Source organism: Taudactylus pleione, unplaced genomic scaffold, assembly GCF_031769625.1.
Source record: "Taudactylus pleione unplaced genomic scaffold, aTauple2 ptg001021l, whole genome shotgun sequence".
Lineage (NCBI taxonomy): Eukaryota > Metazoa > Chordata > Amphibia > Anura > Myobatrachidae > Taudactylus > Taudactylus pleione.
This window is the reverse complement of record NW_028285422.1, coordinates 622,365-766,543: the sequence shown is the minus strand read 5'-3', so window position 1 is coordinate 766,543 and position 144,179 is coordinate 622,365. Positions and strand designations below refer to the sequence as shown.

General features: G+C 46.0%; 2 protein-coding genes and 1 pseudogene across 3 annotated transcripts in view; 1 reads left to right on the top strand and 2 right to left on the bottom strand.

Moving 5' to 3' along the window:
• TAF11 (TATA-box binding protein associated factor 11) overlaps positions 1–6,990 on the top strand; it is an 18,233-nt gene extending 11,243 nt beyond the window's left edge. The window contains exons 3-5 of the mRNA XM_088461155.1: positions 4,422–4,509; positions 5,357–5,453; positions 6,349–6,990. Coding sequence (XP_088317281.1) covers positions 4,422–4,509; positions 5,357–5,453; positions 6,349–6,479 — 316 coding nt within the window. The 3' untranslated portion in view covers positions 6,480–6,990. The remainder of the gene's footprint in view (positions 1–4,421; positions 4,510–5,356; positions 5,454–6,348) is intronic.
• Positions 6,991–24,749: 17,759 nt separating this feature from the next.
• BLTP3A (bridge-like lipid transfer protein family member 3A) lies at positions 24,750–133,269 on the bottom strand. Of its 2 annotated transcripts, XM_088461164.1 has the most exons (22): positions 132,919–133,269; positions 118,067–118,126; positions 85,332–85,494; positions 66,665–66,703; positions 66,480–66,571; positions 66,169–66,358; positions 65,935–66,072; positions 64,693–64,857; positions 64,439–64,607; positions 62,015–62,083; positions 59,161–59,307; positions 58,893–58,969; positions 58,685–58,811; positions 58,370–58,560; positions 57,141–58,165; positions 48,362–48,501; positions 43,597–43,676; positions 43,350–43,467; positions 38,942–39,189; positions 36,897–37,005; positions 31,588–31,643; positions 24,750–25,495 (listed from the first exon to the last, which is right to left on the bottom strand). In XM_088461164.1, exons 1-22 carry the CDS (start codon positions 132,960–132,962, stop codon positions 25,385–25,387), a joined length of 3,558 nt encoding a protein of 1,185 aa, XP_088317290.1. In that variant the 5' UTR covers positions 132,963–133,269; the 3' UTR covers positions 24,750–25,384. The 2 variants fall into 2 exon arrangements, with proteins under 2 accessions (XP_088317290.1, XP_088317291.1); XM_088461165.1 differs by lacking the exon at positions 118,067–118,126.
• On the bottom strand, positions 92,050–94,025 carry LOC148454236 (uncharacterized; annotated as a pseudogene).
• Positions 133,270–144,179: the final 10,910 nt, after the last annotated feature.

The window sequence follows — 144,179 nt, the reverse complement described above, 5'->3', positions numbered from 1 at the left end:
TAAAGTGAGGAGCTCTGCCTTTCGGTCCTTTCGGGTTCAGGGTAAGGCCAAGGGCCAGTCCTTCCCGAGACATTCGGCGACCAAGGCCGCACCCAAGCCCAAGAAGCAAGCATGGAGTGCTCGGCGCCCTTCTTCCAAGCAGGAAGATAAGCCTGCTGCCTGATGGGACGGGCCTCTCTCTGGGGGACCCCAGAGTGGGAGGCCGACTTCTCCAATTCGCCCAGTGTTGGCACAATACCACCACGGATGCCTGGGTTCGAGAAGTAGTCTCTCAGGGGTACGCCCTGTCTTTTCGGTTCAGGCCGCCCCACCAGTTTTTCTGTACGAGTCCTTCTCTGGACAAGACCAAAGCTGGTCAGATTCAGGTAGCTACAAGCAGGGGTCATTGTTCCCGTTCCGCAGTCTCAGCGCGGGACGGGGTACTATTCTACTCTGTTTCTGGTACAGAAACCCAATGGTTCTCATCGCCCTATCCTGAATTTGAAGTCTCTGAACAGATACCTCAGAGTTCCCAGGTTCAGGATGGAAACGTTGCGTTCCATCATTCTGGCAATGGAACCCGGGGATTATATGGTCTCCCTCGATATCCAGGACGCCTATCTCCATGTGCCCATAGCACCGGCACATCAGCCGTATCTGAGGTTTGCTATCCTGAACCATCACTACCAATTTCGGGCGTTGCCTTTCGGCCTTTCCACGGCTCCGAGGGTGTTCACCAAGGTGATGGCAGTTATGGCTGCCCACCTTCGGGGTCGGGGTCTACGTCTGTTGCCGTACCTGGACGATCTTCTGCTGCTGGCGAGCTCCCCGGAGGTGCTTCTTTGACATCTCCACCTGACCATTGCTTGTCTTCAAGCACACGGGTGGTTGATAAATTGGAAGAAGTCCTCCCTGATTCCATCACAGCGGATGGTTCATTTGGGAGCCCAGCTGGATTCTCGTCAGCAACGGATTTTCCTGACTTCGGAGAAGGTCTCCTCCCTGCATCTGCGGATACACAGTTGCCTCAGCAGTTGCCGCCTGTCGGTCCATTCAGCTATGAGAGTTCTGGGGTCCATGGTGTCGACATTCGACATGGTGGAATTTGCTCAGTTCCATTCCCAGCCCCTGCAGGGGCTGATTCTATCGGAATGGAACGGGTTACCTCACCGGATCCACTCGCAGATGCTGGTGTTGTCCCCGGAGGTTCGGCAGTCTTTGGCTTGGTGGCTTCAGACAGTGCATTTGGTCGAGGGGTGCCCCTTTTGGATCCCGGACTGGGTCCTGCTCACGACGGATGCCAGTCTCCGGGGTTGGGGGGCAGTGACCGGCTCATTATCGCTTCAGGGTCGTTGGTCCGCGGAAGAAGCACTTCTCCCCATCAACATCCTGGAACTGCGGGCTGTGTACAGGGCCCTGCAGTCGTCCGGTCCCGCTCTTCACGGAAGGGCGGTTCAGGTGCAGTCCGACAATGCCACCACGGTGGCGTACATCAACCACCAATGGGGAACTCGCAGTCGGGTAGCCATGTCGGAGGTGTCTCGCATTCTTGCTGGGCGGAGTGTCACGATCCAGCGATCTCGGCAGTCTTCATTCCCGGAGTCCTCAATTGGGAGGCGGACTTCCTCAGCCGTCACGACGTGCATCCCGGGGAATGGTCGCTTCACCAAGAGGTGTTTCAGCTACTCGTGGACAGGTGGGGGCTGCCGGAGCTGGACTTGATGGCCTCCCGTCACAATCACAAGTTGCCCGTTTACGGGTCAAGGACAAGAGACGCAGGCGCCTGTCTGGTAGATGCTCTGTCGGTGAAATGGACGTTTCACCTGGCGTATCTGTTTCCTCCGATATCTCTGCTTCCTCGGGTTCTGCGGAAATTCAAGCAGGACGGCGGCACGCTCGACCTGGTGGCTCCGGCGTGGCCCAGACATCCTTGGTACTCCGATCTGAGGTGCGGCTCCATCGACGCTCCGTACCTTCTGCCCTTGTTGTCTCAAGGGCCCTGCCTTTACCCGGATCTGGGTCGGCTGTCTTTGACGGCGTGGCTCTTGAGACAGCCGTCTTGAGGTCTAGGGGTTTCTCCAGTTCGGTCATTGGTACCATGCTTAGGGCAATCAAGCCTGCTTCCGCGCGGATTTACCACAGGGTGTGGCGCACTTATTTTCAGTGGTGTGAATCCAGAAACTATGACCCGCAGGTGTTCCGGGTTTCCAGAATCTTGGAGTTTCTTCAATCGGGTTTGGACCTCGGCTTACGCCTGGCCTCTCTGAAGGTTCATGTGTCTGGTTTGTCCGTGTGGTTTCAGCGACGGATTGCTACACTGCCAGATGTTCACACCTTTTTCCAAGGTGTTCTCAGGATCCAGCCTCCCTTCGTGCCTCCGGTGGCTCCGTGGGACTTGGCGGTGGTACTGAGGGTCTTGCAGGGTCCTCCTTTTGAGCCGCTTCAGTCGGTGGAGCTCAAGTGGCTGACGTTTAAGACCATTTTTCTCCTGGCAATTGCTTCTGCCAGGAGGGTTTCAGAATTGGGGGCGCTTTCCTGTCGCCCTCCTTTTCTGATTTTTCACCAGGACAGGGCAGTGCTCCACACGCGTCCTGAGTTTTTTGCCCAAAGTGGTTTCAAAGTTCCACATTAATCAGGAACTTGTTGTGCCAGCTTTTCAGTCACCTGATCTTTCTGCTGGTGAGGCTTCCTTGGATGTGGTCCGGGCACTTAGAATCTATGTGGACCGGACTGCTTCGGTTAGGAATTCGGATTCTTTGTTTGTCTCCTCTTCGGTTTTCACAAGAGGGGTTGGCCTGCCAACAAGCAAACGTTAGCCCGTTGGCTTCGTTCAGTTATTTGTGAGGCTTATGCACAGGAGGGTTTACCTGTGCCAGCCTCTGTTAAGGCTCATTCCACTCGTTCTGTGGGTCCCTCTTGGGCTGCTAGACGTGGCACCTCCGCTGTTCAGCTGTGTAAGGCGGCTACTTGGTCTTCAATTCAGACGTTTTTGAGGTTTTATGCGTTTGACACCTTCGCCTCTCAGGATGCATCCTTTGGGCGCCGGGTACTCCTTTCAGCACAGGAGCGTCCCCGCCCTTAGTTGAACTGCTTTGGGACATCCCCAAGGTCAACCCTGTGGACCCCCTATGGACCCTGAAGTAGAAAACAAGAGATATGGTAAGAACTTACCTTTGTTATCTCTGTTTCTACGAAGTCCATAGGGTCCACAGGGCGCCCGCCCTGACTCACCTGGCTTCAAATGGGCTGTGTGGCTGGTCAACGGTTTTCCGTCTCCCATTTCTGTGAGTATGGTTTCTTGTGTGTTCCAGTCTTCCTTCTCTCTGTTTAGTCTCCTCCTCCGACCTTGGCTGCTTACCAACTGAGGTGCCTGTGGTCGGGTGCGGGGTATAGAGGAGGACGGACCCAAGTGCATCCTGGGAGCAGCAAAGCTTTAACTGCGTGGTGCCCGTGGATCCAGATCCAGCTATACCCCAAGGTCAACCCTGTGGACCCTATGGACTTCGTAGAAACAGAGATAACAAAGGTAAGTTCTTACCATATCTCTTGTTATTTAGGCTATGCCTAGAAAAGTGGTTAGGGAAACCTGTCCTAATGTTTGTTTAACTTCATTGTTTTTGCTACGGCCATCATTTATAAAAAATTCATGGCAGGAGAAAATCTTTCATAGAATTCTCAGTGTAAAGGGAATAGTCGGCGACTTCCTTACTAGGTGCCCAGGCTGTACTTTATTGCTTTACCATTTCTAGTGAATTTTGCATCTGGATTCAGGGTTATTCACAGAGGTGCCTTATGTTTTAGAATGTTTTGTAGTATATACAGTATGGTATTTTCACATTATTGGTCACCTCTTTGCTTTCACTTAGGGGCATATGTATCAAAGCTTGATGTGAGATAAAATTGTGAAATTATATATCACCAACCAATCCGCTCCTAACTATCATTTCTTAAACACAGCCTGCAAAATGTAAGTTAGAAGCTGATTGGTCGGTGATATAATTTTACACTTTTATCTCACATCAAGCTTTGATACATATGCCCCTTAGACAGCTGAACTCGCTGAATTCCCTCCTTAGTGTATTTAAGTAGCTATATTTTAAATGTTTTGCATTATCTGAAATTGTATTACTGTATCTCAATGTATTTCTTAGTTGGGGTTTTGTTTTATTTGTATTTTATAATTGATCACATTTTTTTTATTAAATTACTTTTGATTTGAGATAAAAACTGGGTAAGGTATGGGAATTAAGGTGTTGATGTATAGCAACCAGTCAGGTGGTACTTATTTTATAGAATGTACTTGATAAATGCTACCTGAAAGCTGACTGGTTGCTGTGGGCAACTTCACCACTGGTCCACTTCTCCACTCTGCCCTGCTTGACACGTTAACCTCTTAGGCTTTCACAGTGATTCTTGTATTGATGGCCTTTTCCCTTCTTTAGAATTTTGGTGTCCTCCTTCTCAGAAGAACAGCTGAATCGCTATGAGATGTACCGACGCTCTGCATTCCCTAAAGCTGCCATCAAACGGGTATTGAATCATTATAGACCTGCTAAAATCCTTTCTCTTCTCTCCTACTTAATTCCCTACCATCTATGATCTTTTGCTCTCCATTCATTCGATTTTAAACGTGCTCACCCCAACGGGAAAAAAATTCTTACTGTTGAATGCCGCCTTACCAATGAAACGTATGTGTTTACCAGTGCAGGCAACATAATAAAATACAACCTAACAGATGGGCAGCACTGATGAACTCTGTGTTACCAAAGGTTTCTGGATTGTATTGGCATTGTAAGAGTTCAGTTCTGCTCCCAATCTTCCAGATGTTAGGATCTCTCACTGGCTGAGCTATTGCATTGCTATTAGAAGCAACAAAGTGCAGGGGGTCTTCCCTCTATTGTAGTAGCTTTTTGTTTGTTTTATTTCTTAGTCAGACACAATTTTGATAGGAATTTTTTAAGGGCACCTATAACGCGAATGCATACATCTTGGAAGATACATCCATGCATTAGATAAGTGTGCTTTTTTATTAAGAAGTTTGTACTATGCCTTTTGTGCTATCCAAGTAGATTCTGCATTAATGTCTCTCCTGACCTAGATTGCCAACCACTTCGATACATGTTGCTGAAGCTAGCAGATCCACCTGCACTAGAGTGCACGTTGTTCTGATTGAAAACCTCAGTTGTCCTTTGCCCTATACTGCCTACATGCTAGTTTTTTCTCTTTTTTTTTTTTTTTTTTTTTTTTCTTCTTTCAACTTTAGTGTATTCGTTCCAAGAAGTAATAACATGATCTATCCAGAGTGTTAAGCCTTTTAGTGTTTCTAATGGTATATATATCTATTGCTTTATATTGTCATTTGTTCTCTTCCTTCCAGCTGATTCAGTCCATAACAGGCTGCTCCGTGTCCCAGAATGTTGTCATCGCCATGTCCGGTATTGCCAAGGTGTTTGTAGGAGAGGTTGTAGAGGAAGGTAATTGGATGGTCCATTTGTGGCTGGTTTGTTACTGGTCTTTTCAGTAGAAAAGATGAAATGTAAAGAAAAATGTAACTTTCTGTTGATCTGCTTGCCAGTGTCATGTCTGTGAGATGTGTAATTATCCTTTATAGGGGGGGTACATTTTATATTTTAATGTATTCTACCAAATTGTATTCCCTGGTGACCATAAGGCTCTCTTCTTGTACAATTTGAAAACCTTTAATTTCCTATTTAACTCCATGGCAACCATCCACCTTGGTCAGCTGAATAGAGACAGGAAAAATAAACACCCTGGAAGGTATATTCATGTTAAGGGGCATTCCTGTTCCCAGCAAGTCTGGCATCCTCCAGGTGTACAAGCAGTGACATTGGGTCTCCCTGGGACACTACTTCTAAGTTAAATGCAGCCTTTCTTTTCTCTCTGAGTGTGGCACAAGGTAACCAGAGCCTATATCACCTCCCTTCTGGATCACGTCTCTGTGCTGAGTGCCGGGAAGGTATGCGCATGCTGAAACTTTGCTTTAGTGGAATTTCAGCACCATGGAGCCTGAGCCCCCCCCCCCCCCCCCCCCAAAAGGCCACGGGAATAGTACTCCTAACACATCTGCTATGTGAATTCTTTAATTCTCTGAAGCAAGGTTGTGAGCTGACTCATCACTTGCTGCACTAATAATCATATGCCGTCTCTGACTTAATATGCCCCCATGATTTATTGTCTGACAGTTATTAGGGAGTACTGTTTGCCGATAGACTGACCTGTAAGCGAGGGAGAAATGGGAGTGCAATATGTAAATGACCATGCCCTTTGTATTGTTTGTATATACATTTTGTACAACTGTCTGTTGTAGTTTTATGCTTTTGTTTTTTTTTTTTTATATACATTACCTAGCTCTGGACGTTTGTGAAAAGTGGGGGGAAAACCCTCCGCTGCAGCCTCGGCACATGAGGGAAGCGCTCAGGAGATTAAAATCCAGGGGACAGATTCCAAACTCCAAACATAAGAAGATTGTGTTCAGCTGATGTGATGGAACATATAAAGCGAGCCTTTGCAGTGCCATGGTGAGGAAAGGCTGCTGGAGTCTGTAGTGCAAATGGTATCTAGGGTATTATAGAATATACTACTGGTAATCCTATGTTGCTACAGAATTCGCTTCATGTCACTTTCATAGAAAGTATGGGAATATAAATCTACCTGGTTCCACTTCGAACAGGTTGCCATATAATTTTATTTTGTTCTAGTGAGTAACTAATTGTAATAACTGTTATATGATCAGATATTTCTCTGCAAAGCAGTAACACATTGGTAGTAACCCTATAAGTGTAGGGACAGGCAGCCTGTTTCTGAATTACATCATAATGCATAGCCAGCCATTATGACTGTTGAGAATTTGTAGACACATTACTTAATAATTATTGTGCCTATGGAATCAGCAGTGTGAAATGTGTATACTGGTATTTGTTTTTGTAGCCTGGAATTGTTGCAATGTTTTTTTTATTTATATAGATTTAAATAAATCCTGTTTTATGACCATTTTTTTTTTTTCTTCTTTTCTTCATGAATACACAATTGTGCCTGTAATTTTCCTGTTCTCTTTTCATTCATTGATTATTTTCCAACACAATGAGTGTTGGTGAATAAAATTAAATGAGTAAAACTGGACCATAGATAACTATATTATAAGTAAATTAAACTATATGGGAGATATAAAAAAATAAGACCTACACTTGTTATATAGGTATTTGTGTATTAAATGAGAGACTCCAGTTTATTAATTTATTATTTATAAGCTACATACATATTTTACACATTTAAGTGTACAGCGATAGTTGAATCCTGCGGCTTTCTTCCATGTTTAATTACTGGTAGATGCCGGGGAGCACAAGGGGAAAAAATGTTAGTCTTATACAGGCGCCATTTTCAAACCATGAGCAAAAATGTGAATTTGAGATGGTACAGCTATGGAAGAATAGAGGTGTGCGTTGCTCCCACAATTGTATACAAGCAGGGACTATCTGACTGCACACTCCATTCCAAAATTATTACAAAGTCTCAAGCATTACTACATTTACTGGACTGATAGATATACACAAATGATAAAATCACAATTCAAGAAGCATATTAAAACATATGACTGATTTGATAAATATTAATTCTTGTATGGTCATTTGCCAAAACCATTAGATTATAACAGGTTATGATGTATTGGTGCTTATTTTGAATAATTGATTTCTCCCCTTATACAATAGAGGACGTGCCGTAGATAGATTCACTGTAGAGCGAGGCAATATTGTAGCCCACCTGCTGAATAGTCCATTGTTAGCCTGTTGAAGCTTTTCAGTTACTGGCAAATAACCATACAAGAAGTAATATTCTCAAATCAGTCATATGTTTTAGTATGCTTATTGAATTGTGATTTTATCATATGTGTATATCTAGTAATCCAATACATTTCATATTGCTTGAGCCTTTGTAGTATATTTGAATTTAGTGTAGTCAGTCCATGGAAGAGAGCACAGGTGGGCATCATTGATCCATTTATTAAAAAATGCGGCCATAGAAATGTGATGGACATGAAGACTGAAATAAAAGGAAAGGTGTGTGTGTGTGTGTTTGTCCATTTGTATAAGCTGCACATTTTCTCATAGAGAAGTTACCACGCTAGAGATCTGTATAGCTACTAGAAATAGCAGAAACTACTGTATGCTTTGTGTACTGGACCTTACAGTTAAGTGTCAGCTTTTCTACTTTGAATTCACTGTAGTAGTCATATTGAGCATACCTTCCTTGTTAGTCTGCCTGCACATCGAGCAGCAATGAGGAGGCACAAATCTCTGTACCAACTCCTGCTGACAACTGACATTGTGACTTGTCTGTAGCTACAGACCGCACACAGAAGAAGTGGCAATCAAGCTAGTGGCATCATACAGCAGGAGGAGCAGTTACACCAGGTACACAATAGATGATGTCTTCCAATCCGGATTGGACCACATATATTGGGCACATCGTCTAGTGTGTACCTGTTATGTTGCTGACTATGCGCGCTCCCGCGCATAGTCAGCAACATAGTGGGTATGACAGTCTAGTGTTTAGCCTCCAGAGCTAGGGCCTAGAAACCTGCAGGAGTCCCTTGTTAGCTACAGAGTCTAGCCTGGTTAGCATGGCACCAAATTTTTGGTGGGTTTCAGTATCTTGACTGAAACCTGCCACAGCAGTTGGGAACTACTCTGACAACTAACTGTCACATACCTGTACGTCTGTGGTTTTAGCTATTTGGCAGAATCAGCCTGGGATGATACCTGGCTCAATTATTGTTGAGCCACTGCAGCTTTCTGCATATTCAGAGGTTGTAAGAGAAGGACATTATTTCTCTACTTCATTTGCTGTGTCTGCTAGGAGGAAAACCAGATGACTGAGTGCTCAGCCAGTGATTATCAGCTCCCTAGATGGTGCCACCTAGTGTCTTGCCACAGACACTAAGTATAACTCGTTCAGAACTGGTCTCAATAACGTAAAAATTCTGCATTGGTCCCGTCTTGGTGAAGGTTTGTCCCTGAAGTCAAATGGAGCGCTGATGTATAATTTTTCTACTTCAGGGTCCATTGGGTATCCACAGGTACCTTGGGGTATAGGCGATGGTGGCAGACTTCGGGCACCTCAGAGTTAAATTTTTCAGCCTCCCGGGATGCACTGGGGTCCCTCTCCTATACCCCGAGCCAAGGCAAATCAGTTTCGTAGGTGCCCGGCTTGGAGTCAGATCACCATATTCAGAGGGGAGCTGTTACAGCCCCTGAAGTTTATTTTCAAGCAGCTTTGCTGCACAAGATGAGCTGTACAGCATAGACAGTCATCCAGATGTCTATGCTGTCGCTCCTTCACCCCGCAGGACCAGAACGCCGGTACTGATCCAGGGATGCTGGTGGGTAGCTAGCGATGACCCCAGAATATCCCTGACTGTGACCGGATTCAAGTGGGTCAGGTAAGCGGCGGGTCCCCGCCGATTCAGTCATTTGGCCCTCAGGCAGGAGGGTCCCTGGGGACAAGCTGCACGTGGAGCCAGGTCCTGATCCTGCGCTTTCCACTAGACCACCAGGGACAGCGGGCTGCAGCAGTGTGGATATGCTCCAGCGTCCCAGGGGTTAATAGCATGCCAGGGCAGCGCGCCTTCCCTGTCTCACAGCCGGCGGCTCCCCCGCTGCACAGTGACTTTCCACAGCGGTCTGGTGAGCTGTGTCAGCGCTCCTCCCCCAGGCCCGCCTCCTCTCAGCTCCTCGACGGCCATTTTCTAGAAAGTGCAACCGCTGTTGGAGTTTGATACAGGTGGCATCGCGGTCTGGGTCCCCCCGCATACCTCTCCTCTGATAAGGTCAGTGTATGCTACCAGGCTCTGGTCTGTGTAGTTGATCACAGTGCTTGTAGTGCAGGTTATTTAATTATTTCTGCATTGTATGTGACTATATGCTAGCACTGTCTGACTGTACATTCACTTCTGACTGTCAGCCATTTTACTATCCCTGTTCTTCCTCTGCTAAAGCTCTTGCGGTGCGGTGTTGCAGGGTGTTCATTGCCTCACAGTAAACAAAGTGTTTTTCTGTGTGGGGAGTCACATACGCTCCATTTACACTCATGTCTGGGAGTGAACGTGAATATCCTCTTCAGCTAAAATGTACCAAATGTAATGTACTGTTAGCGGAGGGAGATGTGAACGCTGAAGGTTTATGCAGGGCATGTTATCTTATATCACGCCCGATTTCTGTTACTGCGCCTGTACAGGAACCACCCTGGGCTTGTTTTGCTAAGGCACTTACAACCCTTGTGGCCCAGTTGGCGACGTTCCCCTGCGTTTCCCCAGATGGGATTATCGCAGCAGACGGTAGTCTTATCACCCATACAGGGGTTCCCCAGGCAGTTGATACCTCAGGGTCTCCCGGTTTCGCCCCCCAGGTCTCGCAGGAGCCTGTGTGGGTAAATTCATTGTCCACTATGGTGCAGCACCTGACAGACGTTTTATAGGGGGGGGGTCACCATTGCGGCCTTTATTGTCTCAGTATGATGATGACATGACGTCTGATGACTGTGAAATTATTGACTTTTCAGACCAAGTGCCCCTTTGTGCAAAGAAGGCGGAGCCTAAATCTAAAGTCTATATACCTGGCCTTATACGGGCAGTCTGTGTAGCCTTGGTTATTGAGGATGAGGATCCCCCCGTGGCCAAATCTAAATACGCCGCCTTTAAGGATGTTAGAGGAAATACAGTTGCATCTCCCTTATCTGGTCAGTTAGTGGATCATTTAGAGGAAGCGTGGAAAAATCCGGGTAAGCAGTTCCAGCCTTAAAAACGCTTGGCCTTTGCATACACATTTGCGGATAATTATTTTTCCAAATGGGAAATACCTCCACAAGTGGATTCTCATGTCACACGCCTAGTGAGGAGCGCTACATTGCCTGTGTCCTCCTTAAAGGATGTGGAAATATGCCTAAGATCAATTTATTCCCTTGCTGGAGGGGCTTCCAGACCGGCTATGGCCGTGTGCTTGGTGGCCAGAGCCATGGAGCGCTGGGTAGATAACTTGGAGGCGCCTCTGGACACTGACTCTTCCCCTGAACAGGTGGAGTTAGTGGGCAATCTCAGAGACTCAGCCACGTACATCAATGAGGCAGCCTTAGATATAGGTCTCCTCACTTCCAGAATCTCCTCGGCAGCAGTAGAGGCTCGCCGCTCCCTGTGGTTGAGCTCTTGGAAAGTGGATGCAGATGCCAAGAAGTGTTTGGAATGTTTGTCCTTTAATGGACAGGTCCTGATCTGGACAAAATTGTAGCCACGCTGACAGCAGCTAAATCTGCGTGTTTGCCATCGGCTACAGTCCCATCAGGGTCTGGTACTTCGTCCTTTCGGCCTTATAAGGCCCAGGATAAGTCCAAGATACAGTCCTTTCCCAGACAATAGGGTAAAAGGAAATTTGCCAAGCCAAAGAAGCAGGCTTGGAGTACAAGACATCCTACTCCCAAGTCGGACGATAAGCCTTCAGCCTGACTGGACGAGCCTCCCCTTGGGGAACCCCAGAGTGGGAGGCCGCCTGCTTCAGTTCGCCCAGTGCTGGTACCTGACTGCCAGGGACACTTGGGTACAAGTGGTGGTCTCAGGGGTATGCCCTCCTTCCGGCGAAGGCCTCCCAGATGGTTTTTCACCGTATGGCCTTCCGTCAGATCAGGACAAGACCCTGGAACTCCAGAAAGTGTTGCACTCTATGCTCCAGGCTGGAGTTATAGTGCCTGTTCCGTTACCCCAGAGGGGCATCGGTTTCTATTCCAATCTCTCTTTCTGGTGTAGAAACCCAATGGGTCTTACCGGCCCATCCTCAACCCCTAATCCCTCAACAAGTCCTCGAGGGTCCCTCGGTTCAGGATGGAGACCCTGCGTTCCATTATTCTCGCAATGGAGCCTGGGGATTTCATGGGGTCATTGGACATTCAGGACACCTACCTGCATGTCCCTATTATCTTAGCACACCAGCAATTCCTCAGGTTTGCAGTGCTTGACCAACATTTCTAGTTCCAGGCACTTCCCTTTGGTCTGGCCACAGCGCTTCGAGTGTTTACCAAAGTCATGGCAGCCCACCTGCGGATGCAGGGGGTCCGCTTGTTGCCTTATCTGGACGACCTTCTGTTAGCAGGGTTTCCAGAGATCCTCCAGCGCCATCTGCAACTGACTATATCTGTGTTGCAGAATGACGGCTGGTTGATAAACTGGAAGAAATCCACCCTGGTTCCCTCGCAGAGGATGTGCCGTCTCAGGGCACTGTTGGACTCTCAACAACAGATGATCTTTGTGATGGAGGAAAATACCTCTGCATTACATGCAAAGGTACGCAGTTGCCTTCAGATGAGGTTACTGGGCTCCATGGTGTCAATGTTCAACATGGTGGAATATGCCCAGTTTCACTCCAGACCTCTGCAGAAATTGATCCTCTCTAGATGGAATGGATAAAGACACAGACCATGGTACTTTCTCCAGAGGTACGTCTGTCTCTGGCCTGGTGGCTGCAGCCGACTCACTTGAACAGGGGACACCCCTATTGGGTGACTAACTAACTGGGTCCTTCTGACAACGGACGCCAGTCTCTGAGGCTGGGTAGCAGTGACTGGTCCACACTTGTTCCAGGGCAGGTGGACACCAGCAGAATCTGCGCTTCCAATAAACATCTTGGAATTTCAGGCGGTATTCAAAGCTCTCCAGCAAGCAAAACATGTTCTCCACGGAAAACCCGTGCAGGTACAATCGGACAACGCTACCACAGTGGCTTACATAAACCACCAAGGAGGAAGCTGAAGTCAGACTGCACTGACAGAGGTGTCCCGCATTCTGACTTGGGCGGAGGGTAATCTCCCTGCCATCTCGGCGGTGTTCATACCGGGAGTTCTCAACTGGGAAGCAGACTTTCTCAGCCGTCAAGAAGTGCATCCAGGAGAATGGTCTCTTCAGCAGGAGGTGTTTCAACTCCTGGTGGACAAGTGGGCCTTCCAGAGATATAGACCTCATGGCCTCCCGACACAACAAGCTGCCTGGTAGACGCTCTGTCATGGTGGAGGGAAAAGGTACGCAAACTGGAAGGTCCACCGGTCCAGTAGACCTTCTAGTTTGCGTACCTCTTCCCTCCGTTTCCTCGAGTGGTTCGAAAATTCAAGCAAGAAGGCGGCACGCTCCTGTTATTAGCTCCAGCATGGCCCAGGCGTCACTGGTACTCAGATCTTCGGAGTCTCTCCATAGGCACTCCGATGCTGTTGCCTCAACGTCCGGACCTGTTGTCTCAAGGTCTTTGCCATTACCCGGACCTGAGTCATCTGTCTTTGACGGCGTGGCTGTTGAGAAAGCCCTCTTAAGGTCCAGGGTATTTTCCAGCTCTGTAGTTAACACCATGCTTGGAGCTCGCAAGCCTGCGTCTGCAAGAATTTACCACCGAGTGTGGCATACTTTCTTTGAATTGTGTCGCCCTAGAGGCTATGATCCTCAGGTGTTCAGGATATCCAGGGTTTTGGCTTTCCTACAGACGGGCTTAGATCACGGTCTTTGCCTTGCTTCGCTGAAGGTGCAAGTTTCTGCCCCATTAGTGTGGTGTCAGCTAACGGGGCATCTTCCTGATGTCCGCACCTTTCTGCAAGGTGTATTTCGTATTCAGCCTCCCTTTGTTCCACCAGTGGCTCCTTGGGATTTGGCTGTGGTCCTGAGGGCTCTCCAGGGACCACCATTTGAACATGGCTTACAGCTAAGATTGTGTTTTTCTGGCCATTGCTTCGACCAGAATGGTCTCAGAATTGGGGGCTCTCAGGTCGACCTCCCTTTCTAATTTTTCATAGGGACAGGGCGGTGCTTTGCACTCACCCTGGTTTCCTACCTAAGGTGGTATCTAGTTTCCACATTAACGAGGAAATTATTGTGCCTGCCTTTAATTCTACAGACCTCTTGGCTGGTGAGGCCTCCTTGGTACGTGCTCTAAGGATTTATGTTGACCGTACCAATTCATTTAGGAAGTCTGACTCCTTGTTTGTCCTCTATGGCTTTCGTAAGAAGGGTTGGCCTGCCAGTAAGCAAACTTTGGCAGGATGGATTCGCATGGCAATTTCTGAGGCTTACATTCATGAAGGCCTTCCTGTTCCATCCTCTGTTAAAGCTCTTTCTACTAGGTCTGTGGGTCCTTTGTGGGCAGCTCGCCGTGGTGCCTCTGCTGTTCAGCTTTGCAAGGCAGCCATATGGTCCTCTGTCCATACCTTTGTTGAGGTATTATGCATTTGACACCTTTGCCTCTCAGGGTGCTTTCTTCGGGCGGCGGATTCTCCTTTCGGCACAGGAGTGTCCCCACCCTTAAAGGATACTGCTTTGGGACATCCCCAAGGTATCCTGTGGATACCCTATGGACCCTGAAGTAGAAAATATGAGACATGGTAAGAACATGCCCTTGTTATCTCTATTTCTACGAAGTCCATAGGGTTCCACAGGAATGTCGCACCTGTACTGCAGATGGCCTTTGCTCTGGTCGCCGGTTTTTCCATCTCCTTCTGGTGAGAATGTGATTCTTGTGTTCCAGAACTTTCTTCTCTCTTTCTTCATCACCGCCGGCGTATGGCTTGTTACGTAACTGATTTGCCTGTGCATCCTGGGAGGCTGAAAACTTTAATTCTGAGGTGCCCGATGTCTGCGACCATCGCCTATACCCACAAGGTATCCTGTGGATCCCTATAGAAATAGAGATAACAAGGGTAAGTTCTTACCATATCTCATATTATCACAACATAGTGCGCATATGTCAGGAAAGGGTGCAATGTGTATAGACTAAAGTCCAATGAATTGCAAATAAGCACCTCATGTTCCAATATTAGTATTGAGTTGGTGTAAAAAGTTCCTTAATTAGACAGCCAACTGCAATGGACAGAATCTGGTTTAGTTAATTGTAATGACTGTTTAAGAATAAAAACAGTAGCTGAATATAATAAGTCAACCACAGATGATAAAGTTGTGTATGTGTTTAACTTCAGTGCTAGTGGTAAGTATAAATAAATGCAGTGCATATGGGCAATGTATCCTCTCACAACAAAGCGTTTAGTTCAGATTCTTTCAACGGGAAGGAATCCAGCTGATATGAGAATGTGACCCGTCTGTGTATAACAACATCCGTTGTGTCCACTGCTAGACATAGTGGACGCTCTGAAGTGGAAACTCACTTTCTACTGCAGGATCCATAGGGCTCCAGAGGAGACCTTGTGCTCCCAGGATACACCAGGTCCCTCTCCTATACCCCGCCCCCATGCCAAGGCACCTCAGTTTCATAGGTGCTCGGCCCAGAGTCGAGTCACTTCAAGGGGAGCTGCGTGGACAGCCTCTGATAATAGTTTTTTTTTTCAAGAGCGGTCAGCATGGGCTGGCTGGAGGACGCCCAAGCTGCCACGCCGATGCCGAGACGCTGGCACGGCGCCAGGGATCGCGGCAGGTGTCTGGGGGTTTTGGCTAGCAAAAGCCCCCAGACGCCCAGAACTGTGGTCGGACTGCACGGGGGACGTTCAGGTAAGCAACGGGCGTCCGCTGATACACAATTCCAATTTAGTTCCCAGAGTGGGGGTCCCTGGGTTGGGCTGCGCGTGTCAACAGGCACGGCGCCTGCTTTGACACTAGACCACCTGGGAAAGGGGGCCACAGCTTGCGGACGCTGTGGCATCCCTGGGGTTAACGGCAAGCCAGGGAAACGGGACTTCCCTGTAAGGCACAGCCGGCCCCTCCCTCGCTGCTCTGCGCGCCTTTCCACTGCGGTCTGGCGGTTGCAGACAGCTCTCCCTCAGGCACGCCCCCTGTGAATCCTCCGGCGGTCATTTTATGTGCTATAAACGCTGGTCTCACCGGGAGCTGCGGAGCCTGGGTCCCCCTGCATACCTCTCCTACACGTAGGTCAGTGTATATAGCACTATTCCTACTAGACACAAGGTCTAGTTAGTTGATGATAGTGCAGTATGGTGTCGCCCCAGAGGTTATAATCCTCAGACATTTGGATTATACAGGATTTTAGCATTTCTACAGGCGGGCTTAGATCACGGTTTTCGCCTTGCTTCTCTGAAGGTGCAGGTTTCTGCCCTGTCAGTACTGTTTCACCGTAGGATTGCTATCCTTCCGGATGTACACACCTTTATGCAAGGGGTGCTTCGCATCCAACCTCCTTTTATCCCACCGGTGGCTCCGTGGGATTTGACTGTGGTCCTTAGGGCTCTACAAGGACCGCCATTTGAACCACTGGGCTCTGTGCATTTAAAATGGCTTACTAAAACTGTTTTTCTTCTGGCCATTGCTTCAGCCAGAAGGGTTTCAGATTTGGGGACTCTTTCATGTCGTCCTCCTTTCTGATTTTTCATAGGGACAGGGCGGCTCTTCGTACTCACCCTGGTTTCCTGCCTAAGGTTGTATCCAGCTTTCAATTTAATGAGGAAATTGTAGTGCCAGCCTGTAACTCCCCAGACCTCTCAGCTGGTGAGGCCTCCTTGGATGTGGTACGGGCCCTAAAGACCTATGTGGACCGTACCAACTAATTTCGGAAGTTGGACTCATTGTTTGTCCTTTTTGGTTTCCGAAAGAAAGGATGGCCTGCCACTAAGCAGATGTTGGCAGGCTGGATTCGCCTGGCAATATCAGAGGCTTACATTCATGAGGGCCTTTCTGTTCCGTCCTCTGTCAAAGCTCACTCTAGTCAGTCTGTGGGCAGCTCGTCGTGGCGCCTCAGCTGTGTAAGGCAGCCACTTGGTCTACTGTCCATACATTCCTAAGGTATTATGCATTCGATACCTTTGCCTCTCAGGATGCCTCCTTTGGGCGGCGGATTCTCCTCTGCACAGGAGCGTCCCCACCCTTAAGGAGACTTTGGGACATCCCCAAGGTCTCCTGTGGAGCCCTATGGACCCTGCAGAAGAAAATAAGAGATATGGTAAGACCTTACCTTTGTTATCTCTATTTCTACGAAGTCCATAGGGATCCGCAGGACTCCCACCCTGTCGCACCTGTGCTGCAGATGGGCTATATTCTGGTCACCGGTTTTCCGTCTCCTTCTGTTTGTGAGAATGTGATACTTCTGTGTTCCAGAAGTTCGTTCTTCTCCTCCTCCGGCCAGTGGCTTGTTACAAAACTAAGGTGCCTTGGCATGGGGGCGGGATATAGGAGATTGACCTGGTGCATCCTGGGAGCACAATTTTAACTATTGAGGTGCTCGACGACTGACATCATCAGCCTATACCCCCCCAAGATCTCCTGTGGATCCCCATGGACTTTGTAGAAATAGAGATAACAAAGGTAAGGTCTTACCATATCTCTTATTATTCACCTAATTCATTGTACTTTAGTTTTCCTTTTTGTGTATACACATTGCACTGTGTGCACTTTTCTGAGATGGGCATACTCTATGTACATTCTGCAGGCAGTTTAATTTGCTTCAATGTTATTGTATTAAGTAATTATTGGAATGTATACTTGTATTACTATTTGGTGATGAAGCATATAAATATTTCCATACATCAGCGCTCCATTTGTTTTTTAGTGTTTCTGGGATTAGCACCCAGCTTTATGTGAGCCGCAGGTGTATATAACTGACTATAATATTGTATGTACATCAGTGCCTGGTTTATTCTCTTCTGTTTTGATTCTAAAGTCCCACAGCACTCTCGGTGAGGTAGTGGAGGAATCTGTTATTGGGATTCCTCATGTGGGAGTCAGTGGAGTGACAATACATGCTTTCTGATGGGAAAAATTTTGCATTTTCTTTTCTGGAAAGACTGGGGTAATGAATGAGAGATGGCAATTTTAACAATTCACTTGGCTCAAGTTTTTTGCTGTTCTATTTGAATTTACTATATTATGTTAGGCACCTATTTATTTTTTTTAAAGAAGATTGTACTAAGCAATTATGTATATATGATCACTTTTGTTACACAAGCTCACTGCCTAGGTATTATTCTGAACTGTCCTTTGTTCCCCACATACAATCGGTCTCCAAATCCTGTTACATACATCTAAAAAACATACCAGAATACGACCATATCTTACATAAGACACTGCAAAAACTCTATTCCATGCTCTCATGATCTTCCTCATTGATTAATGCAATAATCTACTTACTGGTCTTCCCCAAAACACACTCTTCCCACTACATCCTTGTGTATCAATGCCTATTTTCCTATAGATTGTAAGCTTGCCAGCAGGGCCCTCTTACCTCCTGTCTGTTATCTAGTCTTGTTTTATTACTGTTTGTTCATAATTGTAAAGTGCAATGGAATATGCTGCACTATATGTGATAAATTAATAATTATTAACAGTTAGGGTAAATAACAGCGCTACCTTTGTAGAAAATATAGTTGAATATTCAAAAACAGGATTTTGGTAGTTACCGATACATCCCTTTCTCTGATTCCATAGGTGACACTGGAAGCTAAAGACAGTGGTGTATAGACAGTGCTAAGTGGAAGCTGGCACTTTAAATTTTAAGAAGTGTGACTAGCTCCTCCCCCTCTATACCCCCCTACAAGCCCCAGTCTTAGAAAACTGTGCCGAGGGGAGCTGACAAATAACAAACAGAAGAGGAGGCGGCGAAGCAAGTACACAGAACATATTTCAACCTTTCATAACAGTAATACAACCAGAGACAGAGACATCAAACAGTTCTCTAACAGTCATAACATAAAATTACCCCAACCCTGGCAGGTAGGAACAGCGCAGGGTAGGCGTCCAGTGTCCCCTATGGAATCTGAGAAAGGGATTTATCGGTAAGTAAAATATTCCTGTTTTCTCCTTCATCTACTAGGGTACACTGGAGGACGTCCCAGAGCTCCCATTACAAGCGGGAAAGCTCTGAGAACCCTGCCAAACAGGCCACACTGCGCTGCAGAGGCTGCAATCGTCAAATTTAGAAAACTAATAAAGATACGCCGGCCAGACCAATTCGCCGGTCCGCAAAAACGCCATGGAAACCCTGTGAGCAGCCGACTGAGCGAGAGGAATGCTCTGTAATAAAAAGGCGGAGACTCCCTAGATGATGCCATATCCGCCTGTCTGAAGGTCAGACAACTCCAGCAGGCCAGCAACTGTTTGGAGGCTGGCTAGCCAGGACAAACAGCATCATACAAAACAGAGTGTCCCTTTACTTATGACTGCAGTCCTCTTCACAGAAATACGAAGAGCCCTAACAACATCTAAGTATCTAGAACGAAGTTGAATCTTGTGGAAGAACCGATACCACAATCGGTTGTTGATGTGGAAAGCCAAAACCACCTTTGGAAGAAAGACCATTGTTGTACGGAGTTCCGCTCTATCCTCGTGAAATACCAAGTCGGGAGGACTACTGGATAGAGCTCCTAGTTCCGACACCCTCCTGGCTGAGGCCAGTGCAAGAAAAAGGGTTACCTTTCATGGAAGGTATTTTAACTCCACTGACTTCAGAGATAGAACAGAGGAGACTGTAAGGAGGAAAGTACGAGATCCAAATCCCATGGAGCCGTAGGAGGAACAAAGGGTGGTTGAAACCGAATCACACCTTGTAGAAAAGTCTGTCCCTTTGGTATCAAGGCCAGCTTCTGGAAGAAAACCATCAGAGCTGAAATCTGAACATTCAGAGAACCCAATCTCAGACTGACTGAGAAACTTGCTTGCATAAAAAGCAGAAATCTGGCTAGTTTGAATTCTGTAGGAGGAGCCCCTCTACGCTCACACCATGAAACATAAATCTTCCAAAAACGGTAATAATGTTTAGAAGTAACTTTCTTCCAAGCTCTAAGCATAGTAGGGATCACCCAGGATGGGATCCCATTTTGTCTTAAGATGGCCCTTTCAACAGCCACGCCATCACACGTAGCTTCTTTAAGTCTGGATAGACTAATGGACCCTGTAGTGAGAGATCTTCTCTCAGCGGCAGTGACCACGGATAGTTGATCAGCAGAAGTTGAAAACTCCGTGAGGCCAATCCGGAGCTACCAATAGAACCTTGGCCGTCTCCCTTTTGACGCGTAGAATCCGAGGGAGAAGAGGAAACTGAGGGATCAGGTAGACAAAATTGGAACTGTCACGGCGTTGACAGTGCGTACACTGCCACAGCCTCCCGATCTCTCGCCCGAGAACAGTAGAGAGGCAGTTGATGATTTTGTCTTGATGCCATAAGGTTGACCTGTGGAAGACCCCACCGTTAGACCAGCTGTTGAAAAACCTGCGGATGTAGTGCCTATTCCCCTGGCTGCATCCTGCCTGTTGAGGTAGTCTGCCTACCAATTTTCTACTCCTGGAATGAAGATTGCTGAGATTGCCATTGCGAACTTTTCCGCCCAGGTTAGAAACCGGCTTACTTCTTTCATAGCCGCTCGACTTCTGGTGCCACCATGTCTGTTCATGTGCACTATTGTCGTGGCAATGTCCGACTGGACCCTGACTGCTCGGCCCCGCAACAGGTGATCTGCTGTCTGAATAGCATAGAACGCTGCCCGCAATTCCAATATGTTTATTGGCAGACTTGCTTCCTGTGATGTCCAGCGGCTTTGGAAGTGATCCTTAATTACAGCCCCCCCATCCTCTCAGACTCACGTCTGTGGTGAGAAGAGTCCAATCCCATACTCCGAATCTCTTCCCTCCAGTAGGTGTACAGAGTTCAACCACCAGAGAAGAGATATCCGAACTCTGGAACTTAACGTTACCCATTGGTGAAGAAAAAGATGTGATTCTGTCCACAGAGAGGAGGTGAATGCAAACATGCACCGATACCAGACTACGTCGAAAAACCGTCCTCACCATCTCCTGAATGGAAGTTGCTTTTTCCTGAGGGAGGAACACTCGCTAACATAAGGTGTCCCTGATCATACCCAGAAATTGTAGCTTCTGCATCAGTTGCAGATGAGACTTGGGGAAAATTTAGAATCTGACGTCAACCTGACGAATGAGACGGCTGTGAGATACTCTGCAGTAATTGGTCCCTGGAATGGGTCTTCAGCAGGAGATAGTCCAGGTAAAGGATAATAGTGATCATTTCCGAAGGATGCTCCATATCACAGCCATGACCTTTATGAATACCCTGGGGACTGATAAGCCGAAGGGTAAGGCCTGAAACTGGAAATGTGAGCCCGTCACATGCACTGAGCTTGGCAGTGGACATAACCTCATGTTGAGTAGATGTCGTTGCGGCTCTGTCCCGACCTCTGGAACCACGGGAAGTTGATGAGCCTCCTCTGAAAAGACTACGTGAACTACCCAGAGTATGAAAAGACTGAAACGAAGGTCCCGAGTAAGATCTTCTAGGGGGAGGAGCCACAGATGGAAGATAAGAGGATTTACCCCCAGTAGCTTGAGAAATTCTAGATCCACTGTTTAATATACTTAACGCGAATAGAAGTGCCTTCACAGCATTCTTCGATTCTGCATCCGCTTTCAGCAGATTACAATCACAAGGAGCAGTATCACATTTGAATCTTTATAAATGGACTTGAGAGTATTGTTCAATCTCTTTCCAAGACGTGACTCCAGGAACCGGTACCGTCGACCTCTTCGACAGCCGTGAACTGATGGATCTACTGTAGTGGGAGTTCTTACAAGATTTTCTGCTATTTGCAGGAAAAGGAGAAAAAGATAATGACCATCGGGACATCTGAAATTTTTTTATTCGGATGTTCCCAAGCTGACATCAGAAAATAATCCAGCTCTACTGAACTGGAAATGCAATAGCTTGTCTTTGTTTCTTTTGAAAGAGAGACTGTGGAGCAGGACTAGTGTCCTCCTCCTGTATCTGCAATATCTGGCGGATTGCAGAAATAAAAGCCTGTATCCCATCTGACACTGCTTAGTGGTACGGGAAAGAGCCCAGGATTTGAGATCCCATGGATTTAGCTAAGGACCTCTTTGCTTAAGCCACAGCGCTCTACGTGCCGAAATTACCTCCTGGAGGCGATATAGCAAAGGTCATTGGACGCTTCTCCAAGATAAGACGCAGCTTTATCTATATGCTCTGCTAACGGAAAATCTCTCAATGGCAGCTTATATCTTATCCAGTCAGCCAATAGTCTTGCCCAAAGCACATTTATTAGTGTTAACCTGCGCCGTCCAAGATGGTGGATCTGACATCCCTGAGGATTATTGTATTGCAATTTTTTTTTTACAGGGAGAACACAAACTCCACTCAGCCAGGGTTGCAGCAGGAACTGAACCCATGACCCCAGTGCTGCGACGATCTGCTCGGTCCTCCGGGGCGGAAAGTGGCGGGTGTTTAACGCCACCCACCACACCATATGTGTTACACAATAGGGAGTTAGATGACTGCAGCTGTGTAAACCAATCTGCACACTTGTTTACAGGTAAATAACCGAAGAGACACCGTAGAGCCTCCTGATACATGCAGACCCAACACAAACAACAGTAAAGTGTAGTGAAAAAGGTCAAAAGAAGAAACTGGGATACAGAGAGGCAGGAGAGAGCCACATTTTTTTTTTTGTTCAAATAGTGCTCCTAGCAGTGCCAGAAAACGGTAGGCATAAAAGTAATCAGATACTTAAATGTTCTCCGGACCAGCCTAAACCCCACTGTGTACTTACAGATCCAGGTTAGGCTACCAGTTTCATGCAGCAGCGGTTTTCTCCTACAGCAGACAGTGTCCCTCTGTGTAATGGTCGCCAGCACACTTCCAGAGATGCGCTGGGAGGAGGGAGCAGGACTCTGGAGCCAAGCTCCGCCCCCCTGCTATGGCGCTCTATCTTAACTATAAGAGCGCTAATTACATATAGTGCTGTGTACTCTCTGTCTGGGTCCATCTCCCTAGTAAAGTTATTCACCGATGAGCACCACCATGCTGGTTTGTGGCATTATTGTTAAGACTAAATTTACATAGTAACTGAATGTTGGGGAAATGTTTGTCGTGCATTAATACAAAAGAAAATTTCTACTGCTAAAAAACAAAACAAAAATCAGTCATGACCTACGACTTTTATCTTCCCAAGATTCATAAATGTCTAATCAATCCCAAATGAACCCCAATATAATTTTTTCTTTCTAGTATACTTTTTATGAAAAAAATAAAAGGGTACCTTCATACTAAAGCAATATGACCCACAGATTAAAAATTCTTCAGGAAATACGACATTATGAGGATTTAGATTTTACCTAAATATAATATATCCTAAAACCATAGAAACTTCATATTATAAGCACTCTTTTTATACAAAAAAAATAAATAAAATGATAAAACCATTGTTGTAGTGCCCTATGAGCCAAGCTGCTGACGTACCAATCACTTGGCAATGTCCTAAGATTTCGTAAGATAAATATATGTGGGGTACATACTTTAATGGCAAATCGTTAGATCGGCCGACCAAGCTAACGCCTTGGCATGGTTATGGCTATGATATCATTATTGCTGGTTCCTGTGACCAGCAGATGGCTCGATCCTATATACACACCACTAGATGTTAAAGATATAGCTTTCAGATTTTTTGCATCTGCTGTGCAGTATGGACAATGCAATACATCTTTCACAGCTATATTATGTGTACAGACTGCCAGATGGACTAAAGGATATGTAATTCGTCTGCTGTGCAAAATATATATCACCTAGTGTGCACCCAACATTAGGGGCAGTGCATTTTTTTTTTCTTCAAAAACTGATAGATTGTGGCTTCAAAACATGGGTTCACCAGCATCATGGAAGGCCTGCAACCATATGTTATGCTGACCATAGATTGAGATAAAATTCATCATCAGATAGACCAGTGGTTCTCAAACTCTGTCCTCAGGACCCCACACAGGTCATATTTTCCTGGTCACCCAGCAGGTGCACAGGTGTATTCATTACTCACTGACACGTTGTAAAAGATCCAAAGGTGGAGCCAATTATTTCACTTGCAATTCTGTGAGGAGACCTGGATAACATGGACTGTATGGGGTCCTGAGGACCGAGTTTGAGAACCTGTGAGAAAGACCACAGGTTCTCAAACTCAGGACCCCAAATAGTGCATGTTTTCCAGGTCTCCTCACAGAATCACAAGTGAAATAATTAGCTCCACCTGTGGGTCTTTTAAAATGAGTCAGTGAGTAATGGATACACCTGTGCACCTGCTGGGTGACCAGGAAAATATGACCTGTGTCCAATTACTTTTGTCTACATAATGGTTCACTAGGGCAAAAATGGTCAGATGCAATTCAGTATTCAGAAAGGTAGAATCATGAATAAGGTGTGGAACAACAGCAACTATATAACTGGACAGGAGCAATAATCTAGCAATGTTAAAGTTAAGGGCCTAGTTTATATAACATGGGGTTGTAGCTAGAACATGAAAGATTGTATGAGTAGCAGACTGAGCTGGGCACAAGGCAATGAGCTGTCCAACAGCTAGAAAATCCAGGGGACTATAATTAAAGAAAAAGTAACAGTCTGGTTGAGGCTAGGCACATTAAAATGTGTTGAAGATTCCTAACCAACAGCGGGCTAACATGGAAGAGTCCAGCATGTGGAAGAACATAGCACTTTGCATATGTACTACCCTTTAGAGCATGCTCTACATTAAGTCTATCCTGAGTGTATTGTCTGTAACCATAAGAGATACAATTAACCGAACAGTAGCGCTAGCTCTCTGCCACGTTCTACTATAGTAAATATGCAAGGGAGGTAGATATAAGAGATCACATATCTTTTCAAACTGAATTGGTAAAAATTGCAATCTCTAAGTCCCAAGTGGACAGGACATAAGCAAATAGGCAACAGAAAAGTTATCAAAAGTAAATTGATTCAAGTCTTAAAACTGCATATGAAGCTAAAAGAACACCTTTTTCCCCTTTTAAATTACATAAAACTGTCAGACTAAATACTAAAAGACGTTAGTATGCCATTTAGTATATGTACCATTACCTTTAATAACCCTACAACTTTACATACAGCTACACATGAACCTTTACTGCAAGTCTAAAATGTTTGTACTGTATAAATAATATACACATTTCTGTCTGTGTACTGTTCTGTAAACATGCATTTGTACAATAGACTGCTACAAGAATAGTGGTTCATTTCAAACTCAATAAATTATTTAACTTAAACTTCATTAATTTTGAAGTAATATTTTTGCTATTCACAGAAACAAGGCTGCTTAGAAGGTGTACAAACACAAGCTGGTGATGTTTTATAGTGGGAGCACAAAGCTGGCATCAAGTCCGGAATTAAAGGTGCTAAGAGATCATCAGAATTACTACTGTTCCGACATGTAATATATTACAGTTATTATTTATATTAAGTGGTGTTTAATCCATCGCTAAACAAGTTCCGGTCATTCTTGAAAGAAATAACTGTGTTGGTACACAAAGGTTCCAGTAGAGGCTGCACAGTACTTGGAACAGGACAAACTTTTTGAGAATGTTCAGGACCCTGGTGTAACTGGGGCAATCCAGCAATCAGAGACGGAATTGGGGGTTATGTTTCCAAATTTCTTGTAAGAGCAGCTGCTCCCGTTTTCTCTGTTGCTCTAATTTTGCATGAGCAGCTAATAATTCTCTCTGAAGCTCCTGTACATATAAAATAAGAAAACACAAGCAACCTGTTAGCTATGTTTGGACTGTGTATAAAGGTGACAGATATTAAGGTTTGTGTTTCCTTCCATGTATAAACTAGGAATATACAAAAAAATGGTTTGCAGATTAAGAAGATTTCCTGCAGAATGTGTTTTCTCATTTAAAAACACTACATGGCCAAATAAATGTGGGCACCCCCTTCTAATGAGTGTGTTTATGCATAAATTATCTTCATAGTCAAACTTTAGCAGTAGGAAATTACCAAAGGTAAGAAATTAGGCGCACGTAAGGGCTGTTTTCCTAAAGCTGCTGCTGCTAACAAAGGAGTAGTCAACTCTAATAGAACTATAATCACAATACCAATAAATAGCAGCGCTAGATAGAATGCATATTATTCATAATGACGATTATGAATATAGAATTGATACAAAATATTGAATCAATATAGATAAAAAGCTGTACACATGTAAATACAATTCATAAAATACTATCTAAAAAACAATTAATCACATAGAATGCATATTACAAGGATCATTTTATCCAATAGGTATAATGCACAGACCACTAGGTGCGTTATTGCCTGTTCTTATTCAAATGACTTAACTGGAGACGGCTTAAAAAATCAATAGTTAAAACCTCCTTTTAGTAAGAGGGCTTAGTCCACAGAATTTGGTAATTACCATGTAGGTCACCGCTGGAGGAAAAGTCCCATATTGATTGGTATTTGGAAAAGGGGGTAAGTCCTCACCAAGTACAAGGTGTCTGTAGTGAAGCCACAACAAATGGGAGTAAATCACGCCACAGGGGAGTTGATTGGAGGGCTCTTTGGTCACATATACAGTGCCTTGCAAAAGTACTCACCCCCCTTGGCTTTTTACCTTTTTTGTTACATTACAACCTGTAATTAATTTATTTTTTTAATCTGAATTTTATGTGATGATCTGCACAAAATAGTCTAATTTGGTGAAGTGAAATGAGAAAAATATATACATATAGCTATATATGTGTGTTTCTATATATTGGTTGTGTGCTCTCCTTGGAATGTATAGCTATTATGATTATATTGTATTAGCTAGTGCTCCTTGCGCGAGTAGATAGAAATTATTCTGTGCTCGGTCGGTTTTCTGTGAGTTCTGACATTGTGTACAGTCTATTATGAAAAAATATGAAATGATATGATATGATATGAAAAAAAGCGGTCTCAAATTATGTCTGTGTTGTACATGCAAGGAAATACGGGGGTAGTTCAATAAATAAGGGTCCCCATACTTGTCTAAGCATTTGTTCCAACACCAAGGCATCTATACCGGCATAGAAGAAATCAGTCTCTAACACCTGAAGCCAGGACATAACAGCTTGCTGAACTTCACCATTGGTTGCGAATCGCCTTCTATCCAGGTGATTCTTCAATGGTTCAAAGAGATGGTAATCATTTGGTGTCAGGTCAGGGCTGTAGGCAGGATGGTCCAGTACCAACCGAATGGTAGCACTGTAACAACTCACGCGTGCAGTTGGCTGAGAGTGGCCTGGCGTTATCATACAGCAATAAAACGCCTGTTCGCAGCAACCCAGGTCATTTCTGACTAATTGCCCTCCGTAACCGGTTCAATGCGTCACACTAGAGGACAACATTCACAGTGAGGAAATCAAGAAGCATGCCCTTGTGGTCCCAAAGCACGGTCGCCATGACCTTCTTTGCCGATGGAGTGGGGTCGATGCGTGTTTCCAGGTCATGGATGCTTGCTTAGTCTCTGGTGTCACATGATGAACCCACGTTTCATCACCCGTAACAATGCGCTACAGGAACTGCACACCCTCCTCATGGGTAATGCCTCACCGTGGCATCTTCCGGTACGGCCTGATCTTTCTCTGGGGCCTTTCTGGAAACCTTACAGCGTCTGGCTTAACTGAGTGTCTCTTGAAGGGAACCATCAGTAGGTTAAAAGGTTTCCCAGACAGTGGTCCAGACAATAATGAAAACTGGAAAATCTGTTTTCCAGCAAAAAATATCAGTCGATATAGCAGACCTATATGGTCCTAGTGTGAACGGAAGAACTTTCCTACACCAACTTAGAAGAGTGCTAGGTTTGTCCTTTTTCCTGTGGAAAGGAAGGGTTAATGGCTTCCAGCTGGGATCCTTAAATGTCCAGGTGTTTCTGCACTGTCGTCATTGTTCTTCTGGCGAATCCTGCTGGTCCTGCAAATGTAGATGTTCTTGCATGTGGTACACTAGGTGCAGCTCCTCTTTGTCCCTCTGGATATCTCCTTGATCCTTATTCTGGTTATTCAATCCTTGGAGTTTGTCCCATTTGGACTCAGATGCAGTACATCGAAAGTATTGGACGCTGTAGTCTATCTTCCCCTGGTTATACTTTTTGCTAATAGGGTTTTCAGAACTTGGAGTTATGTCCTTATGTTCTTTATTTTTCTGGGTATTGGGAGGATAGAGTGGCCCTAAATATGAAGCCATGTTTCCTACCATTTGTGATTCGAAGCATCGCAGCTTAGGCCAGACTTGTTTCTTAGTTGTAGAGCCCTCTCTTTATTCCTGGACATGATACATGTGATTAGGATTTAGGTCCATTGTACACTGGAATTAAATTGAATAAGTGATCTTTATGTCTTGTATGACTCGCCTAAGTGGGAATGACCAGCTTCTCAACGGGACATTTTCTTAGCTATCACTCTATATTGGAGCAGATGAGCCCATTCCAAGCTGGAGGACTGCTTATTATGGTCTGTCTGTGGAGTCTTCCTGGACTTTGCGTCATGCTGCCTTCATAGGCCAGCTGTGCAGAACGGTCACCTGGTCATTTTCTGCACAACTTTAGAAAGATTTAAAAAAAGTTTTGCATCCAAGGATCTAAGGTTTAGGCATATGGTGCCGCGCACTGCCATAGAGTGCACCCTCCCTAGAGAAGAGCTTTGGGACATCCCCAGTGTTCCCCATTGGATGAAGGAAAAGGTGGGATTATTTTATTTACCCTAAAATCCTCCATAGGGGACAATGGACGCTCTTCCCAGCGCTCTTTATGTTTTCCGTCATGTTCTTGTTTGGACAATGTTGTTTTCTCTCTACTTTCCTGTTCTGAGTCTCTGTCTTTTGGAATTTGGGGTATATGTATCAAACCTTGGAGAGAGATAGTCGAGAGATATAAAGTACCAACCAATCAGCTTTTAAATGTCATGTTATAGGCTGTGTTTGAAAAATGACAGAAGCTGATTGGTTGGTACTTTATCACTCTACTTTATCTCTCTCCAATGTTTAACACATCTTCCCCCTTTGCTAGAAAATAACTGAAGCTTCCAGGCAGCTGGGGTATACAGGAGAAGGAGCCAACCTGAAAGAGTTTCAGTTTTAAAGTGCCAGAGGCCGCCCACCACTTGCTCTACCTCCAGTGTTCCAGTGACCGCATGGAATCAAGGAAAATAATTTTTACGATAATTACGAAAATCCTACAATCTTAAATTTTTGTTTTTTTCATTAATTTGGAGAACCATGTGTAAAATATTTCTTTGAATATACTGCTCCTGGTATTCCTCACAGCAGTAAATATATTCCTTACACTAAAAAGGCACCCATGGTTGTTATTATATGTCTGTATGTAACGTTATACAGTCATGAGGTTGACTATCACTATGTGTACAGTGCTTCTTACAGAGTTTATACTTGTGTGGATGTTACAACTTTAAACATGCTGCTTACCGGCATATTTACAGCTATAACACCCACACAGGTAAAATGCCTTAAACCTGTATCTGGATCTCAGCACCAGCATTGTGCGGTCGACCTCTCATATCCAATCTGTATGTGATATCACTGAATAGTAAGCAATTATTAACATTTCTTTTCTAGTTTTAGCAACTTTCAGAATAACAGATTTACATTTAATAGCTCTTATGCTTTTATTTAATAGGTTAAAAAGCACTACAGCCTTGCAGCTGTGGCTTTAGTCTAGCGCTCAGTCCACAGCTGCAAGGCTGTAGTGCTATTTAATTTAACATTCATTACTGAGCTGCTGCATACAAATTTCAAGCGCGGCTCGCTATCTATATTTTTGCCATTTATTTAATATCACACTAGTAGAACATCTGTTTCATTTGTAATGTACAACAGCAGGCTCAGGAAGTGAGAAATGTAAAGCTAAATTATACTCATTGTACAACAAAATGTATCATACTATGTGGGTGATTTAGTTACAGTGTGCCATGTAAGTAATGATAACCTGATAAAATAAATGTAATTCACTTGTTTGCACCTCAGATAAAAAAATTGCTATTTGAATATTACCATAGTTTGTGCAGAAACATGAAGTGCACGGTTACTACAGAACATCACAGCTAATTGAATCAAAACTTGCTCTGTTGCATTCACAATGTGCTTAAAAATATACTGGTCTTATTCAAACCACTACCACTGTCTCTCCTGCCATCTTCATTTTGGCAAGGATTCTAGTGTGTATTATGCAGATGGTAACTAGGCACAGAGAGGCTAAGGTGGTCAACCTTTGTGTGGCTTCCATCCCTCAGTGATAGGCTCTGAGAAGAGGTGCCAACCAATTCAGTTTCTCCTCCGTAGTGAGGCTTTCCAATTAGGCAGCGTCAGAACAGACATTGCAGCCATCTTTTCTGGAAACATATAGCAGTTCATCCTCCTCCATTGCCCTCTCCACAGAAGGGATGGAGTGGTACGGTTTACGGGTTTTTTTTTTTTTTTAAACTTCACTTACTCCTCCTGGGATATGCAGCTGAAGCTGTCCTTTCCTTTTCTACCCTCAATCTCATTTCTCGGGAGGGGAGTATGTCCAGGGCCAAATCTGGAGGGGGGACAATGGGAAAAAGCTCTGCCCCCTTCAAATGTCTCTCCAAACTGTCCTGGGCGCGGCATGAGAGATGGAGGACTCACTGATAAGGCGGGGCAACAGAAGTCTTGGCACGCTGTGTCCTATCATATCGTCCTTAGGGGCGTTTGCAGAATCCAAGACTCTGGAAAGTCCTGTTTAGTCCCAAACTGGGTAACAATATTTTCCAATCAATGGTGTGAGCAGAAAGTATTGGTGGTAACTGGTGCAATAACAAACTTCCTTTCAACGCATTCTGAACCTGGAGAGTATGGAGTCTTTGAAGTCAGTCATCAACAGCAAAAAAGAAAACAGGTTGATTTTGCCCATGAACATCAAGGAGCCAGACTTTCACGCTGCTTCCAAAAGGTGCATCTATTACTCCACTGGCAGTTGCAAGGCTACAAACGCCGCAGCAGACACCTGTTCACCTTCTGGGACTAGACTATGGTGATAACAGATGTCAGCCTCAAGGCTGGGAGCAGTTATGCTTCAGTCTGGTCTGGGAGAGTCAAAGCTCCTGCTAACTGTTCTGGAATTCAGAGCTGTTTTTAACAATCTAGACAGAGGCTTACTAAAATTATCACTGGGGAACCAAGGTACCAGGGAATGATACCTTCATCCAGAATTCTTCCAGCAGATTGTGGACATTTGATGGCAATCAGAGGTCGACATGATGGTACTTTGGAACCTTCATCTGATCTACCTTGGGTACTCAAAAAAGTAGAATAAAAAAAAAGACTGGGAGCACCACATTGGTCCAGAAGGTCTTGACATTTAATTCACAGCAGAAGACCACTGATCATGGCACCTCCCACAGCCCCCTACAGGCTTTCCCAGCTGCAGAATGGCGATCCAGAAATTAAAGAAAAAAGTGAAAATGGCTGTCAAAGGCCCTGCTCTGGTGGGAACTTAAAGTCTGAACTGAGGAGAAGCTGGAGCTTTCGGAGGAAAACCTAAATTTTCAAATCCCCACTCTCTATACCCAGAGTGCCCCATAGTCTGAACACGGATAAATGCTATTTACTAGTAATACCCACAAAATAAAGAGGGGAGTGTAGAGGGAGGTCATGGTCTACAAAAGGTTTTGACAGTAGGCCTGTAAGCAGAGTGTGAATGTGCATTCAATTTCCCTACAAACAATCCAATCAATAATAAAAATTAATAAGATTGCAAATAATAGACAAGATAAATTAATAAACTGAGTTAAATGTTTCTTTGTAGGTAATGTTACACTCATGTCACCTCTTTCCTGTCAGGTAGTTCATCTGATGTGTTATCTAGAAAAGCAGGACCATCCCCTGTAAAGTAAAATAAAGAAAGACATTTTAAAATAAATAAAATAACAGATCTAACTTTATAGTCAAAATGTTGTTTGTTTCTCAACCACTATGTACTAGGAATGTAGAAGAACTTTTATCCTAAAATAAATAAGCAGTTTCTGATACAGTCACTTATCTATGTCTTCTCAGAAACCACTGCATTTTCACAGGAGGTTGATAGGAGCCTTGATAAAATGGAACTGGGCATTCAAAAAACAGCTTCTGATTCTACCAATTTGCCCAGAAACAGTTTCATTCGCTTTGCCACAACAAATCCTAAAAACAAGTTGCTCAATCTGAGCAGTCTAATCTAATTAGTTGGGGATCGTTTGGGCTGACATGGAAACCAGGTGACATCTCAGACCTTCCTCCTTCAGGGGCTTGTCTTGTTAGGGCAGGAGACACTGCCACTCAAGTAGATATGATAATATGTAAATATGAATGCCTCCGACACTCATCCAGCTCACAACTTAGCCACACAGCGCTACAATGTTATGCACCTGGACTGTGTTACTGTAAATCTATAAAAAGAGGGTTCCATCCCCCTCATTCTTGTCAGGTAACCCCTAAGCCCTGTCTCTCTATGATTAAAGCATATACATTTAGTATTGCTGTACTCAACAATCCAAGGACATAGCTTTTTTTTTGGTATATACAGAAAAACTTAGTCCCCGATTATAAACAACCATATTACAATATTAAAAACTAAATATACTGCACTTTTCTCCTAAGAAATTAACTGATCATATTACCACGCTTTCAGCACAAATGTTTTGGAGAATTGTACAAATACCTTCAACCGGATTAATTACAATTAAAAACACTCTGCTGCTCCCCTTAATCATGAATGGCTTTAATATTAAATATTCTGTTTACTTCTATGCATTTATATTTACCATTTCAATCACTACTTTTACTAAAATATATTACAGTATTTCAATACATTATTATTAAATGTATTACACAATTATTGTCTTTTATATCTCTCCTTTGTTGAAACACATTAAAATGTTAAATATTTGAAACCAAGTTTGATTCTTACTTATGGGAAATATTTATCAATTATCGGGTTTTAAATCCGATAATTTGTTATTGCTGCTATAAGAAATTACAATTAAGTTTCGTCCAAATGCAACAAAACCAGATGCAGGGACATTGATGTGTTGTAGTGAAGTGATTGCTAAGGCGAGCGGCCATTGCCAGGGAGAGATCCTGCAGATCCCTCTCCTGGTAAATGTTGCAGAGTGTAGCCTATAGGCTACAATATCTATCACCATCTGAAGATGGTGTTAGCTAGTGGGGCCAAGCTCCGGAATGCTTTGCATCCCATAGCTTAGTATTCAGCTTTGAAGCAGCCCCTTTAGAAACGTATGAAGGCTGCATTTGAGATCGAAAATGGAGAATCGCAGCAGATATCTGCTGCAGTCCCCTATACATACATCCAGGGGATCCTTAATAGTTTCTTAATATAATATGTAATATATACTTTGTTAAATAGGCCCCCTTGGTGTCACAAAAAAAAAAACAGAAGAAAAAGTCCTCCAATAGTGATGTCATGATGAGGCTTGTCACAGACTTTTATATTGTGCATTCTTCTTATATTATTTTATATTGTGCATTAACAGCAGAATTACAGCAGAGGATTCATTACTATAGTCCATCTGGGGGACACTGCCAACAATGGGATGCAGAAGGCTCTGTTAGGGGCTGGCACATCAAGCTAAACTGGTTTGTTGCTATGCCCTCTTCTCTACACCCCATCGGCCCCTACGGAGCTTCAGTTTAAACTTCATGAAGACCACAGGAGAGCCTAAAAAAACCTCTCAAACCAGAACCACACTCAAACCTGAGAGGGAACAAACACTGTATTACAACAAAACAGTGAAATGTATTTAACGGTGAGCTCCAAAAATTCTCTTTAGTCTGTCATCCAATCTGAGAGACACTGTCAACCACAGCGACGTTCCAAAACTGCCCCACATTCAAAGCTTTGCACAAAATGTTTTGCTCAAAGGTAGTGTCTCTAGTTGAACACATTGTACATTTAAAATTTGGTAAAAGTATGAACGGAGGACCAGGTGATCGCCCTGCACAACTGCTCCACTGATGACCTGTCGCACTGCATCAACAACCGATCTGGGATGTAGATATAATCCAGACAGCGGAATCCCGGCAAGGGATTTTACATAGGCATCCAAAAATACAGACACCTATGTTAATCCTGACGCCGGAATTCCAGAAGCGGCCAGCGCAACGAAAGTCCGGGGCGCCCTTAGCGTTAGCCGCGGGGGTGGGGGAAAGGGGGAGGGTTTGGATTAGGGTGACAAGGGGGTACTTACCTGCCCCAGTTGGGATCTTCATCCATCAGGCATCCGCTGTCAGGATTTGAACCGGCGGTATTTCAATCCCTTTCCACTGATCTGTCAAAATTATTTTGGAAACCCTTCAAAGATGTCCACAAGAGGAATAGGAGCCGTGATCCATTTGGCCATTGATTGTTTTGTTGCTGGCCAACCACTTGTGAGTATCATACAAGATGCAAAGACTGTCAGTCTTCCTCAACAAAGCTGTTCTATACACATAGATTGTGAAGGCACAAACCACATCAAGTAGTGATAAGTCATCTTCACTACCCAAGCCTGAATCTTGGCGCAATGCCAAGACTATAATGTCCTGAATTAAATAAAAATTTGTACTGAGAAGTGTGTGGTCCTAGAACTGTTAAAGATTATTATTTCTACCACCTTATGAAGATACCAGAAAGTATAGAAACGGACGTGCTGCTCCAAGAAGCCTAACAAATACGTACAGGATGTGGTTAAAATATTGACGAAGGGGATTCCGGTGGTTAGAATGGCGGCGCCGGAATCCCGACACCTGTCAGAATCCTGCCGCTGGCATCCCAAAGGTGAGTAGCAGGGTTAGGGGGGACGGTTATCGTTAGGATTAGGCACTAAGGGGAGGTTAGGTTTAGGCACTATGGGGTGAGGTTAGGGTTAGGAATCGGGGAGGGTTAGGATACTGACCGACAAAGTGTTGGTATTCTAACCCTGTCGGGATCCCAAACACACACAGATGTGATAAGTGCTTCTAAATCAGGGCACAAAAGACATCACAGCATATTACAAGGTCTATGCAATTGTTCTGACCGACAGTACACTTATAAAGGACAAATATAGAGAAGAATGGACAAAGTCCTAGAGGACTTCTGCATTATGTATGCCACGGACTTGATCCACAAGGGGTCTGCCTTGAAGGAAAGGCTGAGCTTCGAGCAGAGGGCCTGATTCAGACCTGTTTGTCTGTTGACTGCCGCATGCGAAAGCAGCCTAGCAAAGTATGCAATTCCCGCGATCGCTAGCAAGACATTAGCACGCCCACTATGTTTTGTCGTGCGATCCCGGTATGTTTTTAGACGCCCACCAGTCTTGGTAACATACGTCATCTCCAGGAAGTGTCTTAAACAATCGGTAACATCGGACCCATACGCAGCACGTGGCTGACCATACCCTACCGCAAGCACTGCGAGTGCTGCTGTGTGTAAATCAGCCACGTGACGTGTACGCTGATGATGCGTCTTAATTATGCATGCCCCTGAAACGGCATTCAGACGCACACACACGCCTGTGTTCGCACCACCACACCCCTGTTACCATCGACCACTCCCTGTCACCACCAACAAACGGCACGACCTGTCACTCATACTTGCGGAATGTCTGTGTACAGGGTGCGAACGCGTTTCGATCGCATGGACTAGTTCACGCACGCGCACTGCGTCTTGTACGCAAGCGCAGAATGCAAACATCGGCAGGCTACATGCGAACGCAGCCTAGCGAACGGGTCTGAACCAGGCCCAGAGTCCATAGCTCCATGCTTAGCTCAAGGACTTTGACTGCAGTGACTTTGGTCCCAGAACAAACACCCAACACCACTCCCAAACCCTAGAAACTGGTGACTTATCTGTTGTTGCAATGGTTCAGGTCCCCACAGACAGGATACAGTTCTGGCTGAGGTGACCATAGAAGAGAACAACAGGTCACCTCAGACAGTAGGAAGATCTGATTTACTAGGCGAGGATCCACATGCAATCAGGGTTAGCGAATGGAAGAATGCAAATGGAACTGACTTGAAGCAAGATACCATCCTCCCTGGCAACTGCAGGTACTGGAGAACGGAGACTTGAATGCAAGCCAAGAGCTATGACACCTGTTGCAGGATGGCCAAAATCCTGTCCTCTGCCAAGAAAACCCAGAAAAGTCTGATGTTAAAAAGAGGAGACCTAGAAAATTGAGACACTGAGAAGCAAGTCAAATTATTCCTCAGCTATTGGCTTCCAATGTTTCTATTGTCAATTGAAGATGGGACTGGTGAGGTGCAATGGACCTTGCTTTTATCAGCAGGTCATCAAGTTACAGGAAGACCGTATATGCACCTGCATCACTGCCATAACCGTTGTGAAGATCTATGGAGCCATCACCAGACTGGATGGAAAAACACTGCTGAACACAATCAAGACAATGAGAGTTAAGCAGCAGGCTGATGGGATGTAGAGGGGGGCTTAGTTACAAACAAATTTAGCTTTATGTGCCAGCTCCTCATAATGCCCTCTAGGGTTACAATCAATAGATCTACAATAAAAAGGTTGACAGTGTCTAGGTAGACAGGCATTAGGTCAACATTTGTCAATGTTGATCTTTTTGTGTGTCGACATTTTGTAAAAGATCAACATTGGAATAGTTGACACAAAAATTATCGACATTATTTGTGGAGTAGGCACTTAATGGAGGGATAGGCTGTAGAAGTAACGGTTAGGGTTAGGCACTAGGAGGGAGGGTTAGAGTTAAGATTAGGGCTAGAAAAAAAAAACCCATAAACACGTGTCAATCATTCCAATGTCGACCTTTTGTACCTTTCGACCTATTGCCTGCCTACAAGTTAGTGTCGATCTTTTACCTGTCTAATTACTGTAAATCTTTTAATCCACACCCTGCCCTCTACACCCTATGGTTCACAGTGTCCATAGATAGGATGACAGAGAAATGTCTTTCATTTCTGCAACAAGAAAAGCAACTACCATCAAGCCTAAAATCTGTAGCGTATGAATGAAAAACGATCCCCCCCAAAAAAGTCATAGAACAAGACTTTGGTTTCCGATTTTCCACTTACTACTTAGCATTTGCTAGAAAGTGTCTACTTATGGCCTGAAAGTCAAGGTGTTTAGCAGAATGATACCTGTGAGGCAGAAAACGCCATTCTCTTTACGTTGCACTTTAAGGTTCTTCAGTGTGAAAGCAATTGGCTCAGGAAGAACTGGAGAGGGATAAACACGTGGCCCATTATCCTGTTAAACATAATTAAGTCAACTTTGAAGTCATATCATGCAAAAAGGTTACAATTCAAAGAATAACAAAAAATTACATTTAGGGGACATTTAAGTGAAATTGTAAGCGCTTAAAAAAGAAAATCTCACTTAATAATGCTGCCCCCAATTACCTGACCCCTGTAACAGCACGGACAGGGGATCACGTCTCCTTCTATGGTCTGATGTTTTTTAAAAAAAATCCTTATAATGTCCACATAAGCTTTTTATTCATCCACTGAAGAATTTTGAAAAAAAATCCAGACAGGAAAGAGGATGACTTGTTCCATGATGTATTTACCTGCTATGCTTCGTTTGGCTGATTTGTCTTGCTACAACAGTCCAAAGCCTCACTTCACTTTCCTAAATGGAATAATTCTGGCGGAGAAGTATCGGGAAATGGACAATGCTCCCCAGCAGACTACCATAACACAACCTTTCATGTCTTTATGTCGCTGATGTGCAACACCACCACCTGCCCAAGGTGGTGAGTGAAGTGAAAGGCAACATGGCAGCCTTGCCAACCTTGGGCTGCATATCAAATAAAGACTTGGACCAAATGTAATAGCCTGAGAGTTGCAGCATTTCGGAGATGAAACTGCAAGCTTTATTATAATCATCATCATCGTTTATATGGAGCCACAAGTGCTTTACAAAGTACATAAACAAATAGGCTGGCCAGTGACTTACAGTACAATACCGGACGATGGGTTGGTTATAAAATGCATACGTCCGGGAAGCCATCTGACTAAATCCCGACACCGCAAGCCCAACTGGGGCTGGTAAGTTCCCTAACCTTCCATTAGTGGCGCTTAACACTAGCACTCCCACCCTAATCTCCCCCGGTGATGCCCAACCCTAACCTCCCCTCCCCGCACCCTAAATCTAACCCTCCCGGGGTGGTCCCTAACCTCCCCCCAGGGGTGCCTAAACTTAACCCCCCTCACCGCACCCTAAACCTACCCCTCCTAGGGTGGTCCCTAACCCTAAGTCCACGCCGGGGGTACCTAAACCCCCGCGCGCATCTAAGCGCTAAGACTGCCCGGCTTACCTTCGTTCGGGAAGCCGGCTGTCTAGATTCCGGCGTCGGGATTTCAGCACCTGTCTTTAGTCCCGCGTCGGTATTTAGACGCCGGGATTTAGTCAGACTGCTTCCCGGTCGTCGGCATTTATGACTGTATCCCCAGGACGAGAACAAGGATAATATACATTGCTACATTAGCAACAGAGCATAAGCAAACAAGTGTTAGGTGCCCTAGTGGGGAGTAAGAAGTAGATGAAAGTAAAGTAAGGAGAAGCACAAGAGGGTAGAGGGCATTCTAAAGGGGAGGGGCAGACAAACAGGTGTGACACAGATGGGGTAGACAGGGAGGAAGGAGTATGTAGCAACAAGTTAAAATGAGAGCTGGAAGGCTTTGATGAAGTAGTGGATCTTGAGAGCCCATTTGAAGGATTGTAGAGAGTCTGATGGGAAGAGGGAGAGAAGTATCTCTTATTTTAAAGGCAGAACCAGGTTCAATTAAATATTTAAATGTCACGGCTAAAGCAACAAAATTTCACAGCATTACATTTGGTGTTTTCTTTCAAAACTCAACAGCCTACTGAGAAATTGACACTGGAAAACTGATTTTGGACTTCTCCTATGTATAGATATTTGTGAAGCTAAATATGCTACTTATAGAACCTCTTTCTGACCAAAAAAGGACAGCATAGAAAATTGTATCCAGTAAAAGCAAATAGAAATGTAGGTAGGCTCAAAGAAGTTTGCTTGTGTCCACCACAATCAAAGGTTTATTATTTGTTATACCAATTGGCATTGAAAAGAATGAGGTATTCCCAGCTCAGAGTATACACAACCAAGCGTATGCATACCTCTAGCTTTGGTACTGATGTGATGCTGTATAGTGTGCATACTCACTCTGAGTATAATCTTGCTGTTGCTGACTTGAATCATCATTGGCAATATTTCAGGAATCTGCTCATCCTCTAGGAATGGTCCTATATGAGTTAGAGCAGAAATCGGGATCTCCGAGATAAAGTCTTGAATCCACAATTTTAAAAAGCCATTACGTACAGCAAGTGGGGAGAGGTAGGCTGCAGACGGACCAAGGTCAAAATGCAGGATAATACGTGGAGAAGGAGAACCAGGCGTACTTGCTGAAGGACCTATTTGACATAAAAAGGAACAGATAAGATTTTTGAAGATGATAATTTAACATATACTATAATATAGGTCTGCATCTGGACAAAATCTAAACCCAAATCATCATCCCCTAAATATTTTTCTTTTAGAGATTAAATGTTCAAAAATAGACACCAAGGCTCGAAATCTTGGGCAAGTGCTCCTGCATTGGAATATGTGTATTTGCCCTTCTGTAGAGTTGTGCGCATCTTGCACTGTGCCCACTGTGTGTGCTCATCAGTGCACACTAGCACCAGTCCTATACATACTTGGTACCAAAGAAAAAGGTGTATTTACTCTTCCATCCAACTCTGCATAGTCCGCAGTTGTGTCACCACTGCCTCACTGAACGTTGCCTACATGAGAATTCCTTGTTATAGCCCAATTTACCTAGTCTGTCGTAAATGAAGATGCAATTTAAATGAGTACAACTCTGCTTCCTTGGTATTTGCGTATAATCTGATTCAAGCTAAGACAAGAGGATATTTGGGTCCTTACCGTTGAATCCTTTTCTCTGAATCATGCTGGGGGACACTTGACCATGGGATTGTAGCTGGGACTGCAAGGAGCTAGCACTCTAACTCTAAGCTCCTCCCTTCTGCAACCCCATGACTTCAGTACAACTTCAAAAGTGCCTGATAAGGAGAAGCAGTAACCCAGTGAAACGGTTATAGTCAAAAATAAAAACAGAACCGCAGGGACCAACCGGTCAAAAAAACGCGAACGCAACATGACTGAGCATAAGGGAGGCAAAGCAGTGTCCCCCAGCATGATTCAGAGAAAAGGATTCAATGGAAAGTAATGAGGTCTGAATCCTCCCCCCGCAGGGAGAACCTCCTCTTCTTGTAGTTCACCCTCCTCCTCCTCGGACTCCGAAGCATCTAACGGCCCCCTGGAAGGAGTAGGGTGCTTATGCGTCTCGCGCAGCTTAGTATTCTCAAAAAAACGTTCCATATAAGAGGAAACTTTCTCGTCGCAGTGACTCCATTGTATGAAGTTAGGTCAGGCCCTGGATGTGGTACCGCACCGGCTGCTGCCAGTGACGCAACATGTATGGCAGAAACAGACGCAGCAAGTTCACGTGACACTGGGCACATGTAAAAAAAAAAACACCATAGTAGCATTGTTTGCCCTGATGCCGTCACTGCCTCCAGATTCCGCTGAATTTCAGTGGACGCAGGCAGATAACACAGATAAACAGGTCACTGCACTGCACTCCAAAACTCAGGCAAAAAGAAAAAAAAAAAAATATAACAGCCTTCCTGGAGGGGTCAGGAGTCGCAGAGGGGAGGAGCAGAGGCCAAAGACCCACCGATGAAGGCTGTCTAACCCTTTTGTTTCAGAGGCAAAAACTCCGGCTGTGCCTCCCTTACAAGCTGTACGATGCCTGTCTCACCGTCCTAGGCAGCAAATTAGGCAGGGCTCAACTATCAGAATGTGATGTTGGGGTGGGAATCAGCGCTGGCAGTCTCCGCCCTCCCGTTCAGCTCGCCCACTCTTTTGTTCCGAAGTGTTACTCGCCCCAGCAATGGGGAAAACACTTGGTATGCCCCTGTATAGGCTGCCTGTGTGAGGGCGCGACTCGCAAAGGGGCTGCCTCTCTTCAGCTCGGCAAGATGGTGTCCATCATCCGGGACAGGGCAGCCGCCGGCACCCTCTAAAGAGGTGAAGGCTTGCTCTGTCCCTGGACCCAGATGGTCTCCGATGGAGACCGGAGTGCAGGGGGAGGGTAGGGCGACCTTCCTCCGCCGTGGCTGTGAGCAGCAAGCCGCGCTCCCGCCAGCCGCTGCACTCAGCACCTCACTAGAAATAATTTTTTTTTAAAAACTTACAAAGAAAACATAAAAGTTAGTCACTACAAGGGGCTGCAGAGGAGCCCTCCCAAATCGTGCCTCTCTCCTAAGGCACTTAAACTACACTGAAGTCATGGGGTTGCAGAGGGGAGAAGCCTACAGTTAAAGTTACAGAGTTAATTAAGTGCCAGCTCCTTGCAGTCCCAGCTACAACCCCATGGTCCAGTGTCCACCAGCATTGATGAAAGAGAATTATAAGATACGCTCCACCAGCAGCTGAACATTCAAATAACCATTAGCCCCTAAGAGTTTAGATTAAAAATACTACTACTATCCCATTTAACAATTTGATATATACATTCTTTAATCATATTACATTTTATTGTTTTATCAATCCATGCAGTTTATGGTTTTGATATTTGAGCCTATTATCCCTTCACCACAGGTAATAGGATGCTCCTGAAAATGTGAAATAAAATTACATATTTAAAGTTATTTGTTGACTTTTCCCAGTTCCTCTCTATTTTTCAGCACTGGTATTATCTTGTTATGTATTGACTACTCGGGAGAAATAGGAGAACTCCCCTGTACCAGGCAGCTTCTACTCTATTTCACCTCTTCTACTGCCCCCTTCTCACCCTCCAATGCAAAACCGCAAAAGACGGAGCACAACTTCAATTATACTCTATACATTCTTGTAGGATAGGGATTCACAACCACGGTCCTCAAGGCACACTAACAGTCCAGGTTTTAAGGATAGCCATACTTTAGCACAAGTGTGTTAATTAGTACCTTAGTTATTTTGATTTAACCATCTGTGCTCAAGATTGGATATCGCTAAAACCTGGACTGTTAGTGTGGCTTGAGGACCGAGGTTGGGAAACCCTGTTGTAGGATGAGGCCAACACTCCTGCCATCTTCAGTGGGCCGGCCTTACATATTTATCTGCGTTCCACATCTGACTTGGATTGCAGAAATCACAAGGATTTCAGGCCCGATTTAGTAGCGGATGCAATGCAGATATTTACGCAGGTCAAGCGATTTGCCATTGGGCATGTATGTATGCGTAGCGATTGCGTACTCACAGAGGATGCATTCGCAAAGCAAGTGTCATGTTGTCAGCGGGGAGGTAACGGGGGGCAGTTAGGTAAACGCAGGACTGTCTGACCGTTTAAACGCTATTAAATAGGTGTGCATAAATTAGCTATTATGATTGCATACGCAGCATGAGAGCTCTCTGCATGCGAGGAAAGCTGCAGTGTTTGTGGCTGGTCAGACCTGCAGTACATGCTACGTGACTGCTTGATGTGCGTCAATGGTGCCGATGTTTACGCAGGAGTGCCACATTGCACGGATATGAGAAGGCAGTAGTGGGCATCCTTATGCTGGCTGTGCTTTGGCAGGCATTAGCATATTTTTGCAGTGCGTTCTGTGCAAAATCGCATCTCCAATCACATTAGCGTCCACTGCTGATTAAGGCCCTTAATACTTGCCCGATTAGTCATTCCACTGCTATTACAGGGAACAAACAAACACTATATTACAGGGATTTGTAAGATGTGATACAAAATGTTGACATTGTGAATGCTGGCAGTCAGCATGTCGCCATGGCAAGGTGAGTGTCCCTAACCTCAGCCTAGCAGCAGGGCCGGCTCTAAGGGTGTTCGGCCAGTGCGGTCGCACAGGGGCGCCACCCGTAAAGGGCGGCACCCCTCTCCAGCATCCCGATTTCAGAGGGACAGTACTGTCCCGCTGTTCCACCCGCGGGCCGAAGTGGCCAGCGGGTGGTCAAATCGAGAGGCTGGGGACCTCCACCGCCGCAGCTGTGCGGTGGTGCCGGACCCCCAAAGAGTGAATGGATGCCGCGCGCAAACCATTGACTGACGGGAGAGGGCTGGGGGAAGCCCAGCCAGTGAAGGAGTGCTAGGCTTTACCCCCAGCCTGACGTTATTTGGAGGCGTGCCATGCGTCACACCGGTGGCGTGGCCTATGATAATTAGGCCACGCCCCCAAATTTGGTCACGCTCTCTCAAGAGCCGGCACAGGGTGCTCAGAACCCTGGAGCCGGCCCTGCCTATCAGCCTAACACTAACATCGTGCAAAAATCGTCTGTCCACTGTCTATTGTCCACATACACTATATCGACATTATGTCATGGCGACATTCTGGAAAAATACCAGATTTGTATATAAAATTGTTTTAATTTGGACATCCTATGTAAAATTTTATAGCTAAATTGTGAAAAATGTCTTAAATGTATTGTGCAATATCCACAATAATTCTTGCTTGTAAAAAACAGTGCCACCTCATTACCAGTGCTAATACATGTACCACTCCATTTTCACTCTTACCATTCACATCTTGGGATTTCTGGGCACAGCTGATGTCCGTGGCTTGGAGAGTCAGTGACACATCATCGCCGCAGGTACGCAACACCGAGGAGACATTGTGAAGAGCCAGTGTGAGAATCTAGAGTACAGAACTAGGATGAAGAGCGGATCTACTTTATTCAACCAAGCTCTCAGTATAAATACATCTGCATTGTGCCACACAATCTTTGTGCATTTTATCATATGCAGCATTTTATTTCCAACTAACTTGCTGTGGCTCTGGACCCTCTGTACTCTGTGATGTGTCATCTTGATCTGTTAATACGGTTTCTTCATTCATGGCCATATCTAACACGTACAGATCAAAAAACAAAGGAGAGCAAATGAGATCATAGAAGGGTTTGAAACCGAATCATATTTACAATGTAAATAAAAAGGAACAATTAATAGACAGATAAAGTTCTAATTCTGTCATTTTACAAACAGGTTTTTAACACTTGTAAACTGTAATCTTAATTTCAGGGGTAATGACTTTACACTTCCGCATCCAAAGATGTAGGACACAAGCAATTGAAAAGTTCAAGCATTTACCACATAATGGGCTCTATTTATTAACATTATTTTTACTAAAATAAAGTGAAAAAGGGTGTTTTCACACCCTTTTCACATTATTTTAGTATCACCTGTAGTTATTACAGGGCAATTGGAGTAGAATTAGTAAAATTCTACTCCAACCCCCAGTATCACTTATTTTTAGTAAAGCAGATCACATTTCCCATAATTGTAATGGGAAATGTGATCTGTGTGCAAGTTACTAAAAATAAATTGTAAAAAAATACCGGGGGAAGCCCTGTGATAATAACGCCACCTGGGAGGTGGCGTTATCCAGGGTCTCCCCCGGTTACCGGGCTACCACTCTGCTCTAACGGAGAGAGCAGAGGCGGGAGCCGGTACCAGTAATCAGCTGTGTGGTCTAAGTAGACCGCAAGCTGATTGCTGTAAAAAAAAGAAAAAAAAATGTAAAATTCTTTTTTTCCTTACCTGAATCCAGGGACCGGTGATCGGGCCTCCGGTGATGGCTCCTCTCCGGTCAGCTGGTCTCCCACAGTGCACTGGGGCCCGGTCATCAGGTGATCGGGCCCCAGTGCAGTATGGGAGATCACCTGATCGGGAAGCCCGGAGAAGATCACCGGAGGCCAGGAGGATGCAGGTAAGTGTAATGAAGGGAGGGGGGGGTCGCGGGGGTCCGCGATCGCGGGGGGCGGGGCTTAGCGCCGGGGGCGGGGCTTAGCGTCGGTGGGGGGTAGTAGCGGTGGTCGGTCGGTATTTTTCCGAAAATACCGCGACTAGAGTGCGGATGGGATCCGCAGGGACAGAGCTTTATCGCAAGCTCTGTCCCTGCAAGGGATTTATAGTAAATCCCTGTGATATTGCCTGAATTCGCAATGCGAATTCACTCGGTAATATCACACTACAATCTGCATTCAATATGCGGATTGTAGTAAATAGAGCCCTATGTCTTGCTTCTTATATCGAATACGCTCTTCTCTACAGGTTAGCAAAAAAATGCCATTTTATTGGTGCATACACACAAGACGTCTGCCTCCAAAGCCTGAAGCAGGGGAGTATGGCCCAATCCACCGCAAATGGGGACAAATGTGCCGATCGTGGGTCAGTCACCTCAAATTAGAACTGTCCCTCTGAAAATCGTTATGTAAATGCTACTGCCGTAACAATAGCCAAATGCGAGAGCTTTAGCACCTTAAAAGATTGCAGATATTTTATGCATAGATGGTTATTGTTATTTTAACGGTTACTTTTCATTTATAATAATTAAAGTAATACAAGCGTAAGGGTAAAAATAACCAACGATACCAGAGAGAAGACATGGTATAGAGCAGGGGTGGGGAGCCTTTTTTCTGCCGAGGGCATTTTGATATATATATATATATAACATTATTTGCGGGCCGGCGCAGGTCAGGCCTCCTCCGCGTGACGTTATGGGTGGGCACAATCGCCGGTGATTAAAGCAATGCCCGGAGCAACCTTACGGATGCTCCGGGGAGTTGTAAGGGCAGCAGTGTGACCATCTAAAGCAGGGATGGAGCACCTCAGGCCCGGGCCCCGGAATAATTTTGCTGGTCGTTGGAGTTTTTTTCCTGCTAGCCTCATCTGGCTAGCAGGGTGCCTTTGGATGCTTCAGACTGTCACACCGCTGCCCTTACAGCTTTGTAATCACCGGCAATTATGGCCTCCACCCCGGTGTGACATCACACGGAGGGGGCGTGGCCTGCACCAGGCCCGCAAATAATATTATATATATCAAAATGGCCCTCGGCAGAAAAAAGGTTCCCCACCCCTGATCTAAAGCGTCCTAAGGATGCTCTAGGCGGCACTGTTGCATATATTCTGGCTGCAGGGTGCCATTATAAAAACAGTGTATGGGGGTATCCAAATAGCGGCGAACAGTGAAAAGCGGGTATCCAATTAGCGGCGAACGGCTAAAGACAGGGATTTTTTGCAGATTATCCCCATTTTTCACCAATGTTTTTTTTCTCTCTATCTTATTATGTAGTCCGAAATAATAGGATATTTCGGGTGAAAACACATAGGTCCATGAACATATTACGGATTCTATGTTTTTTCGCCTTTGCGGCGGCAAAAAAAACTGCACTTTTCTTAGATTTTTTTTTCGGGACACATCAGGTCTCAAAAAATAAACACAATAAGTACTGGCTTCAGCCGGCACTTCGGGGCTAATTGGCTAGCCCCGCGGGATCCATTAGCGCCCAAACAATGTTCGAGGCTAATTGGATACCTTGTGTATAAGTCAAATATGAAGGAAGGGGAGTGGATCTCCAGCGTGCCAGAATAAGCACCTTAGCAGCATTATTCAGATGTTTTAAGATATACTTTTTATACTGTCAACAGGTTTGCATGAGGAAAGGAGCCAAAAACCTGTGAGGACCACCACACGCCTGGTATCCCCTTCAGAGAGAGCCAGAACATTTTGCTAGAATGAAGCTAGTGAAAGCCATTCCTACCAGATGTGCATTGCTGCATCTCCAACAGGAATCAGAAATATTATAAGGGCTTGTTGAGGACACTGGAGTTCTATACCAACAATAATTTAAACTATGTCTCTACCACAGAGGAGCAAGCATGAGTGACTTGAACAATTTTATCCCATTCTTTATCCCTTAGAGAGGGATAGTTAGATATTTTCAAGCCTCCACAAAACGAGGTGTGAAACCAAATGAATAATTTAAGAGTAATTTATATAGAATGGAAATAACTTGTGTAGGGGCTGAGATTCAAAGGGTGTAAAGTCTGGGCTACAGTGTGGCAAATTACCCAAACTGATCAAAGTCGCAAAAAGGTCGAAAAGTCTTGCGGGGAGGGGGTAGCTGACCACCAGCTGATGCACCCAGGTAATGCCATTTTCACTATTTAACAATGCATGCTCTTACCTAGATATAGCCTCCGCTAATATATGCTTTTACTTTATATCCCTACTTCCACAAAATCAGCTGGTTGCTCTAGTTATACAGCAGTATTTAGAACCAAGCTATTCTATCTTCATTTTACATACATGCTTGGTCTATAATATGAAACAAGATCTTGTGCCTTCTCATTTAGATTGTACGTGATACCATGCTTACACCTCTCACCTTCCTTTTCATCACTGAATGGTTTGTGCATGTGCAATGGCATCCGGGGTGTGCGCCCCAGCAGCTCCAGGACAGACCCAATGCCAGAGGAGGACCTGACATGCTGCCGTGATGGGGGTGGGATGGAACAGAAAGAGGGGACGGGCCTGAGCAGTGGGGGGGCAGACTGAGGTGACCAAACATGTGCCCTTTACTAGTAATAATAATATAATTAGATAGGTATTGTACATATCAGCTAATATAGAGAAGCCATTATGAGTAATGTGCGCATTTCTGAAATTGTACTTATTTATATTAAAGGTTTACGTATATATATTGTTATAGCTGTGTGCACCTAGGCATTTTTCATGTGCTTTACCGAAATAAAAACATACATAAAGATAGAGTAAAATGAAATATGTTTTACATACATCTTTAAAACACATTACAGAGGTGTCCTTGTTTATCTTTGTTGCAGGTCCCGTGGGACTCTGCTAGCGCTGGGAGTCTTTATTGCTGACAATGCTTCTAAGAAGACTGTGCTCATTAATATGATATGCGACGCGTGTATAACTGTTTGACCGAGTCTCTGAATCTGTATACGAAGTGCTACAATGTAGCGGTCGCAGCTTTTTTCATTCCAAGTTTCGCTGGTGCGTCCCTACTTGCTTCGCATTGCAAATTAGATGCATGTTCAGCAAAAAAATAAGACGTACACAAGGCAAGCCGCGCTGCGTGGCGTATTAAGGCTAGATGAGGACAACTCTGTATTTAATGCTTTCTAAGGTTTTCAGCTTTTTCATCCTGCGTTATTCTGTATTCAGTATGTTTTACTGCCATTGACAAACTGTTTAACGAATGGTAAAAACTGCAGCTTAAATCATTTGTAAAGTAAACATCAAGAAGACAGGAAAAACAACGGACAAAAAACATTACCTTAGATTTCATTACATAATCTAAGAGCAACAGAACAAATGGTCTATTATTTGTACTTTATCTTTAGATTAAAAAGCCACAAAAAGTCACATGTACAGGCTTGCAGTTTGGCCATTACATTCTATCTTCTTATATGAATCATGTCAGCAACATGGCGACCCGGCAGCGCACGACGTTGTGCAGAGACCTCCGGCACCAGGAAGTGCAGCCCTGCCAGGAGTGTCCGGAGGACACTGAGAGCTGCTGCACAGACTGCAGGGTGTCTGCCTGTAAAGTCCAAAAGATGCTCCAGCAATACTGGCTGCAGGGTGCCGTTGGCTGGGGGGCAGCGACGGTGCTGTCCACAAAGCCCTGCACTCTGTGTGATGACACTAGTCGTACACCCCTAGTTACGGCCCTGAATCATGTAGCCTACTGGAGAGAAGTAATCAAGGGCTGTCAACTAACCTGCATCCAATTTGAGTATGAAATTCTCTGTAGTTTCACTATCAAGAGACAACAAATCCAGACCATCTACTGAGACAGTATCAAGAGACTGTGCGCGAGAGAGGGGTGAACTCGTTCGACTGTGTGAAACATCAATGTCTCTGAAATAAAACACATGCACAAACATTTTCACACATTGTAAAAAGAAGGTAAAAGGTTATAGACAGAATTAAGACAGAAAAGAAAGTGTGAATAGCAGAACAAAGAAAAATGTCTGGAAGATGAGACTAGGGGGTAAATTTACTAAGATTCGAGTTTGGTCGAGATTGCAATCTCGGGTGAGTTTTTTTCATCTCGCAAATTTACTAAAGGCAAACTCTGGAGAGTTTGGGAGAGAGTTCTCTCTTCTCACTCGTAAAACTCGGGTGAGATCGCAAACTCGAATCAACTCACCATCGGGCAAACTCGGAAGTACTTTTCATGAAAAAATAAGAGTTATGGTATAACATATCTTTGTTAACTTTTTCTTCGAGGTCCATGGGGTCCACAGCCATTACGTTGGGGTATGAATCCCGGTCACCAAACAGTTAACACAAGCAAGCTCTCTGCTCCCAGGATGCACCGGGCTTCCTCCTCATATACCCCACCCCCTGCCTCAGGTAGCCAGTTGGTTACCAAGCTCAAGCAAGCAGAGACAAACAAAGGGTAAGAAAGAAAAGACCCATACTTACGAGTCCAGACTCTCAAGAGAAGAACTACGGAAAAACCTCCCCCAGAACTACAGGTGCGTCTGGGTGGGTGTCCTGTGGACCCCATGGACCTCGAAGAAAAAGAGTTAACAAAAGGTATGTTATACCATAACTCTTATTTTCTTCTTCGGGGTCCATGGGGTCCACAGCCATTACGTTGGGGATATCCCAAAGCACTAACCCTACGGGCGGGGACGCTCCTGACTCTCGGAAGAGAGGAGAATCTTACGCCCGAAGGAGGCATCCTGAGAGGCAAAATTGTCAAAGGCATAAAATTTGACAAAGGTATGGATGGAAGACCATGTGGCTGCTTTACATAACTGCTCAGCAGAAGCACCCCGGCGGGCCGCCCATGATGGACCTACTGCCCTAGTAGAATGTGCCGTCACTGAATCCGGCACACGCATACCAGCCTGTGTATAAGCCAATGAAATTGCCATGCGAATCCACCTGGCCAATGTCTGTTTATTGGCTGGCCAGCCACGCTTATGACAACCATAAAGCACAAAAAGTGAATCGGACTTCCTCCATTTGCTCGTGCGTTTAACATAAATTCTCAACTCACGGACCACATCCAGGGAAGCCTCACCTTGTGAGAGGCTTGTGCCCTGAAATGCTGGAACTACTATTTCTTCATTAATATGAAATTTAGACACCACTTTCGGAAGGTAACCCTCCCTAGTACGTAGTACTGCTCTATCTTGATGAAATATCAAGAACGGCTCCCGGAAGGAAAGCGCAGCCAAATCCGACACTCTACGTTCAGGTGCCATAGCAAGGAGGAATACCGTCTTTGCTGTTAGCCACTTGATGTCTATTGAATTTAAAGGCTCGAACGGCGGAGCCTGTAAAACCTTCAGAACTAGAGTCAGGTCCCACGGAACAACAGGGGAAACGAAGGGAGGTTGAATCCTCAACACCCCCTGAAAAAAGGTCTTTATATCCTGTCTCAGAGCAATTTTATGTTGGAACCAGACTGAAAGAGGCCAGGCGGAGCCCTTTTTCCAGACCGCTTTGAAGAAAATCAAGCACTCTGGAAATCAGGAATTTATGTGGATCATACCCTTTCAGTTCACACCACTGAAAGAAAGTATGCCAAACCCTATAATATATAAGGGCTGAGGATGGTTTCCGTGCCTTCAGCATCGTCGGTATAACAGACTCGAAAAACCCCTTTTTTCTCAAGACGGAGGCCTCAAGAGCCATGCCGTCAAAGATAGCCGATGGAGATCCGGGTACCAGCAGGGACCCTGTAGCAACAGATCCGGTCTCAATGGGAGAGGCCATGTAGTGTCTATGGAGAGAGACCATGGATCTGTGAACCAGTGCCGTCTCGGCCATGCCGGAGCTATTAATATGACGGTACTGCCCTCTTGTTTGATCTTTCTGACAACTCTGGGCAGAAGAGCAAACGGGGGAAACAGATATACCAGCTTGTAACGCCACTTTACTGTCAGTGCGTCTACAAACTCGGCTCTCGGATCTCTTGTCCAGGATCCGTACCTGGGAACCTTGTTGTTCCTTCTTGATGCCATCAGATATATTTCTGGTAGACCCCACCTGTCCACAAGGTTCCGAAAAACCTGTGGATGTAGGGCCCATTCCCCTGCATTTATCTCTTGCCGACTGAGAAAATCGGCTTCCCAATTCAGGATTCCTGGAATGAACACGGCAGATATCGTGGGCAGATGAGTCTCTGCCCATACCAGGATTCTTGATACCTCTGCCAAGGCGGCCGGACTCCTCGTGCCCCCTTGATGATTTAAGTAGGTGACCGAGGTGCGATTGTCCGACTGTATCTGTACCGACCTGCCCTTTAAGATTTCCTGAGTCTGCACTAAAGCTTTGAATATAGCTCTTAATTCCAGGATGTTTATTGGTAGCCGGCTTTCCGTCACTGACAACTTTCCTTGGAAAGTGTGTGACCCCGTCATCGCCCCCCAACATTGAAGACTGGCGTCGGTTTTGACCAATGTCCAATCCGACACCCAATAAGGACGACCCTGCCTGAGATGCTTTCTCTGCAACCACCAGGTCAGGGACAACCGTACCTCTGGAGAGAGATGCAGCAGCTGAAACCTGATCGTGCGGTGATCCTTGTGAGACAGAACGAATTGCTGCAGTGGTCTGGAGTGGAATTGAGCGTATTCCACCATCCTGAAGGTGGCCACCATCGACCCCAGGACCTGCATGGCCACTAGAACGGATATCTGCCTGTTGCGAAGCAACCTGCGTATTCGTGATTGTAAGGCAAGGATCTTCTCCTCCGGCAGATATATTTTCTGCACCACGGAGTCCAATCTCGCTCCCAAATGGCACATCTGTTGTACCGGACAGGGTGACGACTTTTGCCAGTTTATGATCCAGCCGTGACTGTACAGACATGATACTGTCAGCCTCAAATAATCCTGTAACTGCTGTGGGGAGGACTGCCCCAGCAACAGGAGGTCGTCCAAGTAAGGCAAAATCCTGACGCCTTGGCGTCTGAGGCATGCCATCATCACTGCCATCACCTTGGTGAATACCCGAGGGGCTGTGGACAGGCCAAACGGCAGGGCCTGGAACTGAAACTGTTCCTCCCCTACCGCAAAACGAAGAATTTTTGATGAGCCTGTGTGATTGGGATGTGAAGGTAGGCATCCTGTATATCTAAGGACACCATATAGTCCCCCTGCTCCATTGCCAACACAATCGATCGCAATGTTTCCATCCTGAACCCGGGGGGCTCGAACAAATTTGTTGAGCTCTCTCAGATTCAGAATAGGCCGGTATGACCCATTCGGTTTCTGAACCAAGAACAGATTGGAGTAAAACCCCTCTCGGAACTGGTTCTCTGGCACCGGAATCACTACTTCTGATGCTAGTAAGGCAAGAATAGCCTTCTGAAGGGCCAAAGCTCTTTCTGAACCCACCCGTGGGTTTACACAAAAGAACCTTTGAGGAGGAGTCCTCCAAAACGTCAGGGCATACCCTTGGGAAACAACTCCCCAAACCCAGGCATCCTCCGTCGTGAGGTGCCAGGGCTCTGAGAACCGAATCAGTCGGCCCCCCACCCTGGGATCCCTGAGGGGGAGGCCCGTCCCATCAGGCCACTGGTTTATCCTGGACCCTAGTTCCTGGACGTTTGTTCTGCCAGGGTTTCCTGGGTCCTGCCTTTCTTGGTGGAAATCTCGCTGAGGGCTGACCTTTTGCCTTGCCCTGCGGCCGAAACCCCTGAAAGGACACCCTCCTCAATTTAGACGAGGTTGCTGATGGCAAACCTGCCGTATTTGAGGCTGCCATGGAGGATACAATTTTGTCCAGTTCTGGACCAAAGAGCACACCTCCTGTGAATGGAAGGAATTCTAGGGCCTTTTTGGACCCGGCATCTGCCCTCCAATCCAGAGGATCCTACGTGCCACCACGGACTCAGCTGAAACTTTAGAGGAAAGGATCCCTGCATCCAAGGCGGCATCACCCAAATAAGAGGCCCCTTCTCTAATAAAGGAGATCATATCCAGTTGCTCCTTAGAGGCATCTGGTAAAGACTCCGTTAGAGTTTTGGCCCACTCCTCAATAGCTCTTGCTACCCAGGCAGTGGCCATAGCTGGGCGGGTGGCCGTTCCTGCCAGCGAAAAAATAGATTTGAGACAAGTCGCCAGTCTCCTATCCGTGGTTTCCTTCAGCGAAACTGCTGGGATTAGCAAAGTGGTACGTTTAATCAGCTGTGCCACATGTGCATCAACTGATGGTGGATTCTCCCACTTGGCACAGTCCTCTGCTGGAAAAGGATATAGAAGCGACATTCTTTTAGACGAATGGCTTATCTTATCCGGACGGACCCAGGCTTCCTCCATAAGTTCTGATAAATGTTCAGACTTTGGGAATTCTGCCTTAACCACTTTCTGGCGCTTGAACAGGGGGGCTTTCCTAAGCGGAAGATCCCCTGCCTCGATATTTAACACCGATTTTACAGCCCTTATCAGAAAAGGGACATCGGCTACTGGGAAATTATCATCACCCCCCTCGGAGCTAGACTCCTGCGAAGAGTCCTGTGCTTGTTCCTTCTCGGAAGAGGCACTAGAGTACTCACCCATGTAAGGCGGTACATGGCACTTAGATTTAGGCTGCTTTGGCTTGACAGCCTGAGGCTGAAAACCCCCCGAGGATGATGTCATAACCTTACCAGCACCAGGGTCCATCCAGGGCGGCCACATCATGGGCATAGGATGCATCGGTGGTACCGGGGCAGCCAGCCATTCCGCCACCTGAGCCATAACCTGAGAAAATGATGCCCAAGGAGGCTCAGGGCCTGAAACAGGCAAACTTAATCGGTGTGGTGGCTGACTGAAACAGTTCCCACAAAGCCCATTTTGTAGAAAGTCCTGTGGGGACAAACCTGCCTTGCAGGCTACACAGGATATCAGCAACGGGGCTCTCACCACCTGACCCTCAGACTCCTTAGACATATCAATTATGTGCTGCTTTCTACTCTCAACCCACACACCCATAGCAAGGGAAGGGGAGAGACAGTGACAGTATACAGGAATTACAGTTCTTTTACAGAAGAAACAGTATCCATAAACAACAATCACATGTCATGCATAGATACTCTGCGAGCCATATGCATATAAGCTCTCACTACCACAATCAGCCCAAGCTTAGGTAGGATAGAGCCCTGTAAAAACCTAGACCAGCAGTAGGCAAGGTATACAGGGAGACTGCCCAGCGTCCCTCTTGTAGGAGCAGCGTTCAGAGAGCAACTGACATACACTCTGGCTGCCCTATATGGAGGCTGGGAGGAGCAATCCACAATCAACTGTGCCAGAGGACTGAACTAGCGTGTGGATTGGGGGAGAGGCCGCCGGGGAAGCGTACCTCCCCTATGCTGCTTGGACCTGCCCGGTAAACTGACTTGGCCGCCGCCACAAGCCCCGGCTGGTCAGGAAAATTATATCCCGGCGGTCTAGGCTAGGAGAACAAGCCGTATGCCTCCTGACTGCCACACGCCTCAAGCCAGTCTCACCGCCGGAGGCCGGACCGCCACGTGGTCCCGGCGTCAGCGGCCGCTGCAACGACCTACTTACCTTCCATCCCCTTGATCCGGTTGCGATCCAGGGCATGAGAGCCCCTGCCGAATCCACAGCCATGGACCTGCCAAGGCTAGCGGTGCGGTGCCGGAGATAGTTGCAGCGCGTGGCCGGTGCGCCTCCAATGAGGCGCGAGGCTGCTTCCAGGACAGCTCAGACCACCCGCTGAGATGGAAAGTAAAACTCTTTTTTTTTTTTTTGTTACTCGTCTGCAGGACTGCTCCTGCAGTCCCACTGTCTATGTGGTGACACACCAAACAGGAAGAACTGGCTACCTGAGGCAGGGGGTGGAGTATATGAGGAGGAAACCCGGTGCATCCTGGGAGCAGAGAGCTAGTTTGTTTTAACTGTTTGGTGACCAGGATTCATACCCCAACGTAATGGCTGTGGACCCCATGGACCCGGAAGAAGAAAGATGCAATTTGCAAATTTACTAAAATTCGAGATTACAATCTCGGGGGAGATTAGAGCAAACTCGCAGAGAAATTGAAGTTGCAGACACTCAACCTCCTGAGCTGCGAGTTTGCCAGAAACATACACAGATGAGTGTGATTTGTGTATGTTTCTGCATGTGTATTTGATGTAAAGTGTTTATATATATATATATATAAAAAAAAAAAAATTACGTAGGGTCCCCACCCCAAACCGCCCAAAAGACATAACCAGCCCCGTACTGGTCAGCCAGTCCTGGTTCCAAAAATAGATAATTTATTAGTACTTTCAACGTTGATAGAACACGTATGCATTAATTAACTGATATCCTTTCTAATAATTTAAATCCAAATGACCATATAGTAAACATGCATGTACATACATTTATCACAAAATAAATCTTGATAATGTTTAAAACCAATACATTCGATATATATCGTCGGCTTCCTCAGTCCTCGTTCTGAGGAAGCCGCCGACTAGGAGGCGGGGAAACGAGTTACGAATAGGACAGAGTGCTGAGACCACACACAGCTAGCCTGCAATCCACGCTGCGGAGGAGTGAGAGGTCTGCGACCACAAAAGTGGAGACCATACATAGCCAGCCTGCGATCCACGCTGAGAAGGAGCGAGAGATCTGCCCCCAAAAGGTGGAGATTATTCCACTAGATTGTGCAGTGGAAACAATACAAACAGGCTATTGTAGTCATTTTTGCGGGCTACAGAGCAAAGTGAGAGAATACTCTCTAAAGGAGGTGTGGACTATTTAAAAATCATTCCTCTCTCCAGACTGCACTGTGGAGACTCTGGCAGCAGATTGAGAGGAGGCTGAATAAATAAATATTGGCTGGATATACTTTATAAAACTGGACAGTGAACAACAGTATCACTTGGATTACTAAGGAAGATCACAGAAATAACGTGGGATAAGCCATATGTGGTAACTATTAAAAATGACAAGTAATAAGCATGCTTAGTTACTAACATTGGATCCTACTAACCATATTGGATGTGACTGAGACTACTAATTACTACTAATTGGAGTGGCCATTATTGGCAACAAAGGATTGTGAGCAATTATTAATTGAGAGGCGTACTATATGATACACTGTTTTTAGGGATATTGATTACAGGAGGTTGTGATCAATTAAAAATTGAGTGGCCATTATATATTGTATTTTAATTATTAATACCAAGGGATTGTGGTTAATGTGGCTAGGCGGTATATATCGAATGTATTGGTTTTAAACATTATCAAGATTTATTTTGTGATAAATGTATGTACATGCATGTTTACTATATGGTCATTTGGATTTAAATTATTAGAAAGGATATCAGTTAATTAATACATACGTGTTCTATCAACGTTGAAAGTACTAATAAATTATCTATATTTATATTTGAGCAGCACCTCTTATTGTTATTGCTTTTGTATGGTTTTCTCTTTATTTCGATGTAATATTAGCAAACATCCATCAATAGAGGCAGCAGCTTAAATATTGTTGACTCTTTTAGGTGGACTTGGCGCCAAGTAAAATATTACTGGTTCCAAAAATGACAGGGAACAAAATGAGTAGGGTTCCCCCATAGTTTAGGAACCAGTGCTGGTTTTAAATATAGGGGGGGATTGCATAGGGTTCCCCCTATATTATATTTAAAACCAGCACCGGACCCAAACCGACTGGGGTGGAATACCACAGCCAGGAGACCCTATTACTGGGTCTCCATGGCCAAAGCTTTCACACCCCAAGCAGGTCAGGCCAAGCCGGGAATCTTGGGGGAGATAGGGACCCCCACAAGAAGGGGTTCCTCCCTCTCCCAAAAACCCCAGGCTTGGTCTGAAGCCCGCACCCCTAGGCTGTGGGTACGGGTATAATAATGTGTAAAATAGTATTAAACTAATGTGTTTACAGTGGACCTACAGGTCTCCTGGCTGTGGCATTACACCCCAGTCGGTTTGGGTGTGGTGCTGGTTTTAAATATAAGACGACCCCTACGCAATTTTTTCCCCCCTATATTTAAAACCAGCACTGGCCCTTCAGCCAGGTGCTGGTTGGTAAATTACGGGGGAACCCTACTCGTTTTGTTCCCCGTAATTTTTGGAACCAGGACTGACTGAGCAGTCCGGGGCTGGTTTTGCTTAAGGAAGGGGGAGACCTACGTCAATTTTTTAAAGATTTAACCCTTGTTTAACAGGTAGACCACACAAGCAGCATTCACATATCTCAATGATATGTGCAGGCTGCTTGCACGGGAGTTTTGCAGAGAGAAAACACTGCAATCTTGGGTGAGTAATCACATGTAAACGGTACTCGGGGGAGATATCTCGATGTGCTTCACCATCGTAAAACTCACTTTCAGCTAAACTCACTTCTTAGTAAATTTGCGAGTTTAAAAAATTAGAAAATCACCCGAGTTTCGGCAGTGCAAAACGAGATTAAAAAAAACACAAACTCGATCAAACTCGAATCTTAGTAAATTTACCGCTAGAGGTAGGAGACAAAAAACAAATTGTATAAATAGTGAAAACAGTTTAGGTAAAGTATCACGCACTTATGTTTTGTATCACTCAGGAAGCGTTGCATTCTTTCCTTCCCAAGGCTAAAAGTCTCACGTGTCAGACCCAGTGTGCTAAGCAAAGTGTCACGTGCAAACTCCTTCCCCAATAAAAGGTCTACAGAAATGTCCTTTGCCTGCACAGCATCATGAGCCACCACCTTCTTATGCAGACTGCATTGTTCTTCTATTTGTTCTGTATTGTTCGGGTGACACAGCTGGGATGGTTTTCCTGACTGCACAGCACTTTCTTCTGCAGTCTCTTGTTCTGGCTCTGGCCCAAGAAATGTTTCAGAAATCTCATTTTTCTTACTTGAATTTGACTTACTTCTCCTGTCACCACCCATGTCTCCTTGTGCCAGCTCAGATTCAATAAGACTGCTTCTGTCAGAGTCCTCTTCTGGCAGCATGGGGGAGTTTGGGAAGGTGGAAGCAGGGAGTAGAAGAGAAATAGTAAGAACTGGCATTAACAGACCAACACAGAATGAAGTCGGGCAGGGGGGTGATATTTTTATGGAGAAGTCCAACAGAGAATCATCCACTTTTTGCAACCCTTCAAACAGAGCCTGCAGCTGTTCCTGGGAACGCAGTAAGGTGAGGTAATGGTAGTGGTTCAGTTGAAACTGTACCATATCTTCAACATTGACCATTACCTGTAGCTTTCGTTCAGGGAGTAAAAGACAAGCCCATGCAGTAAACGGCATAGGGTGTAGTAGTATCTGATGTTTAGGAACCCCTCCCTCAAAATGGAATGTCAAGCCAGGACTGTGTAAACTCCATAAGGATGTTGATGGTGGATCAGAGGAAGGATATACATGGGAAAGAAACACTGGATGTAGAGGCCCTGGAGGGCAATGAAAATCTGCATGTGCAGCAAAAGACCGAAATGTGTTTTGGAGAAGGTCAAGGGTTGAGCCTGGAGCTTGGCGTGTGTTAGTGAGGGTGACTGAAGAAACATGGCCACATATGGAAGAGGGACGTTCTGGCGGGCTATAGGAAGGAGGCGGCACAGGGTATGTGATCTGTAAGGGAGAGAAAAAACATAAGATAAATGTGAGATGCAAAACAGATTAAAAATGTGAAAGCAATAGGATAGACGCAGAGACAGGAGAATACATGCCAGGAGGTCAGACACTGGGAAGAGGCAAGGCAATTTCCTACAGGCTTGGAGAGATAATGATCAAGCAACGACATATGGAGAGACTTCATTAAACAAGACGACAAACCTTAAGGTTGAATCCATCTAAGCGCACATCACTATTCTCTCTTGCTCCTTCTTTCACTGTGGTATTTACAGCTGCAAACTGCTGTAGGTGGTGAGATAGATCTAGCATAAAGAATTTCAGCCACAAAATGGACTGGGCAGCGAAATATAGCAGCAAACTATGGAGTTGTATATATAGAGCGGGAGGCGGCACTGCAGACAAAAATAGAGACTTAATGATGACGTGTGAAAACCAATCACAGAAGAGAGGGAGCTGTAGAAACTAAACAGACAACACTAAAAGATGGTGGCATTAGTTACAGAATAATTATGTTACCTGATAGACTGTCTCCTGGAAGACGGTAATATTCTATGTATTGTATGTGGACAGTAGAGCATGCACTAGGAACACGATGACATGAAAGAATAGGGGGTCTCTGGGGGGCCTGTCCAGATGAGGAGACCTGTAAAGGGTGACGAGGGGAGGTATATAAGCCAGTATATAGTAAAACACCAGCCATTGAGTTTGTCTTCTCTCATCTTACCTGATGAATGTCCATGTCATCTACTCTAATTAGCACAGAGCGTAAGTAGGGTGAAGAGGAAGATGGTTTTGCACTGTCTGAAGACAAAATTGTATAAATTATTCATAGTGCAGAACAGGACAGGGAAACATGAACAGGAGAAGGATGAGTGGAATGAGAACAGTAAGTTATACAGTACCACAGTGACAAGTTGTAGTAGGAATAGTTAGTAATTAGTGACAGGTAATAAACATTTATGCTGTTACTTATGAAAGAGGATGTTGCTTACTCTGCTCATATTTTGCTGAAGACATTTTCCCCAACATGCTGTTATCCAAGTCCTCCTTTGCCTGCCTTTCTTCTGCAAGTTCCTGTAGCCAGTGCTCGCATGTGCCCATTGCAGAGGAATACCGATTCCAATGTGTGCAGCTCTGCCCTAGAGAAAGTAGCTCAATTACTATATTTCACCAAGAATAGCAACCAGAATACTTACAGGTTTTGTCAAGCAGCATCACAGACACATCATTAAAGGATAAACACCCAATATCTCTTATACCCCTTTCAGGCATACAGAGAATCCCGGGAATTTGTCCTGCCTCAGCCAAATTCCCGGGTTGCCGCGTATGTCTGAAAGGTACACGTTCCCGGGTAGCCGACCCTTCAATCGACCAAAATAAACAAAGCTGCTATTGGCAAAACGCGCGTCGGCATACCACGCTGCCGCCGGTTATAGCACTATCATATGCTATAACGTTAGCAAAACCAGGAATACACATATATGTGATACCGGGCTTATGGGGTGTGTTTGCAGTGGGAAAAGTGTATGACGCCGTTCTGTGACTAACAGACGGGCCAAATATTGTTATAAGAAATTCATATACATATGAGCATTGAATGGGATTCGGGACATGAGTCCGTGCACGATAGCACAGACCAGACTAGCCTCATGAAAACTTCACAGCATTACAAATAAGGAGCCAAATCTTATCATATGAAGGCTCCGTGTGCTTGAGACTAAAAGCTGCACATATGTATTGCGAGGGAGTTCAGGATTGAAGTATATCTACTATTGTATCTTTACTCTAATGTGTTGTGATTTGTTGCAAGTAGAAAGGCAACAAATACTAACAGCCTATGAATATTGACAGTGAAGATAAGATACAATATATATTCAGTAATAATTACTGCTACCCTCAAGTAACATAAGATTAGGAGTACTTCCTAATACTTATAAAACACCGCATGAGTAAAAACGACATATCTTGCAAGCAATACAATTATTCTTCCCCTCCCTTCACTTTTCACTCAAATATTTGTCACACTCAAACTCCCAGCTCATAACCATCCTCAGGGTGTAACAACTTGTGAATTATACGGTGTAATAATACAAACACCATTTTTATATGTGAATAAGTTGCACTATATAAGCCTTGGGCATTATAAATACGTTGAATTAACCAGCAGCAGGTGGTTTTTTAAATCACTTTATACTATTCTACATATGTATACACTCTCTACTTTTTCTTTTTCATTTTAATTATATTTCGCCTATATTTTTGGACTCCGTTACTATATTTTTAAGAATATTAAAATAAAAGTTATATTTTATTACTGCTCCAGAGAACTGTGAAATATTCTGGGATATTCTGACCCTACAAGTGCACCAGATAAAAATCTTGTCTTTTTTCTTTTGTTAGTTTCTATGATACTTACAAGATTATAAGGTAGCACCTTCACATATACCTGTAACCACTAATTAATAAAAGGAATGAAGCTGTAGGGTCCTTAAAATCAATAAGATAATTTCTCAGGAATAGAGGTATATTTATAAATCTATTGGTGCGAGATCACATTTCTTGTTAACTTTCATTAATAAAAGTTGCACAGTTACCTACTATAGTGTAATCTGGTCATTTTATTTTGTGCCAAATATGCAGAACAAGCGTCTTTTTTTAATGCAATATGTTTGGCAAATGTATTATAAAATAATTAAGGATATTTCTGTATTTATCTTTCTATTACAGATGCTTCACTCCCCAGTCAGATATATACAAGAACAGAAATAATTCATACATAAAATCAGAAAGTCTTCTCCCCTTTTTTTGCAAATGTGATTAAGCTATAGTGGGCATTTTATCTTCCACCAGGACATATGGAATCCAATATGAAAACAATACATAATACATTAAAATTCATGGGGCTCCCACACATTTAACTAAAATGTAATTATTTAAGAGGAACAAGAATAAGCAAAAGAAAGAAAACTGTAGGAGTGTAGTGTATGCGCGTTCCTTCAGTATGCATTGTAATAGACTAAAAGGAAAGTATCAGTGTATGCTTATATCTTTTCTAGCCTAATAGGCGGAGTTGGAGGAAACAGGGGACTAAGGGCCTGATTCAGAGCCGGACGCTGTTTCAGAGCGCTCGTACTGAATCAGTGCCCTACTTCTCTTTTTTAGAGCGGCCTCCTGGCCGCTCGCATAGCTGTGGGTGACCACCCACAGCTATAGCGAGCGGCCAGGTTGATGGTCGCGATGGTCAAGACCATCGCGACCATCGGGCTTGCGACGAGACCCTTATGGTAGGGTTTCGTCTGCCGCAAGTCCTGGAGTGCTTTTGGCTCTATCAGAGCCAAAAGCACTCCCACTGACATCACTTGTGATGTCAGTGGGGTCGGCCCCAGATGGTAGGCGTTCCTATGGGAACGCCACCGTCTGGGCAGCCACGCCCCAGGCACGCCCACTAAAGGGGGGTGCTGTCACTCACCATCAACAGCACGCCCTCTTTGTAGGGAGACCCATAGTGACGGCTTGCACGTCGCTATCCAGGTCTCGCGCATGCGCACGACGGAGCCGGGTCTGTCGTGCGCATGCGCACTGCCCCAACATCGACCCGCTTGCGAGCGCTCAGCGCTCGTGAGCGGGTCAGAATCAGGCCCTAAGCTTGTACTGTTTTTGGTAGAGTTAGAAGACTGAATAAAAGTCTTATGTTCAAATTAGGCTCCCAATCATTTATCTCAGACGATACATGGGAGATAGCACTAGAGATCTCATCAGACAATTATGAGCTGCATTCATGCATGTGTGCTGTTATCTGTACACTTATCAGCATATCACCTATTACTTTGCAGAAACTCCTCATACCTGCCATGTGGGAGGGATAATAGTCCAATGTGATTCTGCGGAAAGTCATCTGGATTGCTCCTCCGGACACTACATGTTGGGTGATAAGTGTTACAAAATACCACTATAAACAGCAGGTTCCAAATCAAGACTGTGAAACAAGTAAAAAACTGCAGAACAGTGTAATCTCTTAGAGGCCTATGTATCAAGCCATATTTTACATAAAATTATGCAGAAATGGTAATTTCTGCATAATTTTATGTATCGATCCTATGCACTAATAGCACAATGCAGGAGATTTCACAGAACTCTCCGGCAAAGTGCTAATTAGTCCTGCAGATCGTAGTCCCCATTATTATCAATGGGGACAACGATCTGACCCCTGTGTACCAAACTCCAAAAAGGCAAAGCTTTTCGGAGTTTAGCCCGGTAGTTTTACAACATCTTCAGATGGTGTAAACTACTGTTTGCCTATGGGCGCTTCAGGGGCAGGTGAGAGATCTTTCAATCTCTCCTCTGCAGCCCCGGAAGCTGACGCTGTGCGCATGCGCAGTGTCAGTTTCCCCCCGGGGAAGTCTTCACTTCAGTGAAAGACAACCTAAATGGCGGAGATATAACTAGCGGGGACCGCGGTTACAGCAACCGCTGTCCCTGCGAGTTCGCGGTAATACATCACTGGGATATTTTCATTACAAATGAAAATATTCTCGGCAAGTTCGATTGTTAATAACTGCGGCAGCACCGCGATTATTAATACATAAGCACCTTAAACACAAAAGACTTTTCCACCTTCATGTCCAGACTACTGTAAATTGCACTTTTTGTGAGGTGACCTTTTATTTCTATCCACACCCTTTTGTTGTTGATGTAAGGCAAACAGCTCTTCTCTATGATTTTCTCCCACAGTTATATGAATCACTTGTACAAATAGAGCCTATGTCTTATGAAGGGCGTTCTTGTGAAGCCTACCCAATCATATTTTTATATCACAATTGAATGCAGTCAGCATGTCTACATTCATAATGTCGTCATGTTCAGAATATCAACATTTAAGGCTAGGCTAGGTTAGGCTGAAATTAGGGTTACCCGCAATAAGAGTGTCAACATTGTGTCGACATTCCTAATGTCAACATATTGAACAGGTCAAGATTATGGGCCTGATTCAGAGGTGAACTTAGGGTCAATGCTGCACACTAACGGCCGATGCTTTCAGTGTGCGTGTGCCCGGAGTCACAGAATGGTTTTGGATGCAGCAAGGCAATTTAAGTGGGTGGTAATAGGGTAGAGGCTAGCCCGATGTCGGCTTGTTGCAGTCATGACTGCGTCTTTAGACATAGTTGCACTGATCCTGACAGTCATGTTCAGATGGAGAAATTGCGGCGGGTGCAATCTCTCTGACGATGCAACCAATGCGACAAGGTCTGTGTGTTAATGCACACAACGTCGGATTAGCGACAGAGCCAGTTGGTGTGTCTGTACGAATCCCATCAATTGAGGCATTAGCAAAAAGACGCACTCCCGCTGTGGCACAATACGCCCCCAGGTAGCTGCAACTATATGCACTTCTGAATGAGGTCCCATGTGAGTGCTGACATGTTGAATAGCAACATTCTGAACATGTCGACATTATGCTGCTGACATTCATTCCACACCCTCCACAACACCCCATTGGGTTAGCGCTATGTCTGCATTGAATACAGCATTTACATTGACCACTTTGTTACAGCAATAAAGTTCCATGAAAACAGCAGGTTTGGGGATACAAAACCAAAACACAGTTATAAATAATGATTACTCCCTATTTAGACCTATGAACATTTTTCTGCTATAGTTGCCAACAGACAGTCATCATTCTACTGTTCTCATTCATTTCTCCCTGGAGTTCTTGGCGAGTGAGAACTGTATAAGGATGGTGACACGTAGTTCGTCATGCCTTTACATTTGTTGTACCCAAAATTGGATAATTTTTGAGCTAATACTAGATATGACCAGTTACATGCTGTGTGCATTCATTTTGTTCTTTTTTTAATTTCTGTATATTTTGGTTGATGTATCATTATGTGATCTGTTCAATAAGTAGTAGTTAAAAAAGAAAAAGGATGGTGACAGGTAACTGGATTGGTGTCTTCTAGACCCCCAGTGTGACATCGAACCAAATTCTCAAGAAAGAGATGCTGAATTGTATAATTTAACAGCAACGTATAATTTTTTTCTTTTAATGCCCAACTGTTATGCTTTCAGAGAACACAATTTATTCAATAAAAATTGCACTCATATATATTGTAGTGTCATCTGGCCATTTTACAATGTTCTTAAAACGCAAATATATTTTGTCTTATGGTCAATAGAACAAGCATTTATTTGTTTGCCATTTTATACAGTATGAAATTCAAGTTTAGGCATGTTAACGCTGGACACATATTAATCTCCTCTAAAGACTTGTACCTGTACCCCTTGTTTGGCATTCATCACACACATGTATTTCCAGCCTTGCGATGAGGAGATGATAAGAAGTCTCTTTCACATCAAACTTGTCAAAATACTGACCTATACTAGAGGAAGAGGAATGGGAAGGGGACACAGACCATGGTGGGGGAGCTGTGGGAGAAGGGACCTGGAGAGGAAAATAATATTATAAAGTTATAGACATATTAATATGATAAAATAAATATTCCATTAGAACAGATTATCACCCTTACCTGCCCAACTCCAATCTCCTTTCTCTGTCTCACAGATTTCTGCACAGCTTCACTTAAGGATCTTGTGTATGAAAGCAACGCCTTGAGCTGAGTGTCTGTGAGGACCCAGAGAAGCTCATCTAATGAAAATGACAGCTTGGAGGACAGCACCAAACAGTCCTTAGTCTGAAGAAAATGACAAAGGTAATGGACTTGTTTAGAAGCAGCGATTAGGTATTTCCTTAAGGAACAGATGTACCAAACATTAGCATAATAATCATTGTAATACTTGGGTTTTTTTTTTTTTTTTTTTAGAAACGAGGAGTATAACTAAAAAAAAATAGAAGGAAAATATGCATCTATAAAAAGAGGCGTTCTACTTTATTTCATTAATTCCGAAACAATAAAATTATTTTACATTTATAAGAATATACTGCATTTTGTAAATTAGTTTTTATTTTTGTTTTGTATGCTGTCATTTGGCGAAATAAATACCATGCTATAGTTTTAAAGGTGCCAAGACACACTGACAATTGGCCATTAACGATGACCACATCTGACCAGCTTAATCACATGATGGCGCCATGTTGAATCTGGCCATTCAGTTCTAACACCATAAGTATAGTTCAAAGTATTCTGAAATGATAGCATGGGTCAGACTAGAAATGTGGTGAAATGTGAAGGAGAGAAAGCACTGCTGTTTATATAGTAAGATCAAGTGGTCTTTGATCAAACTGTATTGGACTCATTTATAAACTGAGCTACCATTTTATATCAACTGAAGAGGCCGAGTCATCCAGCGTTGGGTGATCTAATGAATATTGTGGGGCTGATTCTGAGTTGGGAGCAAAGTAAAAGAAGTAACTTTGCACCTGGTCAAGCCATGTAGCAATGTCAATTGGAGCAAATACATTTATTTGCATGCAGGGTAAATACTGGCTGCTTCTGCCTGTAGCCCACAAATGCTGAGAAGCTTTATTGTTACACTGCTATTTAGATTTAAGTTTAGCCATGCCCATCTTAAATCTAAATCTCAATGCCCATTTGAAATCTTCCCCACTTGCAGTGCAACACTGTTTTGCCAAGGTGCAAAGTTACTTGCTTTTTTGTTTTGCTCCCAACTGTGATTCAGCCCCTGTGTAACTTTGCACAGCATTCTATTGCAGAGGTGATAGGTGGCTGGAACCACTGAGCGGTATACCATATAAGTAGAACTGGGGGTCACTAAAGATTTAGAAATCTAGGCTTGGTATGACATCTCACCCGTCTTTTAAGTGCAACATTCAATTGTCCCCCATTGGTAAGTAGGCGCAGAGGAGTGCTTGGGGCATCATCACTGCTTTCTGATGCATCTGCTTCAATGCGAAGTGTCTGCCAAGTCACCTGTTTAAACGTAAGAACCTGACAGAGAATTACAAGTTACATTGAGATACACTAGGTTATCACAGCTATTGCGCATCCTGGGCTACATGAAAAATATTTGAAAAATCAAATGACCTCTCCTCGCTGTGGGTGGGTAAGGCGGGTAAAGCGTAAATCACTTTGTTGCCAGGTTGGGCTGACGCTGTAACCTTGAAGCTGCCAGAGCTGTAGCGATGCACGAAAAGTGTGCGACTCAATCTTGATACTGACACAGCCAACTTCTATAAACATGCCCTCCACCACCTTCTCTGCAAAGCCATATTCACTAGTACACCAAAAGAGAAAAGAGATGAAAGGAGACCACATTCCATAACACCTGGATAACACAATGGTTGGGAAATTAAAAACTGATTTAAGCAGGAAAAAAAATCAAACTAAAATCTCACCTCTGACCTGCAGCAAGTGCTATAGGGGATGGTCCATTAGGAGGACGAGGGTCCTCACATGTTTTCATCTCAATCTCCACCTTATCGAGCATCTGTAGGTGTAACAATACCAGCACGAACGTGTTTAATCTTCCCCCAAGCTGGCATCTCTAGTGTACAGAACATATACTTAAAGGTCTGCTTACCAGGCAAATTGGATGAGTTTTCAGTTTGGTCCATTGTATCTGCCAAACAAAAAGTGGCAAAAAGCACCATCATTTATATCTGCTGCAAACTGCTAAAAACATTTTCATAAGAAGAGTAGAAACCATTAATCTTTAAAGAAAAGCACCTGGCATGTCACAGTTTTTCTTAAGCAGTCATATCTGTAATTGACATGAATCAGTTATATAGAGACCTGTCCTTATGGTACTTCTCTGGTCGCATAATAATTCTGAAAAAAACAAAAAATACCCAAGACAACCAAGTACATCCTGTCATGAGGTCTAATTGTATTGGTCCACGGAAAGGCAAAAGAAACACATCATGAAAATTGTAAATTAAGACATAGGGGAAAACTATTTTTCCTGTCAACAAAAAAATCCCTTGGAACAATCATCCCTATACAGCCTCTACTAATAATAGCAACATATATCATTTCTTGTAAGCATCCAATACATTTTAAAATTCCACTGCTTAATCATCCTTCTTACAGTAAAGAATCCTTCCTATAGTTATGGTGAAAGGGTTTTCTTTCATTTTGCAAATAGCAGCTCTTGGATTGCTAGCTGGTGCCTGGTGTAAAAAGTCTGAAGTACTTTAGTATTCAAATCTCATTATGGCAGGGGCGTAGAGAGGAGGGGCCCCATGTTCACTCACCATCCGGGATTCCCTTCTCTCTCTCTGGCGGCCGCGGCGTACTGACACATTCAGTAGACTCCGGGCACTAGTTTGTGTCAGGAATCTACTGCACATGCGCAGTACACCGGCAAAATGGTGCAGCAGCTATTTTGCCGGCGATTTCTCTACTTCTACTGCGCATGCACAGAACACCGGCAAAATGGTGCAGCAGCTATTTTCCCGGCGATTTCCCTACTGCGCATGCACAGTACACCGGCAAAATGATGCAGCAGCTATTTTCCCGGCGATTTCTCTACTTCTACTGCGCATGCACAGTACACCGGCAAAATGGTGCAGCATCTATTTTCCCGGCGATTTCTCTACTTCTACTGCGCATGCACAGTACAACGGCAAAATGTTGCAGCATCTATTTTCCCGACTGCGCATGCACAGAACACCGGCAAAATGGTGCAGCAGCTATTTTCCCGGCGATTTCCCTACTGCGCATGCACAGTATACCGGCAAAATGGTGCAGCATCTATTTTCCCGGCGATTTCTCTACTTCTACTGCGCATGCACAGTACACCGGCAAAATGGTGCAGCATCTATTTTCCCGGCGATTTCCCGACTGCGCATGCACAGAACACCGGCAAAATGGTGCAGCAGCTATTTTCCCGGCAATTTCTCTACTTCTACTGCGCATGCACAGTACACCGGCAAAATGGTGCAGCATCTATTTTCCCGGCGATTTCCCTACTGCGCATGCACAGTACACCGGCAAAATGGTGCAGCATCTATTTTCCCGGCGATTTCCCGACTGCGCATGCACAGTACAACGGCAAAATGGTGCAGCAGCTGTTTTCCCGGCGATTTCCCTACTGCGCATGCACAGTACACCGGCAAAATGGTGCAGCATCTATTTTCCCGGCGATTTCCCTACTGCGCATGCACAGTACACCGGCAAAATGGTGCAGCATCTATTTTCCCGGCGATTTCCCTACTGCGCATGCACAGAACACCGGCAAAATGGTGCAGCAGCTATTTTCCCGGCGATTTCCCTACTGCGCATGCACAGTACACCGGCAAAATGATGCAGCAGCTATTTTCCCGGCGATTTCTCTACTTCTACTGCGCATGCACAGTACAACGGCAAAATGTTGCAGCATCTATTTTCCCGACTGCGCATGCACAGAACACCGGCAAAATGGTGCAGCAGCTATTTTCCCGGCGATTTCCCTACTGCGCATGCACAGTACACCGGCAAAATGGTGCAGCATCTATTTTCCCGGCGATTTCTCTACTTCTACTGCGCATGCACAGTACACCGGCAAAATGGTGCAGCATCTATTTTCCCGGCGATTTCCAGACTGCGCATGCACAGAACACCGGCAAAATGGTGCAGCAGCTATTTTCCCGGCGATTTCCCTACTGCGCATGCACAGAACACCGGCAAAATGGTGCAGCAGCTATTTTCCCGGCGATTTCCCTACTGCGCATGCACAGTACACCGGCAAAATGATGCAGCAGCTATTTTCCCGGCGATTTCTCTACTTCTACTGCGCATGCACAGTACACCGGCAAAATGGTGCAGCATCTATTTTCCCGGCGATTTCTCTACTTCTACTGCGCATGCACAGTACAACGGCAAAATGTTGCAGCATCTATTTTCCCGACTGCGCATGCACAGAACACCGGCAAAATGATGCAGCAGCTATTTTCCCGGCGATTTCTCTACTTCTACTGCGCATGCACAGTACACCGGCAAAATGGTGCAGCATCTATTTTCCCGGCGATTTCTCTACTTCTACTGCGCATGCACAGTACACCGGCAAAATGGTGCAGCATCTATTTTCCCGGCGATTTCCCGACTGCGCATGCACAGAACACCGGCAAAATGGTGCAGCAGCTATTTTCCCGGCGATTTCTCTACTTCTACTGCGCATGCACAGTACACCGGCAAAATGGTGCAGCATCTATTTTCCCGGCGATTTCCCGACTGCGCATGCACAGTACAACGGCAAAATGGTGCAGCAGCTGTTTTCCCGGCGATTTCCCTACTGCGCATGCACAGTACACCGGCAAAATGGTGCAGCATCTATTTTCCCGGCGATTTCCCTACTGCGCATGCACAGTACACAGGCAAAATGGTGCAGCATCTATTTTCCCGGCGATTTCCCTACTGCGCATGCACAGTACACCGGCAAAATGGTGCAGCATCTATTTTCCCGGCGATTTCCCGACTGCGCATGCACAGAACACCGGCAAAATGGTGCAGCATCTATTTTCCTGGCGATTTCCCTACTGCGCATGCACAGTACACCGGCAAAATGGTGCAGCAGCTATTTTCCCGGCGATTTCCCGACTGCGCATGCATAGTACACCGGCAAAATGGTGCAGCAGCTATTTTCCCGGCGATTTCCCTACTGTGCATGCGCAGAACGTCGGGAAAGTGGCGAGGGCCACTTGGCAGGCGTTCTGTATAGCGCCTCTCCAGCCGACATGGGACTTCGGAGAGGTAAGTATTTGGAAGTATGGGTGCAGGGCGTGCGGTGTGGGCCACGCACCCATTATAGATACGCCCCAGCATTATGTAGCTTTAACCCTTCCATTGCCTCTGGCCATCTCTGAATCCTGCAGTGAACACATTATGTATATCCTTCCTTCAAAAACTGTCTCCATTTTATGTGCTTTATGATTTTATTCACCTCTGCTGCCCAGCACTGTGTACTGCTTCTCTACTTTCTGCCAACTAATATTATGAATTCCTTTTGCATTTCAGGTTTCCCCAACTGTATTGCATGTGATATGTAATAAGGAGATTTATGTGCTTACCTGTTAGATCCTTTTCCATAGGAGACACAGGCTTTACGCTGGGTATAGGTTAGTGGAAAGGAGTCTGGGAACCACACAGTTAACTTTGTCAGACCCAGCCCAGGCTCCTCCTTCCCCCTATATCCCACCCCCTGCCACAGGCCACCTCAGTTAAGGTTAACAAGCCAGCAGCAAGAAGGAGAAGAAGGAAGACTGGCACGCACTACGGTCACAGAGCACAAGTCATGTGACCAGGAGAACAATAAAACAGAGCAAAGCTCCACAAGCCAGGCGCGTCAGGGTGGGGAGCCCTATGTCCCCTATAGAATCGAAGAAAAGGATTTAACAGGTAAGCACATAAATCTCCTTTTCTTATTCCTCCATAGGCTTTACGCTGGGAAGTCCTAAAGCTAATCCCCTAAGGGAGGGGGGCACTCCTGGGCTGCGCTGAGAACCCTTCGTCCAAAAGCCACATCAGGTATGGCGAAGGTATCAAAAGAATAAAATTTCAGGAACGTATTGGCAGAAGACGTGGCTGCCTTACACAGCTGCTCCACAGAAGCACCCTCTTATATCTGCCCATGAAGTTCCCACTGACCGTTGTTGAATTGAGCCCACGCCTCGGCCGGTGCAGGAAGATCCGCCAAAACATAAGCGTGGTGAATAGTCAAACGGATCATCTGGCCAGCGTCTTAGCTGCTGGCCAACCCCGTTTGCGAAAGTCATAAAGGACAAAGAGAGCATCTGTCTTATGCAGGTCCTTTGTCCTATCTACATAAATCCGGAGGGCCCGTGCAACATCCAGAGAGGCTTCCTCCGGAGAAAACCCCGGAACCTGAAAAGCTAGGAACCACAATCTCCTGATTGAGGTGGAAACTGGAAACAACCTTAGGAAGGTTATCTAATCGCTCTGTCCTCATGAAAGATTAGAAACAGAGAGCGAGAGGATAAAATCGCTCAACTACGAGACAAGTCGGGCAGAAGCTATGGCCAGGGGGAAGACAGTCTTTTAGGTAATCCAAGGGCTCAAAAGGCGAAGCCTGCAGGGCCCTAAGAATTAAAGACAAATTCCAAGGAGCCATAGGCGGTACAAACGGGGGTTGCACATGGAGAACCCCCTGAAGAAAAATCTGATCATCAGGCAACAGGGCAATCAGTCTCTGAAAGAGGACCGAAAGTGCTGAAAACCTGCACTTTCAGTAAAGCAAGGCATAGGCCCAAATCCAGACCCGCCTACAAAAAAATATGAGATATGGTAAGAACTTACCTTTGTTATCTCTATTTCTACGAAGTCCATAGGGTTCCACAGGATACCTTGGGGTATAGGTGTGACGTCAGTCATCGGGCACCATAGAGTTAAGCTTTCAGCCTCCCAGGACGCACTAGGGTCCCCCCTCCTATACCCCGCCCCCGAGCCAAGGCATCTCAATTTTGTACCAAGCCATAGGCCGAAGGTGGAGAAGGAAGAGAGAGAAAAAAAGATCTGGATACACCCAAGAATCACATTCTCACCAAAGGGAGACAGAAAAACCGGTGACCAGAGCAAAGCCCATCTGCAGCACAGGTGCGACAGGGCGGGAGTCCTGTGGAACCCTATGGACTTCATAGAAATAGAGATAACAAAGGTAAGTTCTTACCATATCTCATATTTTCTACTTCAGGGTCCATAGGGTATCCACAGGATACCTTGGGGATGTCCCAAAGCAGTATCCTTTAAGGGTGGGGACGCTCCAGTGCTGAAAGGAGAATCCCCCGCCCGAAGGAAGCATCCTGAGAGGCGAAGGTGTCAAACCTGTAATACCTCACGAAGGTATGGACAGAGGACCACGTAGCAGCCTTGCAGATCTGGACTGCAGAGGCACCACGTCGAGCTGCCCACGAAGGACCCACAGACCTAGTGGAATGAGCCTTCACAGAAGGAGGAACCGGCAGGCCTTCATGAAGATAAGCTTCAGAAATAGCCATACGGATCCAGGCTGCCAAAGTTTGCTTTGAAGCAGGCCAACCCTTTTTACGGAAGCCATAGAGGACAAACAAGGCGTCCGACTTCCTAAACGAAGAAGTGCAGTCAACATAAGTCCTCAAGGCCCGCACAACATCCAAAGTGGCCTCACCCACTGAAAGGCCAGGTGAGTTAAAAGCCAGAACAACTATTTCCTCGTTAACATGAAACTGGGAAACAACTTTGGGAAGAAATTCAGGACGAGTGCGTAACACTGCCCTGTTCCCATGAAAAATCAAGAAAGGGGGTCTACAAGAAAGAGCCCCTAAATCAGAAACACGTCTGGCCGAAACTCAGCTGTTAGCCATTTAAGATCCACTGAGCCCAGTGGTTCAAACGGTGGTCCTTGGAGAGCCCTCAGGACCGCAGTCAAGTCCCAAGGCGCAACAGGTGGAACAAAAGGCGGCTGAATTCGCTTAACGCCCTGCATAAAGGTGCGCACATCAGGGATTGTAGCAATCCTACGGTGAAACCAGACAGACAGGGCCAAAACCTTCAAAGAAGCAAGGCGAAGCCCATGGTCTAGTCCCGCTTGTAGGAAGGCGAGTATCCGAGACAGACGAAACTTCCGCGGTGCATAACCTCTCGGTCGACACCACTGGAAGAACGTATGCCACACGCGATGGTATATCCTCGCGGAAGACAGTTTCCGAGCTCTTAACATGGTACGCACTACAGAGCTGGAAAACCCCCTGGACCTTAACATGGCTGTCTCAACAGCCACGCCGTCAAAGACAGCCGAGTCAGGTCCGGGTGAAGACAAGGACCCTGCGACAGAAGGTCCGGTCGTAGCGGCAACCGCAGAGGACTGTCCATGGACAGACCCTGAAGGTCTGAGAACCAGTGCCGTCTGGGCCACGCGGGAGCCATCAACAGGAGCGTCCCTCCTTCCTGTTTGAATTTCCGGATTACCCGTGGAAGAAGGGAAACCGGAGGAAACAGGTAAGCGAACCGGAACGTCCACCGGACGGACAGAGCATCCACCAGAGAAGCCTTTTCGTCTCTTGTGCGAGACCCGTACACCGGCAACTTGTTGTTGTGCCGGGACGCCATGAGGTTGATCTCTGGAAGACCCCACTTGTCCACCAGCAGTTGAAAAACGTCCGGGTGCAGGGACCATTCCCCCGGATGAACGTCCTGGCGACTGAGAAAGTCCGCCTCCCAATTTAGCACTCCTGGGATGAAGACAGCTGATATAGCCGGAAGATTGCGCTCCGCCCATACCAGGATCCGAGACACCTCTACGAAAGCCGCCCGACTTCGGGTTCCTCCTTGCCGGTTTATGTAGGCCACGGTGGTAGCGTTGTCCGACTGGACCTGCACTGGGCGAACCTGGAGAACCCGATGTGCCTGCTGCAGAGCATTGAAAACCGCTCGGAGTTCCAAGATGTTTATTGGAAGCTCAGCTTCTGTCGGAGTCCACCTGCCCTGGAACAAGTGTGGACCCGAAACTGCTCCCCAGCCCCGAAGACTGGCGTCCGTTGTCAACAGGACCCAATTCGGTACCCAGAATGGACGACCCTTGTTGAGATGGGTCGTCTGCAACCACCAGGCAAGGGACAGGCGAACCTCCGGGGTGAGCACCATCGTCTGGGATTTTAGAGACTGAGGCAGTCCGTTCCATTTGGACAGGATTAGGTGCTGCAGAGGTCTGGAGTGAAACTGGGCATATTCCACCATGTCGAACACCGACACCATGGAGCCCAGTAACCTCATTGCCGAGTGTAGAGACACCCGGCGGCTGTGCAGACAACTGCGCACCCTCGACTGTAAGGCAGAGATCTTTTCCCCCGTCACAAAGATCCTTTGCTGTCCCGAGTCCAATAAGGCTCCGAGGTGCAGAATCCGCTGAGACGGGATTAGAGTGGACTTCTGCCAGTTTATCAACCAGCCGTGCCTGTGCAGTAGGGCAATGGTCAGGTCCAGGTGACGCAGAAGGAGCTCCGGCGATACTGCCACTAAGAGAAGGTCGTCCAAGTACGGCAACATGCAAACTCCCTGCAGCCGCAGAGAAGCCGCCATGACCGCCATCACCTTGGTGAACACATGCGGTGCTGTCGTCAGGCCAAAAGGCAACGCCCGAAACAAAGTGGTCGCTGCGGATTGCAAACCTGAGGAACTGTTGATGGCGCAAAAGAATAGGGACACGCAGGTAAGCGTCCTGTATGTCCAATGACACCATGTAGTCCCCAGGTTCCAGCGCCAGAATGATGGACCGTAGGGTCTCCATCCGAAACTTCGGCACCCGCAAAGACTTGTTGAGAGCTTTGAGGTTGAGAATCGGATGATACGACCCATTGGGTTTCTGCACCAAAAAAAGATTGGAATAGAAACCATGGCCCCTCTGGGAGAATGGAACAGGCACTATAACTCCAGCCCGGAGCACAGTGTGCAAGACCTTCCGCAGCTCCGTGGCCTTGTTCCGGTCTGATGGTAGACCCGTGGTGAAAAATCGAGCCGGGGGTCTGTGCCGGAAGGAGAGGGCATACCCGTGGGAGACCACCTCGAGAACCCAAGTGTCTGTCGTGGTGACCGACCAACACCGGGCGAACTGCAGCAGGCGGCCTCCCACTTTGGGATCCCCCAAAGGGAGGCCCGGACCGTCAGGCCGCAGGCTTGTCATCTGGCTTAGGGGCCGGACGTCTGGTACTCCAGGCCTGCTTCCGGGGCTTGGCCGATTTCTTGGGGCCAGCCTGTCGGGGAAAAGACTGTGGTTTGGGCCTGCCCTGGGCCCTATAAGACCGAAAGGACGATGGCCCTGAACCAGAAGGGACAGCAGTCGACGGGAGACATGCCGATTTAGCTGCCGCCAGTGTGGCTACAATCTTGTCCAGATCTGGACCGAAGAGAACTTCTCCGTTAAAGGGCAACGCCTCCAAACCCTTTTTGGAATCAGCGTCCGCATTCCAGGATCGCAGCCACAAGGTGCGACGAGCAGCCACCGCTGCCGAAGAAATTCGAGACAGGGTACTAATGTCTAAGGCCGCCTCGTTGATATAAGTGGCCGAACGGAGATTACCAATCAGCTCCGCCTTCTCAGCCGGAATCGAAGGACGCCTCCAACATATCCGCCCAGCGCTCCATAGCTCTGGCAACCCAGCAAATGGCCATAGCCGGCCGCGTTGCCCCCCCCCCGCAAGTGAATAAGCGGACTTCAGGCAGATCTCCACCTTGCGGTCCGTAGCATCCTTAAGGGAGGACATGGATGGCATTGGTAATGTGGCACTACGGACAAGACGTGTCACATGAGAATCCACCTGTGGAGGGGATTCCCATTTAGCAAAATAATTATCCGTTAACGGATAAGCCACCGCCAGACGCCTCTGCGGCTGGTATCGCTTGCCAGGCTGTTTCCACGCCTCCTCTAAATGGTCCACCAACTGACCCGAAAGAGGAAAGACTGTGGCGTCACCCTTCACATCCTTAAAAAAGGCATACTTGGATTTAGCCGCTGGGGGAACTTCGTCCTCAATCACCAAGGCTGTGCGGACTGCCTGAATAAGTCCAGGAATATACACCTTAGACCTAGCGTCCGCTTCCTTAGTACGGAGAGGTTCCTGATCGGAAAGATCCAGAATCTCCCCGTCATTAGACGTCCCTTCGTCATCCTCATAAGGAGCCAACAGAGACGCCACCGGCCGTTTATGTGGCCGCATCACAGACTCCCCTTGCAACACATCCGACAAGTGCTGTACAGAACTCGTCAGAGAGTTAACCCACGCCGGCTCCAGAGAAGCCGGAAGAGGGGAAATAGGGAGACTGCGGGGTACCACCAATTGTCTTGGGAAACCATGCATGGGTGACGACACCACTAATTGCTGGGACAAACCCATCTACGTAAACGCGGGCAGCGAAGCTAACTGGCCCACTAAGGTTGTAAGCGCCTGGGCGAAACAAGCCCAGGGAGGCTCTGTACCGATGCTGTAACCGTAATAGGCCGCGCCAACAACAAACACTGCCGGCATAGGCCCTCCGCGCTACCCTCCCCCTCCGCTAAAGGTACTTTACACGTAGTACATTGTAACCGGAGAGGAAAGTCACTTTCAGACATGATGGTAGAAAGTATGTGACCCCTCTCACCAATTTTTAAAAAAATGGCGAGAGACCACCCTGCAGCACCGCACCGCAAGGGCTTTAGCAGAAAGAACAGGGACAGTAATAAGGCTGACAGTCAGAAAGGAAAGTACAGGCAGCAGTGCTAGCACAGTCACATACAATGCAAAGAAACTCAATTCCTGCACTAACAGCACTGATAAATCAACTACACAAACACAGAGTCTGGTAGGACACAGCGCTGCATACACAGACCTGACCACAGCGGAGGAGAGGTATGCGGGGGGACCCAGACCACGATGCCTCCGTCCAGACTTCCAGCAGTCTTCACCATGCGTTCTGAAGATGGCCGCCGAGGAGCAGAGAGGAGGCTGGCCTGGGGGGGGAGCGCTGCCACAGGGCCAGTCGGCGTGTTGCAGAGAGGGCTGTGTGCAGCGGGGGAGGCGCCGGCTGTGAGACAGGGAAGGTGCGCTCCCCTGGCATGCATTTAACCCCTGGGACGCCGCAGCGCTACCGCTCTGCCGCGGTCCTGCTGTCCCACCCAGGGGGGTAGTGGAAGCGCAGGTTAGTACCTGGCTACACGCTGCAGCCAGTCCCCAGGGAGCCCCCTGCCTGGGGACTTCTGGACCATGTATCAGAGGGGACCCACCGCGGGAAACCGCTGCTTACCTTGCTGCTCCCCTTGAATCCGGCCATGGTCCTAAACATCTGGGGTCACCGCTAGCTGTGACCCCAGATGCTTACCAGCATCCCCGGATCGGTACCGGCGTTCTGGTACAGGCGGGGGTGTAGGGAAGACAGCATGGACGTCAAAACTGACTGTCCATGCTGTACTTCCAGATGTGCAGCCACAGCTGCAAAACGAAAACTTCAGGGGCTATTCATGGCCCCCGTCTAACAGGTGCCTCCGACTCCGGCCGGGCACCGAACTAAACTGGGATGCCTTGGCTCGGGGGCGGGGTATAGGAGGGGGACCCTAGTGCATCCTGGGAGGCTGAAAGCTTAACTCTATGGTGCCCGATGACTGACGTCACACCTATACCCCAAGGTATCCTGTGGATACCCTATGGACCCTGAAGTAGAAAAAGAGAGATTCTAAATGACCTGGGATTAAGATTTCTAATTGAACACCAGTCAAAGAAAGTCCTGCATACTCTATGGCAATCTGTAGCCGAAGAGGGCTAACGCGCATTAAACATAGCATTAATTACAGACCTAGAGAACCCTTTAGCTCTTAAGACAGATGTCTCAAGAGCCACCCAGTCAAAGCTAGACGGGCTAGATCTGGAAGAAAGCACGGGCCCCAAGACAGAAGATCTTGCCGCAGTGGAAGACACAGGAGCATCGACCGAGAGGCCCAGTAGCATTGCGAACCATGCCCTTCGTGGCCAATTGAGAGCCATTAGGATCACCTTGCCACCCTCCACCTTCAACTTGCAGAGGACCCGAGGAATCAGAGATTGAAGGAAAGATGTACAGGAGTGGGAAGGTCCATTGAACTGCCAAAGCGTCCACCAAAAAGGCCTCCAGATCTCTGGTGAGAGTGCAGTACCTCGGCACTGGGTGACTGTGCCGGGACGACATCATGTCGATGTCTGGCAAGGCAAATCCCAGCGAAGGACCAGGAGTTGAAAGACATCCGAATGCAGGGCCCATTCGCCCGAATGAAGGTCCTGACGGCTCAGGAAGTCTGCTTCCCAATTTTGCACTACTGGAATGTACACAGCCGACAGGAATGGAAGATGCTTCTCAGCCCACCGGAGAATACGAGTTACTTCCCTCATTGTGGTGCTGCTCCTTGATGATTTATGTAAGCAACAGTTGTCACGTTGTCAGACTGTACCTGCACTGGGCAAACTCGAAGGAGAGGCAAGGCCTAGCAAAGATTCCTGTAAACCGCACGAAGTTCCAGACTGTTGATCGGTATCAGACTCTCCCAATCCGACCACAGACCCTGAAAAGTATGCTGACAAGAAACCGCCCCCCCACCGCTGAAGGCTTGCGTCAGTGGTGAGGAGGAACCAGTCCTGAACCTAAAAGGGAAGTCCCTTGACTAGATGGGACTCCTGGAGCCACCACAATAGGGAATGGCGAACTTCTAGAGGAAGAATACCCATTAAGGACTTGAGAAGATGGCATTTGTTCCACAAGGCTAGAATCTCCAACTGTAGAGGCCGGGAATTAAACTGGGCATACTCCACCATGTCGAAGGTGCAGACTAGAGACCCAGCACCTGCATGTAAGAATGAATTGACACCTGCCGGTGCTGTAACAACAGACAAATCCTGGACTGTAAGTCCAGAGCCTTGTCTGCCGGGAGGAAAACCCGCTGAACCTTGGAGTTCAGCAAGGCCCCCAAATGCACCGTCACCTGAGAGGGAGTCAGAGAAGACTTTTTCCAAAAAATGACCCATCCATGAGCCTGGAGAAGATCCACTGCGACCCGGATGTGCTCCCTGAGAATCTCTGGGAACTGGTCCAGGAGAAGCAAGTCGTCCAGACATGGAAAAATTCAGACTCCCCTGCTCCAAAGACTAGCTGCCAAGACCGCCATGACTTTCGTGAACACACAAGGAAAGTCCAAATGGCAAAGCCCGAAACTAAATGATCTTCCTGGATCGCAAACCTGAGGAATCGCTGAAGACTGAGATGGATGGGAACATGCAAACAGGCATCCTGGATGTCCAGGGAAGCCATGAAGTCCCCAGGCTCCATGGCTAGAATATCAACCTAGGGAGGAGATTCCCATCTAGTCCGATTGGCAGCTGGCAGTGGATAAAAAGCAGTAATGCGCTTGGAAACCGGGAAACACTTATTAGGGTGAGACCAAGCTTCCGCCTAAAGATCCTCAAGCTGCACTGATGAAGGAAATTGTGACACTGCCTTCTTTTGCCGTTTAAATACTTCTGCCCCCTGCTGCACTGACTGCAGTTAGGGAGCTCCCACTGAGGCAGGAGCATTCAGCCGAGGACCCCGGCACTTGGCCAGCACCGCGGCCACCAGCGCTTGGGGTGACGGAGCAGCAGCATGGGCATCTTGTAGGGCGCCTAGCGCTGCCTACTCAAATGGTGAAAAAAAAAAACTTTGTAAAACCTATGAAGCTGTTAATACAGCTTCCACAGTGTGCCTTATCCAGGCACCAAACTAAAACGGAGGTTGCCTGTGGCAGGTGGTAGGATATAGGGGGAAGGAGGAGCCTGGGCTGTGCCTGACAAAGTTAACTGTGTTGTGCCCAGACTCTTTTCCACCAACCTATACAGCGTAAAGCCTGTGTCCCCCCCATGGAGGAAGAAGAAAGCATAATAATTACATCTGTGGCCTAGATGCATAACCTTATACATATCAACATTAAATTTCATAGCCTTGTTTGCTACTTTGTCTAATTCATTATGTAGCAAGTGACTATCTTCTTTCTGTAACTAAAGCTGGATACACACTGGACCGATATCGGGCCGATATGTCATTTCCAGCTGAATAGGAACAACATATTGGCCGGGATCGTTCAGTGTGTACGGCCAATCTGCGCGCTCCCACGGTCATTAGCAATATATTCCGGTCGTCCATGCTGAACTGCCAACAGGTCGATATTGCATCCGAACTAGGGATCGTTCTGTTCTTTATTACATCATTCTAATGTGTACCGCAGATTTGATATGTTGGCCCGTCAGCCGCCATATCGTCCAGTGTGTACCCACCTGAATCCAACAAAACCTAGTTCTACTATTAAAATAAAATACATTACAATGTAGTTTTCATTTTGTATATGAAATGCACTTATGTAAAATATTTTATTTATTTATCCTGACCTATCTACCCACATCTAGCTGCTCAGCAAAATATGTTGCTATGCAGACTTAAAAAATGATTGGATGATTAATATGTTAGAGGAGTGAGGAGCCAGTGATTCTGTAAAATAAAAAATAGGATTTTGGTACTTACCGTTACATCCGTTTCTCAGATTCCACAGTGGACACTGGAGATCAAGACAATGGGTATAGACGGGTGGATGAGTGGAGCTGACACTTTAAATTTAGAAGTGTGAGTGACTATCCCCCAGAGCATCAGTTAGAGAAAACCGTGCCCGAGCAGACGGAAACAGAATTAGAAAATAGAAACTGAACACAAGAAAGAATGGCCAAAGCCGAATAGAAAACACACAGAAACAAACATAGTGCATACAACAGTGCATGCACAGTGTCCCCTGTGGAATCGGAGAAACGGATTTGACCAAGTACCAAAATCCTATTTTCGACTTCATCCACCAGGGGACACTGGAGACGTCACCAAGTTATCCCCCCCGAGTGGGAGAGCCCTGAGAAACCTGCAAACCATGCGACCAAAGCCAGATTCAGAGGCCGCAAAGATATAAAAATTATAGAACCCAAAAAAAGTGTGTACCGAGGACAAAGTGGCCGCACGGCACAACCGAGAGGTTGAGGCTCCCCGACGGGCAGCACAGGAAGCACCCACTGCACGAGTGGAATGTGCAGAAATAGAAACCGGCGGGCGCTAGAAACATACGTCTGCCTGATGGTCAACTGGATCCATCTGACTAACGTCTGCTTAGAAGCAGGCCAACCACACTTCTAATAAAAGGACAAATAAGCAATCTGACTTCCTTAGTGCTGCTGTACGGGCCGCATAAATCCAAAGAGCCCACACCACATCCAAGGTGAGGGAAGACTGAGAACCGCCCGACAACACTAGAACCACAATCGGCTAGTTGATGGAAGGCCGAAACCACATTCGGCAGGAAAGACTGCTTGGTACGGAGTTCCGCACGATCATCATGAAAGACGAGATAAGGAAGGTGACAAGAGAGAGCTCCCAACTCTGAAACTCGCCTGGCCGAAGCCAAGGCCAAAAGGAGGACCGTCTTCCAAGAGAGGAATTTAAGGTCTACATCCTCCAAAGGCTCAAACTTAAAAGACTGAAGAAAAGAACCAGGTTGAGGTCCCAAGGAGACATAGGCAGGACAAAGGGAGGCTGTATTTGGAGAACATAAAAGTCTGAATCTGAGGGAACAAAGCCAGGCGGCGCTGAAAAAATATGGACAACGCCGACACCTGAACCTTGAGAGAAACCAGCATCCAGACCCCGCTGAAGGATGACAAGGAGACGGAACAGACTGAAGGCAGTGGTGTCAAATCCCTGCTCTTCATACCAGGCCACATAAGAACGCCAGAGGTGATAATGAGCCCTGAGCATGGGAGTCTGGAACCCCGCTATGTTTTAAGATCGCGTCCTCAACAGCCATGCCGTTAAACACAGCCACTGGAAGTCCGGGTATACGAACGGACCTTGAAACAAGAGATCTGGGTGTCCAGGGATCCTCGACAAGGAGCAGGTGGGGATCTGAGAACAGCGAGGCCAGCTCGGAGCCACCAGGATGACAGTCGCCACCTCTCGCTTGATCTGCTTGAGGACTCGCTGCAGAAAGGGAAAGAGGAGAGAAGAGATGAACAAGATCATACCTCTAAGGCACTGTCAGAGCATCTACCGCCTCTGCATTCGGGTCCCGAGTCCAGGAGCAGTACTGAGGCACCAGATGGTTGTGCCTGGGGGCCATGAGATCTATGTCTGGCTTGCCCCGCCTTCTGACTAGCTGTTGGGACACATCCGGGTGAAGGGCCCATTCTCCGGGATGAAGGTCCTGACGACTGAGATAGTCAGCCTCACAATTTTCCACTCCTGGAATGAATACCGCCGAGATTGCCATGACATGGAGCTCCGCCCATCGAAGAATGCGACTCACCTCGCGCATGGCCATGTGGCTGCGCGTGCCTCCCTGACGGTTGATGTACGCGACAGCTGTGGCATTGTCCATCTGAACTTGAACCGGCCGACCCTCGAGAAGGGAGGCAGCCTCCAGAAGAGCCTTGAAGATCGCACGAGTTCCAGCACATTGATCGGTAGTGTCGATTCGTGATGTGACCACCGACCCTGGAAGTGGTTTTCCAAAACAACCGCTCCCCAACCTCCAAGACTGGCATCCGTCGTCACAACTATCCAATCCCAGATGCCGAATCGGCTACCGTCTGTGAGATGGTAGCACTGAAGCCACCACAAAAGGGAAATGCGAGTTTGAGGCGACAACCTGATCAGGCGATGCATGTGAAGATGTGATCCGGACCATGGGCCAGAAGATTCAACTGGAAGGGGCGAGAGTGGAACCTGCAGAGCCTTGAAAGCTGCCACCATCTTGAGGAGATGGATACACAAGTGAATCGAAACTCGCTTCGGCCTGAGGACCAGGAGAACCAGCTGGCGGATTGCCTGAGCCTTGTCTACAGGGAGGAAGACCCGTTGAGAGGCCGTATCCAGGATCATACCCAGAAACTGGAGACGCCGAGATGGAACCAGATTGGATTTCCGGAAATGGACAATCCAACCATGCTGGATGAGAACCTGGTGTGTCAGAGCCACATATTCTAAGACAACCTGAGCTGACGAGGCCTTGAGAAGATCGTCCAGATACAGGACAATAGCAACTCCCAAGGAGGAGGTGCGATCTTCACAGACAGTACTTTGGTAAAGATCCGGGGTGCCGATGACAGTCCGAACTGCAGAGCCCGAAACTGAAAATGGGTCTACTCGATTGCAAATCAAAGAAAGGTTTGATGTGGTCCCATATAGGGATGTGGAGATAAGCGTCCTTGATGTCAAGAGACACCAGGAACAGCCCTTGTTCCAGACCCGCAATCAGAGTGAAGAGACTTCGGGGTAAATTTATTAACATTCGTGTTGGTCCCGATTTGCATTTTCGGGTGATATCATCACTTTTTTCAAATCGGGAATTTACTATCATTAAAGTCGGGTGATTTCTTCATTTTTTCAGGTTGAAATCGGGTGGTTTAATGCCGCAAATTCGGCTGTTTTGAACAATAGAAATGATATCACAATCGGCTCAAATAGGAAGTACTTTTCACTTTTTTTAATACAAATCGGGAATTTACCATTATTCGTTTTGCTACAGTCGCCCGTTTTACACACATATCGGGAACTCAATAGAAGTTTTAAATGAACTTACTGAGCTGTGAGTTGCCATCGAACATACACAGATCAGTGTGATTTGTATGTTTCCGAATGGCAAGGGTTCATTTAACCGGGCCCCCAGCCACAGCATCAGTCCTAACCTCTAGTCAGCCCAGGCCAGGGATCCTTGGGGAGTTGGGGACCCCCCCAATAAAGGGGTTCCTCTCTCCAGGGCACCCCTGGCCTAGGCTGATAGCCCGGGGCTATCCCCGCCACCCTAGGGCGGTTGGTGACAGGTTGATAGTGTATGTAGTGTGTAACAAATAGAAATATCAGCATTGTCTTTACAGTGTAACTACAAGCCTCCCCCACATACTGGTACTTGGAGATCCACAAGTACCAGCATGCGGGGCATTAAGGGCCCCCTGACACCTGTAAAGAAATGTGTAAAAAAAAAACAAAAAAAAAAAACAAAACCACACACACACCGTGAAAGTACAATTTTATTACTTACACACACACACACACACACACACACACACACACTACCAGGGGTGGTCCCCTTGTCCAAAGTAGGCATCCAAGGTCTTCAGAAAACAAAAAATACAGACCCATGTAACAGATACCAACCAGTATGGTTGATATCTCCCGAATGAAAGGCTCAGACACGACTTCTGCCTTTATAGAGACGTATCTGAGCGTTCATTGGCTGAGAGAGGTGAGCCCCCGCCTCTCAGAGCCAATGAACGGCTCCTCCATTGATGTCAATGGTGGGAACCACAGAGTAAACTTTAATAACCTGTGGGCTGGGCCTTACCGGGAGAATGACCAATAGGAGAACACAATATAGAAGGGAGCTCCGCTGACTACAACGCTTAAGCTCCGCCCCTCTCTTTCCCGCTGGCTGTAAGACGGTAGCGCTCACACTGCTGTGCTCAAGCCGAGCACACCGCTTGTTACAGCGCCGGGTAGCGCTGACATCGGAGGTGTGGGGGCACAGCAGGGGGGCAGCAGATAATACTCACCGCTGCTGGCTTCAGGTGCGCGGCAGCAAATGGGGGCATAGGCACAGCTTCTGCGATAAGCTGCGGCATGTCCATCCCTGAGCAATGTCAGGGTGACCGGGACACCCACTCTCGGGGACCGGGACACCCACTCTCCAAGAGCGGTGGCGGGTCCCTCCTGAAGCCTCCTTGTAGCAGGCTGACAGATGCAGCTGTCTATCAGTGTGTCCTCAAATGCTTTGTAAATAAAATAAAATAAGTAAAATCAAATACATATGGGCTGAAGTGACCGGCTCCCTCGGGCACATTTCTCAACTGGTGCTCTGGGGGATAGAGGGGGAGGAGTCAGTCACATTTCTAAATGTAAAGTGCCAGCTCCACTCATCCACCAGTCTATAACCAGTGTCTTGATCTCTAGTGTCCCCTGGTGGATGAAGGAAAACTGCTGTTTGAAATACGGCAGCTGGGCTGATGGGCCGGCGTGCTACATCTGAGTAACCCTGCAGCTATCCTGCTTTAACTTTTGCTGAACTACAAAATGTATTTTCAAGATCTATCACGATTTTCTGTGGTAAGAAAAGCCCAGATCACCATCTTATGAACAATTTCCTTTTTTTAAAGACAAATAAAAAAAAGCTCCAAGATTTTGTTTAACCCCCTCAATGTTTTCAGTGACCGCGCAATCACTGCCATAAGGTGAAGTAAACAATACGGCTAAATCTTTCTACCCTACTATACATGTTAACTGTCCTGCATAGTGATATCAGCAAATATCTAGACTTAAGGTGGGTACACATCAGATGATATGTAGCCCGATCCAGCAAATCAGGCCGACATATCGTGCACATCAGCAAATGTGTACTCACTATGTCGGCCCTTGCGCACTCCCGCGGGGTTGTCCATTGCATCAACAGATCTGCAGTACACGCTCGTCAATCTGTCAATGTGATGAACGACGCCAGGCAGGTGAATGGAGCCGATGCATGACATAACGGGCGGTCGGGCACCGGATTGTGTAATGTGTACCAGTTGCCCCTTCGGGTGTCACATTGCTGGGTACACACATCGTTAAGTGTGTACCCAGCTTTACATTCTAGGCCAACTAACATGGTCACTGACAATGATTACAAGATGCAATGTGCTCCACCCTAACATGAGATCTAAGACCTCATCTGTGCTACACCTTACCCGAATAGCAGCACGATTACAGAACACTCGTGTGATGGCTAGCCATGTTGGTAAATCCAACATGTTCTGTAGCGCCTCCTCATCAAGCTGCAAATCTGTCAGATGTCCTTCCCCACGCAAGGTACTCAGATTTATCTGCTCCGGAGACAAGTTTTTGGTGAACCTTGAGGAGAAAAAAAACAAATGAAATATATTGAAGATAAGTTTTAAACAGTGCAATTACATTTATATAAAAGAGTGTATTTACAGAGTTTTACTTTTTGTGTGTAGAGTTAGAAAACGTGGGCCAGTCATCAATTTTAGACAGTGGCATTATATTGTGAGAACTAATAACATTCTTTAAATTAAACTGTTCACATATTTTATACTGTATCATGTCCAACGATGTAATTCACAGACACATCAGGTTGGCCCTGTAGCACAGTTGGTGCCTATATATCATGCAGATATTCGGTACATCTGCATGTGTGGGGGCAACCTGCCGACCACCGACTGTGGGAAAGCATGAAACTATTTTCTGAAACATCTATTTATTTTTAATATATATTTGCTGACTCACTCACTGAATGTCAGAGACTCCCTGAAATAGTGATCTCCCTGGCACCCTGGAGAGTCTAGCTTGCCTTTAGGCAATGCCGAGCAAGCGCAATACAGTGATCACATCATCATTCTCCAGCCACCATGCAGAAAACAGTGGGGAGAACAACATGGAGGATCTATGCTACAAGAAAATGACTGCAGCTCTCCAGCACACTGAGGAGTGGCTGTGTGCCCAAAGTAGTATATACCGATTTTCAGGGAATGTGTGACAAATTGCATGAACCTGGTGGAAAGGAGACAATTACAGCAGATCATTTATGACCTATGGTAAAAGGTCTCTGTTAATTGGGATCATGGGCTGAAAAGCAGACTAATGCTGGGCATACACCATACAATTCTGCTGTTTGGGTTCCCAAAACCAGAACTGTTTGCCGATTTCTGCTCACCATATGAGGAGGCTGAGAGCAGAAGTCATGTTATTACAGCAGTCAGCAGAAACAATTAAATAGCTGCCATCGGGCACGCAGTACAGCTGCTGGCGGCAAAAACAATTGAGTTCCCCTTTAGATGGATAGAGCAAAATAAAAGTCACAATGTAACTAATAACTATGGCTAGAAGTTGTCTTGATAAAGATGCCAGCTCCTCCTTTTCTAGTCCTAAGCAGCAAAAAGGATCAAACACAGTAATGTAAAAACAGAATAAAATGAGGATGCCCAAAGCATATTATACTTTAAACATTGTTGTAAAGACTCAGCTAAATTCATATGCACTTCCCATAGAAGGCAATAAGATTATCTGGAGTTGCTTTCCTCAGGTTTCTCTAACATAGATTGTATTGGGGTATCTCGTCAATTTTAAATCTCTTTAAAATAATTAAGTGTATGCTCATTGTTTTTCCTAATGTATTATTAATGACATTTATCTATAATTAAAAATGCTTACAAGATTAAAAACAATAAGCAATATCTCGATGCTCCAGAAACAAACTGGAGGAGTATATTCTCAAAATAAGGTACACTAGATTAGGGTACCAATAAGCCACAGGCGTTCCAACACACTCAGCGAGGGAGGCCATTCATTGCGTTTTGTCTGGGTGACCCTTAAATTGTCCAGGCTCTTTTTATTACCCTATACTACTGCCACAGTATGGGGTATTAACTAGATCCCCGAGTTGTAAAAAATGCAGGACAACTGTGCATTTTTCCATAACCACAGTCTCTTTTTTTAATTTTTGTACAGATTTTCTTTGACCAAACTTTCTGGTAACAAAACTAAATAAATACTAGAGAGTTTGTCTCAAACAATTATAGCATTCAACTAAACTCAAAAGGTATCAAATCCACACGGTCCAATTTGCTCGATCATCGATATCGTTGAATGATTTTTTTCTACTTTAAAAATGAACGATATCGTTGAACGATGTTAACGATTTCATCAACGATCATGAACGATAAACGATATCCGACAGTATTTAGATGAAGAATTCAAATGCCAGTGATTGGTCCAAGTGTTCTTGAGGGGTGTATACTGGGCAGATGTTCCAAGAATGTTGGGATGGGCTATCATGAGGGAATAAAAAGGTCATTTTAAAACACTGCATTTCATGCTTTGTGGCTAGTTTGGTTTGGTTTATACCTGCTAATTTGCTCGGCTTTGTTTTTGACTTGCCTTCAACAAAGTGCGTATATTGTGCTAATGTGTCATGGATACCATTCATCAGCGAATAATGGTGGCGTAAGCAGGAGTTTTGATCTTGTCTGAGAGGGTGAAGGCCTCGTTCCTGTTGGACAAAGGAGTGGCTACTGCGGAGGGATACCAGGTCTCACATGCCTCTGTTGATTGAGATACGTGAGAATAATCCTGACTACCGGAATTTCTTGCGGATGGACAAGGTGACGTTTCAGGAGTTGCTGCGGTTTGTGACCCCTTTCACCCAGAGATAGGATACGAACATGAGGAGGGCAATATCGGCTGAGGAGAGGCTGGTGGCTACCCTGCGCTTTTTAGCTACCGGAAGATCCTTGGCTGATCTGAAATTCAGGACCTTGATTCCACCACAGGCTTTGGGCGTCATCATCCCCAAGACGTGTAAGGCCATATACAAGGCCCTCAAGTCTGAGTATTTAAAGGTAAGATATTTTTGCACATTATGCACTATGATATATGCATGCAATGAGACACTGTATGGGGCAGATGTATGAACCGTCGAAGCGGTATCAGCGCGCTGATACCGCTTCTCCCCCATGTATTAATGTGCCCCTGTACTCTGCGCCCCTATCATTATCAATGGCTATGTACGAACGGTCAGTTGGCCTGACCGTTCCACCCGCTGTAGCTGTCGTTATCGACAGCTACAGCCTGGCGATGCCCTATCCCCACAGCGGGGACAGCGCTGTCCCTGCTGTGGCGGCTGCCGGCGGGGATCTCGCGATACTTGCGAGATCCCGCGCATGCTCAGTGGAGCTGGCCGGGACTGAGACACAGAGCATCAGCACTAGGCTGATGCACTGTGGTCTCTAGCGGGGAGAGTTATCGCTCCCCCGTTCCGGCAGATGAGATGTTAATACATCTCATCTTAGTGCTTCCTGCTTACCCTTGGTAAAGAAGCGAAGCAGGAAGCGTTAGAGTGGCACGTTAAGTGCCGCTATAATACATCTCCCTTGTACCTGTGCACCCTAGCCGTATATGAGGCTAGATAAATAATAGTAAAATTTTCAAATGATGTCATATGGATATTAAAGTATTATGGGGGCGATGTACTATAGCGTCACTTATGGTGCAGCTGTAACGCTTCCTGCTTTTTCTCATTACCGAGGCAAAGTAGGAAACAGTAAGGATGAGATGTATTAACAGGTCTTCTGCTGGAGCAGGGGAGTGATAACTCTCCACTTCCGGCAATCCCTGCTAGAGATCACAGCGCATCAGCCTAGTGCTGATGCGCAGTGTGTCTTTCCCTGCCATCTCCACTGAGCATGTGTGAAATTTAGCAAAGATCACAAGGTGAACTGAATGTTCATACATAGCACTTGGCCACCGACTTTGCTATCTTGTACATAGTAGCGGCCATAATGACAGGGGTACATAGCTCCCCTGCCATTTACCGCCCAACACCACAATGTAAGGATATAATAAAAATTCTAGCGTGTAATCCATTTATTATAACTTTATTTTTCTATTTTCAGTTTCCTTCTACTGTCGAGGATTGGCAGACCATCGCTAGTGAATTTGAAAGGAAATGGAACTTTCCTAACTGTGGTGGTGCCATTGACGGCATGCATGTGAGGATTACCCAACACAGCAACAGTCGCTTGTTGTACTACAATTACAAGGACTATGTTAGTATAGTCCTTAAGGCAATAGTTATGGTCAATTATGAATTTTTATTTGTGGATGTTGGGAAGAATGGATGGGCCTCTGATGGTGGATCTTTTAAAAACAGTTTTTTGCGAACGGATGGTAAACAAGACCCTAAATCTCCCACCAGCAGATCAATGTACTCATGGGTCGAGTTATGTCTTTGTAGCGGATGAGGCATTTGCTTTACATCACCATGTCTTAAAGCCTTATGCCCAAAGGACATTGACGACCAAAAGGCATATATTCAATTACAGGCTGTCCAGAGCACGACTGACAGTTGAAAATGCATTTAGGATCCTCAGCAAACGATTTAGGGTCTTTCTTACTGCAATAAACTTGAGGATTGATAAAATTAATTGGGTCGTGCTTGCCTCGTGTGTTCTGCAAAATTTATTGTGGAGGAACAGCCAAAGGCAATTGAGTTTGCCATCTGTGAGCTTTCCTGAACCTGTGGATCAAAACTGTCCCTCTGTGAATCGTCCGCCAGTTCCACATCCTGGCCAAGCAGAGGAAGTCAGGGGAGTGGTATCTGGCATATTTCAATGGTTAAGGTACCGTTTCCTGGCAGGCAGACCGTATTGCCTTTTTGTAAAAATAAATTACTTGCTAAACAGTTCTGTTTAAAAATACTAAATAACTTCTTTGTTTAACCAAATTATAACATTTTTTTTTTTGCTTTCATAACCGTCTATAGGTATTTTGATTTAACTGAATACAAAAACTTAAGAATGTATATCCATTGAAGAGATTAATGCACATTAGATTATAAATTCAATGTTTAAAATTTGCCTATAAATGGTTACATTTTCTTAAGTTTCTCTTCATTAATGTATAGGTTATTTAACAATGCTTTTAGGTTTGTAATGCCTCTAGGTGGACAACATAGTGATACAGGAGAAGCCTGAACAATGCAGAGCCTGACTTCAGGTGGTAGGTACCCAAAACCTCCCCTCTTCCTACCACACAACAACCCTCCTTCAGTGTTGTGCAAATACCCATTCCTGGGGTGGTGTTTTACCCTAATCTCCACCTAGGTTTTGTGATATAGACGCATACTTTCATAACCCATATACCCCGGTGTGTTTCCACTACTAGATAGTGGAACGACAGTACAATTACAGCATTGTAATCATACAGTTGGTCCTCAGCCCTTTTAGTGCCTACACTGAACAATAGGTCGTCAGTGAAGGCACCTTCTAACTTATCCCCGAACATGGCCAATCTGTCATTATCGGCAGATTGACCGGCATGTTCTGGCAATGACTCATGTCGGAAACAACCAGTGGGAGCGTACATCGCTGGTAATTTCCGACATTAAACTGCCCGAATTATGCACAATTACTGAGCGACTGAACGATAACGATGTCGTTATGGTTCAATCGCTCATTAATATCGGCAAGTGGATACATGTGCCCTGGTCTTACCTCTTTTGGTCAAAAAGAGGATCATATCAAATATAAACATTTTAATTAAATATTATCTTAAAGAGGTATACGTTCAGGAAGCCGTTAAGACAACCGGCTTCCCAACTACTTAGTCCCGGCGAGGGTTAAATGTCAAGCATCTAAATCTAGACGCCTGTCATTTTACCGACGCCGGGAGACCAGCGCCTGGCATCCCGATCGAAGTGATGCCAGGTGCGGACAGCCGCGCAGGGGGGGGGAGGGTTAGGTTAGGGGCTGCCGGGGGGGGACTTAGGGTTAGGCACCCCCGGGGGGGGGGAGGTTATGGTTAGGCACCCCCCCCCCGGGGGACTTAGGTTTAGGCGGCGGGAAAGGGGGGGTTAGGGTTAGGAACCCTAAAATAGGATTTTGGTACTTACCGATAAATCCCTTTCTCCGATTCCACAGGGGACGCTGGAGTCTCAATACAATGGGTATAGGAGTGGGTTAACCGGGAGCTGGCACCTTAAAAAAAAAAAAACTAACAGTAGCCAGCTCCTCCCCCTCTATACCCCCCCCAAGCCACTCTAAAATAACTGTGCCCGAGGAGAGCTGGAAGTAAGGAGAAGGAGACAGAAAAGCTACAATAACTACATCCATGTACTAACACATCATACACAGAAAGAAAAACGGTAACAGACCAATCAAACGACCTAATGCAACTGTAGCATCAGAAAAGAACAGCGCAGGGAGGGCGTCCAGTGTCCCCTGTGGAATCGGAGAAAGGGATTTATCGGTAAGTACCAAAATCCTATTTTCTCCTTCATCCACTAGGGGACACTGGAGTCTCAATACAATGGGGACGTCCCAGAGCTTACTTCCCGGGTGGGAGAGCGCTGAGAAGCCTGCAGGACTGCACGGCCAAACTCAGAAGCGGAGGCCGCAAAGGTATCAAATCGATAAAACTTAAGGAAAGTATGCTTTCCTGACCAAGTAGCTGCTCTGCAAAGTTGGTTTAATGAAACCCCCCGAGCAGCCGCCCATGAAGGGCCTACCGAGCGCGTTGAATGAACGGTAATGGTACTAGGTGGTTGTCTGGAAGCCACCACATAAGCCTGTCTGATAGCCAGGCGAATCCATCTTGAAATGGTTTGTTTGGATGCCGGCCAACCTGGACGGGCCAAATCAAACCTAATAAATAAAGCGTCAGATTTACGGAGGGAAGCTGTCTGGTCCACGTAAATCTTAAGAGCCTGACTACATCCAATAACCTTGAATTTGGAGAATCGTCTTTAAAAACCGGGACCACTATCGGCTGATTTATATGAAAAGCAGTCACTATCTTGGGAAGAAAGGATTTCTGCGTTCGTAACTCCGCCCTATCCTCATGAAAAATGAGGAAGGGGGGACGACAGGATAAGGCACTGAGCTCCGACACTCACCTTGCTGAGGCGAGCGCCAACAGCAGAACCACCTTCCAGGTTAAATACTTCATTTCTACCCTGTGTAAAGGCTCAAAGGTTTCAGACTGAAGGAAGGTTAAAACTAAATCCAAATCCCAAGGTGCAGTGGGCAGTATGAAAGGAGGTTGATTTCTGATGACTCCTTGTAAAAAGGTCTGAACATCTGGAAGCAAGGTCAATTTCCTCTGAAAGAAAATTGACAATGCAGATATTTGTACCTTTAAGGAACCTAAACGAAGGCCCGCTGTCAGACCGGCCTGAAGAAAAAGGAGGAGACGTGATGTCCTAAAAACTGCTGGAGGGTAATTACGCCTCTCGCACCAAACAACATAAGCCTTCCATATACGATAGTAATGCTGAGAGGTGACATCCTTCCTGGCCCGCAGCATAGTGGGAATCACGCTGGACGGGATCCCCTTGCTTCTGAGGACGGCCCTTTCAGTAGCCAAGCCGTTAAACGAAGCCGCCGTAAGTTCTGATAAACGAACGGCCCCTGCAGCAGAAGATCCTCCTGAAGGGGTAGGGGCCAAGGTTCGTCTATTAACAGATTTTGTATTTGCGAGTACCACGCCCGCCTGGGCCAATCTGGTGCTAATAGTAGTACCTTGACTCTTTCTCGCTTGAGTCTCTGGAGCAAGCGTGGAATGAGAGGAAACAGAGGGAAGACGTAGATATAATTGAAGGGCCACGGAGCTGACAGTGCGTCCACCGCCGCAGCATGAGGATCCCTTGTCCTAGAGTAGAAGACTGGTAACTGGTGATTTACTCTTGACGCCATGAGATCGGCTTGCGGACAGCCCCACCTCAGAGTCAGTTGATGGAACACCTGAGGATTCAGTGACCATTCCCCCGGATGGATGTTCTGCCGACTGAGGTAGTCGGCCTCCCAGTTCTCTACACCCGGTATGAATATTGCAGAAATTGCTACTGCGAATTCCTCTGCCCATATCAAAATCCTGTTTACCTCCCTCATAGCAGCTCTGCTTTTTGTGCCGCCGTGTTTGTTTATATATGCCACCGTCGTGGCATTGTCTGACTGACCACGGATCGCCTGACCCCTCAATATGGGCTGCGCCTTCTGAAGGGCATAAAACACTGCTCTCAACTCCAGCACATTTATGGATAGTCTTGCTTCCCGTTGAGTCCAGAGCCCCTGAAAATGTTTTCCCTGGGTCACTGCTCCCCACCCTCTCAGGCTTGCGTCCGTGGTGAGGAGTATCCAATCCCACATCGCAAATCTTCTTCCCGCCAACAGGTGGGAGGGATTCAGCAACCATATGAGGGATGTTCGTGTTTGAGACGCCAAAAGGACCCTCTGATGTAGAAACAGGTGTGACCCTGACCACTGGGATAGAAGATCTAACTGAAAGGTTCGGGCGTGAAATCTTGCGTATTGTATCGCCTCGAAGGCTGCTACCATTTTCCCGAGAAGACGGATACAGAGATGTACAGACACCCAGCGATGCTGTAAAACCATGCGCACCAGGTGCTGAATGGGGGCAACCTTGTTCTGGGGCAAAAATACTTTTTGCTCCCTTGTGTCTAGTATCATTCCTAGAAAGAGCAGGCGTTGTGTGGGGATCAGGGAGGATTTTTTGAAATTTAGGATCCATCCGTGTTGTAAGAGAACACTCTGCGTTAGATGAATGTCCTTTAACAGGCGATCCCGTGACGAGGCCTTTATCAAGAGATCGTCCAAATACGGAGCAATGACAATACCCTGACGATGCAGCAGGGCCATCATTTCTGCCATAATCTTTGTAAACACCCTTGGTGCTGACGAAAGACCGAAAGGCAGGGCCTGAAATTGAAAATGCGAGTCTAGTATTGCAAAACGAAGAAAAACCTGATGAGGGGGCCATATCGGTATATGGAGATAAGCATCCTTTATGTCGAGGGACACTAACTCGTCTTTCTCGAGACTCGCAATCACGGATTGGAGAGATTCCATTTTGAATCTGAAGACTCGCAGATAAGGGTTTAATTCCTTGAGATTGAGGATGGGCCTCATGGAGCTGTCCGGCTTGGGCACAACGAACAAACTGGAATAAAACCCTTGACATTTCTGGTGGGATGGAACTTTCACTATTACCTGAGACAATAACAGTTTTTTTATTGCCTTCTGGATAGCTACACGTTTTTCCGTATCCTGAGGTCTTGAAAAATGTCTTGAAAAATGAGAGGGAGGCTGTATTCTGAAATCCAGCTTTAGTCCCTGAACAATGACATCCCGAACCCAGGCGTCCTGACAAGACTGGTTCCAAATGTCCTTGAAACGTAGGAGCCGAGCCCCTACTCTGGGGTCCCCCAAATGAGAAGGGAGAACGTCATGCGGTAGGCTTTGCAGCTGCTTTATCCTGCAGTGAGCTGGAGGCAGCTGAAGACAATGCCCTACCCCGGCCTCTGGTACCCATGGAGAAAGCTGGGCCTCCTCTGGCACGCCCTCTAAATCTCCCAGGGGCACGAAAGGACCGAAAGGACGGACCTGCAGAGGGTCTTTTGGTAGGAGGAGGGGTAGCAGATGATAAATACGTGGACTTTCCACCTGTAGCTTGTGAGATCCACTTATCTAATTCTGAGCCGAAAAGAACCTCCCCCGTAAAAGGAAGAGCCTCTACTGCTCTCTTAGACTCTGCGTCTGCTTGCCACTGACGCAACCACAGAGCCCTTCTAGCTGACACCGCCAATGTTAAAGATATGGAGGACAGACTGCAAATGTCCTTTGAAGCTTCCCACAAGAATGCAGCTGATTCTGAAATCTGCTCAGCTAACTGAATGAGGTCATTGGGTTGTGCACCGGACCTAATCCCTTCCGCTAGCTGTAAAGCCCAATTCTCAATGGCTTTGATCACCCAACAGCAGACTTGAGCCGGACGCATCAAAACCCCTGCTACAGTGTATAGGAATTTTAATGTCTGCTCCAGCTTCCTGTCCGAGGTCTCTTTTAAAGCAACCGCACCCGGCACTGGAAGTCAGTCTATTAGAAAGACGGGCTACTGATGGGTCTACCGCAGGAGGAGTTTCACACAATCTCCTACTGTCCTGCGGAAAGGGGTAATAAGAGAGATACTTTTTGTTCATTTGAAATCTGTTATCTGGGTGTTTCCATGCAATAGAGAGAATATCATCCAGCTCCTCCGATGCTGGAAAGGTAACGGACTGCTTAACCCTTTTACCAAAAATAGACGGTTTTGCAGTTACCTCTACCTCCTCCACATGTAACACCTGTCGTACTGCTGTAATCAAGGCCTCTACTCCTTGTGATGCAGGTTCAAATTCCTCAGTAATCTGAACCTCTTCCTCCTGCACTTCCCCCTCCTCTTGTTCCTGAACATCCTCTTCGTCTGATTCATCCCAATGTAGGGGATTATGAATCAACCTTTTACTAAGGACCTGAGTAGATGCAGAGGGAGCCTGGGACATTGCTTTTGTAAGACCCTCTACCGATCTTGCTAGAGATCGGGCCCAATCTGGTTCAGCTGCTGTCTGATTCAGCCTCTCCCTGTCTCTGCGAGCTGCTTCCAACTCAGATGATAGGTTGGATATAACTGATGTTAACTGATCCGACCACAAAGGCTAGCTCACATTAACAGAGTCCTGAGGCTGAGACATGCAATTATCACACAGTAAGGAAGCATTAGGCTGTCCCTGTGTGAATTTTTCCCCACAAGTCTTGCAGGAAAAGGCCCTCTGGGCTGCCTTAGACCCCTTGGTAGACATTACTGTTACCACACACACAGAGACAGAAAAAAACGACAGTAGTAATTTCAATCACACCTATGACTGACTGAGAAGGGGCACAGAGGGGGATAAGCAATGCACTTTACAGCGCTAGTTGAATAACGCTGCAACAATAATAGCAAGGGCTGATAACTGAGTACTAGCTTGACTCCAGACACAGCCTGCTCCTTCACTTTGGTATTGCTCCAAAATGGCCCCTCAGCGTTTAGAAGCACTGAGGCTGATGATGGGAGGCGGAAGCAGAAGAAAAAAATCTTGGCTCCGCCCCCCGCTATGGCGCCAACTATGAAATGCCCGCCTATTATAATGTCCTGGCTCCTCTGCTAACCAGGGAGCCAGGTGACACTAACCTTGACCCTGCCTATGCTGCCGGTGGCGGGCATGTGCTGTGGGAACCCGCAACGAGCACTGCAAACAAACTTTTGTGCAGTAGCAGTGAGGTCTCCCCTGGCAGTATCCATCGGTGTAGACAGGCAGGGGGCAGTGGGCTGCCTGTCCATCCTCCTGCTGATTAGGGCTTATTTTAATGAAAGAAATTACTCCAAACGGGAGACCAACGTCCAGCTCCCAGGGCACACTTTTTTAGACTGGCTTGGGGGGGTATAGAGGGGGAGGAGCTAGCTACTGTTCGTTTTTTTTTTTTTAAGGTGCCAGCTCCCGTTTAACCCACTCCTATACCCATTTTATTGAGACTCCAGTGTCCCCTAGTGGATGAAGGAGAAAGGAGAGTTAGGGGGTAGAATTAGATTAGTTTATACTTACCTTAGGGACGATCAGGATTTCCTCCTTCATGCGGCCGGCGGTGAATCATACCGAATGCCTTAAAGGTATGTGGAAATATACGCTGAAAAAACAGACAACCATTTTTTATTTTGATTTTTTTTTTTTATATAAATTATTTATATGAAAACTGGTGAATTCTGGACAGGATCTCCACATTTTAACCAAGCCAATGAGTTCCTTCACAATAAAGAGTACTTAGATCAGGACAACCAGACACATCAACTTTTGGTGGATGTATAGCAATCACCCAAAGAAAAATGCAGCCATAACTGGGTAAAGTAGAAGATACATAAACTTCCGAACAGTGTCCGTGGAAATCACAAAGAAATATACGAATGCCAAACATCCAGCAACAGGGGCGATTGAGGTGGAGAAACTCAAAGTTTATGGTAGGATGAACTACTCAATATCATCCTAAAGAAAGAGCAGGAGAAATCAGGCAGAACAATTTCTAAAACATGCTAAAAAAACAATATGTAAAAAAATTACATATGAAAAAAAACTCTACATCGGCAAGAGTTAACTGTGCACTCCGCCAAGCAGAGTGCACGCCACTTGAGGATGGCCCAGGGAGGTTGATTGGTGGCGCAGGAGTTCCCGACGCATATTGGGGATAATACTGGTGAGGAGGATTTTGGGAATACGGTGGTGGGGGATGAGAACAACTCAATTCCGTTGGAGCTAGCTGATTGGGTTTGTATGGTGTTAGCGTCGTGGTTTAATCGACCATACCACGACGCAACACCTCATACATGACCCTTACGCAATACAGCTGGGTATGGGGCTTCATTTTCTTCAATCCATTACCGATGTCGAGTCCAAAAGTACTGAAATCATCCGTGTTAGTCTGTAGCACCTCCTCGGCATATTTTTAAAATGTTTCTCCCCGACCCAGTCCAAAACTTGAGGGTGGACGCCTTGCCTGTCGACCTGCGCTTCTTGGCGGCAGGTTCTGCAGGTGGTGGCACCTCAACAATCGTGTCCTCAAGTTCCATCAGCTCACTGGCCGGAGCGTCAGGATCCACTTCCGTGAGAAGGAACTAGGAGAGAAACAAATGTGAATTATCAAATAAAATACATTACGAAATAGGTCAAAAAATTTTTTTTACATTATTAATATCATTACATTGGTAAAGGAATCGGTTTGTCATACCGCCAGACTTAAGCCCGGTGGATAAAATACTGACGCCGCAAGGCTGGCAGTAGAAGATCCAGACAGAAATGAGTAAGCCCCCTAACCTTCCACTCTCTCCCCCCTTAACCCTAACCCTCCCTTAGGGAGGCCTAACCCTAACCTCCCACCCTAGTGCCTAACCCTAACCTTCCCCCAGGGGTGCCTAACCCTAACCCCCCCTTCCCCTAGCCTAACCCTCCCAGGGGGGTGTTGCCTAACCCTAAGTCCCCCCTGGAGTCCCCAAATTTAAGTCCAGAATTAGCGGTTACCAGCCATGTCTGAAATAATAAACATTTTAAAACACACATTATATATTTTTTTAAAAAACAGTTCTTTTGAGCTTACTATTATACTGAGTCTGTTAAATTAGGACCTCCAACTATGCAGTTCCCCCTTATATGCAAAGCCCCCTTATGCTGTGCACCCTTTTATGCAGAGCACCCCTGGTATGCAGAGCCCCTTATATGCTGTGCCCCCTATGCAGAGCCCCTCTATTATGCAGAGCCCCTCTATTATGCAGAGCCCCCCACTATGCAGTGTTGCCTATGCAGAGCCCCCCATTATGCAGCGTCCCATATTCATTGGTAGCCAGCGGTGGCTCTTGAAAAAATTACCTTTGAATTACTTGTAAGCAGGTGCAGAGCTGCGCTGTGTGCTTCTTCCAGCGGTCGCGTGCTTCAGAAAATGGAGCCAAGGGAGTGGCTAACTTGGTCGATATCGAATATTGTTGATCGTTCATATCGTTCAATGTGAAAGATATGAACGATATTATCATCGATATCGACCAAGTTGGCCTGCATGTACGGTTGACCTCAGATATTGTTATCATCCATACGGCCACGTGCATTGGTGGTCGTTCAATGCAAAAAAGTCAACGATATCGTTCATATCGTCCTGCAAAGTTGGACAGTGTGTATGCACCATAAAGCTCTCCAAAAAGAAAATCTCAGAACCACAGATGTTGGTTTCCCCATAATGACTGTCAGATATTATGTAGTGCATTTTAGCCTGTTCAATATCAGGCAAAATAAATACCATGCTCTCAACTGACCAAAATGTTTCATATTTTCCAGCAGCTTTTCCACATGATGATATGGAACTGCAAGATGGAATGAGGGCCCCCATTACCTCATTACAAGGATTTCGTTCTAGCTGTAACTCCAAACAGATATCTACATAATTTCTACAAACGTTCTTAACGTTAATATCTTTCTGTAACTGCCTCGTCCATAATACTTGGACAGGTCTTGTAAATTCCTCTAGGACTACAAGATAGTTATAAGGAGTGCACAGAGAAATAAACCAAGGTATGGCTCTTCTTCGCCCTCTCTCAGGATGTCCAGGCAGCTTGACACACTTTAAATAGGCTTCCATGGTTGGCCCACTGCATCCATCTAGGTCGACAGCTATCACATAGTTCTCTCACTCTTCTATCAAAACAGGTCTTTCACTGCTTATCTACTGGTTTTGTTTTTATTTTGAAATGTTTCTAAGCATTGGTAAGACACTTACATCATGTCTAATTGTTCTGTTTTTGCATAACCCAGTCTTGTGTACAGTCAGCACTGAATGCAATTACAAGCCCAGGAATGTAGTCCTTCTGTACGAGCAAGTTAATTCATACAGCACTTTCTCTTTTCATAATGGTTTATGTGATGACATTTTAATGAACTAGGTTTAGATACAATTATATTCACAAATACAGAAGGAAACAATGTTTGTGTTACCTCTGTGTATTATTCCACCAGAATAATCCACATATTGGGAATATATCTTATCTATCTTAAATAGTTTTGTTATTTTGCAAGTACAATTTACTGGTTCATTACTTTACACTGATGTTCCAGAGCAGGGGTGACCAACCAGTCAGAGGCAAAGAGCCAAAAAATATCTGTAGTCAAGTTAAAGAGCCGAAGGTGCATGCACAAATTGGGAGTGGCCTAGCTGTCACAAGGCCATGTCCCATTTTTGTGCACACGCCTTTGGTATGACATTTGCAGGAGCATGACCTTGTGTCACACCCCCGTTTTTAGTCATGCTGGGGGCGAGCCCAGCACATTGAAAATACACAATTTACATAATCTTCCCAATATAAATTTTTCACTGTTTAAGTGAAAGAAAAGCCAGAGCAATAAAACATTGAAAAAGCCACGTTCACATGAAATACACAGAAACAAGCCAGATCCACATAAAATACATTTTAAAAACCACATCCACATAAAACACATTCAAATCTAGAACCACATAAAATAAGTTTTAAAAAACAAAATCCACATAAAATACATTGAAAAAGCCAGAGCCACATAAATTATGTTTTGTTTTAAAAACCACATCCACATAAAACACATTTTGAAATGCAGAACCACATAAAATACATTGAAAAAGCAAGATTCACACTCCAGCCCCCTCCCTTGCCATTCCAGCCCATGTAATTGTAACCCCACCATGCCATTGTAGCCTCATGCCTCATGTGTCACTCCAGGCACCCCAAACCCCCCCAGAGTTCTCAACAGCCCTACTCTACCCCCATAAGCATGAAAGCAGGCATCATCCCCCAAGCTCTTAGGCTGCCCAACCCCCCACTGGCTCTCAGGCAGTAGTGCCCCATATGCAGTGCCCACTGTAGCTGTGCCCCTTATGCAGTGCCCCCCTGTAGTTGTGCCTCTTATGCAATGCCCCCAGTAGTTGTGCCCCTTATGCAATGCCCCCGGTAGTTGTGCCCCTTATGCAATGCCCCCGGTAGTTGTGGCCCTTATGCAATCTCCCTTGTAGTTTTGGCCCTTATGCAATGCCCCCTGTAGCTGTGCCCATTATGCAATGCTCCTTCTGCAATGCTCAATGTAGTCGTACCCCCTAAAGTAGTGCCCCAGTACTAGTTCCCCCTCCCCGCCCCCACACCCGTGAGAAACTTACCTGTCTTCATGCTGGCACTACTCCAAGCAGTCAGGGCTGCCGAGTCCCGCCGTCGCTGCTGCTTCCTGCCGGGTCTAACTAGATTCAGCAGGCTCCTCACATCGCGGTTGACGTCATTACGTCACCCGCGCACTTAATGCTAATACTAGAAACGCTGGCCTCTGACGTGATCAGAGGCTTCTCTGCCTTCTTTAGTTTTCTCCACCAATCACCGCCGGCGGATTCGCACTGCACCAGCCAAATCACCGCCGGTGGCATCTTCTACACCAATCACCGCCAATGGATTATCCTCAACCCAAAGCTGCCAGCAGCGTCTCCTTAACCAATCACTGCCAGCAGCATCTGATTTAATTGCCGCCTGACACCACCCCCCTCCTTCCATGCCCAGAATATGGATGGACTTTGCATCCACCTGTGAGACAGGGACAGCGGTCAGGAGGATTCAGGTCCGGAGCTGCTGGGAGGACTCTCAGCATGTACAGATGATGTGCTGCTCTGATGGCTGGTGACAGAGAGGAGACCCTGAACTCAATCAGGTCAGTCACTTACAGCCTACAGTCATCACTGTGCAGTGTCCACCCTAACTCATACTGTGTGACCATGTGCATCCCCTCTAACCCTCCCTGACTGTGTAATTGTGGCTACCCTCACCCCCTAATACTGACTTTGTAACTGTGCACCCCCCTCAACCCTGACTGTAACTGGGTGCAGCCCCCCTAACTCTGAATGTGTGCAGCCCCCCCCCAATCCTGACTGTGTGACCATCTCCATCCCCCCTAAACCTCCCTGACTGTGTAACTGTGGCGACCTCCCTAACACTGACTTTGTAACTGTGCGCATTAGCCCCCCCCAACCCTGATTGTGTAGCTGGGTGCAGCCCCCCTAACCCTGTGTAGCTGGGTGCAGCCCTCCCTAATCCTGACTATGTAACTGGGTGCAGCCCTCCCTAATCCTAACTATGTAAAGCAGGGTACACACTTGACAGATATATATGTGCAGATCGAGTGATCTGCAGATGATGGTTGTTCATACACACTGATCAACCATCATCTGTCATCTGGCCGCGGGTCCCGCTGGCCTGGAGGCGTGTCGCCCCTTCCTGCTGCAAGCGTACGGGGGGGTACAAATCGCTAGTACACACAAGCCGATGGGCACCCAATATATTGACCTATCAATTGATCGGCCAATGTGTCTGCCAGTGTGTACCCAGTATAACTGTGTGCAGCCCCCCTAATCCTGACTGTGTAAAAGTGTTTATCCTCCCTGACTGTGTAACTGTGTGCATTCCTTCCCTAGCCCTCGACTGTGTAGCTGTATGTATTTCCCATTTACCCTGACTGTTAACTGTGTGTACCACCCACCTTACCCCTGCACTGCCTGTTCCTAACCCTCACCTTGCCCCCATTACTGCCCCAGCTATCTACCCTAACCCCCTCCCTACCCTTAGTACTGCCTGCCCCTAACCTCTTCCTTGGCCCCAGCACTGTCACAACTGCTATCAGCACTTACCCCTCCCTATACCAGTTCTGCCTGCCCTTTACTGCCCTCTGGCTCCAGCTCTAACCCAACTTCTCCCTGCCTTTACCCCCAGGTTTACCCCAACTGCTGCTTGCCCTTAACCACCATAATATGTGATGGGACCCAAATACAGTGGAGTAGGATCCCAATTTATAAAGTGAGGGGTCCCTGGAACACGCAATTTTTTTCGCTAAGCAGCGATCACTGATCATATCACCAAACTAATAGGATTAAGTGAATGCAATGGAGGCAATGTAAATCAAGCCCTGAGGGTTTCCTGCTGTATACAAACTAATGACTTTTTCCAGAGAGATACTTTGACAGTTTTTTTCTTTTTAACTTCACATAACATCTACTTGTGGAAAATGTTCCTAGCCCCATCCTGCTTCTATGCTATGGGTCATTGCCCACTATTTGCAAAGGCGTGTTTTTAAACACGAGTATGTAAAGAAAGGCAGCAGTGTACGGAAATACAGCCAGCTAAACTGAAAAGAATAATTCCTGCATACATCCCAACCCCCAACTCATTCCACTTACACCCACTTCCATTGGAAGAGCAAAACAGAAAAAGATCACTAGTAGTTTACTGGTGCAAAATAACTTCTATACAAATAGTAGAAGTTGGCGGGCTGCAGTCATTAAGTCAACATTTACAATGTCGGCAATCATAATTTTGATAGTTATTGTTGAAATGTCAACATTCTCAAAATCGTGACATTTAGGGTTAGGCAGGGGGGGGGAAGGATAGAGTTAAGCTTCGGGAGGTTAGGGTCTAGAGCGAGGTTTAGAGATTAGCTAAACTTGTCGCAGGACTAGCTGGAAGTCACTATCAGCTGACCGCCGACACGGGGAGGGAGGGGTGCCAGAGGCAGGGAGGCTGATTAACTATTAAAGACTACTAGCCTGGAGCGCCACTGGGGTAGGCAGTCTTCAGTGAGTCAGTCTCAGTCAGGTGTCTCCCTGTCTGTCCCTTGCTCACAGCATGGCAGTGAGATTTTGCAGTCTGCTAAATATTTGCCACTTTATGTGTATTCAAACACTGTTGAACATACACTTCTATAGTGGCAAGGAGTTTTAAGACGGTCCCTTACTCCCTGCTTGACTCTTGAGACCTCAGCTGGGCTGTTGGGGATTTAGGGGGGGGCACCTGTCATCCTGTGTGTGTGTCCTGTAAGCTGGGTACACACTGTGTCAACACAGTCGTTTCGCTGAGACAGCGTCCGGTATGGCCCACGACTGATGTTATAAATATCCAAATTGCGCTTGGCAGAAAAAAGGTTCCCCACCCCTGCTTTAAAAAGTTCAGGTTAAATATAGCATACTGTACATACACTCTACATGAGTGAAGGGGTCAGGGGAAGGGCACATAGGTATCCCTCTTATGGTGCATACACACGTCAGATTTGTCAAATCAACGATATCTTGGACGATTTACCGAAAATGAACGATATCCGACTGCAAACACAGGCGATGTCAGATAACATTATCTGACATGCGGGCACGCACATCGTTCATTGTTGCAGGCCCACTTGTCAGATTTTTCTTTCAGATATGAACGATTTTTAAAATAGTTATTCAGATCTGAAAGAAAATCTGACCGTGTGTATGCACCATTACAAAGGCTTGGTAGTAATATTTTTGAGAGAGGAGAGACAACAAATTCTCCTGTCTAGCTAAGAAAAAAATCTTGTTTGTGCAAATACTTTCAGAACATTAGTTTGCACTTTTTCAGTTAGGTTCTGTCTTTAGGTATCTATCTCCCTTTTTAAACAAAAAACTTAATAAGCCCCTTTTCTTTATATATTGCAATAAAGGTAGTCTAATAATTCTGTACTGACTGCTCCTAAAAGGGGATGAGAGGGATGTCCACAATTGTAGTATTAGGTTCTTAATATAGTTTAAAGCTAGTTGGCAGTAGGTCTGTCTTCAGTTGACTGAAACAAAATAGGGTTTCTTAGGGAGAGATTCAATTAGCCGCCGGTTCCGTCCCCTGCGCTCACTGGTTTACATTACGCACATTTTGCTGGATATTTTCATGAAGCATTCTCCAGTATCCGCGTAATTAATTCTGCAGTGTGTGACGTCTGTAAAGTACATAAAAGAGTAGTGAAATCATCCTGAACCCCCAAAACAGTGGCATAAGATGGCATGACAGTGTAAAAAGCTGTCAGTGGCTATAAGCAAAGTATTGGAGGCATTTAAATTGTGTCAAATGTTTTTTTGAATTTTTATAAATGATGAAAAATGATAGCCAGTAAGTGTAATTCAGAAAATAAAAGTTTCCAGAGTATTTCAAGATACAATAAAATGTCTCTATAGTGATTTCTAAGTTTTGATATAAAAGTTTGTAAAGTATGTTGGCAAAAGAAACCATTGTAACTCCCATTAGCAAATGTAAAAATCTGTTTCCCATCCATACACCACCCAACATACATGTCCCACATTATTTACCAATTTTTCTGCTTTTTAGGTAAAAAATTACATGAAAAATTACACTTTTTTTTTATTATCCATATATTACAATTTAAAATCCTCTAAAGCCATTATGCATTGAAAAGGGGTGCATCACGTGTACTGCGCGGTGTCCAACATTTTTACACTAAAGACTTTTCCATACACTTCACCTAGTATGGAACTGCAAACACAATATTAACTCCCATTCACACTTGAATAACTTAATGCGGATTTCTAATGGAATAGCAAATCGTAACCAGTGTGTTGAATAGTTAATTTCTACATAGGCATATAAGTTTGAACACACACATGTACCCTTGCTAAGCCCCATTGAGCCTTGAAAAGATATTGTATTCATATAGTTGCAGTCTATGGTTAGATATAACCTTTTGGGGTTAAATAAGCCATAATTTCGAGGGGCCCTAGTTTGTACCTGCCATTACTATCAGAGATGTATAATGAGCCATTCATAGCTTACATGGTCTTATCAGTAGTTAGCATCTCTACACATCTTACAAAGGAATGTGGCTAAGTATTATGGGTACTTAACAGTGATGTCCAGACTCTACACAAAGGAGCTTTGAAATAGAGTTCACTAAATCTAGACACTAGGATACGTCATTACTGTATTTCTTTGTCTGAGTATATCTTACTGCTTACGGAGCATGTGCAAGAGAGATAAGTGTGGTCAATGCTATGTTGGACCAAGCAGTGCTTGGTACAGTACCTAGTTTGTAATTAATATGGGCTTAATATCCGGATAGCCACCACCCCAGATTAGGGTATATAAATCAGAGGTAGACAAAAGGCTCCTGGCTTGTGCATGGATCTCTAAAGCTGCAGTTAGGATGCCTGCAATGTAAATTGAACTATCTGGGCGTTGTGAAACGAGGGCTCCCCGAAAGATAAGATGAAGTACATTTTATGTTGGAGATGATGAATTACCGGTGTCATCTGAATACATAGGCCCTCATTCAGAGCCACTCGCTAGCGGCAGTACGCTCGTTCCGAGCGATGTTCGCACATCTGCGCATGCGTACGGATCGTTATACGCATGCGCGAACCAGTCAGTGCGGCCGAAATTCATGTGCTCGCAATATAGCGAATGCCTGCTATTTTGAGTGACAGAATGAGGCGTATGTGGGTGGTAACAGGGGAAGGTGCTTGAAAATGGGGAGTGGAGATCCGAACGCAGGCGTGCTTAAAGGTCAAAACGGGCGTTTTATGGGTGTGCATAATTAATACAGCAGCATCATTGACCACGTCACTGGGTTATTTTCTAGCCAGAACTGCTCGCAAAATTGTGGTAGCAAAAACCAACCACAAGAATAGCGAGCAGTACATACGCTGGTCGATGTACTCGATTAATCTAATAAATAGCGGACATGACGTATGGTGCGTGCGGCCAGGGGGCGTTTTTAACAAATAAACGAGCATATGTTTTGCTCGCTCATTCAAACTTAGAGGTGGGAACAGACTGCAATTTGCGAACTGATCATTTGAATAGCCACCCCTTGTTTTTGAACGAGCGAGCGCAAATAGCGAACGGCTCTGAATCAGGCCCATAGACAAAAGTTGAGTATACTGTATACTTTGTATGTTGTTCCTTTGTTACTTGTAAATAAAGTGTGTTCATTTGTACTCACTCATTTTGGTCACATGTGTACTATTCATTTCGATCAGAACGAAACCCACCGTTATGCACAAATTAAGCAATTTTCAGCAGCCAATTGATCTCCCCCCTAATCTTTCTGTAACGTTATATCAAAGTTGTTGTTCAGAAATACAACATTAACCCGTAACTTTCGGATTTTTCCACAATTTCATAAGGTGAGGTATAAGTTTAGATCTTATCCCTAACATTTTGGGCACATTCCATATTCCCCCTTCGCCAGGAATTTATGTTAATTTTGTGATATATACAGGGTATTTGGAGCCCAGAGCAAATTTAAAAATGGAGCCCCCCCCCATGTGCGCGTTCGGCAAAAAAATGGGCGTGGTCACTTAAAAATGGAGCGTGTAATCATGATACACACCCCTTTCTCGTCACTCTGAACATTCCTTTCCATATGCACCTTAACCCCAGTAGTGCCCCTTATACAATACCCCCAGTATGCAATGTCCCCAGTTGTGGTCCCTCTTATGCAGGCCCCTAGTTTTGCCCTTTATACAGTATCCCCAGTAGTGGTCCCCCTTTTGCAGCTTCCCATTAGTTCCCCTTTTACAGTACCCCTAGTATGCAATGCCCCCATTAGTTGTCCCCCTTATGCAACCCCCCATTAGTTTCCCTTATGCAGTGCACCATGTAGAGCCCCTTATGCAGTGTACCCAGTAGTGGTACCCCCTATGCAGTGCCCTTTATATAGTGCACCCAGTAGTAGTCCTCCCCTATGTAGTGCCCCCAGTAGTGGTACCCCCTATGTAGTGCCCCCAGTAGTGGTACTCCCTATGTAGTGCCCCCATGCAGTGCCCCCAGTAGTGATCCCTCTACCCAGTGCCCCCTGTAGTGGTCCTCCCTATTTAGTGCCCCCAGTAGTGGTCCCACCCAGTGTAGTGCCCCTTATAGTAGCCCCCCCCCAGTAGTAGTCACCAGTAAAGGTCCCCCCTCCCGATGCAGTGCCCACAGTAGTAGTCCCCAATAGAGGTCCCACCCAGTAGAGGTCCTCCCCAGTAATGCCATGAGCAGTGGTGCCCCCAGTAGAAGACCCCTGTAGTAGTCCCCAGTAGAGGTCCCTTCAGTAGTGGTACCCCCAGTAGAGGTCCCCCTTCTCCGAAATAGCGTAGACACACACGTTAAAAAAAAAATAAAAAAAATATATACTTACCTGAATCCACGCTCCGGCTCCTGCCGCCGCGCGTCAGTCCTCCCGGGGTGGCGCGCTCTGCATTATGGGAGACACATCATGACATCTCTCCTATAACCCACTGCAGGAGTCTGTCTGACTCTCATTGGCAGCTGAAACACACACATCGCCGCCACGCTGGTGGTGGCATGTGTGTGTAAAAATTCACCAGCTTGAGCCCGCCTCCCACCCTCTGCCTGGCACTATTGGGTCAGCGCTCAGGGGAGGGAAGGGGCAGGGAAGCCTAGCGCCGATCCTGTGTAAACGTGTAGTGCTGACTGTACTCGATGCGGTCGGCACTACACTGGCTAACTAGGACGGGCCGGTACCATGGCCGGCGCCCCCCCCCCTAATCTGAAAAATTTGAGTAATGTTTCTGGACCACTAGGAATGTCTCTGCCAAGCTACTCTTGTTTTTGACCAGCATGACAGAATATCAGTTTGTATAAGAATTGATTAGTTTTTCAGCAAATTTAGCAGTAATCCAAATTCAGATAAAACTGAGGGCCGGATTCAGAGCCGGACACTATTTGTGGATGGTCGTTCTGAAAAAGGGGCCGGATATTTAAATAGAGCGCTCGCTCTTTGCGGTCTGTTGACGCCTCTATGTCTGAACGAGCGAACAAAACATGCGCTCGCTATTTTGTAAAGACGCCCCCTGGCCGCTCGCATCATACTTCATCTCCGCTATTTATTAGATTAATCGAGTACATCGAAAGGCGTATGAACTGCTCGCTATTCTTGTGGTAGCATTTTCCTACCGCAATCATGCGAGCAGTTCAGGCTAAAAGACAACCAAGTGACGTGGTCGATGACGCTGCTTTGTTAATTATGCACACCCTTAAAACGCCCGTTTTGACCGTTTGGCACGCCTGCGTTCGGATCTCCACTCCCCGTTTTCAAGCACCTTCCCCTGTTACCACCCACAAACGCCTCATCCTGTCACTCAAATTAGCAGGCATTCGCTATTTTGCGAGCACACGATTTCCGACCGCACTGACTGGTTGGCGCATGCGCATTACGACCCATACGCATGCGCGAACATCGCTCTGAGCAAACGAGCGGCCGCTTACGAGCAGCTCTGAATCAGGCCCTGAGTACACACTATTTGATGTAACAAACGATGTGACAGTCGGTCCAATTTCACTAATCCCAAAACAATATAGAGTGTACACACTATGCAATCTTCCGAACGATTGCATGATGTATCATGTTGGGGAATTGTATCCAGTTAATCGTTTCTTCTGTACACAATGTGCAGTTGTGCGTACACACTACATGTGCACCAGATCGTACATCACATCATCCCATCTGGTGTGCAGCACAGCAGATAGGACAGCATGATGAAAGACGGCCGGGTGCAACTAATTGGGCTTACATACTAGTCCTGGCGACTGAGTTTTGCAAGGGTCCCCGTCCCCCCCCGCCGCAGGGAGGCTCCATTTGCCGGGCGCCCGCTGGTAAAATTTTACCAGCGAATGCCCGACTCCCCGCAGCAGCAGCAGCCGGAGCTCACTCCTGAGCACTGGCGTCCGGCTCCACCCACGGGCACTATGGGAGAGACGTCATGACGTCTCTCCCTTAGTTCCGAAGAGCGGCGGACGGCAGCGGACACAGGATCGGGGCTTAAGGTAAGACTTCTGGGGGTTTTTTTGTGTGTGTGTTCCGGCACTATTACAGGGGGCTTACTACTAGGGGCACTCTTACAAGGGGCAATATTACAGGGGGCTTACTACTAGGGTCACTATCACAGGGGGCTTACTACTGGGAGCACATTTACAAGGGGCTTACTACTGGGGGCACATTTACAAAGGGCTTACTACTGGGAGCACTTTTACAAGGGGCTTACTACTGGGGGCACTTTTACAAGGGGCTTACTACTGGGGGCACTTTTACAAGGGGCTTACTACTGGGGGCAATTTTACAAGGGGCTTACTACTGGGGGCAATTTTACAAGGGGCTTACTACTGGGGGCAATTTTACAGGGGCTGGCGTGGGCATGTTGCAGAATCTGATGACCATAAAAGAGGCATGTGTGGTGATTTGATGGCATGTGGGGAGGTTGAGGGGCACTGAAAGGGCACGTGTGGTGGTCTATACAAGCTTTCATATATTTTGGTAATCGACGATGGTCTGGCTCCTAAACTTTTAAGATGGCTCCTAGATTTTACAAAAATTTGTCGAGCCCTGGTGTACAATATATTGTTCCAATCAGCATCGAAACGATATACTGGACGATCATTGTACAAGAGTGTATTTGCAAATAAATATAAAATGGATTGTTGGGAATGTCAAACCTCTCTCTTAGGGCTCAATTCATATGTGCACAGTATTGCAGCCGCAACTGCGGCTTCTGCCTCAGTGTGGCTGCATCTTTATGCTAATGTCACCACTGATGGACTTCGGACAGAGATGCCCAACGGCTGTGTGCTACTCCACGGCTGTGCGCATTAAGACGCAGCATCAACAGCCTCTTACCACCCAGAAACGCCCAATGAAATCACAGCCTCACGCACACTTGGACAAGGTCTGACCTTACTCAGGACTTGCTAACCTCGTTGCACGCAGTGAGTACACAAGCTGCGTATGGCATCACAGTGGATAATTTATGCACGCCCCTGCAACGGCGTTCAAACGCACTGGCACAACTGCGTTTCGCCAACCACCTCACAGTCACCAGCCCCAAACAGTACTTCCTGTCACTCATTCTGCGATGGGTCTGCGTAGCCACTATGATGCATATGCAGAACGCAACAATCAGCCGATTGCGTAATCGCAGATGCGATCCTTGCTGAATCAGGCCCCTAGATAGGTCGGTATAAATGCTGTTGACATCTATGTTTCTCCTTTGGTCATCATGGCGGCCTTCTTGTTTCCAGCAACGTCTTGCCTATGTGTTTAACAGCTAGCAAAAGGCCAAATAAAGGAAGGAGGTTTAGTTAAGACAATTGGTAAATGACTGTCTTAACAGATCTGCCATAACGAATACATCTTTCATATATTCATTATCATTTTCCCACTGTCTTTCATCATTTTTATCTTAGCAAAGGACACACATACTGTTCCCACCACCAGCTACAACTGTTGTTCTGCTACCTTATATATCAATTGTTTTCTACCAAAATCACAAGGTGTAGAGAAGATTGACAAGAAATAGATAGACAATGTCTAGATAGCAATAGGCCGACAGGGCCAAAAGGTTGACAGGGCCAAAAGGTCGACATATGGATTTTTGTTTTCTAACACTAACCGTCGGGGTAAGTGCCTAGCCCTAATCGTCCCTCCTAGTGCCTAACCCTCCCCCTCTGGTAAGTGCCTAACCATCCCCCCTAGTGCCTAACCTTCCGGTAAGTGCTTAACCCTAACAAAAAAAAAAATACAACAAAAACCCACGTGTTTTCGGCCCTGACGACCGTCATTCATGTTGAACCTTTGTTCTTGTCTAACATCTGTTGTATATCTAGACATTGTCGACCTTTTTAATTTAGATCTATTCACTGGAACCCACACCTCGTGGATGGTCAGTTCATTTGGGACAGGGCGGCTATTACTGTACCTTGCAGTTTCATGTCACTGTATGTAATTCTTTTGTATCATGGTCCCCCGATGTCCAGCACTATGAAATATGAAAGTGCTTCTAAATAAGGGATAATAATATTATTATCATCCAATATGCAGAGTACATTGCTTACCATTGTTCCGTAATCTCCTTGATATCTACCATTTCCTGTGGCCCTCTTAGTATCTCCAGCACTCCGGAGACCCAGTGGCAGATACACAATCTGATGCTGCAGTGCAGCTGCTTGCCGGGTCAGTCATGAAGGCTGTTTTGACTGGCCAGGTGAGCTGCTGCAGACAAGTAATGGGGTCCGGCAGATATTGGGGCAATGCCATTGGTAATAATAATTCCCATGAGACTGTGCTGAGGGGTCAGAGGAGCATGGGCGCCGGACCTAGAGAAAAGGGCCAATGAAAGGGGGCGTGTCTTTAGGACACATCCCCTTTCGTCACTCTTGGGGGCGTGCCCGGCACTTACGGACATGCCAGGCAGCCCCCTGTGAATGGATGCCTTGCGTCCATTCCCCCGGCGGTGACCGCTGCACCGCCGTTTTCCCCACCCGCTGGACACTGCGGCTCGTGGGAGGGGACAGAGCCTGCAGGCTGTTTCAGCTGGTGCTTTCTGCCCTTTAAAAATAGGGAAGTCGCGGTGCCCCGCTGAAACATCTATACATATAAAATACATTTTATATCTGCCCCACCTGCAGTGCAGCATGGTTTTACCAAGATGCAAAGTTAATTACACTTTCTATTCATTGAATCAGGCCCTATATTCACTACCACACACTACAGTACACCACTATAGATGCTATGCATCTATTCACCATCGGTAAGCACTGCAACGCTAATGTTAGCTTTATTATTTTAGCAATTTTAATGCTTTTCTCCGCCTATTACCACTCTCAGCAGCTTCATCAGATGCCCATAGCATCCAGATTATCTGCAGTTGTGAGATATGAATAAATTTGCTGGGTTTCTGTGGCAGATAACACATGAGGTGACACTGAAGTTATAAAATGTAATATTCTGATAATACTTTCACCCTTCTATTTAGCACTGCTTCCTGTTAGATAACTGTTGATTGATAGTGAACATTTGCTGAGGAGAGTCAATGGTGAAAAAATGAGGACGTTTTCTATGAGAGACAAGGGCATAATATAGAGATTGAGTACAATATTGTACAATGGCAAATCCGAGATGCCCTGCAGGGGAGGACGGAAGTAACAAATAAGATGTATGGAGGATTAAGAAGTTGGATTTTAGCTCAACTGATATTAGGTACACCTGCTTGTTAATGCAAAAATCTAATGTCAATGGGGCAGCAACTCAATGAATAACAGTATATAGACATGGTTAACAGGTTTAGTGTTGTTCAGAATGGGAAAGAAATGTGATCTAAGTATGTACCAGATAGCGTGGTTTGAGTATTTCAAAACCTGCCGATATCCCAGGAGTTTTTATGCACAACTGTCTCTACAGTTTACAGAGAATAGTATTTTTGTAACCAGAGCGGTTCCAGCTTACAACCAGCACCAGGCTCACTGAGCCTGGTGCTGGTTGATGAAAATACAGGGGAACCCTACATCATTTTTCAACCGTATTTCTCAACCAGGACCAGCTCAACAGAGCCTGATGCTGGTTCTTAAAATACAAGGGAACCCTACGCATTTTTAACCCTATATTTAAGAACCAGGACAGTTTCAACAGAGCTGGTCCTGCTTTTAGGGGTGGAACCCCATGTACATTATTTTTTTTTTACTGTTTGCTACAGTATTTTATTTTATTTTTTTAACACAGAAGCCTTCACAGATCTCACTGATCTGTGAAGGCTTCTGTATAACTCTGACCTTTTAATGCTAGTCACATTAAAAGGTCGGAGTTCTCATAGGAGAAGGGTCATGGAAGGCTAATTGATGCGAATGGGGAGCAAAGGTAAGCCTGTCCAGTCCGATCCCATGGAAGAGCTACAGTAGCACAAATTGATGAAAAAGTTAATGTTGGCTATATAAGAAAGGTTTCAGAACACAGTGTATCATAGCTTGCTGCATATGGGACTGCATAGCCGGAAACTGCTGAAAGTGTCCATGGTGACCCCTGTCCACCGGCGAAAGCGCCTACAATGGGCATGTGAGCATCAGCACCAGACCATGGAGCAATGGAAGAAGGTGGCCTGGTCTGATGAATTACATTTCCTTTTACTTCATGTGGACAGCCGGGTGAGTGTGTGTCATTTACCTGGGGAAGAGATGGCACCAGAATGCACTATGGGAAGAAGGCAAGATGGCAAGATGGTGAAGGCAACGTGATGCTCTGGGCAATGTTCTGCTGGGAAACCCTGGGTCCTGGTGGATGTTACTTTGACATGTACCAACTACCTAAACATTGTTGTTGACCAAGTACAACCCTTCATGACAACTGTATTCCCTGATGGCAGTGGTCTCTTTCAGCAGGATAACGAGCATTATCAAAGTGCGAAAATTGTTCAGGAAAGGTTTGAGGAACATGACACAGTTCAAGGTGTTGTCTTGGCCTCCAAATTCCCCAGATCTCAATCCAATCGAGCACCTGTGGGATGTGCTGGAAAAACAAGTCCAAGCCATGGAGGCCCAACCTCGCAAACTGCAGGACTTAAAAGGATCTCATGCTAATGTCTTGGTACCAGATAGCACAGGTCACCTTCAGAGGGTGACCTTCAGAAGGTTTTTTCAGCAAGAGGGGGACCTATACAAAATAAGGCAGGTTTTAATGTTATGCTGGGTGTATTATTTCTACACATTTTATTCAAATTTGTAAAACAAATTAAATAAAAATAAAAAAATAAAAACTATGGAGTCAATCCAATTAGGTGCTAGTTTGAAAATGAGAGTTTGTTTCATGAAACTCACACACTTTGCACTAATGCGTGCTCCTGAGAAACGCACAATCCAATTAAAAATGGCAATTCACGCTACTTGTGCAGTGATCGCAAACACGTGCTATAGCGCATATATTTTACCCACTAATTAGGACCGGGGACTCACTTTTCCAAAATGGCTGAGTCCCCGAGGATGCGCTCCGCTGCCGGCCACTCCCCGGCTCCTTGTTACATGATGGCCCAGCTGTATGGGAGACATCAAAAAGGAGGTGGAGCCAGCCTTTACACACCCCTAGATGCTGCAGCTCACTCAGCAGTCAGCCTGACTCTGAGTGGACTGCCCCGGCGTGGAGAAAACTGCGGGCCACCTCCCCCTTCCCTGGTGTGAAGAAGGCTGCGGGCTCCCTCTCTTCCGAGGTGTGGAGAAAACTGCAGGCTGCCTCCCCTCCTCCGGTGTTAAGAAGACCGCGGCCTGGCACCAGGCTTGAAGACAACACCCGGCACCCTAAAGCAGGTAGCACTGCGGGTGGGTTTGGTGTGGTATGGGGGGAGGAAGGGTAGCAAATGTACCGCTAGCTGGTCCACAGCTGTCCGGCTAGAAGTACATGCAGATGCAAGGCCCCGCCGCGTCCCCCCTGTCGACATTCAGTTAGTGACAGTTTCAGTCAATAGCCAGCCGGGCGCATGCTGTGAATGTGGAAGTAGAGTGCCTCCCCTCAACCTCTAATACTTGGCAGCAACCAGACCCTGTCCCTACTTACTCCTCGTCCCCAGCTCTGCTCCACCTCATCCTGTCTGCAGCTCCTCTACCCCTCTAATACCCAGTGGCACCCAGCCCCTTCTCTTGTCCCTGCCTACCCCTCCACCTCCTCATGTCTGCAGCTCCTTTCCCCCTCTAATACTACAGTTTCTGCATAATGCAGAAGATTTCACAGAAATCTCCTGCAGAAGGCTAACTATCGCAGCAGACTGCAGTCCCCATTATTGTCAATGGGTACTGCAGTCTGACCTCTGTGTACAAAACTGATGCTATTGGGGGTATCAGATGGGCATTCTAGGGGTATGTGAGAAAGTGTGGTGGCATGTGGGAAGGTCTGAGGGGCATATGGGGAGCTCTAAAGCATAAATTATGATGGAACTCAGAAAAGGTCAGGTAGGACCCCATTTTTTTTAAAGTGGCGGATCCCTGGGACCCACATATTTTGCCGCTCAGCGCGATCACTGCTTATGGCGAAGATGCATACATTTTTTACAAAAAGCAAACTGGGAGAAGAGCATGAACAAGTGGGGAAGCTAACCTGGACCCAACAACATTGGCCACTGAGATAGCAGAACCGTATAGAAGACTGTTAGTGGCCATAAGTTATGTACTGGAGGTTCTTAAAAGTTATCAAAAAGCTGTTTTCTGCAGTTTTTAATAATGAATGAAAAATTATAGGATGCAAGTGTCTTTCATCAAATGAAAATGCTTGTACAGTGATTTTGCAGTGTTTTTAAACAAGTTTGTAAAAAGTCAGAAATAAACACTACCTGCAAGGTCAAAAACCCCTCTCCCATCAATTGAACATCTCCACACACCTGGCCCACAATATCTAATTCTTTATCGAGTTTTTTATTGAAATTCACCTGAAAAATTACAAAAATCCAAATTATGGTCGTTAAACCCCTCCAGGTGCATAATTATTAATTGGGAAAGTTGTCCCAATGGTTCTGCACTGTGTCCTGACATTTTTACCTTCAAATATAGATTCCCTTACCTTTTCACATGCTCAGGGTGGTGCGCACAAAAAACCCCCAGCAAATTTCCTTTAAAAAGGCAATGTGAATTTGGAATTGGATTGCAAATGAAATTCGCAGTGCAAGTTCATTGTGACAATGGCTCGCAGTACCCAACTCGCACCTAATTGGATTGAACCCTATGGGCAGTATTCAATTTGGAGCGAAAAGACCGTTTCGGCGATACTTTTTCACCGATTTCATTTATCCCTGTATTCAATTTCAGCGCCTTTTCGCCGGTGCGATAACGCAATGCAATGTAATAGGCGAAATAGTTCGCCTATGGATACCTGGTGGAAAAAAGTGCAGAATCTGGGTCTTGGGGTGCAAAATTGCGGCAACCCCCCTAAACCCTTTTTACACCCCCCTTGACGCTAATTGCGTTAAAAAAAACGCAATAAAAACCCACAAAAAGACACCTTTCGAAGCCTGATGGTTGGCTGATCCCTAAATTGTAAAATTAATATCTGAAGACGCCATGTTTGCAGGACACCATCTGGCGTAGTCGGTATATCATTGTGCACGGCGCTATTTTCGCAATGTGTACATTTGCCGTGTTACTGCACACTGTTAAAAATATATATAATAAATGCGCACGGATACAAATATATAAATATATTTTTAAAGACTTCATATATTCAGTGATGGCAGACATGTCTTGTGGACATGTTTGTGACAAATAATTAAGAATACACAAAGATACCGTGAGTGTTTACTTCACATATAGAAACAGTATGTCTGTGGCAATTGAAGTATAACACAGACACTGATATGCTCAGACAGAGTGTTCTGAATGTGAATTTAGAAACAATTGTCAGACTTTTAGCGATCGTTAGAAATTGTAGGCCTTGTGTCCCATGCTGATGTGGTTAAGAGGGACTGACAATTTTATTCTGAATAAACATAGGAAAGCCTTTTGTTAAAATTATCAGACTGTTTGCTAAGGCTTGCTCCATCTATGAACAGGACAAACTCCATTGTCTGTCATTTTTTTTCAGCTCAGACAGAAGTAATATTGATAGTAGCCAGTGACTGCTTGAAACTACACACATATATACACACACACACACACACTAATTATATATATAATATATATATATATATATATATATACACACACACACTTAAATGATCGCATGTGTATCCACAATGCGTGCACACATATATACAGTTGCTATTGTAAATAGAAACACACTTTGCATGTTATGCGCTGTACAGCGCACCTTTTTACGCTGCATGTAGACACATACTTACATATAACCATAAATATACAAGCACTCATAAAAGGTTCCTGCACATTATGGTTTATATTAAAGTTATTATGATGTGAAATGTATGTATTTGATATTAATGGTATACAACATGATAGACATGGCACGTTTGGTACTAAACTGACACACTGTTTATTTCCAGATATCTGAATCTATCAGCGAGGGAGTTGCATCCTGCGTTCGATGGTAATGGAATATAGGAAATTATTGGTTAGAATGTATACACTGTAATGTAGTGTCTCTATCTAGTTTAAATCAATTAAAGACAATGTAAAAAAACACTTTCTAGGCCATTTGGGGTAAATCGTTTATGCCGCGTTAGGAAATATAATCAAATAAATGCTATTTTCTAAAATTTTAAAGTCTTCTGAAAAAATAATTATGGATATTGATGTTGGAATGTGACCAGCCCAAAACAGGGGTGGCAAAAGCACCAGCAAACTTCTAATTTAAAAAAATATATATCTTTATGGCTAAAATATTCATGAATCACAATGTTTGGCATTTAAACAGACTTTGGAAAATCAATGATAACTGTGAAATTGGTGTAACTTCCCAGTTTCATGGTTTGGTTGAATACATACACTAAAAATAAATATACTTTATCTTTAACCATATTCGGTATGCCTAAGTGCTGTTTGCTTGACCTTCATTTGACATAATACAAAGACCATGAAATTGTTCTAACTAAAATCACAAGTCAATTGGAGATAAGGGTAAATTATATCATGCTCCTAGAGGGCTTATGCAATAAACTCTAGTTAAACTTCACAGTATTTGGCAAACCAACAAGACATCTCTAAAGTGTCGTTGTGTAATGTCCTTGAAATGTATTTACAAGATATTGAGGTCAGTTTTAGAATACTTTTTCATTTTGGGGCCTATGTATCAAAGCTTGATGAGAGATAAAAATTGTGAGAGAAAAAGTATTAACCAATCAGCTCCTAACTGTCATTTTTCAAAATGTAAGTTAGAAGCCGATTGGTTAGTGCTTTATCTCTCACAATGTTATCTCTCTCCAGTCTTTGATACATAGGCCCCTTTATCTCTTGCATAGAATATTTTCTATTATTACTACATGATTTGTAATTTTATAATATAATTTACCTCTCGGTATGCCTTCCCCTTAATCTTTTCAGTTGTGTTCTGTTATATAATTGTTTGAACCTGTTGAAAGTGTTTGTTAGAAAGCAAAGAGTAAATAAAAAGTAATTTTGGTCATAGAATATAAAATCTCTCTGGAATACATTGCTTTTAAAATAAATATTTTTAGGGGTGTGGTATATTATGTCGACATTCAGAATATCAACAATGGGATTTTAAATGTAAACCTAAGTCTAATCCTAAAATCCTGTTTCGACATTCACAATGCCAACATTATGTCAAAGCTGACATTGTGAATGTCGACATTATTTAGGGAGCGATTCAATTCGGTTATTGGGCGTCTAACCTAATGGGTGCCAGACAGAGCAATTCAATTGATGCTCCGTTCGGACGCCTGCGCTACGTGCTCATCTGACAACACCGAGCTTAGCTGTGCAAAGTGGCTAAACCCATCTAAAGTACTGCTTTGGGCTCCCAAACTCCCATCTGGGCGCCCAAAGTGCCAACTTCTCGTACATTTCCGCTCACCACATCAGGAGTTATGAGCGCCCCCGAACGGAGCAACCATTGAATGGCTCCGTCGGGTGCCCATTGGTTAGGGAGCCCAATAACATAAGTGAATCTCTCCCTATGACTGTATACCATTTTTAGTATAGGTATTAAAACCTCAGCTTTGCTGAATAAGAGCTGCCAGGTTGATGTTTCCCAAAGTTGATGGTATTTCGGGGCCTATTTATCAAGTTTTTGTTTTTTTCATAAAATTATGTAGAAACTAATTAGCACTCCAGGTCGCAGTACCCTTTATTAACATTAAAAATGAAAATACCGGCAGCGAAACGGATACTTAATAATCAATGCAGTTCAATGATTATTAATACAATAGGCCCCTTTTAGAACAACGTAAAGTAGATTTTTGGGAAAATATTTAGTTCTAATTATCATTAAAGCTTGATATGTAAACAAGCAAAGGAAATGCACTTTGAGAACTAATCACAGCCAGGCATTTGGAAAAGAACACATTTTCACAGAAACGTTGCAGAATATAGTTACCAATTTCTCACACTCAAAATGGGATAGTGGAGGAGTGGTCACATAGCAACACCCCTTTTCAGAGAGCTTAATTAAATGAATGTATGTTAAATCTGTATTAGTGCATTTAGTTGCAAAAACGGAATCGGCATGTAATGCCGCCAGATCTATTCTCGGCAGACCAAATACAGACGCCGGAAGCACAAACATTGAAGTTCCCGACTAGGCCTGGTAAGTATCCTAACCCTCCACTATCCCCCCCCCCCCCCCAACACCCCCTTAGTGGTGCCTAACGGTAACCTACCCCGGAGGTGCCTAAACCGAACCTCCCCCCAGTGGTGCCTATCTCTAAGTCCCCCCAGGGGTGTCTAACCCTAACCTCCCCCCTCCCCCAGCGGCTAACAGCTAGAAAGCCTGGGCTTCAGGGGCGTATCTTCCTATTGGCCAGGATGGCACTTGCCAGGGGCGCCGGCCGGTTCCTCAGGCAAATGCCACCCGCAGCTAACCCCCCCCCGATGAGTCAAATTATTTATTTTTTAGATGGAGACAGCTGTGTCTCCATCTCAACACAAACGGCAAACGCTGCCGCGAGCACAGCTACAGAGAGCTCAGAATGTCAGAGGGAGATGGGGAGTTGCTGCGCATGCTAAGCCACAGCTGCTCCCTCTCCCTCCTCACAGTATGTGTTGCCACGGCTGCCGATCTCCTCCTCTCAGCCCCAGCTATGTGATTGTGAGTGTGTGTGTGGTGTGCCATGTATATGTAGGTGCAGTGCCAGGTATGTGTGTGTGGTGTGCCATGTACAGTATGTGTGTGCTATGTATATGTAGGTGCAGTGCCAGGTATGTGTGTACAAGGCGTGTGTGCGCTATGTATACATACCTCCCAACTGTCCCGCGTTTAGTGGGACAGTCCCATTTTTTTTGGACTGTCCCGCGGTTGGGGGGGGGGGGGGGAGTTGTGGGAAGCATACAGCGCTGCTCTGCTATGCAGAGCAGCGTGTATGCAGAGCGAGAATAGATGCTGTGCGCATGCGCACAGCATCTATTCACAGCACAGGGGGGAAGTCCGTGGCAGCCCAGCATCTCCGAGATGCTGGGCACGCCCCTTAGTGATATAAACGGGGCGTGTCACGAGGTCACGGCCCCTTTATGATCAGGCCACGCCCCCTTTTCAGAAGCACACGCATCCGGCGCGTGCAAGTCCCTACTACCAAGGGGAAAAAGTTGGGAGGTATGTGTATATGTATGTGCAGTGCCAGGTATGTGTGTACAATGTGTGTGTGGTGTGCCATGTACAGTATGTGTGCTATGTATATGTATGTGCAGTGGTAGGTACAGTATATCTATATCTGTTTACTAACTGACAAGGGGGATGGGGGGCTTCAGTCTCTTACTTGCCAGGGGCGTTCGGACCCCTAGGTACACCCCTGCCCAGCTTACCTTCGTACGGGATGCCAGGCGTCAGGATTTCAGCTTCGGGCTAAAGACAGGTGTCGGGATTTAGACGCTTATCTTTAGTCCCTGCTCGAAATTGCAGCGTCGGGATTCCGACGGCCGGCATTCTGGGCAGTGGTCTCTTAACCGCATCCCGCAAAAAAAAAAAGGGGGGATAAAACTAGACTGTGCTATCAGTGAAGAGGTTATAAATTAGCGATGATAAAAAAAAAAAAAAAAAAGTTTTGTGAATGGTGGCCTCTCAAAAATAAATATTTATGAACTAAATAAATACATATAAAGTAGATTAATATAAACTGAAAAAACACACAGTAAGGAACAATAAAACTATACACTGTAGTCTTCATTCTAGCACCCTGCACCTGTCACAACCCGTGCAGTTCCTCTTTCCTGCCTGGGGTGTCGTTCTCTGCTTTGGTGCTTCTAGCACACTCAGCTGCTGCAACAAACTGCTCAGAAACCGACCAGAGTTCTAGATGCAACAGAGCAGCAACACCCCAGGTAGGAAAGAGGAACTGCTCGGGTTGTGACAGGTGCAGGGAGCTAGAATGAACACTGCAATGGGTCTATGAATAATTACAATGTTGCTTAGTGCAAAATTATATTTTGCATTGATGCAGCTGCATACTGAGGTAAAACAATGCTTAGTGTGACAGGTGCAGGTGCTAGAATGAATACTACAATGTGTCTATGAATAAATACAATGTTGCTTGTGACAGACGCAGGGTGCTAGAATGAACACTACAATGGGTCTATGAATAATTACAATGTTGCTTAGTGCAAAAAATATATTTTGTATTGATACAGCTGCCTACTGAGGTAAAACAATGCTTATAAAGTCCCTTATATCAGAGTGAGAAACAATGCAAGGCTAAATTACCAGGTAATGCCCAAAGGTCAGAGGGACTCCAATTTTTAGGGGTATTCCCTCCAAAATGTAAAGTGCGGGTCCCGTAATCTTCAGTCTTTGAAAGTTTAAGTGCTGATGTGAGCGCCTTATTATGCGGCATAATGTTTGCAGGACACAGGTCGCCCAAGTGGCAATTAGGTACAGGTATTTGCTATATTACTCAGGAGTGAACAGCCCGGTGAAACCAGTAGTATAGCTGAAATGCTGTGTACCTTAACGGGTGAGCTTCTAGAAGCCTGACTTGTTGCTAACCCTCCGTGGTTTGGGGAGGGTCTGGGAACCCAGTATTCTCCCCAGGCTGTTTTTTGCGGGTGCACCACCCGGCAAGAAACAGCCTACCACCCGGCACTTTGGGAGCCTGCAAGTGGGGACAGTATCTGGGAGCTGTATAAAAAGAACCAGATCCTACAGACTTTGCAGTTTTTTCATAATCAGACGACTGGGCCTCTAATAAGAAGTGGAGAATTAATATATAAAATGTTATTTCAAATCATTATAAGGTCAAGGTTTAAAACATTTTATTATTGCGAAGGCCCCCACCCGGCTGGAAAAATTTTCTGGGGAGAACACTGAAACCACTTTCATTTTGCCAGATAGAATTAATTAAATTTTATGCAAAGATTGACTTGCAGTTAGTCTAGTGGTTCCCAAACTGGGTGCCGTGTCACCCTGGGGTGCCTCAGGGCGCTTGCAGGGGTGCCTCGGGTTGGTGGTCCAGTACCAAATAAAATTATTGATAGGCAAAATCACTGCTAATGACTGCCAATCAAAAATATGTGGATAAAAACAAACACAGCCATGTCAACCACCAAATAACTGAACCTAAGGGTGACATATCAGCACAATTTACTTCATTTAACTTTTTCTGAATTTCTCAATAAAATAAACTTTTAGCCCAGTGGTGCCGTGGGAAAAATGCTGATACTCTAGGGTGCCATGATTCGAAAAAGTTTAGAAACCACTGAGTTAGTCCATTCACTTAAGTAAAAAAAATTTTTTTTTTTTTCAGGCAGTCTGCTTGCGTCTGGCTGAACGCTCATAAACACATTTCGTTCTTATCAAAGAACTTTTTGTATCTTATAGTCTCTTCAATTAATAACATTTGGATCCAAATCAACCTGTACAGAGAAATGTCTCTTTATTCCACAATGTTAATTAGTATTCAAGATAGTTGCAACCATGTAATTAAATATGTTGTATTTTGACAGTTATATTCTTGTAAAAATAGATACAAACCTATAACATAAAAATATATTTATATTAATACAAATAAATAAAAAATTCCACTAATAAAACAACAACTTTAAATCATTATTATTTTAAGAGAAGCCATACAACATTGCTATTATTTTAGTTATCAATTATCCAATATTTATCATTTTGTTTCGTTTATATTTTTGTTACACAAAAAAATTATAAACTTCATCTTCCATGGAGTAATTCAAAATGAGTGTTAACTTTTAACACAGCTGATTTCATCTGCTTATATGTATTTATAGTTTAATAAATAATTTTTTGGTTTAACAAGACAAGCCACCTTTTATGCACATACTGCTAAGCATTATTTGTTTATATTTCCACACTAATTTATACTCTCTTCACTATTAGTGCAGTCTCGTTCTATCACTCTTTGTTTTTTTAGAATTAGACTGTCTTTTAGAACTGATTGCACAAGCACATTACTGCAATGTTCTTAACTACAATTAAAAGATGCTTCTCAAGACATGGCAACTCCCAAACAGTGCCTGACCCCGACTGTCCGTTTGTTCCGAGAGGGAGACTAGAAGCAAGGGTCTAAATAGACAGGACACCCAAATAATATGAGATATGGTAAGAACTTACCCTTGTTATCTCTATTTCTACGAAGTCCATAGGGTTCCACAGGATACCTTGGGGTATAGGTGTGACGTCAGTCGCAGGGCACCAAAGAGTTAAGCTTTCAGCCTCCCAGGATGCACTAGGTCCCCCTCCTATACCCCGCCCCCAGGCCAAGGCACCTCAGTTAGTTACCAAGCCATAGGCCGGAGGAGGAGAAGGAAGAGAGAGAACAAAGATCTGGACACATACAAGAATCACATTCTCACCAGAGGGAGACGGAAAACCGGTGACCAGAGCAAAGCCCATCTGCAGCACAGGTGCGACAGGGCGGGAGTCCTGTTGAACCCTATGGACTTCGTAGAAATAGAGATAACAAGGGTAAGTTCTTACCATATCTCATATTTTCTACTTCAGGGTCCATAGGGTATCCACAGGATACCTTGGGGATGTCCCAAAGCAGTATCCTTTAAGGGTGGGGACGCTCCTGTGCAGAAAGGAGAATCCACCGCCCGAAGGAAGCATCCTGAGAGGCGAAGGTGTCAAACCTGTAATACCTCACGAAGGTATGGACAGAAGACCACGTAGCAGCCTTGCAGATCTGAACTGCCGAGGCACCACGTCAAGCTGCCCACGAAGGACCCACAGACCTAGTGGAATGAGCCTTCAGAGAAGGAGGGACCGGTAGGCCTTCATGAAGATAAGCTTCAGAAATAGCCATACGGATCCAGGCTGCCAAAGTTTGCTTTGAAGCAGGCCAACCCTTTTTACAGAAGCCATAGAGGACAACAAAGCGTCCGACTTCCTAAACAAAGAAGTGCGGTCCACATAAGTCCTTAAGGCCCGCACAACATCCAAAGAGGCCTCACCCACGGAAAGACCCGGTGAGTTAAAGGCCGGAACAACTATTTCCTCGTTAACCTGAAACTGGGAAACAACTTTGGGGAGAAACTCGGGCCGAGTGCGGAGCACTGCCCTGTTCCCATGAAAAAACCAAGAAAGGGGGTCTACAAGAAAGAGCCCCTAACTCAGAAACACGTCTGGCTGAAGCAACGGCCAGAAGGAAAACAGTCTTAGCTGTTAGCCATTTAATATCCACTGAGCCCAGTGGTTCAAACGGCGGTCCTTGGAGAGTCCTCAGGACCACAGCCAAATCCCAAGGCGCCACAGGTGGAACAAAGGGCGGCTGAATACGGAGAACACCTTGCATAAAGGTGCGCACATCCGGGATTGTAGCAATCCTACGGTGAAACCAGACAGATAGGGCCGAAACCTGTACCTTCAAAGAAGCAAGGCGAAGCCCATGATCTAGTCCCGCTTGCAGGAAGGCGAGAATCCGAGACAGACGAAACTCCCGCGGTGCATAACCTCTCGGTCGACACCACTGGAAGAACGTATGCCACACGCGATGGTATATCCTCGCGGAAGACGGTTTCCGAGCTCGTAACATGGTACACACCACAGAGCTGGCAAACCCCCAGGACCTCAGCATGGACAGCCGAGTCAGGTCCGGGTGAAGACAAGGACCCTGAGACAGAAGGTCCGGTCGTAGCGGCAACCGCAGGGGACTGTCCACGGACAGACCCTGAAGGTCTGAGAACCAGTGCCGTCTGGGCCACGCGGGAGCTATCAACAGGAGCGTCCCTCCTTCCTGTTTGAATTTCCGGATTACCCGTGGAAGAAGGGAGACCGGAGGGAACAGGTATGCGAACCTGAACGTCCACCGGACGGACAGAGCATCCACCAGAGACGCCCCTTCGTCTCTTGTGCGAGACCCGTACACCGGCAACTTGTTGTTGTGCCGGGACGCCATGAGGTCGATTTCTGGAAGACCCCACCTGTCCACCAGTAGTTGAAAAACGTCCGGGTGCAGGGACCATTCCCCTGGATGAACGTCCTGGCGACTTAGAAAGTCCGCCTCCCAATTTAGCACTCCCGGGATGAAGACCGCTGATATGGCCGGAAGATTGCGCTCCGCCCAAACCAGGATCCGAGAGACCTCTACGAGAGCCGCCCGACTGCGAGTTCCTCCTTGCCTGTTTATGTAGGCCACGGTGGTAGCATTGTCCGACTGGACCTGCACCGGGTGACCCTGGAGAAACCGATGTGCCTGCAGGAGAGCATTGAAGACCGCACGGAGTTCCAAGATATTTATTGGAAGCTCCGCTTCTGTCGGTGTCCACCTGCCCTGGAACAAGTGTGGACCCGAAACTGCTCCCCAGCCCCGAAGACTGGCGTCCGTTGTCAACAGGAGCCAATTTGGAACCCAGAACGGACGTCCCTTGTTGAGGTGGGTCATCTTTAACCACCACGCAAGGGACAGGCGAACCTCCGGGGTGAGCACAATCGTCTGGAACTTCAGAGACTGAGGCAGCCCGTTCCACTTGGACAGGATCAGGTGCTGCAGAGGTCTAGAGTGAAACTGGGCGTATTCCACCATGTCGAACACCGACACCATGGAGCCCAGTAACCTCATCGCCGAGTGTAAGGACACCCGGCAGCTGTGCAGACAACTGCGCACCCTTGACTGTAAAGCAGAGATCTTGTCCTCCGTCACGAAGATCCTTTGCTGTCCCGAGTCCAATAAGGCTCCAAGATGCAGAATCCTCCGAGACGGGATTAGAGTGGACTTCTGCCAGTTAATTAGCCAGCCGTGCCGTTGCAGCAGTGCAATGGTCAGGTCCAAGTGGTGTAACAGGAGCTCTGGAGATCCTGCCACCAATAACAGGTCGTCCAAGTACGGCAACATGCGGACTCCTTGCAGCCGCAGAGAAGCCGCCATGACCGCCATAGCGTCCTGTATGTCCAATGACACCATGTAGTCCCCAGGTTCCAGCGCCAGAATGATGGACCGTAGGGTCTCCATCCGAAACTTCGGGACCCGCAAAGACTTGTTGAGTGCTTTGAGGTTGAGAATCGGACGATATGACCCATTGGGTTTCTGTACCAAAAATAGATTTGAATAGAAACCCTGGCCCCTCTGGGAGAATGGAACAGGCACTATAACTCCAGCCTGGAGCATAGTGTGCAATACCTTCCGCAGCTCCGTAGCCTTGTTCCGGTCTGATGGTAGACCCGTGGTGAAGAATCGAGCCGGGGGTCTGTGCCGGAAGGAGAGGGCGTACCCGTGAGAGACCACCTCCAGAACCCAAGTGTCTGTCGTAGTGAACGACCAACACCGGGAGAACTGCAGCAGGCGGCCTCCCACCCTGGGATCCCCCAAGGGGAGACCCGGACCGTCAGGCCGCAGGCTTGTCATCTGGCTTGGGGGCCGGACGTCTGGTACTCCATGCCTGTTTCCGGGGCTTGCCCGATTTCTTAGGGCCAGCCTGTCGAGGAAACGACTGTGGTTTGGGCCTGCCCTGGGCCCTAGATGACCGAAAGGACGATGGTCCAGAACCAGAAGGAGCAGCGGCCGACGGGAGACAAGCAGATTTGGCTGCCGCCAGCGTGGCCACAATCTTATCCAGATCCGGACCGAAGAGAACTTCTCCGGTAAACGGCAACGCTTCCAGACCTTTCTTGGATCTGCGTCCGCCTTCCAGGATCGCAGCCACAAGGTGCGACGAGCAGCTACCGCTGCTGAAGAAATTCTAGACACCAGAGTACTAATGTCTAGAGCCGCCTCGTTGATGTAGGTGGCCGAATCACGGAGATTGCCAATCAACTCGGCTTGTTCGGCCGGACAGTCGGATTCAAAAGAAGCCTCTAATGAATCCGCCCAGCGCTCCATCGCTCTGGCAACCCAGCAAATGGCCATAGCCGGCCGTGCTGCCCCCCCTGCAAGGGAATAAGCGGACTTCAGGCAGATTTCTACCTTGCGGTCCGTAGCATCCTTAAGGGAGGACATGGATGGCATCGGCAATGTGGCACTACGGACAAGACGGGTCACGTGAGAATCCACCTGTGGAGGGGATTCACACTTAGCAAAATAATTATCCGCGAACGGATAAGCCACCGCCAGGCGTCTCTGCGGCTGGTATCTTTTGCCAGGTTGTTTCCACGCCTCCTCTAAATGGTCCACCAACTGACCCGAAAGAGGAAAGACTGTGGCATCGCCCTTCACATCTTTGAAAAAGGCATACTTAGATTTAGCCGCTGGGGGAACTTCGTCCTCAATCACCAAGGCTGTGCGGACCGCCCGAATAAGTCCAGGAATATATACTTTGGACTTAGCATCAGCGTCCTTAGTATGGAAAGGTTCCTGATCGTAAGGATCCAGAATCTCCCCATCATCAGACGTCCCTTCGTCATCCTCATAAGGAGCGGACAGAGACGCCACCGGCCTTTTATGAGGCCGCATCACAGACTCCCCTTGCAATACATCCGACAAGTGCTGTAAAGAACTCGTCAGGGAGTTAACCCACGCTGGCTCCTGAGAACCCGGGAGCGGGGAAATAGGGAGACTGTGGGGTACCACCAATTGTCGTGGGAACCCCTGCATGGGTGACGACACCACAGACTGCTGGGACAAACCCATCGGAGTAAACGCGGGCTGCGGAGCTAACTGGCCCACTAAAGCTGTTAACGCCTGAGCGAAACAAGCCCAGGGCGGCTCCTGTACCGGTGCTGTAACCGTAATAGGCCGCGCCATGGACAACACTGCCGGCAAAGGCCCTCCGCGCTACCCTCCCCCTCCGCTAACGGTACTTTGCACGTGGTACACTGTAGCCGGAGGGGAAAATCACTTTCAGACATGATGGCACCACGTATGTGACCTCTCTCACCAATTAAGTATTAAATAGGCGAGAGACCACCCTGCAGCACCGCACCGCAAGGGCTTTAGCAGAAAGAACAGGGACAGTAATAAAGCTGACAGTTTAGTGAAGAATAGTTACAGGCAGCGCTAGCACAGTCACATACAATGCAGAGAAATAACAATTCCTGCACTAACAGCGCTGATCACTCAACTACACAGACACAGGGCCTGGTAGGACACAGCGCTGCATACACAGACCTGAGCCACAGCGGAGGAGAGGTATGCGGGGGGACCCAGACCACGATGCTTCCTTCCAGACTTCCAGCAGCGTTCACCATGCGTTGCAGAGAAGATGGCCGCCGAGGAGCAGAGAGAAGCTGGCCTGGGGGAGGAGCGCTGACACAGGACCAGTCAGCACAGTGCAGAGAGGGCTGTGTGCAGCGGGGGAGGCGCCGGCTGTGAGACAGGGAAGGCGCGCTCCCCTGGCATGCATTTAACCCCTGGGACGCCGCAGCGCTACCGCTCTGCTGCGGTCCGCTGTCCCAGGGGGTAGTGGAAGCGCAGGTTGGTCGCCTGGCTCCACGCTGCAGCCAGTCCCCAGGGAGCCCCCTGCCTGGGGACTTAGGACCATGTGATCAGCGGGGACCCACCGCGGGACCCCGCTGCTTACCTCTGTCCCCCTTGAATCCGGCCATGGTCCGGAGCATCTGGGGTCACCGCTAGCTGTGACCCCAGACGCCCACCAGCATCCCCGGATCAGTACCGGCGTTCTGGTACCGGCGGGGTGTAGGGAAGACAGCATGGACGTCAGGACTGACTGTCCATGCTGTTCATCCAGATGTGCAGCCACAGCTGCATGAAGAAAAAGCTTCAGGGGCTCTTCTAGCCCCCACTCCAACAGGTGCACCCGACTCCGGCCGGGCACCAAACTAAACTGAGGTGCCTTGGCCTGGGGGTGGGGTATAGGAGGGGGACCTAGTGCATCCTGGGAGGCTGAAAGCTTAACTCTTTGGTGCCCTGCGACTGACGTCACACCTATACCCCAAGGTATCCTGTGGATACCCTATGGACCCTGAAGTAGAAAGACAGTATTTAGCCATCTCTGCGACAGCGCAAAACGGCTAAACCCATCTAAAGTCCTAGTTAGCGCACCCAAACTACGGACTTATCGCACATTTCTGCTCACCACCTCAGGATGGTGTGAGCAGAAATGTGTGCTCCAGCTGCTATTCGCACCAGAAGTGAGCAACAATTGAATTGCTCCATCTTGCGCCCATTACACCAGAGTTGCACTAAAAGCAATTGAATCTCCCCCATTATGTATAACTGATATACGTTCAGGAAGCCAGCCGTCACAATGCCGACAGCCTGCTTCCCGACTGTCTAATACCGGCAAGGGTTAAATAACAGGCGTCAAAATCTCGATGCCTGTCATTTTAGCTACGCCCGATCGAATCGATGCCGGATGTGGACAGCAGCGGGGGGAGGGTTAGTTTTAGGGTTCCCGGGAGGGACTTAGGGTTAGGTACCCCCCCTGGAGGTTAGGGTTAGGCTAGGGGGAGTGAGGGTTAGGGTTAGGCACGGGGGAAGGGGGGGAGGGAGGTTAGGGATAGGCACCCTATAGGAGGGTTAGGGTGTAGAATTAGATTAGTTTATACTTACCTTTAGGACGATCGGGATTTTCTCCTCTGTCGGGGCTGCCGTTGCCGGGATTTGAACCGCCGGCCATGCGGTCAGCGGAAAATCATACCGAATGCTGTATAACTACTTAAAGGACCTATGTATCAAAGCTTCAGAGATAAAATTGTGAGAGAAAAAGTATTAACCAATCAGCTCCTAACTGTAATTTTTCAAACACAGCCTATAAAAAGTAAGTTAGAAGCTGATTGGTTGATTTATATCTCACAATGTTCTCTCTCATCAAGCTTTGATACATAGACCCCTTAGTTTATAACTACTTTAGTGTATAAATGAATGAGTTATACACTAGAATTGATTTCTAGTGCATAACTCACAAAACAAAGAAATTACTTGAATGTATACCAGCAAGTAATATTCTGTAAGGAACAAATCTTACGTAATAAATCTTACCATAAAGCTTTCATGATGGCTAGACCCTGTAATCCAGATACCTAAATCCCACGTTCAAAAAAGTTTTGTGTGGCCAATTAAGAAGGGACAATGTGTCCTAGGAAGAACCCAAAGAAGCATTTCAATGTTTACATCACCCATTATGTCAGACCACCAAATGAGATAAACTGTCCATAGAAATGGAAAAAAAATAATCAATGAAGCGAAAGCACAATATACAAGAGATCTCCAAAAGCCTGTAAAAACCAAATACCTGCATAACTGAAATCACCAGGCCAAACTCATCTATTTAATAAGCATTAACAGTACTGGTCTTTAAAACATTTGAATTTCAACAAGTAATTCATCTTTGCGACCAGGAGGATGTCATACTCTATATAGTAAGTGAGGGCAAAATATGACCGTCAAGTAGGCAAATAGGAATATACAGTCTACTGCAGTTCAAGGTGTGCACCGAGTTTTCCTGGTCTTTGAACCCACCCCATAAAAAGATGATGATTCTACTTTTGGAGGTTTGCAAATACTCAGGAAAACATATATGGTGGAAACAGTAAGGTGGGAATTCAATTATGTTTGCGCTCCCAATTGTCTGTCTAAAATGACGAGGCAATATTCAATTGTTTCAGGAAATCTCACATGTCACGCCCAAATAGACTGGATTTAGCTGCGCAAAGCGGCTAAACCCATCTAAAGTCCTGCTTAGCGCTCCACAACAGCAGTTTGGGCGTCCAAAAGAGGGAATTTTGAATGATTTTTGCTCGCCACCTCAAAAGGGTGCAAGCAAAAATCACGCATTCGCACCCGTCGGCAGAAACAATTGAACAACTCCGATGGGCCTGTAAGAACAATTGAATCCCCCTTAAAAGTCATAATAAAGTCCATCCTGATCGTCACTGCATTGTTTAGTTTTTCTTGTCAAACTGCTCAATTTAGTTTACTTCATGGCTCAAACTAATGATTTGAGGAGGACACATCATGCCAATATTTATTATATGCATCACTTGTGGACGTTTTTATAACACTGCTCTAAGAGCACATTCAGTGCACTTTCCTTCAAAAATGTAAGGTTGAAATTGAGTATCGATAAAAGTAGAAGTTGATTCAAGCACTGCTGATAAGCCTGGGAAAGAATAATAAAATATATATATATATATATATATATATTTTTTTTTTTATATTATTTTTGTAATACTGTGCTACTGTAGGCTATAGGATAAGCTGCTCCACTTTAATAAATACAAATGCTCTATCATAATTAGCTATATTATAAGTGTCTGGATTTCTTTTTCAACCAGACACTTATACTGCTTTTACACCTAAATTCCGGGTCTGACCTGGAGAATGGAACAGAGTTCCAATCTGGATCAGACCCAGAATTTAGCCAGCGCCGACCCAGGATTTTCCCGAGCCGGCGCCGTTCACACAGGAGCCGGGTCTGCATAGACCCGGCTTTTCTGGCATTGAAGTGGACGCTTGGAGATTAAGTCATCTCCAAGCGCCACTGAAGCCGGCCAATCGGCAGACATGCGTGCAGCATGATCTGGGTCACTGTGACCCGGATCGCGCCGTTTACACAGCAGGGTTTCACGGGTTATTCCCGTGTTAAACCCTATTAGTTACCTGGGTTGGATTGCCGGGTCACTCGACCTAGCAATCCAACCCTTTCCCCTTTTACACCAAGGAGCTACCCGGGTTTTAGCTCTGGTGTAAAAGGGGTATTACAAGCGCTCTATTATTATTAGCTTTAAAGCCTGCTAATATGCTGTACAGCAAACTCATTTTTTTTTTTTTTTTTTGCACTTCAATGCAAAACTTGGTACACTTCTGTGGCTAATCTGCACTTGGCATAAAACCCCTCAGGCTCAATTCCCATTACAATGTGCAACTTTTTCCATAAATGTGAACACTATTTTGATATGCAAAGATTTGTACAGAACAGTAAAAGTTACATTACAGGTGCATTTGTGGATGAAACGTCACAAAACAGCATTTGCACTAAACTTTTGTAAATGCCCTTTAGTGACCGGGGTCGTGGAATATGGCAGTCGAGGAGAAACTTGTAAAATGATTTTATCTGAGTAAATAGACCCTGCAGTGACAACTGAACAGACAGAGCTTACAGCACTGGTAACCCGCTGAGATCAGCCCAATTATGTATTTGAAATCTACATCCACAATAATGGGCTGATGTCACCTCATCATGCTTCTCAGGGGCCTATTCATCAACACTAAAATAAAAGTTTTAAGGACATTTTCCTTAATTACCGTTTTTTTCGTATTCAGTAACACTTAATACAGGAGAGATCACTGATATCGTCTTGTTAAGTCTGCCCGCGTTAATTTCCACACTCCCCATACACTGACAGACACAGAGTTACCGCAGCTGTAATCAGTATTGCGCATGCACCGCTTTTGTGAATGTAACATCGCATGCACAGCACTCATTACAGCTGCGGTAAGTTAGTGTAGAGAGGGAAAAGTTTCTATTTCCTGAAAAGCTGTCATCACAAAAATGAATAGCTTTTTGGAATAAATACTGATGGAGGAGGAGTGATGAATTCATGCGAGTTATAAACCTAATTACCTCCATCGATATTTTAGTGTTGATGTCTAAGCCCCTCAGTTACTGAAAGGTAAAACAAACCACAAGCACAGCACTGACCAAAAGAAGCTCAATAATATTTAAATATAGTAACACTGCTACTCTCATGGCATTGCACCCATGGCACGGTCCTGCAGCTACTCTCCTCTCCTACTAAACCCAGCGGAATCTGCCTCCCAGTGGTTATTGCCCATAGGAGGTGTGCTGGAATGCCAGCGATACATGACGCTCCCGCCCGTCAGTAGCCGGTACCTTGATAAGTGCTTTAGGATCTGCCTCTTGATTATTCCGGCCATGCTGGAGACAGTGTGACTTATGCTCGATGCTGCTGAGCTGCTCCAGTCTCAGGTCCTCCACCTACATCTCAGCGGCAGCGGCGGTGACCCAGTCACAGCCTTACCATAGAGAGGCAGCAGCATTAGTCCTAGTGACGGCCGTTCCCTGGAAACACCACAGCTACAGCGCCGCCATCTTGGTACACTTAAAATGGTGCCTTATGCTACAGAACCTCTGATGCGCAGAGTGGTAACGGTGTAAGCAATGGAAATATCCGGGATGTGCCCCTGCCTCTACCTGGTACCGGCCGGCGCATCACAACAGAGCACGCTACAATTACACCGACTAAAGAACAACCAGCCCGCCGCCTTCAGCAGGGCATTGGTCAGCAAGGGCACTCCCACTCACCTGGGACCATAGCTCCCTCTGCTGGAGCTTGGCTCCGGGGTAGCTGTGTACAGGAAAAGTGCTCGGCGAATACTGGGACGCTTAGCTGAAATGCTCATTATTATTTATCATTATTTATTTATTTTTTTCGATGCGATGGCAACTACTTCAATCTTTATTTATTGCACCCTGTAACCCCCCCCTTGTCCATAGGCCCCATTATGAAAACACTTCACACCATCCCATTGGCAACAGTTGTCATAAATCTTACTATCAGTACCACCCCACACACACAGGCCCTCATTCAGACCCGCTCGCAAGCGGGTCAATGGTCTGGCAATGCGCACACGCGGCGTGCGCAAGCACTGTAGCGAGTGAGAAATTCACTCGCTACAAACGGGGCGGCTGTCGATGGTGATCGACAGCTCGCCCAGTTTTGTAGGCGGGGAGGGGGAGTGACTGGACAAACGGAGGCGTTTCTGATGGCAGTAGTGAGCTTCCTGCTCTATTAGAGCAGGAAGCTCACTGGGGCTTGTGGCAGGCCAGACCCTACCACAAGGGTCTCGTCGCAAACCCGATGGTCGCGATAATCGCGACCATCACCTGGCCGCTCGCAAAAGCTGTGGGTGGTCACCCACAGCTTAGCGAGCGACCAGGAGGCCGGGTTAAAAAAAAAAAAGCGTCCACCCTCATTCAGAGCAAGTGCTAGCTTTTTGCGTGCGGCTCTGAATGAGGGCCACTGCCCCATAGCCTCACGCCCCCCCACACACACACTGTAACTCACACCCGAATTCACCCAGGGTATGTAGTCAGGAAGCCGGCGGTCGAAATGCCAACCACCGGCTTCCCGACTGTGAAATCCCGGCATGGGACTAATGATAGGCATCTAAATACTGACGCCTATAATTAGCCACACGCCGAAATCCCGACGCCCGGCATACCGATCGTAGCTAAGCCAGGCGTCAGGAGTTGATAGTCGGGGGAGGGGGGCAGGGCCGGATTAAGGTCTGTGGGGGCCCCTGGGCAACAAACGTGGAGGCCCCTATTAAATGTGACGAACTGGGGGTATGCACAATGGGGACCCCAGTAGTGTCAGTGCCCACTGTGGTAGTGCCCGGTATGCAGAGCCCACAGTAGTGCCCTTTATGCAGTGCACCCAGTAGTAGTGCCCCTTATGCAATGCCCCCAGTAGTAGTGTCCCCAATAGTAATGCCCCCTGTATAAATGCCCTCAGTAGAAATACCCCTGTAGTTGTGCCCCGAGTAGTCATGCCCCCTGTGGTAGTGGCACCAGTAGTAATGCCCCCTGTAGTACCCTCTGTATAAATGCCCCTGTATTAGTGCCCCTAATAGTAATGCTCCCTCTGTACTAGTGCCCCAGTAGTAATGCCCTACCTTCAAGTAGTCCCCAATAGTAATGCCCCCAGAAATGGTGCCCCCAATAGTAATGCCCCTGGTTGTAATGCACCTTCCCGAGTAATGCCCCCTGTAGTAATGCCTCCCCGAGCAATGCCCTCAGTAGTAATGCCCCCCCCGAGCAATGCCCCCAGTAGTAATGCCACCCCCCCCAGCAATGCCCTCAATGGAAATGCCGCTTGCGCTAAAAATAAAAAAAAGTCATACTTACCTTAAGCCCGGCTCCCGCTGCCTTCTGGTCCACCCGGCTGCGTCATGACGTCTCTCCCATAGTGCACTGCGTGAACCAGAAGCCGGAGCTCACGAGTGAGCTCTAGCCTCCGGCTCTGGCTGCCGCTGCGGGGAGGGAGCCAGGCGCCCGCTGGTTACAATCTCAGCGGGCGCCTGGTCAAAGGTGCCTCCCTGCGGCGCCCCGGGGTTAGGTGTCCGGAGGAGGCGGAACTGGTTCCGTCTCGTCTGGTTCACTTTAACCCCGATGGCTGGGTGTGGGGGCCCAGGAACGGTCGCCCCCCCTTTAATACGGCCCTGGAGGGAGGGGTAGGTTTAGAGTCTCCTTGGGGGACTTAGGGTTAGGCACCCCCCCTGGGAGGATTAGGCTAGGGGAAGGGGGTTTAGGGTCACCCCTAAGGGAGGGTTGGGAGGGAGAGGGGTAAGGATAGCCTACTTACCTTCCCCTTTGGTATCTTTATCTGCCGGCATCGGTATTTCATCTGCCGAGCTGACGTCCGGTGGTATAACATACCGATTACCCACCCAGTGCCTGCCGTCAAGAAGGTCTTTAAGACAAAGTAGAGCTAGTGACAACCGCTCAGCTGGGCTGCACCCTCCCAGTCTACGCTGCTCTGCCCTGCCCACTCCATCCAATGAGATTCCTGCACCACCACCTCAATAGGTATCAGGTTTTTAATGTTTCAAGTGGGATAATGTGTTTTTATTCATTTTAATAGCTTGTTCAGGCCCTTCACATTCCATGAGGCACTCGTCAAACATTTATTAACACTTAAAAATTAAAATGAATCCCATTTTAACCAACCCCCAAAGGTGTTGCTCTCACATTTTTTTGCGAGCAGGGAGAACAACCAGTTTCAATGCATGACACGTAGAAAAAGTACATGACTATATGTAAAACAACAATAATCAAGAACTAAAACAAAGTACCGTATATACTCGAGTATAAGCCGAGTTTTTCAGCACAAAAAATGTGCTGAAAAAGTACCCCCTCGGCTTATACTCGAGTCAAGTGTAGCGCTGACCGGACGGAGTTCGGTCAGCGCTACACACTGCCAAACACACAGCCGCCGGAGCCTATTTCTAATTTCACTTCTACTGAGACTGCTGTATCACACCTGAACCAGAACCTAGAACTAGCCCTTGATGAAGTAGCTCCAGCTACCCATCACATTCAGCATAGACTTAGATGTCAACCGTGGCAGTCCAAATTCACAAAACATCTTCAAAAACTCTCACGTAAAGTAGAACGTCAGTGGCGAAAGTCTCATACTCCAAGTGACTTCCTCACATATAAGAGGATCTACCACTCTTATCGTAATGCACTGGATAATGCCAAACAGGCGTATTTCCAATCTGTTATCTCTGCCCAAGCCTCTAACCCCAAGCAACTTTTTAATACATTTAAATCACTTCTTACCCCTCCGTCACCCAACCCACCTTCTACTATCAGTGCACAAGATCTCACTTCCTATTTCAAGAACAAGATTGATAATATCCGAAATGAAATGGCATGCACTTCCTCAGCCAGGGTCTTGTTCAATCCACTACCTGAACCCAGTGGCACGTTCTCATCATTTGACCCCACTAATGAAGCTGAAGTAGCTACATCCTCCTACTCTACTACCTCTCCTCTTGACCCTATACCCTCACAAATCAGTAAAGCTCTGTCTCCTGTGCTCATTCCACACTTAACTAAAATCTGTAATCTCTCTTTCTCTACTGGTATATTTCCATCACTGTTTAAGCATGCAGTGATCACTCCCATTTTGAAAAAACAAAATTCTGACCCTAACTCTCTCAAATTACCATCCTATCTCCCAGCTCCCTTGCCCCTCCAAGCTACTGGAGAGACTTGCCTACACTCGCCTCACACACTTTCTTAACACCCACAACTTATTGGATCCACTTCAGTCAGGCTTTCGTTCCCAACACTCCACTGAGACAGCACTGACTAAGGTAGCAAATGATCTGGTCACTGCCAAGGCTAAAGGCCATTATTCACTTCTAATTCTTCTAGATCTCTCTGCTGCCTTTGACACTGTTGATCACTCTCTTCTCATACAAACACTACAATCCCTAGGTCTTCAAGACACAGCCCTGTCTTTCGCTCTTTCACTGTTTGCTTTTCTGATTCTACCTCCACTTCGTTACCTCTATCAGTTGGAGTACCACAAGGTTCAGTATTAGGTCTTCTGTTTTCTCAATATATACCACCTCTCTAGGCAAACTAATCAGCTCTTTTGGTTTTCAATATCATCTGTATGCGGATGATACTCAAATCTACCTATCCTCCCCAGATTTGTCACCATCTGTGCTGGTCCGTGTCACTGAATGTCTCTCTGGCATTTCATCTTGGATGTCATCTCGCCACCTCAAACTTAATATTTCTAAAACAGAATTAATTATATTTCCACCGGCCAATAGAAGCTACCAACCTGATATCTCTATTACTGTTGACAACTGGACAATCAACCCCACCTCACAAGCTCGCTGCCTAGGTGTCATCCCTGACTCTGAGCTGTCTTTTGTTCCCCACATTCAATCTGTCTCTAAATCCTGTTACATACATCTAAAAAACATAGCCAAAATTCGACCATATCTTACGCAAGACACTGCAAAAACTCTAATACACGCACTCATAATTTCCCGCATTGACTATTGCAATAGTCTCCTTATTGGTCTTCCCAAAAACAGGCTCTCCCCACTACAATCCATTTTGAATGCAGCTGCGAGATTGATCTTTCTCACCAAACATTCAGTGTCTGCTGATCCACTCTGTCAGTCCCTCCATTGGCTGCCGGTCTTCTACCATATACAATTTAAAATACTTATACTCACACATAAAGCTATTAACCAAACCACACCAACATACATCTCTTCACTTATCTCAAAATATCTTCCAACCCGACATCTCCGCTCTGAACAAGATCTGCGGCTCTCATCCCCGCGCATTACTTGTTCCCATGCACGGTTACAGGAATTTTTTCGGTCTGCACCCACCCTGTGGAATGCCCTCCCACGCACATTAAGACTTTCCACTAGTTTCCAAACATTCAAGCATTCTCTGAAAACTCACCTCTTCAGACAAGCTTATTAGATTCCAGGACCGCCCACCTAACCTTTTGTAGCTCCCTATCTAACTCTCTTCTTATAGTAAACACCTATCACATCTTCTCTGTCTTCAATTTAACATCCTCCTAACCCTAGGCCAACTTTCCAGTGTGATTGGATTATACAGCCCACCAAGAACATCTGCAATCGGGCTGGACCAATTTGCAATATGTAGCACCTATCCTTGTGTATCACACCTATTTCCCTATAGATTGTAAGCTTGCGAGCAGGGCCCTCTTACCCTTATAAATGTCTTTTATGTATGTATGTCTTTTACAACCCAGTACAATGTTAATTCAAATTGTAAAGCGCAACGGAATTTGTTGCGCTATATAAGAAACTGTTAAGAAATAAATAATAGATAAGTAGAGCACCCTCGCAGAGACTTCCGCAAATTGGCATTTCTAAGTGGATACTCGCACCTATTTATTTGAGCCCATAAGGACATCGACTAAGAAAAATTAGAGGATTTAGAAGGTTTAAGGAGACATACCATAACCAGCATAAACAGCCAATCAGTAAAGTACCACAGGAAATATAAAGATCAAACCTAGCTGATAAGTCCACCACATCTACAGTTGAGGAGGAGGTAAGGAGAGAATCCACAAAAGTTTCTTGAAGGGTGACTCAAAGTAATTAGGTGTACAATTGTGAGAAACCAGCAACTTTGCAGTGAAGAGAAGTGCAAAACTAATCCCAGCTTGGAAATACTTTTTCTTCAGGGTCCATAGGGCTCCACAGGGAGAGCTTGGGGTGTAGGTGGTGGTTGAGGACCGGGCACCGAACAGTTAAAACTTTGCTCCCAAGATGCAAAAGTCCTTCCCCCTATACCTTGTTCCTGAGTCAGAGGCTCTTCAGTTTTGTCAGTGCTCAACCGGAGTCGGGTCACCATTATAACAGTGGGTTGCTTCAGCCCAAAAGCTTTTATTTTTATGATTTTGTTTATTTTACATTTATTCTTCTGAGCGGGCAGCAGCAGTCTGTCCGCGGGACATCTGTGCTGCCGCTCCATCACCCCTCTGGGTACCGCAACTCCAGCTCCGCATGGTGCTCTCGGCAGGCATCCCAGGAACCTTGCAAGCCGGCCCCACGGACAGACCCAGACTGCAGCTCGGTTTCTTGGGGACAGGTAAGGTGGGTCACCGCTTGCTGTGTCCCGCAGATGGGCAGTCTTACCTCCGGTCTCAGTGGACAGACCGGAGGTGCTGAGGGTGAACACTGGTTCCTACAACGTGATCCACTAGACCACCAGGGTACATATGGAGCGGGAATCCAGTGTCTCGGTGGTTAACAATCAGCATGGGGAGGTCAGCTTTCCCTATTACAGTGGCTCCTCAGTTCAGGGCACCATTCCTCTGAGGTCTAGCTTCTCTGAGCTGCTCCGACGACCACGCCCCCTCAGAGGTCTCTGGCAGCCATCTTCTACAGGCTTAGCCACAGCTCTCAGGGAAACGCAGGGTCCTGTCCCCCTACATACCTCTCCCTGGAAACAGGTTATGTAGCACTATAGCCCACCTGCCTTTAAGGACTGAGTAGTTGATTGTAGTGCAATTTTGCAGTTGCAGTGCATCCGGAAAGTATCCACAGCGCTTCACTTTTTCCACATTTTGTTGTGTTACAGCCTTATCCCAAAATGGAATAAATTCATTTTTATCTTCAAAATTCTACACACAATACCCCATAATTGCAAATGTAATTAAAAAAACAAACTAAGAAATCACATGTACATAAGAATTCACAGCCTTTGCCATGAAGCTCCAAATTGAGCTCAGGTGCATCCTGTTTCCACTGATCATCCTTGAGATGTTAATACAGCTTAATTGGAGTCCACCTGCGGTAAATTCAGTTGATTGGACATGACTTTGAAAGGCATAAACCTGTCTATAAAAGGTCCCACACTTGACAGTGCATGTCAGAGCACAAACCAAGCATGAAGTCCAAGGAATTGTCTGTAGACCTCCAAGACAGGATTGTCTCAAGGCACAAATCTGGGGTACAGAAGCAGGGTTGAGCCCTGTGGTGTGGTGAGGTAGGAGCAGGGTTGAGCCCTGTGATGCAGTGAGGTTCCGGAACAGGGTTGAGCCCTGCGGTGTAACTAGAATCCGGAGCGGGATTGAGCCCCACGATGCAATGAAGGTTGAAGCAGGGTTGAGCCCTGTGAAGCGGTGTGGTTCCGGAACAGGGTTGAGCCCTGCGGTGTGACTAGAATCCGGAACGGGGTTGAACCCCGCAATGCAGTGATGATAACTGTAACGGTGCAGTTGGCAACTGTAACGAAGATGGGTTCGATGTCCACAGGAGTAAGAGACAACAGGCAAAGTAAATAGTGCAGCAAAAGGTGAAACCACAGCAGTGGAGCAGAAAGCAATACTTAGGCAATGGCTATGCTGAGCTCTGTAGTGTGGCTGGTAACTGGCATCAGAAGTTTAGCTGGAACTTGAGCGGAGATATAGCAAAGTCCACAGCAACCCACAGGCACAGCAGGGATCTGGCAGGAATCCAAGAAAGACCTGAAAGTAACGTTGCACAGACACTGAGACACAGTAACAGGCTTTATACTAGAGGTCTGTGATCCATAGGAAGTTCAGAACATGTGACCCAAATGGAATAAGGTTTGAAATAATGAGCAATCTAGGAATCCCACAACCTGACAACACCTTGGAAACAGATGATCACTTTAACTCTCTATCCCCTGTATGTGAAGAATGCCAGCAAGCAGGATTGCCCCTCCAATGACCACAAAGGAACTTTGGAAAAAGTAATCTACCTTTATGTACTGAAATAGTCACAGTCCTGACAGTACACCCCCCCCTTTTTGGGTGGTCTCCGAACACCCACCAGGTTTCAAAGGGAATTTAGCATGAAAATTACGTATCAATTTAAGAGCATGGACATCAGAGTCTTTAATCCAAGATCTATCCTCCGGGCCGTAACCCTTCCAGTCTACCAGGTATTGTAATTGATTTTGATGCTTACATGAATCCAGAATCTTATCGATCTCAAACTCCACACCTCGAGCAGTTGTTATGGGAGGTACTTTAGGCAAGCTGTCATGAAATCGATTAAGAATCAATGTTCTAGGCAAGGAGACATGAAAGGAGTTAGGTATATGCATAGTTGGAGGTAACTGTAACTTACATGCCACTGGGTTGATAATTTTTATAATACGAAAAGGACCAATATACCGGGGAGCAAACTTCATAGTAGGTACTTTAAGTCGAAGATTTCTAGTAGATAACAGACATGATCTCCAACAGAAAATTTAGGACCAGCTGAACGTTTTCTATCAGCAATGACTTTATAATTATGAGAGGCTTTCCTAAGACACTTATGTACCTGTATCCAAATTCCAGAAAAATGTTGGAGGGTAGCTTTGGCTGCTGGAACGTCCAGTGTAGGCACTGATTGAAGCTCAGGAACTCGAGGATGCCGACCAGAATTGGTGAAAAAAGGACTTACACTTGTAGCAGACGAATAATGAAAGTTATGAGCAAACTCAGCCCAAGGCAAGAAATCCATCCAATCATCTTGAGAAGAAGAAATATACATTCTCAAGAAGGTCTCCTGGTTCACTCTTTCGGTTTGTCCATTTGACTGAGGGTGATATGCAGAGGAAAACTAATTTAATTTGCAATGATGAACATAAAGCCCTCCAAAACTGATCAACAAATGATCAGACACTATCTCAGAAGGAAGTCCATGAAGACGAAATATCTCTTTGATAAATATTTGTGCTAATTTTGGGGCTGATGGAATTCGAGCCAAAGGACAAAAATTAGCCATCTTGGTAAAACAATCCACCACTACCCAAATAACTGTACACCCCCTAGACTCAGGAAGATCTGTAATAAAATCCATGGAAAGATGGGTCCATGGTTGGATGGGAATGGGTAGTGGATGGAGAGGACCAACTGGAGACTGCCGGGAGGACTTATGTTGTACACACTTAGAGCAAGAACGTACAAACTCTTGGACATATTTTTCATGGAAGACCACCAATAGGAACGTTGCAAAAATAGTACATTTTATGAACCCCTGGATGTCCAGAGATACGAGAATTATGAGCCCAGGAAGAAGTTTACCTTGCAACTCTGGTGCCACAAATATCTTCCCAGGAGGAGGATCAGGAGAGATGGAAATTGAAGAAAAAGCCAGAGGGTTTATTATAGGGTACCTTTGATCCTCATTTTGTTCTTTCTCTTCCAACATGGAGCGTGAAAGTGCATCTGCCTTTTTATTCAATGAACCTGGATGATACCTGAGGACAAAATCAAAACAAGAAAAAAAGAGTGCCCAACGAGCTTGTTGTGGGTTCAGACAATGGGCAGTTTTCAAATACAACAAATTTTTATGGCCTGTAAAAATAGTAACAGGATGCTTTGCGCCTTCTAATAAATATCTCCATTCCTCCAAAGCTAACTTAATAGCTAACAACTCTTGGTCCCCGATGGAGTAATTACTCTCAGCACTAGAAAACTTTCTTCAAAAGAATCCACAAGACACTGTTCTTCTATCTGCAGCCACTTGAGACAAAATAGCCCCAACTCCATAAGTGGAGGCATCCACTTCTAGCATAAATGGCTTCTCAACATCAGGTTGAACTAGAATGGGGGCCGCGGAAAATGCATCTTTGAGAGTCTGAAAGGCATCCAATCCCTCTGGGGACCACACTTTGGGATTAGCCCCTTTTTTTGTCATAGCAGTAATTGGAGCTACAATCGTTGAAAACACTTAGATAAACTTTCTGTAATAATTGGCAAAGCCTAAAAATCTCTGAATAGACCTTAATGAAGTGAACAAAACCCAATCTTGAATAGCCTTTAACTTCTCAGGGTCCATCTGAAGTTTGGAACCGGAAATGATATACCCCAAAAAGGGTATCACTGGCACTTCAAAAACACACTTGGAGATCTTAACATAAAGCTTATTAGCTCGAAGATGACTTAATACCTCTTTAACATGGGTACGATGATCAGAAAGATTCCTGGAAAAAAATCAAAATATCATCAATATAAACAATAATAAACTGATAAAGTATATCTTGGAAAATTTCATTCACAAACTCCTGGAACACCATAGGAGCATTACATAAACCAAAAGGCATGACGAGGTTCTCATAATGGCCATTTCGCATATTAAACGCAGTTTTCCACTCATCACCCTCTTTAACTCTGATCAAGTTGTAAGCTCCTTTTAGATCAAGTTTGGTAAACAGTCGAGAACCCTTAACTCTGTCAAACAATTCTGTAATGAGAGGCAAAGGATATTTATTTTTTACCATGATCTCATTTAGACCTCTAAATTCGATACATGGACGAAGACCACCATCTTTTTTCTTTACAAAAAAGAAGCCCGCTCCAGCGGGAGATGAAGAAGGCCTGATAAACCCCTTTTGTAGGTTATCTTGCACATATTCCGACATGGCTTGAGTCTCAGGAACAGAGACAGGGTATACTCGACCTTTGGGTGGCATTTTACCAGGAATAAGTTCAATAGGACAATCCCAGGGACGATGCGGTGGAAGTTCGTCTGCCGCCTGCTCAGAAAAGACATCAGCAAATTCATGATAAGGCTGTGGGAGAGAAGGTGGAACATCTACTTTCACTTCAGCCAATCGTACCACAGGAATCAAACAATTTAATTGCATTTAGGACTCCAAGAAAGAATTTGAGAACAAGTCCAATCAATATGAGGGTTATGAAGAGTTAACCATGGTAAACCAAGAACTATATCATACATAGAAATGGTTCATACCAAAAGCTCTAAACTTTCTTCATGCAAAGCTCCTACCCTCAACTTCATAGACTTTGTTTGATGCATAACATATCCATTAGCAATTCTAGTCCCATTAACTGCAGAAAGGGAAAAAGAACGGGTTAATTTGACAACAGGAATTTTTAATTTCTGAACCAAAGACAATGAAATAAATTTGCCAACTGCTCCAGAATCTAGCAATGCAGAAAACTCTTGACACGAAGAACCAAAATCAAGAATGCTCACAGAAATAAAAAAATCCTTTTTGGGGGAAACTTTAGAAAGTACCCCCAGTTTGACTTCCCCACCATCAACTAGGCACGATCATTTCCCGGCCTT

Bases quoted from the DNA above. Each gene is read 5' to 3' on its own strand.
- BLTP3A (XM_088461164.1), bottom strand. From the start codon at position 132,962: ATGGCCGGAATAATCAAGAGGCAGATCCTAAAGCACTTATCAAG. The intron at 43,468-43,596 runs GTTAGTTGGAAA...TCTGTACTCTAG, and splicing joins AGGGTCCAGAGCCACAGCAA to ATTCTCACACTGGCTCTTCA. The intron at 39,190-43,349 runs GTAAGAGTGAAA...TATGTCAAATAG, and splicing joins GAAATCCCAAGATGTGAATG to GTCCTTCAGCAAGTACGCCT.